This window comes from Poecilia reticulata, chromosome 13 (genome assembly GCF_904066995.2).
Source record: "Poecilia reticulata chromosome 13, P_reticulata-male-v2, whole genome shotgun sequence".
Taxonomy (NCBI): Eukaryota; Metazoa; Chordata; class Actinopteri; order Cyprinodontiformes; family Poeciliidae; genus Poecilia; species Poecilia reticulata.
Window position 1 is genome coordinate 18,625,949 of NC_088842.1, and position 137,517 is coordinate 18,763,465.

General features: G+C 37.2%; 2 protein-coding genes across 24 annotated transcripts; both read right to left on the reverse strand.

The window, feature by feature from the left end:
• Nucleotides 1-24,344: 24,344 nt before the first annotated feature.
• zbbx (zinc finger, B-box domain containing) lies at nt 24,345-77,278 on the reverse strand. 5 transcript variants are annotated; one of them, XM_008425336.3, is made up of 19 exons: nt 77,116-77,277; nt 76,043-76,172; nt 75,428-75,541; nt 70,985-71,087; nt 70,714-70,765; nt 70,070-70,185; nt 57,624-57,803; nt 55,708-55,918; nt 52,544-52,697; nt 48,742-48,839; nt 45,335-45,456; nt 45,110-45,168; nt 44,445-44,575; nt 41,357-41,577; nt 38,066-38,234; nt 33,656-33,802; nt 27,150-27,305; nt 26,979-27,051; nt 24,345-24,561 (listed from the first exon to the last, which is right to left on the reverse strand). In XM_008425336.3, the coding sequence occupies exons 2-19, from the start codon at nt 76,102-76,104 to the stop codon at nt 24,483-24,485; spliced, it is 2,247 nt and encodes a 748-aa protein (XP_008423558.2). In that variant the 5' UTR covers nt 76,105-76,172; nt 77,116-77,277; the 3' UTR covers nt 24,345-24,482. The 5 variants fall into 5 exon arrangements, 4 of the variants coding, with proteins under 4 accessions (XP_008423558.2, XP_008423559.2, XP_008423557.2 ...); XM_008425337.3 differs by having other exon boundaries at nt 41,357-41,532; nt 57,582-57,803; XM_008425335.3 differs by having other exon boundaries at nt 57,582-57,803.
• A 25,652-nt stretch (nt 77,279-102,930) lies between these two features.
• On the reverse strand, nt 102,931-126,735 carry LOC145554601 (uncharacterized). Of its 19 annotated transcripts, XR_014090597.1 has the most exons (10): nt 126,498-126,730; nt 125,404-125,526; nt 125,135-125,231; nt 124,936-125,063; nt 123,174-123,206; nt 122,207-122,324; nt 121,715-121,889; nt 120,965-121,066; nt 120,197-120,300; nt 116,434-116,719 (listed from the first exon to the last, which is right to left on the reverse strand). XR_014090597.1 is itself a non-coding variant. In XM_081614763.1 (9 exons), the coding sequence occupies exons 3-8, from the start codon at nt 125,162-125,164 to the stop codon at nt 110,926-110,928; spliced, it is 495 nt and encodes a 164-aa protein (XP_081470889.1). In that variant the 5' UTR covers nt 125,165-125,231; nt 125,404-125,526; nt 126,498-126,735; the 3' UTR covers nt 102,931-107,885; nt 110,889-110,925. The 19 variants fall into 19 exon arrangements, 6 of the variants coding, with proteins under 6 accessions (XP_081470889.1, XP_081470887.1, XP_081470888.1 ...); XM_081614763.1 differs by lacking the exons at nt 116,434-116,719; nt 120,965-121,066; nt 121,715-121,889 and adding exons at nt 102,931-107,885; nt 110,889-111,047 and having other exon boundaries at nt 124,936-125,023; nt 126,498-126,735; XM_081614761.1 differs by lacking the exons at nt 116,434-116,719; nt 120,965-121,066; nt 121,715-121,889 and adding exons at nt 102,931-107,885; nt 110,889-111,047 and having other exon boundaries at nt 124,936-125,023; nt 125,093-125,231; nt 126,498-126,735.
• Nucleotides 126,736-137,517: the final 10,782 nt, after the last annotated feature.

The following is a 137,517-nucleotide window of genomic DNA, read 5'->3' on the forward strand; positions in this document are numbered from 1 at the left end:
AAATCCAGGTTGACGTCTTCATCGAGGCCCTGCTGTGTCCGGGTATAAAACCATCTCACTCAGAATCATCGTCTCTTATGTCTGAATCTTTTTTGGCCGGAGTAGGTTGAGAGTAAAGCGTTGGCGACGTTAACGAGCCATGTGTTTACTTCAGACTTGAAACTTATTTGCCAAAACCAGTAACAAAAGTGAATAGCCAGTAAAGTTAAGCTATATTAAAAAGCTGTGAGTCACCCCACACTCCTAAACAGCTTGGACTTTAAACTTGATTTCAATTCAGCTGTTAAGCTAATTGAATTCAAACACAAACCTCCTACACGGTTATTTAAAGCATGGGGTAGCTTCACAACTTCAAATATTTGGCACAAAAAAAACAGCCTAAAAATAAAATCACTATTTTCTTAGAAATTAGTAGATTTGATCTTTTTTTCCCATTTCTGCTCTAGAGCAAGTTGTTCCTACCATTCTTGTGTCACACAAAATTAGTCAAGTATGAGGTTTCTCATAAAAATACCGAATGCAAAAGCATTTGTTATGCAAAACATTCACTTTTCCTAAGTTAAACTGTAATATAAAGCTACAGATGAAAATACATGAAAAGAATAATTTGGGAAGCCAAACGAATTGGCTCTTCTTTGGGAGCCATGCCACAACGACTGGCTCTCTGAAAAAAAGACGAACTTCCCATCACTACAGAGTCTAGGTATTTTTTTCTTACAACACTAAAACCAAAAAACAGTAGTTGAAGAATTGCACTTAGAAATACTTGTTTTTGAAGCGTGTATACAATGAGCCAATAATGCCTACTGGAGGTTTAGATCGAGAAGAGCATAAAGTAGTGATCTAGCAGACTGCAGGATGTTCTCATGTCGATACGAGTGTAAGGCAAAAAGCTGAAGAAAGGAGGAAATGTATGTGTGAGATTGACGTGCGCTCTTGCGTGTGTGTGTGGATATGTACAGTTTTTGCCCAGTGGTACTGCCTTAGCTCAGTAGCAGTGGAGCATGCATTGTAATCAATAGCACTTCAACCAGAGAGCAAATCAATGGAGGCTGCACTGTAATAGAATGCATGGTCAAGGGAGAGGCAGAGGGGACGGCTGAGTGGTGAGAGCGAAAACAAACACAAAAAGATGCGAACGCCAGCCAGGAGAGATGAAAGAGAGGTGGGAAAATGTGCAAAGAAATGTTACTGGATTAAAATTGCATTAACTGAATTAAAGAGAAAGCTTGAAACATAAAATGAAGTAACACGAGACCATGGTGGTAGTCAAAAAAAAGGGAAGGAGTGTAAAATAATTAGGTGTGATGGAGGAAATGTACAGTGTCATTTCTCAGTGTAGGCAAATTCTTGTGTTAGCATGCTTCCTCAGTGAGCCTGTTTAAACCCCCTGTGAGTGTTAAGGAAAGCAGTGCAGGGAAATTGGCTCCAATACGGGGAAAATTGACAATTAAGAAAAGAAAACAGAAAGAGAACCAAAGAAGGAAAACATCATGGGATATTAAAATGTGTTGAGTTTATTTGCAGCAAGTATAGAGGGAAAAAATAATGAGGTGTGCGATTGTGTGTTTACATATTTCTTAGAAATTACATTATATAAAAATAAATAATTAATGTAAATGTATATATAAATTAACTATATATAAAGTCAGAGAGACATTGCTGGCTTCAGAAAAGAACAAAATAACTCAAGTAAAGCACGTGTACGTGGATGCGTGCATTACTGAGTCAAACTACTTTCCAACACAGAAAAAAACGCACAATTATCAAAAACGTACTGTTTTATAAGCAGTTCAAGCAGACTGAGAAAGAGAGACTTTTTAACCACAAAGCAACTCACTAAAATTGAGTGTTGATAGCAATTTGGTGAAAACAGACTTAAGTAAACTATTTTCAATTGAACACCATGTTTGCATTTACAGTGCAGAAAACAAACACTCTGTCCAAACACTGCATGACTCATACAGCAGCGATAGATCAGCACGCCAAGACATAAAGAAAAAATAAATAAAAATACTTTTGCTTAACATGTTAATTTTTTCATTGACAGAAACAAACACAGTTGTACTTATGTTCCAACCCCCTGTGGATGCCTGCGCTCCCACACGTATAAACGTCCCACAATCCGTTAAAGAGACCAGTCTTGATGGAAAAGAAGCAAAATGTAAATTTCTTATCATTTGTTTGCTGGTAGATGTCTGAGTTTCTTCTTCTGTATCTGAGTGTGAGGGGCGGTTTAATGGGGATTGATAATGATGGGTTTGTGAGTGATTTTTGATGAGCTAGGAGATATTCCTTTTCTCAGCTGCATGCATATTAATAACATCTGTGGCGTTTGGGGGAAATACCACTGTTCGGCTATTACGGCTTGCTTGCATGAACGTGGGCACAAGAGGCCGAGCACGGGCATAATTTCTTTTCTGTCTCCACATCTAGCTTACACACATTCATCGACACGCATTAGGAGTGCATTAACAAACCATCTGAGTTTTTTTCCCCCCTCTGCCTTAGCCTGTAACACACGCAAACACACGCACCTCTATATCTCCTCATTCTCTGTGTGATAAAGTTGCTTATGACAGCTAATAACTCCCCTATTCCTCCTGGTCTTAATTAGAGACAGTTATTATATTGTGTTTGATGCCCCCCCAATCTTCCCTCCCACCATCCTTTTCTCTTGTTCTGTGTCTCCCTCATGCTTTTTTCCTTTTTCCTTCCCTCAGCATCCTCACACTGTTGCACAGCTTGAGTCTCGCCAGTTGTTTGGAGCAATATGTGGTGAGGAAGAAGTCAGGATGCCTTCACAAAGTCATCTCTGTCTCTCCGCTGGAGGTCTCTGCCACCAGTCTGCTTCCCACGCAAACAAGGAAACACACACATAATTACAAATATCCACTTCTTTCAGGCTTCTGTTTCAGTTTCTTGACTCTGTGAAATTGTTTGTTTTGCCGTCTATTGAACCGCTTTCTTTGTGGGTCGGGGGTATGAAGGCTGCGAGGACCAGCCACGAACTGGAAACATTACAGGCATAACTCTCACTTCTGGGACTGTATTTTAACAACAAATCAGAAATCCCTTTCATTCACAGATGCAGACGGTTAAGTTAAAACCATTCACAGCTGTTTTCATTTTGATCTTAACTCATTCACATCATTAGCTCGAAATCATGCTAACCTATGCTGCGCCCTTACAGGTGACTTTTAAATACGCAACACTATCATCAAAAGTTTATTTCAGTAATTTAATTCAAAAACTGAAAATATTTTATACAGAATCAGGGAAATATTCTTTATAATACATATTTTATTGTCCTTTTGCACAGTGATCTTATGGTCATTAAACAAAGTGTTTACAGTGTGGGTGGAGTGCTGCCAAGTCCTGGTAAATCAACATTTATTTCAATGGAGCCTTAAATGGAACTTTGTGCTGGTGGATGTTGGCAGAGTCTTGTTTTGATTGTCACTATGGGGATGGATTTTGTCTAACACAGAGATATAACAGGTTCCTTAAAGCATAACTATCTATAGAAACTTTGCAGGGAACCTCAAGCAACTTGGACTCAGTATGTCTTCACTTCTCAGATTCTGCAACTCAGAGTTTCAAATGAAAAGTTTTCATTTCAGTTGAAAAGAGGAACTTGGATCACTAAGCATCAGTCAAATCATTTTTTTTTTTTTTTGCCCCTTTTCTCAGCTTCGATGATTATAATGCCTCTAGACTCCCTTAACACAAGTAAGGCAACAGCTGGAGCTCAAGTCGTGGTTTATGTTTAAAGTTTTGGTTTCAGTCCACACCTTCTGAATTTCCATTTTTTCCAAACATTTGAAAGGACTTTGTATCACAATCTTCCCAAGGCTGCAGTCTCTCCAGTTGATTAAGTTTTTCCTTTTACCACACATTTTGCCCTTGAACTAAACTTCTTATAAGTAGAAACTTTGAAAACAATCATCTGTAAACAACCTGCTTCTGTAGCAATTGCCTCTTTTCATATAAACGTGCCATATTATTTTGATATAAAAAAAAAAAAAAAAAGAAAACCTTTTTGTTGATCTTATGCAAGTATCTATTTTCTGAGGAACTGAATTTTGGGTTTCATAAGCTGTAAGCCATAATCAGAATAAACAGAACTTTCATTGACTGCTATAAGTCTATGATGCTTATGCTAATGAGGGAGCAGACACAGTTCACTTGAACTGAGGCAATTCGGGTGACTTGACCTCAGTTTTCCTTTTGTTTGAAATCACAAAAGCTAGTCAATAACTATCAAATTCCTTATGAATTTGTTTTGCAGAAACCTTTCACTGTGGTTAAAGTTGACAGTAAATATAGTGAGAGGTCTTCCACCTCTCTGTTAGACCTTGGATATTCGAAGGGTCAATAAAAGAGAGGGCCTAAGTTTGGGACCAGTTGAAGAGACTTAATGTCAACACAAATAAGTCTTCAAATGTTGATCAAACTAGATTATTTAGATAATAAATAGCGTGTGAATGTGAGCATGAGTGTAGGGAGAAGCTCTCCTCTTAAAGATGACAGGAGATACATCAGATGTTTGTATTTGCTGTTCTGTGAGCAGGTCGAATGCTCCAAAGTGCACAAGCTGAACATGACAATAACCTGGAAACTTTGTGTTTGCTCAGTCTAAGCACATCAATTATTGTTGAAAGTCAAAAAGCTGGGATTTTTTATTGCACGCCGAAGCAGCTTAAAAAGTCTAAGGTCACCAAAGCTGAGGTTTTGTATGTCCCCTACGATAAAATGCAACTGTGCAACACTTTGAACATACCAACAGGGGTGCCCGACTTTTTAATCTGCCTTGTTGCTCTCTGTGTGACACATTTCTGTCCGTGCTCAAGTTTGTACAAATTTTGTTTCGGTGCACTGCTTCTGCTTGCTGGTCTCTCTGTAACAAGTGATTACGGCTTCGGGGAATGTCATTTTAATGAAAATGCATCTACATACAGTTTATCCAAAGGTTTTATCTGCTTTTTTCCCCCTGTGCTCTTAATTCAATAAATGCTTTAAAAAGACAGCATTTGTATCAGCAGAGCTTGATGAAGGTGAATCCCTACCTAGACTTAGATCGCTTCTGTTGTTGCTTATTTTTGTTTCAGACTATTAAATGTATTTTAATACCAGACAAAAAAATATATGTAAATAAACAAACCTGTCGTGAAAACAGAAGTGCCCCCTAAACTTAATAGCTTGTTCAGCCGCTCTTCTGACAATGACTCTTTTACATTTCTGTGGAATATTGTGGCTCAAAGTTCCTCACAAAATTGTTTTAATTCGGCAACAGTGGTTTCCAAGTAAGAGTGGACTGCCAAAGAATATCAACTAAAAATTACAATTTTCACCAGAATAATAATTCTTGCATATTTTCCAGATATCTTGATGATTACCAAGTTGTTGTTTTTTTCAGAGAATGTGAGGCAAGCCTTTGTGTTATTTTTTGCTCAGCAGCCGTTATTGGTACACTTCAACATTCTTGCTCAGTTTCTGTCTTACTGGCTAAAAAAATCAATCATACAGCTGCAGCTGATCCAGAACACTGCTTCTCAAATCCTCGTTAAAAGTAAGAACGCAGACCACATCATCCCAGTCTGAAGTCCTAATTTAAGACCCATGTATCTCACAAAACATAGATTTTAAGATGAACATGCAATCTCTGAAAGATCTAGCACCAAAATCCATTAAAGACCTGGTGTTGTTGTTGTTGCTGTTGTTGTATCAATCTTCCAGGCTTCTTGTATCCTGTGTATTTCCAGAATCAGAACCTTGGAGAAACCGCATTCATTTGTTTTTCCTCTTCTAACCTGGAACACAATTATAGAAAACTACAAAATGATGAAACACAAAGTTCTGTTAGATCAAGGTTTAGTTGTTTTTGGCTGTTCAATTTATAGCACTAACTGAAATATCATTCATTTTAGTCTTTGGTAAAACTTTACCTTCCCTCCTTATTAAGTCACTGCAGTGTAACCTTAATGTTTTCATCCGGTAAAGCACTTTGGATTGTCTTGCTGAACCGTGCTGTACAAACACAGTAGCTTTCATAAGTGTAATTCTTAAATGAGGCAAGAGAGGCCTGCAGTTTTCTGTGAAATCCTAGACGTGTTCTCAACGGAGCCTTTTGGTTGGCTGGCCACATCTGGAAAGGATCCGTCCTGTTCCATGTTTTCTCCATTTCCAGATGATGCTTCCACTGTAATTTGCTGGAGTCCCAAAGCCTTGAAAATGGCTTTGTGTGACTCCTTCTAGACTGATACGTCACTGGGACTTTGTCAGATACTGAAATTTTACAGTTTCAGTGTTAGATTAAAATCAGACAAAAATGAACTACAGTCAGAAAAAATCTGGAAAAGACAAGAAGTTGAATAAGTGGTAAGTGGTTTGACTTGATAAGCAAGTGGCCTCATGATTTATTTAGATTATATCTGGTCCCAACTTGTTATGAGCTGAAAGAGGAACATGTATTGAGACTCATAACATCAAATATTTATAATCCTCTCTACCTCTCTCCCACACACATGCACATTTTTATACAAATCTGACTGAATGTTAATTGACCATGCTGTGACTGAAGTAGCATAGCTTACTGTTTGGAGAGGCTGCTCAGTGACACTTTTGGCACATATAAGCTTTATTTATTGTTGTGTAAAAGACTAGGGTTTTGTGAAGTGTTACTAAGGATATATTTCCCTTTTTGTCTCTTGGTTTAAACATAGTTTTCATTAGTTTTGATTTGAAAGTCTTGTTGACATAATAGGTCTCCCCCTGAAACTCGACAAAAAGGAAACACTGGACAAGAACTTTATCCATTAAGGGCAATTAAAGTGCAAAGGTAAATATGTGGTAAATAAATGTACTTTATTTTCAGAGTCACATTAACATTGCTGTCTGCATTCTTCCCCCTCAGGCATTTACTGAAGTGTTAAACACAGCAGAGAAACTTAAGTAAAAAATAGTTTCACTAAATACATTTGTACATGTACAAAGAGTCATTTCTAAACTAGTGGTGAACTTTCCCAAATAATTTAAGAAATGTAATGAATATTGATCTCACTAAATGTTTCATAAATCACAATTGCTGGTGGAAAAAACAATGCAATTTTCACTCGTGTAAAACTGATAATGGATAACTGACGTGGCGAGTTGAACGATGCAGAACACGCAAGATGTTTAAAGAGCTCTCCAGCCACAGCACAACTTTGTCAAGAAAAAAGTTGCGAGTCTGAAATGGTTACTTGCGAGTGCATTTGTAAGGTGTCATTTTTATGGCGTTGAAGCCTCAAGGTAAATAACAGCTCCCTCTGTGACCCTGCAAAGATCATAATTACATAAACCACTTTGGCTAATGTATACAGAATCAGATATTTTAGAGTGCCTGCTGAAAACCACCTGACTGGATAAAAACAAAAACAAAAAAAAACACCAAGGTTAAAACTTTATGTCGATGGCAGAATAAAACAATACCTGTAGAAAATAACATCAGCTTCTTTAGACAACATGGTAACTTCTATTACAATAGTTTAAAAATAATAACTTAATTTATGTAATTTTCTTCTTGATCAAGCATGTTAAGTGGAGATTCCACATTGATACAGTAATCTATAAATATATATGTGATAAATTGGTATTGTTAGCGTCACATAGATAGACACTTTTTGTGTTTCATGAATGAACGATAAAGAAAAACAAACTCTGGAGTTCACTAAACCTTGGCTTGAACACAGCATTTACTTGCTATTTATTAAAAAAGCCTTTACTAGTCAGACTAAGCGTCTTGTGAAGAAATGTTTGAGTCATATGCATCAAAAGACATGCAAGATATTTTTCAAGATTAAGAGTAAACAATGTTAAAAAAAATGTCTTAAGTGGTTTGAACATAATACAATAGTGAGAATACTATCATATCAATAATGTTTAAAGTTGTTTGAGACGGTTGTTTCCGAGCTGTCAGTCATCTGTTTTTGATTAAATGCCGTCTGACAAATATCACAAAACTGATGTACATTCATTCCTAAACAAAACATGTTATATGTCCGTTTATAATACACACAAATATTAAAATCCATGAAACTTTTTCATATTCTGTCAAGTTACTACCCCAATGATGTACATATGAACTTTACTGTAGTTTTATGTGCCTGACCAATACAATGGACTGGAAAGAAAATAATACATGGTTGTCAATGTTTTTTAACAAACATAAATCTTTAATGTTGAGCCCACTAAATTTAGTTCAGCCAATTGTCTTCAGAATTCACATAATAAGTAGACAGAGTTACACTTCTGTGTAATTTCATCTCAGTAAAAAAAATGCTGCTGCTCTGTGAAAGCATCGGAGTTTTGCTAGAGAACATCAGCAAACAAATGTTTAGAGCTCGGTAAACAAAATCCCAAGCATCTCATGGAGCAATGCATCATGCAAAAAATAAAAAATTAAACGTCTACACAAGTGTAAACAAGTAGATGCACAAATCCTCAGTTAATGTGGGAAAATCTGCTGACAGCACAACTATCAGTTGCATACCACAAATCTGGTGGTTATGGGGAAGCGGCAGACTGAAAGCCATTGTTGAACGACAGCCATTATAGATCTCATTTGCCTTCTGCCACAAGTCATGTTGGAGACGCAGCAAAAATGTAGAAGGAAAGGCAAGTTTATTTGTATTTATACAAAAGGTATTTCAAAGTGATTTACATGAAAAGCAAGGGAACAAATAGATAAAATACATTCATGTGTTTCAAATTTGTAACACACGAAAATAAGACACATTCAAATAAAAATTAAACAAATAAAAGTTTAAATTTAACAGGCATGATAAAGCAAGCTTTGGTCTTTGTGAGAAAATCATAATAAACAACATTATTTTAGTCATAATTTGAAAACAAGAGTTTATCCACATTTAAGGCTTTCAGAACATTAAATTCTATACTGTCTACATTTGACAGGGTGAGTTTGTTTGAACAGCACATCTGAGCAAGGAGGCAATTCAAAGTGTTTATGATGAAAACATACTTACATGCAAAACACTACAGGTGATAAAACATTATCTATTACTCTGAACTCACTGAATACTATTTTCACTGCACCACAAACATTGAATCGGGACTGCTGATCAATACCTGAACCTTGGCATTGAAAGCTGTTATACCATAACTTGTCCAGAAGCAGCATCCACTGTCAAATTGGAAGATGATGTAGTTATGTTAAATATGACAGATGCATATGGAGACAATAACATTGTTACACAGACACCTGTGCCCTATTTATGTCTTAGTGGAGTCACTAAAGATATGCTTTCAGGTTAATGCACTTTCACTTATTAGATTGCTGGGACAATAATACCCCAGGATTGAATTAGCATCGGCTAGAGGAAGTATAATTTCTCGCTGGCAGCCATTTCTGTACCGATGTCACATTAAAAGAAACCACACAGAGCATTGTTTCTGACAAGAATGTTGTTCTATAAGGAAAAGATCAGCAACCTAGGAGACGTAAATAAATGTGCATAAACTTGAAGCAATTTCTTTTTGACAAATATACAACTTTCTAGACACATAAAGAGCAAGCTTAGATGAAAATCTCAGTAAAAGCTATTCAATTTGTCAATATAGCAACAATAGCAGTTGCTTTCATTGTAACCAGTTCCGATATAAAAATGTATCAAAATGAATCCCAGGTATAAAATAATGCAATCAGGTTCAGGTTACAATTGCAATGAGTAATAATTTATCTATTCAAGGAAAATAATTTTTACAAATGTTTGCGACAAATATTGAGTTACTTAAAGAAGCACTTAGCAGACTTGTACAAAAAATGGATTGAATATATATATATATATATATATATATATATATATATATATATATGATGCAGGCGCGGAGCTATTGGGGGGCTTTGGGGGTGGCTGCCCCCCCGGGTGGGTGCCCATGGGGGCCCGGGTCTGGAGGTGCCAGGGAGGGAGGAATCGTTTCAAGTCGCTTTAATGTCTGATTACAGACGGAGAAAGTGCGCCCTCGCCTGTTCAGAAAGGTGTATGTAATGTTAAAGTTACTGTCCCTCAATGGAATATATAGTAGTCAGTCCCAGTGACTGTTTGACTCATGGTTTAGCCAATGTGCTTCCTGGGTAAAAATTAAACGAGAAATGCGGCCCAAACTGCGCACCCGCCCCCCCCTCAACAGTTTCCAGCAGCGCAGGTGATACATGTGAGGGGCTCGGTCACTGGCCCGACGCTGACTTGTTCAACTAGTGTGCAGAAGTATGTCGTTTAGGCACCTTTAAAGTGTGTTTAATGTAATATGTAGGAATACTTTTTAAGTACCTAAAAAGTATTAATTAAGTGCCTTAATAATCTTTTACTATTTCTTAAAATTGCATACAATAAAAAAATGATAATCATGATGTAATTTTTAAGAAAGTATCCAATCAATTTTCAGATGTGTGATGTAAAACCTTATAATCAACGGCATTAACTCCAGTTCACACTCCAGACCAGATGGTGGCGGTATTGCACAATTTCATTTATTTAAAAAACGGCACAAAAAGAAGAAAAAAGTTGAACGCAGGGAAGATAACAGACGCTGTTCAAATTCGCCATTTTTACTCGCATAATATTGTCTTAAAAGGAGAGAGAGCCTTGATAATAGTTATTAATTTTGGTAAATTCAAGCTGGTGACGTCCTAGTCCGAGTTAGACGACAACACAACGAGACAACAACCGATGGAAATGAAATGTTTGTCACAAAAGGAGCCCGGAGGGACGAAGGCTGCTAAGTGTTGCTTGCTGATTATAAGTTTGCTTATTAATTATCTTCATTTAATTATAGAGTGCAGTAAAGATATATAACTTACGTTGGTTTCATAAATAATTATTTTATCAATTTCATTGTGACTTGTATGATTATTACAATAGGAATCATTCAGCTTCATGTTATAACTGCATGGAGGCTGTTTGTTGTGACTTATACTTTAATTCATAAACTAACCTGGTTTTAATTAAGCTCCATAAGACAGAGAGACTTTGATATTGTGAGGTGGTTGTTGTTCTAACTCGTCCATCAATGATTTTATCTTCAACATATGTTTGCAGTCTAACTAAGCAAATGAAGATGAAAGAGGAAGCCAGAGAAATCCGGTGTTAGGAAAGCTAAAGACTTTCTGTCTCAGAAGAAGCTCTGGCTCAACCAGAAAAAATAATAATTATGTAATCGGTGATCGACCCTCATGCGTGATCGGAATCGGAAGGAGAAAACCTGATCGGCACATCTCTAAATAACTTAATGTCTCTGTTACCAGACACACAGCATGTAGGCACAGGTGGGCCTCCATATTGTCAGATTTTATCAAAGCATTTATTCAAATAACTTAACTCAAAATGAGACACTGTTTCTAAACCCAAATTCTTCTGGAAATTAACAGAAAAAATATATTTTTTTTAATTGAATGGGTGGGAAAGCAGGGGCCAGTCAGGGAGCGGGCCCCCAGGGGGATTAGTGTTGGGCCCTTGGCACCATCGCCTGCTCCCTAACCATCACCAGGGATGGAATGGAACCAAAAAAATGGACCTGGCATTTTTGCCCATGGAGGCTGACAATGATTATTTACAAGATATGCGAAGGCACACAACACACCAGGAGATATGTGTGCATGTTATTTAAAATTTTAAATAAAGCACAGCAGACTACTATAAAGAGAGCAACTATGTTAAAAAGTGCTACTAGGAATTTTAATTTTGGGAGAAATAGTGACAGCATCACAGCTTCTTCATACTGTCCACTGATGGCTTTACGTTTGTTCGTTGTTGACCGTTCTTTCAGTGATGTAGTTTAGACACGCAGCTCCACCAGGTGTTTGCTAATTGCTGCTGCTAGTCTGGTGGAGCTGTGTGTGGGAGTCCTGGGAAGGGGTGACCTGTGAGGCGGACGCTCGGCTGGGGACTGAACCACTGAGGAAGAGCTTTGGGTAAATAGGCAGAACATTGTATGAGCAGACGTTAAGGCGCCCACTGCACCTCTAAGTGACTCAAACATGCATGAATGAGTCAAAGCAGCACTGTGTGTTTTTGATAAAGGAACAACATTAAGATATAAAGCTGAAAAAGTTAACTTTGCATAATCTCCTCACGCCCCCACTAACTAGAACCCAATTTTTATATTTTGTAAATTGACACACAAAACTCAAACTGTTCTTTTCTCTTAAAAATATTCAAAAATCTCATCTTATGTGAACCCAGTATCATTTATGATCTCATCTTGTGAGCTCATTACGCTGCTTTCTCTAAATTGGTCTCTGTTTACCAGATGAATGAGTCTAGTCATCAGGCTCTCTCTGGAAAAGCTTCAATTATTTTTAACTGCAGTAATTTCAGCACAGAAATGAGCGAAAGAAAACAACATAAAGAAACAGACAAATCTCGAGATATGGGAATAATTTCATACAATAACCCAAAATAATTTGTCCTTTTTTTCCCCCTGATGAATGTTAAAAACAAGATCCAATAAGCCTTTAGAATATTTCGTTTTTTTCCCCTGCAGTTATTAAAAATGGATTTCTCCTCATGAGTCCTCAGATATATTGTGTGCAAAAGAAAATAAGGAATGTGGCACTCTTTTATTATAAATTAACTTCACCTTGTTAAACATATTTTACATTAATTAAACTTTACCATGTGAAAAATCTTACCACTTCTGTAGGGTTTTGGATTGATATCACTAAAAAATGTTTCAGGAAAGTTTTGAAACAGATGCAGCTCAGGAAGGGATTTCTGACGACACCAAGTCAGTGACAAAGTCCTGGTAGGTGGAACACCTTGCAAATATTTCCTATGGCTTTGGCTTTTTGTCTGTATGAGTTGATTATTTGGCAACAAACTGTTTCAATAACACTCGGTGCTTAGCAGCTTGGGCGAATAATAGGGCAAAAGCAACTTTCTTGATTATTTGTATCCCAACTGAACATACAGTATATGCAGGGATTGCATATTTCAATTCTTGTTTACATTCGTTAATATAGCGTTTGATGAGGAGGATAAGTTGGAGAAGTTGAAGGAATTCACGGGTCTCGTGTTGTATTACTGCTGTGTCCCCACTGTCCTCTTACTCTCACTACATTCAGTTCTATATTCCAGTTTGTTTTCTGTTACAATATCATTCCCAGAAGGAAGATGCGACACTGTATTGCTTGCTGCCATGGTTCCCCAGTGGGTTGTACAGTCATATACCTGTTCACTAGCGTGAAAAATCCCAACCACTAACACATCCTTTCTGCGCTATAAAGAAGCATAAGTGGAAAGAGGTTTACTCTGGGTCTTTATTGCTGGTAATGTTGTGACAGCATAGGGCTTTCTACAAACTTTATAACTTCTTCTTCAGAGAGAGAGTGTTAAAAAAAAAAATATATATATCCAACAGTTCAAAATATATATATATGTATATATATATATAAAACAACAAAAGAACATATTATGTGAAAGTCCCAGAAAAAAAGATTAGATATTGGTAAATGTGCCATTTTGATGCTTCAAACATTATGTTTTTGAAAGCAAATACCTATAAAAGATACTCCAAAAATATATCTGGAAATTTTGGGTATTGAATCTACTTTTGTAATTAAAAGACATTTTTAAATTGGGAAGTCTGTTGTGCAGTCCACTAAAAATGTATAAGACGTTTTGCAAGTTTAACTCATTTCACAGCTTACAGTGCATATGCCTACATACACTTCAATTCACCCATTACATCCATCATTCGTCAGAAGGTGAAATGCTGAAAAGTTTCAGTTTGACAGTAAATGTCAGCTACTTTTTCTCCCCAAATACCTCAGTAGGTATAAGAAGCTGCTTAAGGGACTGTCCAGGTTAAAAGTCTGGGTTTTGTGATTCATGGCAAAGTGAAAAGTTTTCCAACAGTTCAAAATTGCGGGAAGTAACATACATTCGTACAGGGACAATTAGGAAAGATGAATGCTGTATTATTAAGTTTCTCTCTTTTGGTGCACATATCAGGGCATCCTCTGGTCTCAGGAAAACATTCTCACACATTAGAACCGACAGCCTCAGATGGAAAAAAAACCCATAAGACGTTGAGAACAGTTTTTGGTTTTAATCTCACCTAAGTAAGCCATTTTCCCAACCATGTTCTCAATCCTTTATAACTCTTTCCATCAGTAGTATAGTTGGTCTCTGAAGCTCAATTTGAGCTAAGAAATCAATCCACTTTTCTGATCTCTCTAATGAACTCTCTTGACTGACTTACACTACAGCATCTTGTTCAATTGAATGATTGCTGTCAGGCAAAACCCTTTTAAAAGGTACAAGGAGGTTATCAACTGCTGTCAATCCAAATCACTGCTAACTGTGAGGCCTTGTAGAGTTCAAGAAAATTTCAGGCTTTCAGCACCATTGAGATAACAAAATAAGTCAATTTATTTCTATCTTTTTATGTATAATTCCTACCTTTTAAGAAACGTCTTTTTAAAAAACGATCTGCTATGAGTGATTTTTTTCCCCCTCTCCGGTAAGAATCAAGCTGTGCAATCTTTGCAACCCTGAGTAAGAAAACTGTTTAAAAAGGGTGTATTTAAACACTCACACATAACTCTCTAAATCAAGAGACTTGTTTCATCTTTGTTGACGTCTTTCTTGAATCACATGAAATTGAAGGGGTTCGTCTATAACGTGCCCCCGGTATAAACCTGTCTCCATGCTTAAGTTGCTCACTTAACGTTTCCCCTTTGAAAAATTTCCAGCTATAGTTGTCGATAACTGTGAGGATACAAATATTGCGACATTTTCAAACAAAATGTCTTTCTTCTCATTTAAAAAAAACAACAACCCAGTTTTATAAACACTTCAAACTAAATGACATCATCTTTCATCGCCTTGGTTACTCAGCCACCCTGTGTCCATGGCATCTCAAGGGGGACCAGTTTCAAAAGCATTGGATTCGCCGCTGGGGTTGCTTCCCCCTGTGCTGCTAATTAGCACTCTCATGGCTTCCCCACGGTTTGCAGTGAAGTTGATAGAAAAACAGACTTTCATACAGAATTAACGTTCACACAGAAAATACAAACACAGAATTTGAATGCATCTATATTCTATCTCATATTTCACTCGAATTGGCAAAATCAAACAGAAATATTTATTGGAATATGGCACTGTTAAACAGACTTTGATCAGTAAATTAAAGAGGCTAAAAATAGTAATGGACAGATAACAATGTTGCTATGCCAGGAGACTTGAGCGTCAATGTTTTTACACACTCGTACAGAGATGACTACATTAGATGTAGGTGCATGTAAAAAAAAAACATTGCAAGCATTTCACAAACGTCTTATTCACAAGTAACTATAATATTACAGGAGTGAGAGCTAGAAAGAGATTGGAGGATTGACTGCAGTGATATGGGCACAGCTTCGATCCGTCATGGTGAAGAAAAGAAAAAAGATTTGAGCCAAAAAGGAAGGTTTTGATTTACCAATCCGTCTTTGTTCTGACCCTCACCTGTTCTCATTAGAAGTGGATCATGACTTGAAGCATAATATCCTTTGTACAAGCCGCTGACATAATCTTCCTCATTAGGCTTGCTGGGTCCGAGCCCAGTTGAGCAAAGAGGATCTGCTGCTTCACCGCCTCAAGAAGCGTCAGCTGAAACTGGGAAAATAGAGCACATCATCCCAGGTCTAATGTCCTTACACCGACTCTCTGTAGTTCAGAGAATGGACTTTAAAATACTTCTGTTACTTTATAAATCAGTAAATGGCTTTGCAACACAATACATTAAAAACCTGCTTTTGTGGGATCAACCTTATAGACCTCTTAGATCTTCTGGTTCTTGTCTACTTTGTGTCAAAGCAAAGTTTGGAGAAACAGAATTCAATTTTTATGCTCCACTAATCTGAAACAAACTTCCATAAAACTGCAAAATAGCCAAAACAAAGAGTTCCTTTAAATCTGGGCCAGGATGCGACTCCGTTTTGAAGTTATTCATGCACTAGGAGGAAACTCTGAGGAATTATTTCAAAATGTTTGTTTCCCTACTTCGGTTACTGGCAGAAAATGTTATTCCTTGACACAAACGGTTTTTGCAGCAATCAAAATTCATAATCATTTTTGCAGACACATTATTAGTATGGAAATCATACTGTAAATATTTTAAATTGTATTTTTTAGAATGCACTGCAAATGAATAAAAAAAAGAACTTACAAGTGGTACAGGTGTTAAGCTTTAAACTAATAATGTCTTTGGCATTTATGGACATTAGGCTTCTTTGGTCGACCCGATTCAAAATAGATTCCTTCCTAGGTATTGACGGAATTAGCAACATTCTTTCTGTTCTTACTTTTTTTCATCTGATGCACTTGCTTGTGTCACAGTCTCCTTCAAAACGAATCATACAAAAATGAACTGCCATTCACTGGGTAAACGTGACACAACAAATCAATGTCCGATACGACAGAATTCCTATTCCCAATCAATGAAATACAAAATCATTCCTTTCAACAGCTTCAGTGTGAAACTGTTGAAACTAATTGTGAAGTGGATGGTGAATTCAAGGTTCTAGCACCATTTCGTTCTTCATTTTCCATTGTGCTGGGACGTAGAGCGGCCTTCCCCCGCCAGTAGAGGAGGGCTTCAGTTCACACACTGTTTCATTTCCAACAAAGCAGCTGTTGTGTTGTCCTGGGTTACAAAGGTTCCCATGACGTCACAACTCCTTCTCTTCCTGTTGAAGCTGGGAGTAGGTTAATGCAGTGATTGTTGAATCAAATAGTTATACCAGAATCCTGTATTTAGTCCTTCATGGCTGGAGGTTCAACTATTTAAGAGTTTCGGACTCTTTTTTTTTTTTTTTGAACGTAAGAGATCTCATACAGAAATGAATAAAAGTGAGAGAGAAAATCGTAGAAGCAGGGAGAAAAATGTTTATCCTCCGTGTGATCATGTAGCCGTCTGTCTTTCATTTAGCCCAAGGTTCTGATTAAGTCGTTTGTGTTTAAAGAGGAGGAAGCCTCTAATTCCCCTCCTTTCATCTAATTTAATTATGCGCTGACATTTTCCCTTTATTCCTTGAAAGGATAAAAGCAGCTTAAGCTTTTATGTGGAGCTTTAATGATGGCAACAGGGAAACTATATTCGTTGATTGCTTGGCCTTAAGTGTGTTTAGCCTTAACACAGCGCGGTACTAAACATATGTGGATGCACACATCATAGATGCACAGGTTATTACAGAGCTGGATCCAGCTGGTGTACACACCTTCTCAGTTAAACACACACACACACACAAATCATTTAATATTCAACTACACTGCAATCGGAAAACTAAAAAGACATCTCTGCTTAATATTCAGCTGCACCACTGCCTCTGGGTGCATTTTGACTGCTCTGTTTTGAAGTTGTTGGTATGGTGGGTCAGTGCTTAACACCCCTGCCGTGCAGCAAGAATTGGTTCAAACAGGCTGGCCAACACTTTTCTGTTTGGACTTGTTGAGTTTTCCATGTTTGGTGTAGAAATGCATGTTGTGGGAAAAGATATTGGGAGATGTGAAAACACTGCACTGATCCTAGAGCTACAGATTTTTTTGTTTGTTTGCCACAATCGTAGCCATGATGTTACCTGTAGCCTTGTCTATTTTTCTTTTCCTATTCTGTTTAAGTGCAGGTGCAGCTTCCTGTCCAAGACCTGGCTCAACCAGGGGAAGGGAAAGTAACATTAAAAAACAGATTTTAACCGTTTAAAAGTTGAGTGGTTTATTGTTTCATTTTCTTTCTTTTTTAAAAAAAATCAAAAGTCAAACAGAATCTGAAAAACCAAAACACAGAATAAAGCAAAAATCACAAAACTAAATTCAGGTCTTTCAATCAAAGTGTAAGGCTAAGACTAAAAAAAAAACTAACTATAAGCTACTAGCAATACAAAAGCCAAACAGCAATAAATTGTCCAAGTACAGGTCACTTCAAAGCTACCTATATATCCAGATTAACAAAATATATTAGTAATCAGGATTACAAAACTGTCACAGCAAGTCAGAGCAATTAAAGCTCAACGTGAAGAAGGAAGCTGCTTCAACAAAGAAAGCAGATGAAGAAACAGAATTTTCAAATGCGCTTCGCGTTAAAAAGCAGTCCAGTGAAACAAAACATTGCACATATTTCCCTTCCTGGGAGTGTTTAACAGTGTTGCAGAAGTGACATTATATTGGCATATTTCTAACTGGAGAGACCTTCTGCCACAAGGCACGGCGCATAAAAGCAGCAATCCAGACACTGTGAGCTTCTGTAATTAGCTATTAATTTGAAAGCAAAATCAGAGCTAAATGGTAAGTTTCAATCAGCTGAAAGAGATGCTGTCTAGCACTTGGGAGGTTATGAGCTCCGTTTTATCCCGTTCCACCGTATGTTCAAGTGCCATTGAGCACGACACTAAGCTCAAGATTCCTACTGATGCTGTGTATGAATGATGGCAACTGGCTGCATAGGATTAAAGAGAGCTAAATACATGCATATTTTTTTTTCTCTTTTTTTGGAAAAAGTTTGCATTGCAGGCTATTCTTTTAAACATGCTTTTAAATGTAAAAATTTGCAAAAGGTCTGTATATTTTCTTTTTGCAAGGCACCGAAAGCAAAAAGAAAATATATAATGGGAGGCATTGGAGGCCATTTCCAAAACGTTGAAGGTAGTGCACACATTTCTATATAAACAGATAAGCAATCATCCATGTACAAAAACAGACACAGAGGAACTAGGGTTTAATCGCCCTAACATGATGGAAGTGTGTGTGTGCGTGTGTGTTTGGGGGGTAGGCTTGGTCCTAACGAGGAGCTCCAACAGGTGTTTCTCATTAAAGACGGAGGGAACAAATCTAGCGCAGAGAAGGAAAGGAAGAGTGTGTGACGAGTAGAGAGCAGAGCAGCAATATATTCCTGTTATTCATTAGTGTCTAACAGGCTGCTGATATTAATGATTCACTGTCCGTGAGGTTCTCCATCCTCAACATGTAAACATGCGCACAAGCAAAACAAGCTGAGTCTGACATGCACACTTCATCATCAGTGCCTGCTTTCTCCTCTACTACTGTGCTTTTTAAGACTGACTGCTTCCCTTCGTGTTTATCCTGTATTTTTGTTTGTTTTGTTAGTCTTTTTTTGTTCTAAATGTCACCGTCCATCAGATTTGTTTACTGGAGCCTTATTCAAGCTATGACATATTCCAGTCCTGGAATAAGTCATAGATTGAACTATATTCTGCTCGATCTCGTGGACACGGACTTACAAAAAATGAGCTGCAATTGTTGCATTTCTTGTACTAAGTAAGAGACATGATCAAAGTGATCTTACCTGGACTGTTACTCAGTGGACCAATTCACTCTTTTCACATTAAGCAAATTGTAAAATTCAAATTTCACGAAAGCATAGAAAAATAAACTCATCATACAGCCACCAATTGTAAAAATAGTAATAAATATAAAACTTTGTCAAACCCTCATCAACACACATGAATGTTCCAATGATCATGGGTCAAAATCAACTCTAAGCAGGTGGGTTTTAAGCCTTGATTTACAGGAATCAGTGTCTACACTGTTTTGCAGTTTTCCAGATGTTTTGATCCAGATTTGTGATGCATATGAGCTGAATGCTACTTCTCCATGTTTGGTTCTGGAGATGCAAAGTGGAACCAGAAGATCCGAGTGGTCTAGAGGGTCGATAAATCAACAGCAGGTTGTGAATATATTTTGGTGAACCGCCTATCACAGTTCAATTATGGTGGTAGACCGTGAGAATAAATTCAATTGCTATTTGAATTTATTCTCTGAGCCACAGGGAGCCAGTGTACAGACTTTAGAAGTGTGGTAATGTGCTCCCTCTTCCTGGTTTTAGTGAGAACATGAGCAGCAGCGTTCTGGATCAGCTGTAGCTGTCTGGTTTTTAAGGCAGGCCTGTGATGACACTCTTACAGTAATCAATGTGACTAAAGATAAACTTTTGTATGAGTTTCTCTTGATCTTGCGCGGACATTAGTTCTTTAATCCTGGAAATGTTCTTCAGGTGACAGAAGACTGAATTTATTATGGCTTTGCGGGTTTTTCATTTATTATAAACCTCCATTGTCAAAATTACCAAAGCAAAGTATGCAAAGAATTTATGAATGACTGGCTATCCAAAACACATATTGATTTAGAAAAGCTGTAAGCAATTATAAGCATTAAAACCACAAGGAAATACCATTCCAAGCACACATAAATTTAAACACACTTCCTTCCCACAAAGTGCTACTCTCCCAAGGCCACACACATTTTAGATCTCCTGTAGCCTTTACCTGTCCTAATTAACCAGCTGAACCAATCCATCACCTTGAGAAATCCTCTAATTAACCCTCAGCACACCCCCACCCCTCCACTACCACTGCCTCACCTCACCTGTCTCATCCCCCAGCTCTCTTTACTCACCCACCACTTTTAGCACTTCGTTGCACATGGATGCCTCCATTAACCGTTAAACTGGACTTCGATAAAGCCCACGTGCCATAGGGAGGCGGTGGGAAAATGGGGTTGGGGGGAGGATGCTCGCTCTCATTAAACACTTTGAGACCTGACAAAATCAATTACAGTGATGTATCGATTTGTCAGCTGGTCCTGGCGATTCGACAATAGCACCTAGACTGCCACAGGGCTGAAGGGAATGCAGGGATTCAGAGAGGAGAGGGATGCTATGGGAAAAGACAGAGAGATATGCACAGGGGAAAAGGAGACGAGCATTGGCGAGCAGAGGAAACCATGGAGACGGGGTGAAGGTGGGGAGTACTGAGGAGGAGTGGTAAGGAAAGAATGGTTTTAGGCGGAGTGATTGAATAGGTGTAAAAGGACAACATCAGGAGCGGAGCAGAGATAAATGTAGACCTGTAAAACGCAGGTAGGGAGAGTAGAGGGGAAAATACCTTTCCTTATCAAACTAGCATTCTCCCTCCCTTAATGTCACTCCATTTCTCTCTTGTCCTCTGTTGACCTTTCTTTAATTTCTCCCCTCTACCACCACAACCTCTCTGTTCTTTATATTTTCTCGCTCCCCCTCCCTCGATTATAACTTAGTCTGCCTGAAGTTTCTGTCCAGGGCATAAAGTACTTCCATTTCTACCATATGGGGGGTCATTTAGGCATAGACGAGGCTGTAACCTTGAAAGTTACTGACAGCTAAGTTAAAGCTGGGCAGGTTGCAACACGAGAAAACACAGTAGGGATGCAGCAGCAAAGAAAAAAGAAAAAAAAGCACCTGAACCGAGGATTTGTGCTTCGTGAATAGAGGGATCCTTATGCCTGGCTATGAATTCTCTAAGATACCTGCAAATCATTCTGGTGTTCATCCTGCATGTTCAAAACAAGATTGCCCATTATCCCACACCTGTGTTGCACTACGCCGCTATGTCTATTCACAACCTGGGAATAATAAGGTAGACCCACAGAAAGCAGCTAGCACAAACTAAGTAGCTATGAGGCTTTTTTATATTTCACAAAGACAGACAAGACATTGCTTCCTTTTTCTATAATGAGGCAGCAGGGCTGAAACAGACAACATGGGACATGATTAGATGGCTGCACTTGCAGCAAATATGCCTCCAACCTGAAAGCCAAAAAGAAAAAGAGCCACTTATTCATACTGGGATGATGTAGTTTGCATACTTGAAGAGATTTATGAGTGAAATTTCAAAAGACTGATGGTATATGCTGCAGTGTTTGTGCACCACTGAGGCTGGGGGTGGGGATGCTTTAATTGATCATCTCCTGCATTACCAGCCATGCAAACAGTGATAGAATAAATTTAAGTTAAAGCTACCATGGTCTAATCATACTCTTGTGATATAAGTGTTGTGTTACATGTCCGAGTAAAGAACCTTTTTCAGTAGGTGCATAATTTCTTTTATTGGTTTTTTTTTTTCTAAATTGAAAAGTACACACCAGATCGGAGCTGCATAATGTTTACAAAGCTTTTTAATCTTTTAGAAAAGTAATCCAGAAACTGCACGTTAAATGATCTTGGGTATAGCATGCCAAGCTACTGCTGTCGATTCACCAATGAGTCATAAAACATACTGTACACTCAAGAGAGACAGGAACTGCAGAGTTACAGATATCAAGACAAAAATGATCACCTTAATGAGAGTTGTTTTGGTTATCATTGCACCTCGGTCTCATTTGACTTACGATAAATATTGGCGTTAGATACCTAGAAGACAAGCAGATTATGAAATGATCAAGTAATTTTATATTCAATAGCAATTAATATATGATTTTGGTGAATTATTTTGACGACATATATAGAATATTTTTAGAAAATGTAAGAAAAAGGGTTAAAAAAACTCACATTTTTTCCACCGCCATCCAAATAAAAGTATTTGATCCATATTGAAATTGCGGGTGAAAGGCTTGGTTGTAAATATTCAATTACTATTCATTGTTGCAATCAGTTATTGGTGACAAATAGAATATAGTTTCAGGTAAACTAAAGAAAAAACAGAAAGTTAAATGGTGATAATGGTGAAGTTCTTCTTCACTGATTTTCTTTCATGTTATAAATGTTTATAAAACAGACATTTAATGTGAGGAAATTCTGAAGGGTTCTGATCAGGAAAGAGAAATAGTTCAGAAGGAAAGGAAAACAAAACCCATCTATCAAATCATCACAGCAATTCTTGAGGATACAAACAGAAATTCAACAATACGTTTTACCATCAGTTCCAGCTGCGATATTGGTTCTGTTCAATCTTGCAAGGTTTACTAGAATTTAGATTGAAAATAAGCAGTTTTCTAAATTTACTCAGGAACATGGAAAAAAAATAAATAAATAAAGCTTGAAGCGGGCCGTGTGACTTGGATAATTCTGTGTTTTTATGACACAATCAGTCTTGGCTTTAGTGCAGTGAAAGGGTCAGTTAATATAGTAGACTTAAATGTCAACTTCTGCAGTTTCACTCTCACTCTGACAGCATCAACGGCTTAACAGACAGCTCCAAATCTAACAAAGGTCACCTCTTCTTCACTGATCTTGTTTCATGTTTCTATGCATGCAGTCGTGGGTCTGTGTGTGATTCTGTTTGTGAAGAGACACGAGGAAAAAAAAAAAGAGAAATGGACTGCATAGATCTGAGTTGTTTAGGCTCAGCCTACTGGTTCGATATCCATCAGATTTATGTCTCTGTTATTTTCCTCTCCTAAACATTAAGTGATAAACTCAGTGAAGGACACAATAACAAAGATCTACCTTTTCACCTCTCTCTCCTTGTCTATCTCTTGGTCGCTCTGTCCGACTCCTTCTGTCCCTGGCTATCAATCAGCCTTGTGGTAATTGCTGTTGGATTACGGGGCTTTTGCTGTCTGCTTCCAGCGATTAACGTCAGGCAAAAAAAAAGCCCCTTATATACCTCCACAGTTACTGAGTAAAGAGCGGGGCCATGTGCGTTCACATTCACCACACACAATCAACAGTTCACAAACTAATCTGCAATTCCATCACAAAGTTAGCATCTATTGAATTCCAGTTTCTCTGTGTGTGTGCGTGTGTGTGTTTGGCTTTGTAATGCAAGCGTGATTTTCCACCTGTTTGTCCTTGTTTGATTCTCAAATGCATATCAGCTGGAGATAAAGTGGTGGATGTGGGGTAGTGATCTCAGCAGAGGACAGTGGCGGCCATGATAGATTAGGACTGGCTGCAGGGAATAATGGAAAACAACAGAAGTGAGAAACATACACGCTAGCAACACAGCACTAGAGCATCTGCACATTCGCCTCAGAGACGACAAACCTGTTTCCGTGCCTGGTGTTTATCTTCCTCCACTCCTGCAGAAGCGTACAGAGAGATGGCAGGAGCAGCAACCACTGGCACAGTTTCCTTTTCCTTCCCTCGCAAACATAATTTATCACCTACAGGAGCTTACTCAGTGCATGCACGTGTATGTGTAGACAGCCTGACCTAATCTAGTGCCACCTTAACCTTATTAAAGAACAAAATGGTGACAGAGAAAAGAAATGTTCTTCCTAACCCCTGTAGGAAAAAAGAAAACTGGCACCAACAGCAACTGTCCCTCAATGTCTGTCCTTTAACTCATGTCTCAAACACACACGCGTTCTGATAAACACACACGCAAAGGGTTCCAGGCAGCCTCTTGCTGAGAATAAAGGAAAAGACACCATTTGTCTTCACGTCACCTCCTGTCCCATTGCCGTCCCCTGCATGTCAAATTGTTTTATTTCTTCAGTTAATCCTTCCACAGGCATGCATCTCACAGTACGGCACAGCCCTCCCATATGACTAATTTAAACATGGTGCACAGGAACAAGAGTCACAGATGAAAGAAGGCAAATCAAAACAGCATTTATTATAACTGCCACATTTATAAAAATGTGGGTAAAATGCATTTGCACAACACATGAACACAATTTAAACCAATTGTGAATTTCATTCGCTTGTCTCTGTCAGTACGTGACTCATGGCAGTAAGAGGACACTTTGTCGGTCTCTCTCTGTAGTGTTCTCCTCTCGGTGTTGTTCCCTGCTGGGGCCGTCCCTAAAAGACCAAACCCACAAATTAAAGGTTGAATGTTAAACACATACAATACTCACATTGTGGCCTATAATCAGTAAATGCATGTGATGCAAATGTTCTAAATATTCCAGGAATTAATCTTGAAGGGGCAGTAATATGAATTTCCTGGCACATTGTGACATTTTATGGAACAATCATGTAACCATGCTACCTTCAGTTTTGGACAACTGAATGGTTGCCATGGCAGATTCAAGGATTTCTCAAACATGCATGAAAGAATCAAGGCAACCCTGAGAGAATAACATTAGAATATGATGTAAAGGTCAAAATAGGGTGTACCAGCTGGAGGTGTAGCTTATGTGGTGCCATAAGAGAGCATTAAGTCACATTTGAAACCAGTAGACTCCTTAGTCATCATCAGACAAATTTGCAGACATTTTAGCAATTGGGAAACTATTAAATGATCACAAGCATTTGGTTTGACGAAAAGTTTGAAAAGGGTTAAATAGGAAATGGGAGAAAAAATAAATTTTGTGAGTAAGAAAGCACTGAATGTATCTGAAACAGAACAGGGACAAGAATTGAACTTTGGTCTCTGTACATGTTAAAAGATTTGGGAAAGCATCTTTGACTGTGTTCATGCAGCCAAGTATAATTTGGAAGTTCTAAAAAAAAAAAAAACAGCAGGCACATCAATGTCATCCACCCCACCCACACACTGATAATACTGTCACTTAAAGAGCTCCTCTGTAGATGTGAGGCAGCAGTGGTGGTGCGTAAGAGATGAAGTTAGTTAAGTACACCACTTGCAGCAACCCCCTTACTCAAATGCCTTTTACGACAGAGTGCTACATGTCTCAAGAATTTGTACAAGTATGTTGATTTTCGCATAATAAAACTTTTGCTTTGTTAATACATTTCTACCCTGAGCTTTTCAAAGATTTGATCCACTTTGCTTGTACAAATTCAATGGTTACAGCGACCTCTCCTGAGCCAGAATACCGTTTGTTTTTGACTCCATGTTGTTCACTGGAGATCTCTTCCCCATTACTGAAGATTGGGATAGCATTAAATGATCTAAAATACAGCTGGTTTTTTATGGAGGAGAGAAAGCATGACTAAGAGTTGACAAAGTGGCCACCTGAATAAGTGAGGATGCCCTAAACATATAGTTTTGCTAGGCAGCAAATTATTTGGTTGAGTACACCTCAGCAACTACAGCGCTGTTTTTCTGCTAATGTTTATCCCCTGTAACAGGATAGATCAATTACCAATGCAGTCACACATGCAACATGTAAACCTGCAATTAGGAGACACCTGTTTTTGTGTGTTTTATTGGTTGCACAGCAATCTCTTTGAATCCAATGGTACATACAAGAATTTCTGGCATTTAGGATTTTCCTGCCAGAAAACAAAGCAGTGTGTCTGCAGTGACATACTGGCAGGCTGTGGGAAACGTCTGATTAAAAAACAAACACTGTAATGAAAGTAGTGGAAACGTCCTCAACCAGTTGCCAAAGAGCCTGAAAACAGACTGGAGAAGATACATTGCTGATCAAGCAACACCACTGATTTCATAAAACATGAATTACTCTGTTCACTTCTAATCTATGAGTGGAATAAACTTAGAGTCCTTTCAGTGCCAGGCTTCTTGAGCAGAAAATACCCTCTCTATACTGAAGTATCTAAAGGGCATAGACCCTTAAAATTATTTTAAAAATACAAGGAAACATGCTGACACACACACTCTCTCACTCCATTTTCACACATATAAACACTGAACAGCACATTAGGACTTAGTACCTAACAGGATGTCAGAGCTAAAGTCGTTGTACTGGCTAATGATCCATTACACATTTCATATATCAGACAGAGAGAGACTGACAAGCACCACAAGGAGGGAGAACCAGGAAGAGTGGAAAGATTTAAGGTTGGAAAAGCAAAAATACAGATACATGTTTAGCCACAAATGGTCAGGGCAGAGACAAAAACTTTCCTTTTCAGATTTAAACACATACCTTCTTAAATGTTCATTTATCTTTTTAGGATGAAACAATTTTTTCATCAATTGTTACAGTTCATGACTAAGATTGTGACAAGGATTTTAGTGCTGTGTTTGAATTTGGCTAAAGTAAAGCATTCCAGAAAAATAGGAATGCTTCAGGGTTGCAAAACTGATTTTGAGGTTTCAATCATGTTTCGATCAGTGTTTAAACATAACACACTGATATTCACTAGTAATCAATGTCAGATAATTTTCAGTCAATGTGGTTTGGTTCTTTCAGGAATCAGAATGGTTGAGGTTAAGGAAGCATAATGTTGTGATGAGAAATCTCTCTGCACTGTCACATGCTGATACACATAATGATTGTAAAAACAAGGACACAGGGATGCATATGCTGCTTATGCAGTAAAAATAACCAGCTGAATTTATGCACCATTTCAAATGTTGACTCTCATCTTCGTTTTCCCCTCCACTGTCTTCTGACTCCAAACTGAAACCTTGGACAGCTTTTTAAAAAACAGATATTAAAGATCACTGAATTTTTACAAGTCAGTTTCGTAATAAGGTAGCATGCTGGCATTTATTTATTTATAGATTTTTTTACGCATGCACTGTGTATTTGCCAGAAGTTGTAGCTCCTGCTCCATAATGTGCAGCATTCGTGCGGTCATGTCGGTGTCCATGTCGGGGTCCTCACAGCCAGTCTGGTCCACACTGCAGATCTCCATAACCACTTGTGGAGCTTGAGAAAGTTGACAACCTGCCAGAGCAAATTTTAAAGACAAACAGGTGGGAAGAAGAGGTGAGGGAAAGAAGAAAGCATGATGAGTTTGACATAATGATGAAACCTTTATTTAAAAATAAATTCATGAAATGTCAAAAAAAAAAAAAAAAACATTGCGTCTTTAAGTTTGAGATAGAAAACGGATGTTTCAATTAAAATGATTCGTTTTTTTATTTTGATTGAACTGCACCTACTTCTTTTCCTCTATAGTGTCATGAGATAACCAACACAATAGTTTGCTAATTAGTCACCCATTATCAACTTGTATTTATAATTTCACAATCTATAAGACAAAATCCAGCCGAAATATGAAAAGAATCTGGACATTTTTAAGTATTGGAAGGCAGAAATGAAAACCTGTATCACCTCGCGATGTTTCTTACTTCATTTAATTTAAACTTGAGAGTTCTGGTCCACATGACTAGCACAAATGTCACACTCAAATATTTCAACTGAAAAAAAATAAATAAATAAAACAGCTAACAATAATACACACAGACAGTACACACAACAATAAAATGATATGGCTATAAAATGTACTTGGTTAGTTTGTTCAAAGCCTATTTTACTCAGAAAAGGCAGCAAAAATATTTAACACTCAGCTCTGACTGGCTGCAGAGCATCTATTATTTCCCAATAAAGGACAGCTACTTAATATTTTCAAGGAAACCGCTTGTTCACCATAATAAGTTAATGCACTGGATCAGTCTTAATCACTGGCATCAGGTGGCTGCGGGCTTCTCAATTAAAACTAAATTGAAAGAAATCTGATTACCCCATTTACTACACTGATTTTAGTCATTCACTGCCTCACGAAAAAACCACACAGGATGGTGGCAGATGCACACATGCTGCAAGAACAACACTCACCTTCTAAACTGTATGAAATCGGATTTTATCTGTTGCATTCCTTCACTTTTCAGCTTGCTTTTTCCTGGCTGAACCAGTCATTGTGTTTGTAAAAGGGATGGTAGTGTTTTGGTTATGACAGAGCATTTGTTAGTCTTCCTGGTCAACATGCTGACAACTGAAACATTATAAATATTTACAGCTTTGTGGTTAATGATTTTGAATCTTTGAAAAAGTTAAGTACATGTACAGTAAAATCTTAATTTACTCCTGGATAGTGACCAATGCTTCCCTACTAATTCAAATTCTCTTGGGTTGAGAGCTCTAGTTTATCATTAAAGAAAAACATCTCTGGACAAACAAGGCAGCACTGAGAGGTTCATGCCGTTTGATTTCTCCAACACATTTAATGCAACTCAGCCTGATGTACTTTGTGAAAAACTCCAGAAGACACAGGTGGAAAGCAATGGGTGCGCCAACTGCATTTTTCTGCCTGTTGGTCGATTACCTTTAAAAAAGCCTGACCTGCCTGTTCAGATTTTGGTTGATACCAATTATTTTTGTCTGAAATGGCGCTAAATATAGCAAAAATGTTGCTGAGGTGGAAGCAGTAGGGGTCACTATTGTTAACTGCAACTGTGCAGACATGACCTGGTGGGCCGGACTGCCAGTCAAACCTCTCTCACAGGAGCAGACCTGTCAAGTCTCCCGTTTTGACCGGGAAACAACCATTTTTTGTTTGTTTTTTACCCCCTTTTCCGCCATACTCCTGTATTAGTATTTTCCTGAAAATATCCCCACCCTCCGCTCTTATGTTAGTTCCCTCCCCCCACACACACACCACAACTTTTCCCATATACTAGAATCCAAAACTCTCTTGTGCCAGAATACTGTTTGTTTTTGACTCCATGTTGTTTACTGGAGATTTCTTCCCCATTACTGAAGATTGGGATAACTTTAAATTATCTAAAATACAGCAATGATTTTTATGGAGGAGAGAAAGTGTAGTGAAAGTGGTTGAGAAAAACCTTGGTGTTCATCTAGGCTGAACAGGAAATACAACAGCGAAGCAGTTTACAAGGACGGACAGAGTGTAAACCGCAAGATGCTGGATATCTTCTATAAGTCTGTTGTGGAGAGTGTAATATTTTCTGCCATTATCTGCTGGGGGTAGAAGCAAAGCCAGGGACTTAAAAAGGCTAAACAATCTGGGAAAGAAGGCTGGTTCTGTTATAGGAATGACTCTGGAACCTTTGGAGATGACAATGCAACGAAGAAATCTTCAGAAAATCAAGAAAATTATGAACAATCCTGAGCATCCTCTTTATGAGACTACACTGCAACAACAGAGTTTTTAGTCAGAGGCTTCTTCAGAACTGCTGTAATACACACTGCTGCAGGAAATCTTTCTGCCCTAAGCCATCAGCATCTACAACAACTCTTTGAAGAACCTAGACTAATATTTAATTTCCCTGTGGGATTAAGTCAAGGTTCTTCAAAGAGTCAAAACGTAGTCTTTACCTTTTTTTTCTTGAGCACGTGGGCATGGGAGTTTTTGTGGTCCATATCAATGAAGGAATAAACAACAGATATTATATTTAATGATCTACAACGATGAGTAATAGTATCTACTCATGCATAGCAAGTTCAAAGGAGCAAAACTGCAGCGGCTTGAAATCATGCAGTAGGAATAGGTAAAAACAGATTTTTTTCTAAATGATTGGATGGAAAAAAAGAGTGCATATGTTCCAAAAATGCCTTATTAACAACTTATACTATAGCTGTTGAGAGAGCTTTCCTTTAAGAGAAGATCTGGTATGATTTGCAAATAGTGTTTTTTCTGATCACTCAAGAGTCTCAGCTCTTGTTTTGGAAGATGTGCCGTTGATTGACGGATGCAATGACGAACGTAAGAATGTGGCAAAAGGAATTCTTTGAAAATACCTACAGAAGGAGTGAGTGTTAGACAGAGATAAGGGGAGGCGTAGTGGAAGAAAGGCAAAGGTAAAAGGAATGTAGCTCTGGCTACAAAGAAAGAGTGAGAGATACAAAAATGATCACAACAGTTAGTGGAATGAGTGGTGTCTCATCCCACTCCACTGCGAGCCACATCAAATTGAATCAGATTGAACATCCATCCCCACCTGCTCACTGTAAATTACATTGAGGCCCCCACTGAGAAGCTATGATGGTGTGGCTGAGCATGTGTATGTCTGTAGCACACTGATTCCTCATGCTGCTTGCTGTCTAACCAGTTTCAGCTCTCGTGTTAAAGATTTCACTCTTTCAATCTTCCATTGTCTCCTCACCCCACCTTCTCTCCTCCCTCTCTGCTGTTGTTCCCGTCTTCAGGCTGCCTTAGAACCTCCACTTAAAGCATCACTGCCGCCTGCACTGTCAGAGTAAATGGCACGGGAGGAAAGATGCACAAAATGAAGAGCTGAAAACACGTCTGAACATAAGATACTTCTGGACTAAATTCATTTCAATTTAGAATAAATGTTCAGTTTCCTGCTGCTGATAAGAGTGTCACACCCACAAACTAGAATGAATTTTATTTGGATTCGGTTTGATAAATAACCTCAAAATAGTGGATACTTTTTAAGTGGAGAGAGAAGCTGCATTGCATTTGCCTTCAGCACTTATTTAACCACCCATGAAATAAAATCCAGTGGAACCACTTGCATTCAGAAATCACCTAATTAGTACAAAAAATGTCAAGCTGTATGCAATTTAACCTCTAACCTTAGAAGTTTGTTAGATAACATTAGTGAAGGGAAAGATCTAAAAGTCACGCAATCTACAAATCTGACCTTTTTAACAAGTCATATTTGCAATATGACAGACTTTCTGTGAATATTGCAAGGTAGTGCAAGTCTGAACCAAGTTTATTTTGTACTGAAAACATCCTTGGCAAATAAAGTCAATGCAATAATTATACCCTCCTAACAGTATAGTTCTACATATCTATACCTTTGAGTCATATTCTAATGCAATCTTTTGTTTTGGTCATAAACCTACAGTTTAGTATAACATCGGTGTCAACTACACTCAAAAAAATAAGAGACTCAAAAAATGGTAAAACAAAAACTACAAACATCTACGAGTTCCCCAATTGAAAATAGTTTCAAGAAATGTTTAAAACAATCATTCATGGCACACGTGATTATTAGTAGAGATGTTTTTTGTGTGAGTCTTCTATATATTAAAAAAAAAACAAAAAACATTGCACTTAGTCACTGTATACCTATGCTTAGTTTTGTTAGAGTAAATGAAGGATCTTGAAAAACATGTTAAGGGCTTCTGTTAAATTGACAATTTTATCAAATAACATTGAGTGTTTGACAGATCCAACATAATGGCAAAGTATTCTGATATATCTAGCTTGGGTGATTTTATACATATTAAGTTTATTGACAAAAGACTGAAAACATAAGAGTGAAGAGAAGCAATTTGATGAATTTTGCTCCTAAGGTTTTTTTGGCCAGTAAATCTGCACTGGTGTATGGGGATTAACTCTTGATGACTGTTGTGTAGAATATAATTGAAACTGAAAGAAATCCTGTTTTTTAGTAGTTTTTCTCTTTCTGTTTTAATATTAACTATAAACAGTGATCAAAGAGAATGCAGTCAATTGCAAAGTTAAAATTAAAAAATTTAATGAACTAAATCACAAAAACCTCTTTCACACCATACGTTAGCTCTTTCAATAACCTACTGGCTTTATTGAAATGATTTTATCATTAGCTCAGTGAAATGTTAATGAGAGTACAGCAGCTGAATTCACTTCTCTATTAAGCCTAAATTAGAAGCACAGAATGGAGGCTTTCTAAGGGAAGCCTCGCCGACTCGAAACGATTCTTCTAGAACATGACTATGGTTACCTTGTAGGAAATATGCAATTTTATCATCACTCAAATTATTTTGCAGGTAGAAAGATTATAGAGATTTTAAAATACATCCGTTGAAATTTATGACGTTTATTTCCAACTGTTAGAATATAATACAAAGTATTTAACGACAACAAACCTGTAAAATCTGAATCAATCAAAGAAACTTCCCTGTTAAAATGTCAGTGTTTTGAAATATAAAAATTAGAGAATGACAATTTAAAAATGTATAATTATCCTGCACAGTTTAGCTGAAATGTGATAATGGAGTAAAAATAGAAATTGAAAAGGTGCAATAACACAGTATGAACAAGTGTGTATTGTTTGTTCAAGCACGTTTTGACTTTTTTTCAGGTTTTAGTCATCTTTGGTAGGAGTCTGACAGCAGGGAGAGCAGCCATCTGTCCTTCAAGTTTATCTAATCAGGTCAAATTTCATAACTGATCAATTTAGGAAAAATTCAGTTTTAGTCCCTTTTGTCTTACATTTTCTCAGATTGTTGCTGATTGCATTTAAACAACAATGTTGAATTTTTGCTACCTGATTTCTTGATCAATTAAAAACTATCACTTTTTAATTTGTGCTTGCCTCTGCAAACTATGACGTCAACTTAAGAGTGAAAATGAGCAGTGTCAGGGAAACTGATAAGAAAGTTTAATTTTATTTCAGGTTAATCAGATTCAGTATAATTGATGATAAGTGCGGTCTCAAGATAACTGTATATATCAGAAGATACTTTAAAAAAGCAAATCTTTAAATATCTGCACACGTGTGGGCTCAACACATAAGGAGCGGCATATGGCAGCGAAAGCCCCCACAGGTGAATCCAATGCGGGACGTGACGGCAACAAAAGTTGAACATTTTTCAACTTGCTTGTGTCGTGTTGTTAGCTTGCATATATGGTCCATGTGCACATCTACATGTATGAGCTCAAAATTGTACATGCACCAATTTCATGGGTCGCTTAGCTGGAGGAAAGCAAGCACTTTTCACCTTATCGCACAGAAAATGAAGGGAGAAGAGAGGAACATCACCTGCCACGTGTTGAGCCCATTATGCAGCTTAACTATTGCAGCTTTTGTATTCAACAAAAATTTTGTCAATTTTTCTGTTACATTCAGTATCTTCACGTAGCTCCGATTTGCAACAAATATAATCTCAAGGCACTTTAGAAAAAAAAAGACGGTATATTCAGTCACTTTTTAGAGCCACAGTAGTTTCATACAGCTGGATAGAATATATCAGTGTTTAATAAGGACAGACCTGATTCGCACGTGATAAAATACTTTGTTGGATTAATGCCCAGACATGCATATGTTTTCAAGCAGTACTTGCAGCATAACCATGGCATGTGTGCCATTTTGTGTCCGACAGTGATAAGGTATAATCTGTTTAAAAAATTTCCATGGTTACTGTCATGAACATTTGGCTATAAGAGGAATCTGGTGGATTAATTGTGTACAAAATTGAATTTGGTGTAAAGGAACACAGAGCAGTAACAGGTGGCACCCAGCTTCCTTAAACTGTTCAAGGACACGCATGAAAATACACAGAAGAGTGTTAGAAGAATGTGTGCAGATGTTTACCAGATGTTCTGAGTTCATTTGCTGACATTTCTTCTCTCTGGGTTGAATGAATTTGAATTCCCGTTGGCTCTGCATATCTGTCCTTCATCACTTCACCAAGCAGGTATTCCTCAGAGTGACGTCCAAGGCTGCTGTGTGAACGATGCACTGAAGTTACAAAAATGAAGAGAAAAAGTAAGAAAGAGGCAAAGACAAATCCGACCAAGACAAATATGAACCTTATAATGCAAATGACAGATCAGCTAACAAATATCTCGAAAGACTCAATGTTAATTATTCAGACTGAAATATGCAGCTTTGAATAACATAACATTTAGATCTTTTAGTTCTTGTTGTGTAACATGCATTCACCTTTTTGATGATTAATATAATCAAACTTATTGTTAAGAACTTACAACTGTAACAGGTTTTTTTTGCCACTTTTAAGTCATATGGTTAATGTTTATACCTTTATCTTTAACAAGCATAAACATCTTCATCTACACAAATCTACAACCTCAGTTAGCATTTTTTCTCCTCAGATACAGTCTACCGAACTTACTACAATCTCTTTTATAGTCAGGTTTTATAGTAAAATGTATCAAATCTGAGGCATTGGTCCACCTGTTTCTGTAATGAGATATACTCATTTTGATTGCTATAGCTTTGACAAGATTAAAAATAATTAAATGACAAATATCTGACAAGTTTATGGTATGTTTTGTTTTAGTTGCATTTCAGAATATTATTAGCAATGCCTTTACTTTGCCATACAGCTGAAAAAGTCAACAACAACACATAAATGGCATATAAAAAAAATTAATAAAAGCCCAGGAGTGAGTCTCGCAATGCTTTGGGGATACTAATTATCCCAAAGTTAAAACAAAATAATTTTAACGAAAAGGTTATGTTTTCAGATCATAATATTTAAGGTTTCCTTTATCAGTCAATATGATAATTGCAGTATAGTTACTTGCTGGGGTTGACAACAAATCAATAAAACAAGGCTTTAGGGTAAAGTAGTTGAACCACTAAAAGAAGCAAAGCTCCCCTATGATTTCTACAATATTAGGCACTCATTCAGGCTGACAGAGCATCGACCAACTAAAAACAACAAACAGGAGTAACAAACGTCAATTATCAAAGCCCGCACAGCATCTTTTCTATGCACCAATAGTTTCCAGTTTTACTATAATAGATCAGGATATTGTCAATAATTACATAGAAACATTCAGGTGAATTTAGTTATTTGTTTATTATATTTCAGCATTCAGCAGTATTAGGACCAAGGCAGTAATGCTCAACAAGACTTTTCAGCCAATCACGATAGCTGCAAAGCAATTACTGCTTTTCCTTCTTTCTCTCCAGTGGTCAGCCAATTAATTAATGTTATTGACTGCACCGAGAAGCTTCTAACTAGTCTAAATCAGCAAAATATAAGAAGACAGTCATTTCTGGTCAGCTAAGGGTTTTTTTTTTTGTACATCTAGCAGTTTTTCTGTACCTGTACATACCTTGCTGGCAATTTTTTCATCTCATGTTTTAGTATTTAGCATATTTTAATGTGAAGAAAGTGTATATGGTCTTATAGATATTTTTACTTACTTCTATTTCCTTTATTTTTTTCTGTGCTATGTTTCTGTCTCCCTCTAGTTCTTGTTTACTTGATCCAGATGCAACAAGAAACTGCATACTGACAACGTTGTGTCCAAACCAATGACAGCCCAGAGCACAAAGGAAGAAGGAATGTAGAAAAGGTAGAGGTGGAGACATGAGATGTGTTAAATCTCAGTAAATAAAAAGAAATAAAGAAAACAGATGGAGGGCTATAAAGACTCGTAAAGTGTTGTCAGGGTGATACTGCTCTCCTGTTACTTTTCTGTTCCATTATCTTTGGAGCTTTAACAATGGTGGCAGAGACAGTATAAGATTTGATCAGTAGTTGGCTGCACTGTGCAAGAAGGGTAGCAGTTCCCCTATAGAAAGTCTTCTTAAAAAAATACTTATTTATTTCATACAACTAAGTTGTCATTCGTCATTTCTGGACAAGGGAATTCGCCCAAACAAGCAAACAAACATCTATTTCAGTCTCAGAATTAAAATAATACAAACATATTTAAATATATTTTTTAAATTGACAGATTCATACAAAAGAGGAAACATTTAATACAAAACCATTTGGCTGGATAAATTATTACGTGTGATTCAGTCCTCATGTAATACGTTCAGGTGTCATGCTACGCACAAATCGACTAAACGTAATTTTTAAGGAGTGAGTGACTTTCTGAATATAACTAAATGTTAAATACATGGTAAATGGCCTGAAATTGTATAGCACTTTATGAAGTCCAGAGGACCCCAAAGCGCTTCACACTACTTTCAGTCATTTACCATTCATGTACTGATGGTGGCAAGCTACCAGATGGTAGCCATAGCTGCCCTGGGGTACATTGACAGAGGCGAGGCTGTCATGGACCGGCTCCACCAGGCCCTCCACCGATGGAGGCAAATGGAGCGGCAACCAACTGACTGGGGGACAAACTCTGACCCCTGTTGCCACCATTGTCCAAACAATATATCACTAATACAAGAAGTCTGGCCTTAATGAGGCAAAGCAAGGTTTACCAAACAAATAAACAATGATCCAGCTGCAAAATTACCTGCTATGTAGATAAAACCAAATTGGACTCTAAAAAGAAACACCAGAAGAGAAAAAATAAACTGAGGTTAAATTAAGTAAAATTACATTGAGGAATTAATAAACATAGGCTCTTCCCAATATATGAGAAAATTAAATTCCAAAAGTGAGACTTGTATATTGGTCAGTTATATTAGTTTGACCATTGACCGTCAAGTTAATATAACTGGCCAATGGTAGAGTGTGTTATCTGAAGGACTCCAAACTCACTATGTTCAGACAGAAGCGAGACTGCCGTACACCACCAGAAGGAAAGGCACGTGAAGTGTGTTGGCTGAGGACACAACGACTGAGACAGACGGAGTAGGGGTTTGATTCGGCAACCCACAGAACAAACTCCTAGTGTTGCAGTACATTAGAGCAGTCCTGGTCTCGAGACCATATTTTTAATGTGTGATGTGCGACTGCAAATATATGATAGAAGTATCTGTTGCAATTTGAGAATAAGGGGTGAAGGTCAAAGTATATCCACTTCCAAAAACAAGACTAGAGCACTGCTACAGCTTTAAATGTCTAGACACACTCTTCTCAGGTTGTTTGTCAGTCTGTCTGTTTACATAGTGCAATGCCATGAATGCAAAATCCAATAAATACCCGCAGGATATTTATTAAGCATGGTAAAAAATGTCCACTTGAACTAAAATGCACAAAGGCAATACCTTTGTGCATTTTAGTTCAAGTGGACTAAAAGGTTATCAGAGGTCATGATAACCTTGCAAAACAGATTTTGTCCACGGCTCACAAATGCAACAGAATGTCACCAAAATATCTATCTAAAAGTTCCACTTTAGCATTCAACAGAATAATCTAGAAAAAGAAGATGAAGAGATAAGAAATCAATTGTAAGAATGCAAAATAGATGTTTGTTTGTTTGTTTGTCTTAATGGCTAACAGACTAGATGACCAAGACGTAACAGTTGTGTTTTAGCAATTTTGTTAGCACAAGCTTTTTTGCTATGGATTTAAAAAAACTAAAAAGAAAAGAAAAAACAAGACGATGAATAGATAAACTGTGCCTAGAAAAAAATTATTTATAGATTGTTTTTGATCCAAATTAATAACAGCATTATTATTATTATCTACTTCCCAACTAAAAGAGAAACAAGAGTGAGAAGATGTGTCATATATATGAGTTGTTTTGATAGAATGCAGATATTCAGTGTAAATGGGGGGACAGAAGTGATGGTTAAACCACAGGACCTATGTCTAGGTCTGTGTGTGCCTGTTTCACCAAGAACTGAAGAACTAAACACGGGTAAAAAAAAAAAAAAAAGCACACTGACTCAGAAGCATTGGCATACACACATTCACATACATAATAAAAAGCACATCTGAGAAAACCTCCCTTTGGACCAGCAAGAAGTAAATTGTCTGTTGCTCCCCCACCCATCGCTCTTGTTTCGCCAAGCAGCCAGAACTCCTTTGGGTTTAAAACTCATTTTCATCTCTCTTGTAAGCTCCACAAATTTTACATATTTGTTGAAAACCCCATTATGAGGCCTTTGTGATATGAATAATGCTTGCAAATTGGAAAGTATCTTCAAGCAAAAGTTGGACACGGAGGTAATCTTTACAATCTAATCTCCTGAAGTACAAAAACAGCAGTGACACTTCCTGATGCAGCTCACAAAAAAAAAACATGATCCAGATTGATGAAACCCTCTGAAAGTGATGCATTAATATTCAAAAACAACCCTTATGCATATCAAAACACTTTCCCCTTTTTAACCAACCTGTTGGGTCTGAGGCACGCACTGAAAATTGGCATGTGTGAAGTCTGTCACAGTGTGTCTGCTCTGGTGAGTCTGGGTGACCGGTATCCGTGTCCAAACCTAAAGGCAAAGACCCATCCAGATCACAGAACTGCTCTGATCCAAACCCAGCAGTCTGGTTTTGCATCACCTAAGGGGATATGAAAACAGATGGGAAGACAGAGGAGAATGAGGGACAGAAATAGATTCAAACATTTCATGTTAGAATGAGAAAGGGAGATGGCACACAAAGAAGGAGAGCAAGACGAGACAAAAAAACAAAAAAGTAAAAATATATATTGGAGCTGGATGACACAACAATAATGAAACAAAACATGAAAATATAGCACATAAACCAGCAGAGTATGGGCTAAAGTAAAATCTACCATCATTGTAACTTTTATGAACCCAAGTAACTGTGAATTTGTATATTTTCAATGTCGAGCATGTAAATACATATTAATAAGACAAAGTCTTTTAATGAAGATTATTCCCCGCTCTCCCCGTTTCCTTTGTTTCCACTTGATGAATTGATTTTTAATTAACCCCTGGAGCTGGCAAGAACATCTCACAATTGTGTGGTGTGTTTGCCGTTCCTCCCATGCAAGTGTCCTCCTGTGAGATAGGAGTAAAGTGAGCAAGCTCTGTTTAGTTAAGATTAGATCTGATACATTAGCATGCTAGCCTTGCATGACACTGCAGATGGGCTGGGAGAATGTAGGGAGAAAGGCAAGTGGGAATAGCAATGCTCAGAGCAAGAAAGGAGCAGGGATGAGGAAAGAAAGGAGGAAGTCAGGCTAAAAGATAAACAATGAAATGGCAAGAGACCAAACAGTGATACTGAACAACCTGGAAGGAATGATATTTCTTAATGCAGGATATGTTCTAATAATGACTAGCTGCCTTATATACAGTGTAAACGTAAGAAAAAAAAATGCAGAAATGGAAGAAGAAACCTAAAAAAAATGAACAAAAAGATTGATAAAGAGACATGAAGGGGAGTGAGAGTAAAAGGAATTAACAGGAAAAGAGAGCAGAAAAAGTCTTGTGCAAAGAGAGAGAAAATTAGAAAAAGAAAATACTATCTAATCATTCCAGGAGCAGTTTGATTTAGGTCCAGAGAGTCCAGATAACCACCATCTTTACAATCATGAACATCATTTTATTCAAGCTTTTTAATAAAGCGTTGGCTGCTCCTCTTTTTTTTCTTTTCATTCCTTTGCCACGGTACGAGGGATTCATGTCATTAAATGTTAGATTACTCATTTGAGACCATTCAGATAGGTCTTCTTTTAATCCACTCTGCTTCTGCTTTCTTTTATCAATGAATTTCACTTTTAATACCACAGCATTATATATCTCTAAGTTATAGATAAATTATGTAGTCTAATTACATTGTCTAATAGAAAAGGGTAGCAGCTATAAAAACTAACTAGTTAGCTATGTGTCACTGAAGTTCCTTTACTTTAGTCAGTGAATATATCAAACATTATAAACGTCTAAAACTTATATCTTCTGTGACAAAAGGATACGAATATTTAAGTCGCATTTATACCCATGACGTCAACTAATCACAACAAACGAAACCAATGACATTCTTAAAAACACAACTCCAACAGCAAGTGACCTAAGCCATTGCATGCCTTTCCTTTCTCTTTCTACTCAGTTTACCATCGTTTTCTAATAAAGGCCACAAAACTTTTCATTCTGCATCACAGTGTGTCAATACCAATTTGTGTCATACTGGATTTGGCAAAAGCACTGCCGCCTTAATTCTGAATTGTGCTGTGAATATTACCAAGGCTTATTCGCATTTCACTGTTGTATGTTACTTTTACAGTTTCACCTTTAACAACTGCTGCTGACAAACAGCACCACATTTTTTTAGAGCATTTTGCAAATTATGCTTTATGCATTAAGTGCATAATGGACCGGCTCGTCAATTAGCCCTTGATACCAGAGGATGATAACTGTAGCTTACAACAATAGCAGCAACGAGGTCACAAAGCAAAGAGGTAAGAAATTCATAATAACAGTGATAACATTTAACACTGTGGCATGTGTTTAGAAATGTGTGTATAGAAAGAAATGGTCTGTACTGACTGCTTGGCTTTGATGGTCAGCTAATTTCACAGATTTCTAAAACAATTTTGCTTCCAGTTTGGATTTTTTGAGATTGAAACCGATGCAAGTCACGTACAATTGGTAGAAGTCATATGCGACTGTGGCAATCACTAACGCTTTACAGGATGGGAGCTGATGTTGATCTAACTCCTAGTCCTGATAAAAACAGAGCATTCCTCCTGTCGATTCCAGAGGTGGGTAGTAAATATCTACACTTACTTGAATAACATTTTGGAAAAAACATAGCTTTAGGAGTAGCTTACGCATCATACTTTTTATGTTTTTTTGAGTGGCATTTCTATAAAGTATCACTACTCTTACTGTAACAAAATTTCTACATGCTTTACCCACTGTGAGTAATTTCACTAGATGAACAACAAACATGTTTTAACCAAAAATGCCCAAGACACAGGCACATGCCTACACTCTAAAGTTTCCATTTACTGAGACATTTGATTGTAAAAAAACAAAAAAATATAGTGCACCACAGTGACACTGGTAACATACATATTCATAACTTTCTGTTTAATAAGTTTTAGAGTGAACTTAGATTCTTCTGCCTTAATTTGTTATTTTGTAATTATGTTATTTATTCGTGTGATTTTTTTTTTTTCATTTCTCTTTGAAATACTAAACATACATAACTTTCTACTTTTCGTTTATCTGATGATTTTTGTAAATATTAAATCAGATGTTCTGATCCGTTACTTGGTACTTGAGTTGCCTTTTTACTAAATAGTTTTTTTTACTCTTAGTTGAGTAAATCCTTACTTTTACGTAATAAACATATGCTGAAGTACCACTACCCTTATTAGAATACATTTTTTGGTACTTTACTCACCTCTGTTCACTTTTTGAAGTTCAAGGTTGAGGTTCTAAGCTTGTATAAAATTACCCCTAAATTTTTACAAAACTACATATTTCACTATGTCATTTAAATCCACTCATGCATGCATCCATCCATCCATCTATCCATTCATCCATCCATCTCCAAGTAGGTTGTAGGAAGGGAAGGGGAACTAGTTTGAGTGAGAGTCCATCATAGGGCTTTCATTAAACAAAGATAGCAACATGGAAAACATGTGTATAAAACAAAGTAATTCTTTTCAGCATAACTTTACTTTACGTACAGTAAATAAAATATATTACCATGTGTGTTTCTGGCCGCTGTCTTGTGCCTTCGGTTTGCAAATCTTTATCTGTTCTTTTCTTTGCAGGTCTTAAGCCCTCTCGATAAGACATTTCCAGATTATTGGCCATTTCTCTTGATTTCTCCCTTGGTAAATGTCCATGTATTCTTGCTTTCTCTGCACAGGAGTCTTCTTCTGTTGGAGCCAGGTAAAGACTGTCACTGGTCATTATATCCCTGTCTTTACCAAACAGAAATAAACACCCAACATAAAAATAAAAGTTGCCAATGTGTTGTAGCTAAAAAGAACAACACTTGTTTTCCAAGAGTATTAATAAACATCATATGATTGTTACATGGTAAAATGTCAAGGTGAACAGTAAAAACAGACTATCCTTGTTTGTAATGTTTTCAACTGATGGAGAAAACATTTTTATATTCAATATTCCAGTAAAATGGTAATGTGTGATATAAGTGTCCTTGACACTTTAAAGCTCTAATAAGCTGATAAAGCTGGCATTCAATGTCTCCTTGGTCAAAGAGCTGAAGTAAGTAGTGGAAATAAAGGATGAAAAAGATTAAGGAGAACACAGAGATGATGGATGAACACAGAAATATTTGTAGACATGTGAAGCAAGGGAAGGAAAGTTAAAGTAAAAAAGGTTTGAGAAAGTTGTGAAAGAATAGACCCTTTTAGCTGTCACTGTAGCAGACTTCTCTTTTTCTAATGCAAGTGGTGGATGGTCAAATCAGGTCTCATTCATCTGAATGCATTAAATGTGCTAAATATTAACTGCTTTCCCCGTGTCTACAGTTTTACCATCCACTTATCAATTCTTATACATGTTACAAACATGGGCCCCATCAAGTGAGACTTCACAATATACATCCAGACAACATGCTAACTTTTTATGATGAATGTAACCGCTAAAAGAAATACTTTCCTCTAAACATGGCTGCCCTTAAACTTTTAAAGATTTTAAATATACACTTAATTTGAAACTTAAAGTGGGTTTCATCAGAGGATTAAGGTTTGGGGTATTCTGTTGATTAGAGTGAGAGGCCACAGATTTCACTGTGCTATGTAATGTTGCCATGGTGATGCAGCAATAAATGTGTTTATAGCCATTAGTACATTCATTTACCTTTCTGTTTGTTACATGTTTAAGAGTGATGTGCAATTAGAAATAAACTCTAATCAGTTTTAACAAAAATAAATAAATAGAACATGGTTAATAGTTGGATCTAAATTTGTTTTGACAGCCCCGGAGAATAAACTAAGCTATTACTGTGATATTTACAAGCCATTCACTACTAACTGTGTTTAAGCTGTGCATGAAATAGTTGTTTTCTTCAGGTTTCTTCACTGCAAAGAATTTTAATTTATTGGCCTTAAATGGAGAATAGTTTTCTGTTGGCCTGTTTTTAATTTCAAGACTGCGCCATAGAATTATTCAATGTGAAAATGAAGTGTATTAATCCAATGCAATGACAGCAATGTTATGGCAGACAGCATCTAAATCCCCTATCATTCTGACTGTATCAAACGTTATCTGCAAAATTAAGCTATTCCCCAAAAAGTCTGTCTACATCTGACTTTTTGAGGAATAGCGCACAGTGATTTGCAGAAGTATTCATATCCACAGGATTATCACAGTGTCATTTGAGAGAAGATATGATGAGACACAATATGCCTTTTTACATGATGGTGTTAATTTGTGGTCACCACATACTAATAACATTAAAACTGGAGCATCTTCATAGCTGAGGACAATTGTTTGGCACAGGCTTGGCTATTGAAATAATCGTTCCCAAGGCCTTAGACGTTAGCTGTGGTGTTACAGTACCAGGTGATAAAGAGTGTGTGAGTTGATTGTCTAATAGCAGACAATCTGGGTCACTGCTGGGAAGCTGGAATTGCTGTGGGGAGATTAGATTGCCTCTTGGTGTTTCATAAGGGTTCAGAGATGAGATTGCTTCTGCAAATAATTGGCAAGATCGGGCTTTTTCTGTACCATTTTGTTGTGGGGTTGAGTGGTAAACCTTTGGCAATAAGACTCACTGAATAGAGGCTGATGGAGAGACACTGATCATAAACCTCAGGGGAAAAAAATTGTTGATGAAGAAGGGGAAAGATGCTCCTCTGAGATAGCTGACGTCACACCATCCAAAATTGAAACATCAGTTAAAAATAAAACAGGAGGCCGAGAGGGTTTGAGAGTTTTAAATTTTGAATTTGGTAAAGAGGGGAAGCATTGTGGTGATCCAAGTTAGCTTTTGATTTACTTATTGTAGGAGAGTTAATTGTCCTTGGTTAACATGAAGTTGGTATTTTAGCGGATTTCTTAGATGTTCTGACAGAAGAACAAGTGGATGCCCTACAATCTGAAGGTTATGCTAGATAAATAATCCACAGACAGGAATAAGATAAATTTATGTTTAACTGTACAAGAACAATTTTACAACTGGGTCCTACTATGCGTCCTTGAACAGGTTAAAAAAGATCTACAGGTTATAAAAACTTTTTCATTACATATTTTGCACAAATTATTCCCAGATGATGTGATTTCACCTGGTCAGTTCAGCCAATTTTTATCTCCTTTCAGAATTAACTGTTTCAGAGCCTTTTGTCACTTTAAATTGAAATAAGCTGCTTGCTACACCCACCCCAACTCAACCTTTACACTTGCACTAATACACCTGAAAATAGAAACAGATGCTCAACTGTACAATGAAACAGCTATTGGACAGTAGTAAAGCTAGCTGACCAGAAGTGCTCAGCTAGGTGAGGGAGTGGGCTTAGCTAGGAATGCTAGGAAACGGGGCAGCGCCCTCTGATTGTTACTTAATAATTAATAAGTTTTTGACCCAAAAAAATATCAACTTATTGCCAGGAAAGAATTGGTGTTTTTATAAGCACTTGGACCATTTCAGAAAAAAGTAGAAACACAGATGGAGGTACAAACATGTGCATAAAAGTGAATTTTACATAATAGGTCCCCTTCAAAGGCAAATTTAGAAGCACTGCTGCCATCAAGGGAAAAAAAAAATATTAAAATCGAATTAATCTCAAGCCTTATTTAGGTTTTATAGTAAAACACAGCTTACCTTTCACCGAGTCATTTTTGGAAATCTGATCGTGAAGGCAATGTGACTTCTTGACTTTTTGTCGAACTGATGCTTTAGATGGTCTGGATGGTTGAGTTGAACAGGTAGAGGAGATATCAGCTTTTGAACTCCTGTGAACAAACAAAGATGTTTGGGATAGTTGAACAGCTGAAACTCTGAGTGGAAAATAAGGCACCTTCTCAAATCATCTGCCTGTTGATGGCCAAATGGGACAATAAATACATTCTAATCCACTGTAACCCCTTTTTCTTCAATGTAACCATTTGGAATTAGACTTGAAAGTAAAGCAATTCATCTCAACTCACTTAACTACTGAGTCCAGGTTTAACAACAATGCAGCTTATTCATCTAGATGTACACATCAGCACTGAGGAAGAACAGACAATAATTACCTTTTTCTCTGTTGTCTTAAAGAAACAAGGCATACTTTCAACCAAGAGAACATCTGCTCTACACCCATTTACCAGCAACTAAGAATTTGTCATGAGTGGCTCTTTAAACTTTTACATGTCTGCTCCCTTTTTGTTATTGAGAACAACAGATTTGGCTCTGCTGGTAAAAACTTGCATTTTTTATTAGAAATAATCTAAACCTGGCTACTATATTATAAGCCATGCTAAGAAATGCTTTAAACAAAGTCTTACACTGGGTTGCTATCCAACTTTTTCTCAGTCAAAGACACCATCTTCTTATCTTTGGATTCCTGTGATGAAAAAAGAAACACATGAGGACGAGTTAGACATAAATGTTAATAGACAATATGTTCATATTGTAACCCTCTAAGTACACTTGTAAGTTTTTGTATCTTGATGTGACATATTAAGTATAAAAAAAGCTCTTGGATAAAAGAGGTCTTTTTTTTTTTTTACCTCATCCAAAATTTCTATGACTAGATATAATTCAGGCGTGGAAACTTGTGACTCAGTGCTGTCCTTGCTGACAGGGACTTTGAGCAGTGATGAACAGTACTCCCGAAAATCTTCCTCTTCAGCTAAAAACATAAAAACACAAATTAGACTTGAGAAAATAAGATATAAGGAATATTTATGTAGCATTCTTTGTGATTTAGCAGAATAAAATTTAAATTTTGGGAATCAAGTTGAAATGATTTCAAGTATAAAATTTAAATGTTTACAAAAATGTTCAGAAATTCAAAATGATCAAAAAGGCAATATGGAAGGATTGAGTTTTTGTGTTCGTATGAGTGACTCCTTGCAGAGAAGATCGTTGTGAAAGAGTCTGACTGATTACTGATTCAGGGAATTAGCTGTTGGAGTCTTAAGAAGCTGCTGAGGTAAAATAAAATAAGGTAAGGTAACTTTATTTATATAGCACATTTTCAGCCAATGAGCAGTCACTCAACGCTTGTTGGACCCTCTTGCTGGTAGTATCTTACATCATTTTCATGCCGTGTTGTTGAGCTCTGCAAAGCAAATTTTACGGATGTGTTTCACGGCTCGTCCTGGACTCGTCCATGTTTTATCCTTCCTCTGGTCAAGTGGAGTCACACCTTGTCTTGCTGTAGAATTGGATTCATGTTGTTCCATGTAGAATAGGATTCATGTTGTTCCATGACTGCTCCACGCCTAACCTGACCCTGGACTCCATAACCTGTCCACTCTACCTCCAGTATGGCTGTGGAGCCTCCACAACACTTACCTGGATCCATGCCTCTCCTTCAGTGTTCAGTTCCACTGGATCCTGGAAGCCCTATCCAGAATTGGTGTTTCAGTTTCCCATTTCTCTGGTTCCTTCCCTTTCCTCATAGAACCGGAATCAGCCCAGCCTCCAGACTTTCAGAGCACACTATTTCTGTATTTCCTATCATCCATATTCACTGTAAAAAAAACTCTTCATTGCAATCCAGTATGAAGGCTGAAGGCTCTTTGCAGTAAATGATCACGATAGATAAGAAGCATTTAGTTGAGAAAGTGGAGATACGGTAATGATGTAATTGTTGTTTCTGCCATCAAAAAAATTTTATGCTAAAACATGTTTCCAAAGATTTAAAAGTCTTGATGACTAAAATTGGAACCTGCAATATGTGTATGAACATATAGAGTTGTTTGAAAATGATGAAGTGCTCTGTTTTCAAACAGTTTACATGATGAGGTAGGCATTCCCATTATAAACTTTAGTTAAAAATTCTATTTGTGACAGAAGCAAACTAAATCTGATCTTTTAATGCTAAATTCAGCACATATAATTCCTCCAAAAAGTGTGCTTACCAAATTAAAATGTATTTTCTAATCACTTATATCATGCACAATTCAAGTTAGAAATATACTCTTAAAATTAGAAATGCTGAAAATGAATCATGTGCTTCAACAAATTGCTCCAACAGACACTTTTTACACACTGCTGTTCTGTTAAGTTTCATTTTATCATGGCATTAACTAAGACATTGGTCTTAAGCTCTGCATTCCTAATGTGGAAAACTAGCATGGTCCAAAGTAGGTTGCAACTGTTCCATAGCATACGTCTTTTATTTTTGTAAAAAAATATAATCAAAAGTAACAGAATGGTACAGAAACTATCTTCTGTTAAAACCACAAAAAGGGTCACATTTTACCATTAAATTTGGGATTTTAAGCTTTATTCAAGTAGGTGAACCATCCACATTCAAGTGTTTACTGTGCTCAAAATTTCTTCAGCAACTTATTTAAAAAAAGTGCACTCCATAACTTTGATTTCACTACTCAATTAAATAATAGATTATTCTTTCTTGTAACTGTATGCAGATAAGACAAAAACAGAAGTGTCTTTTGGAAATGTAGAGATGTACAGAGGTTGATAACCTATTCCTACCACCTGCTTCAAACCTTTATTCTAATTCATGCTCGTTACAACAGGTTGCAGAGCCTCTCCCCCTCATCAATCTTTAAATATAAAAGGGGCAGAAATGAGTATGTCAATGAATAATAGAAGCTGTTTACTTCCTACATGTAGGAAGAAACCCTTCATCTAAAATTTTCATTTTCTTATGCTGTCAAACCAACGTGGTGGAGTGACAGCAATTTGTGAGTGTAAGAAAGTGTGTGCGTCGCGTGGCTCAGTGGTTAGACCGGGCACGCTCCCTCTCCATGGTTTCTTTGCCACATGTCTTCCTCCACTTCTCCCCGCCCCTTTTCTGTCAAGTTATTGTCAAAGGTCACTAGTAACGAACAAAAGAGTTTGTGCTAACATGTTTGTGGAAAATGTACCTTCACAGGCCACTTTATTAGATTCACCCATTTTTGCTTGATAACACAAATATTGAATTAGCCGATCAAATAGAAAAGTACATAAGCATTTAGGAGTGGTGAAGATAACTTGTTGAAGTTCATCATCATCATCAGAATTTTGAATATGGCATAGTTGTTGGTGTCAGACGACCACATCCGAGTATTTCAGAAACTGCCAATCTTCTGGTATTGTAAACTAACCAAATCAGTGTTGTGGTGGAGTTTGAGGGGGGGCTTTTGTTACATGGAGAACAGGGACAAAACCAACTTTCTCAGAAGCACCGTTTGGATGTGTGAAATAGAGTGGCTGAAACTCACAGACCTAAAATTGATCAGGAGTTAATTTTTATATTCAACCCTCAACTAAATCCAATTAATGTTATCCTTAGGTAAGCACAATCTAAAATTACTCCCAATTTGTTGTGACTATTTAACAGAAAACAGAGTGATCTAGGAAGTATTTCTGACCTATAACATTTAAAAAACTAACAAAGAGACGGCCCTTTATTGCAATAAGAAGCAGATGAATGCCCTGGGATCAAAAGGCATTAAGGGGCAGTTGCAATGCTGGTCTACCATCTCCTTTTAACCCTTGGTTGTAGATAGAAAATGAAAACGCTTCATTGACTGATAAGCTACAGACAGTGAGCTACAGATGACTGGCTGAACCCTCTCCTTGAATGCCCCATCCCTTACTGTCAAGCTTGAGCCACTTATAACAGCACTCTACCTGCACAATCCCAGCCACTGATTACCTGTCACAAAGCTATGGATGAATGGGCAAGGACCAATATGTCTGACCCGCTGAGAGAAAGAGATTTTCCAATTGTGTGTTTGTATATCTGAATGCGATATGTGTGGATGTAAGTCATCTGTCGATCTACTTTTCTGAAGAGGCGTTAGCTTGGTTTTAGAGCCTGTTCTGACTGTGTGCATCAGAAAGGTTAGATGTACAGCAAAAATATCAAGATCTCATGGTATCACTCTCATTTTCTGTGTCAAAAGATGTATATCACACAGAAAGAATAGATGTGTGGCTGTGCTTGTGTTACCAGTTAAGATGGTGGCCATCTCTTCCTCTGTGTCTGTGGTAGCTGGTGATTTTAAACCCATGCCAAATGCCAATGATGGAGGACTTTCAACTGGTTTTCTGAAAACAGAAAGTCAACTTTGAATTAAAACATAACAATAAATGTAAGCAGATAATATGTACTTCCCCTCAAACTATCTGCCTATGTATGTATGTATGTATGTATGTATGTATGTATGTATGTATGTATGTATGTATGTATGTATGTATGTATGTATGTATGTATGTATGTATGTATGTATGTATGTATGTATGTATGTATGTATGTATGTATGTATGTATGTATGTATGTATGTATGTATGTATGTAGGTATGTAGACAGTTTTCATATCCTGGTATAGAGTTCCTGGGTGTTGACATGCAGCGGAAAGTATTCAGAAATGTAAAAAGATTTCTACATTTCTGGGGGGGGGTTCTGTCAAGGTAGAACCCTGAATGTACATTGAGACTTAATATTATCTTTTTTTTATTTTAGCAAATGGCTGCTATGAAACAAAGAGTGAAAAATTTAAAGAGGTCTAAATACTTTCTGTACCCACTGTATCATACCATCTGTGGTAGTGGAGCTCAATATTATGATGTCAAAAAATAAAAAAATTTTAAAATATCACAGCAAGAAAAATTTTATATTTCAGTTCAGTTGGAGACAATAATGCAAGCCTCTACAACTGAGAACAATCACAACACAGTAGTTGACAACTGTCTCTCATAATTTATTAAAAACCATATTGCAGTGCACCAAGTAAAAAAAAGGCTTCATTTGCTCAAGATTTCAAGTATTGTATCAGCCAACATGCACTCAACAGATTCCCTGTCCGATGTCACCAACATTTCTTGGTCCAGGTAAGCTCACATAAACTTGGTGAGGATTAGAAAAAGAAGTTCACCTCTGGAAAATTCTTTAGGAACATAAACACAAATCAATATAGACTACCAACAAACTGTAGTGGGCTCTTTACAATTATTGGCTGATACGATATTTAAAATCTTGAGTCAGCTGAAGTCGAACTCCGACACCAGTGCTGCCCTACTTTTAACCGATGGGGCTTGTTGTGCTTCCTCATGTTTCGGAAGCAAAAAGCCTGAACTGTAATCTTACTTGGTCTCTGTTTGACATAAACAACAACAAACACACATAATATACTTGAAAATATGGTAAATACTAGAATGGAATGGATTAAAATGAATAGATATTTAAATAGCACATTTGAAAAATGTCAGAGAATATTGCTTACTGGCATAAGCTAAAGTTAATGTTAGCCACAAAGTTTAAAGAAAGTAAAGCGCACCTTTGTATCTGTGAGTGTATAACGAGGCGTACACCTTAAAACCTTTCTCCAGCTTACTTGTTGGGGCTTCGGATCGATGTGCATCATTAATTGTTACCTTGGCCAAGCCCTGCAAGCACCTAGAGTAAAATGCCATTTTCAAGAAACCGGAAGCGACCGAGCCGCTTTTCCTCAAACACGGAAGCTGACGTGCAAAGAGCCCTTTGTTTTAATAGTAACAACACAAACTTGATCCACCGTTAAAAGAAAAACAAAGCAGCATAAAAAAAGCAAATGAAGAAACACAAACCGTTGTGCTAGAACAACTACAACAATTCAGTTTTATTCTTTAGCATTTTATTATCTGTGAATGATACTATATATGGAAATTAAGCGAAACAATTAAAAATCCTACACACTCAAAATACATGAACCCATTTATTTTAAATGTGTGCCTTCTTTTTACCAAAAATGATTATCTGCATATTCAATGCATTTAATAAAAAATAAATGTCTGTAAAAAAAGAAAAATGGCTGCCCCTAATTTATTAAAATTAATGATACTAGTGCTACTAACATCTTGTTGTTAATTAATGTTTTTGTTTTGTTTGTATCCTTCCTGGAACTTGTTTGTTATGTTACTATAAATATTTATCTTTTTGAGACCAAATTGCTCATCTGTAGAAAGTATATTTGATTTTTGACCTAGGTACATTGACCTCTGCTATAGGTAGTTGAATAGATGTACTGTCTTACTATTTCTGGAAAAAGGTTGCAAAAAAGTGGAAATATGGTGCAAGATGAAGAATTGTCCTAAGGCAAAACCTCTCTGAGATTTTGGAAAATAATACTTCATATGTAAAAAAAATTTAATAAAATGCTGAGCTATAAGTTGCTACAAAAAACACCAGCAGTTTTTCATTCATATCATGGGCCTGTATTATTTAACGTCAGATTAACTTTGTGTTTTAGCATACATGTTGTTTCAGATGCTTGTAAACCTTATTAGTAAAAGTCAATATTAGAGGGACAATATTTCAAGCTCAAAGAGCTATCACACATTTGGCTTTTTCGTACTCCTTAGCAAAAACTGCCAGCAGTAAAGGAGTGTTAATCAAATATTTTCTCTAATATTTGTTAAACCTCATCTTAAATTTAGGCTAAAATTGCTTTCTAGAAGTCAACCTGCCTATCACCATGCGGGTTTTTAATAGTTTAGTTTTCAGGGCCTGTTAAAAGTCTGCCTCTCAGAGGACGGATGAGCACTCACTTACCCCTGCAACATAGCTCAGTCAGCGTGGTCAAAAGCTCGCTTTCTATAACCTGCAGGCCGCGCACAAATCTACTAAGGTGATAGACTTTACGACTCTAATATAGCTGAGCACTTTTGGCTGATTCTTTAAAGCTCTCTCCTGCTCTCTACCCCCTCCTTTTCCCATTATTATTAAAGCTTGTTAAAATTCAACCTCTCCTTCTTTCTTCCCTCCAGCCGGTAAGACTCTCTGTCTCTCCATTAAGCTCTGCTACCATCGCTGCTTCAGGGTTATTGCACTCCAGATTGGCTCTCTGGTCTATTCCACAGTTAAAGGCTGCTACAGTTTGGGATGTAGAGCATTCCTGCTCCAGCAGAGAGAATGCCCAAAACTCCACTCAGCTCTTTCCTGCTGACCTGCTCTCAAGCTGACTACTAAGGCCAAAAAAACTGCTTAAATAAAGGTTATAATAACTGGACCTGCAGAAGCCCAACCTGCAGGCAATGAACTGCACAATAAGTACAAAGAAATTGCTTTGTTCAGTAGTGCCTTATAAGGGCTGACTATGGAGATGCAGGTAAAGCATATTCTACGGCAACAAAAAGTATGTGACAGTAAAAATGTTTGCATACAGTAAATATGTGTTTTGGTGCATATAAGGAGCTGCATGATTAATTTACATGGAAGGAAAGAGAATGTGTTACATTATGTTAACTGTTGTACTGACCTCATCAAGTTGTCATGATGCCAAGAAAAAAAATTTGATTCTACATAATACTGCCTCTTTAAGTTTTTTAAGTACAAAATACCATATGACCTCCGATGAAAAATACACAGCATGTGCATTCCTAGTAGTAGTTAGTCTGATCATTGACTATATAAATTAAATTCTACTGGTTGGTCAACTCCATCTGAAACGTTGGATATGGCTTTGAAAACACACACAACTCATCTGAATATAAAGACACAAAGGAAGCTGCTTCTGTTTATACAGACAGTTCTAAAAATAGTTAACATTGTACTTCTTATTTGAAAACTTTCTAAAGAATCAAAGATCAACATCCTTGAAAACCTTGGTTTTATCCAAGTTAATTAGCTTGTATTTAACTTGCCAAATTGTGGTACCACTAAATACAGTGGTATTTGTATTACAGTTTGAAAACTATGATTATAGAATATTTTAGATTGATAGGACTTATTTGAAAACAGCAGATGTGATTTGCATTTGTATTGTTATTTGTACCTGCGGTGCTTCTTGAGAAGCAACTTATCCATGTAGGTAAGGCTGTTTTCAGAAAACTTCACATTTAGCTTCCCTTCTGCTCCTTCTCTTTTTAGTCCATCAGCTTCTCTGCCTGGAGAGCTGTCAGTTTGGGTCGACATGGCTGACACAAACGCTGGGAAAATATGGGGAGGGGGACATGGCATAATACAATGAAATAACAGTGGAGACACACAGCATGAAGTAACAAGTGAATCAAAGTCAGAGAATAAGGCAGGATAGTATTTTGAGCAGCCTTTTGAACACACCTTTCTATTAAAAAAAAACAACTGAAAACACACCCTACTGCCAAAGCAATGAAAGACAAAAGCTAACCACATCAAAGCAAGAATAAAGTTTCAAACAATAACACAGAAACATAGCGATCACATATGAGAAAACAAAATACAGAAGTAAAGGATATTTAGTGATTGTTTTGCATTGGGAGTTCACACAGTGTCAGCTTTAAATTGGAGCTCGGGTCCATTGGCCTTGCAGAAATGATTAGCGCCAGAGGGACCAGCCGCAATTTGCAGAGCAGAATGAATAGACAGAACCTGAGTTCGTCCAAGCAGTAGAGCAGAAAAAATAGGCTTGATGATGAACACAAACATCTGGTCAGATGCACACACAAACAACCACCCAGAATATAAATTGTGTTAATAACACACCTCATTTAAACCTTAAACACACAATATGAATTTAAACAAATGTAGATACAGTTTGGATGAAAAATTACAAAAATTAGCTAACATAGTTTTATCCATAGTCTCAGGAAAGGCAGTGCTGCTTTAAGATCCCGTGTTTATTACGACATGATGCAACAGCTATACTCTACTAGCACCACATTCAGCCCTTAATCTTCCAATAATAGTGAAGACTTTACTTAATTAACTGATCAGACTATGAACAGAGAGAGAGCAGGGAATGCTGAAAAGAAAATGAGATAAGGCTCTGATAGATGGATGATGAAAACAAACATTTTTATATACATTGTAATATATTGCAATTGTTACAGGATTAACACTCACTTTTTCAAAATTGTTGGCAACAATCGATCTTCATTTAAATTCCATTTTACTTATTGACGTTTTAGACCAGTGCATTTTTAAGAGCACACATATGGCCTGAAGGCCAACGCATTAATAAATAATGTGGACTGTATAAAAAGCCGGGTGTGCAACAAACTTTTTTCACATTGTTTGATGTGCCTCTATTTGAAAAAGGCAGTTTATTCAGAATTAAAAACAAATTGTTCTGAGGAGGAAATTTCTGCATCAGTTCAAAAATGAGAAAAAAAACCATTCGACACAAACTCTACAATTACAAAAGTAAAAAGTACAGCATTCCTCGAAAGATACACACCAAGCATACAGTACCTACTCATTCAAATTTTATCAGAAAATATCAGGAAACATAGTAGCCTCTGGGACTGAGCTCATTAAAGATGGACAGAGGCAAAGTGGAAAACTGCCCTGTGGCCAGCTGAATCAAAATATGAAATGCATTTTTTTAAATAATGGATGCCATGTCCCTGAGCCTTAAAAGGAGATAGAACATTCATTTTGGTAACACAGTTCAAATACGTTAGTTGAGTTTGGATGTAGGTGAACTACAGTGCATGTAATGAGTAACCTTCAGAACTGTTTGATATACTGCTTTTTCCACACAAAGGTAATTTATTGACACACCTATGAAGATATGTAAAAAGCGTTAACATACATTTAGTATCTACAGGCAAAATCTTACAATGATAAATTTATGAAAAAAGAAAATGTTTAATTTGAGCACACTTATTTGGTGTGTGGTAAGGTCATATTTTAAAAGTGAAATATTTTGTTTTTAGCTGGATTTGTGTTTGTCTTCTTGACACTCCAAACAAAGTGAAGACTTTTTTTGGTAACACTTTATTTGAAGGGGGTGAATAAGACTGTCATGACACTGTCATAAACATTACATAACACCTTTTATGAACATAAATAAGCTTTCATGAATATTTATGACTTGTCATAAAGCGTCATTCGGTAAATTATGACACTTTTAATACAAAGTTGACATTATTCAAAATGTCTTTGTTATGACAACTTGACATTAACCAAGAAATCATTACTGTTTAAACTTTACCTTTAATAACATAAAGTTACCTATGTTTTAAAGTGCAATCAGTAATACTTTTATAACAAATTTATATCGGTAATGATTTCTGATCATCACTGATTTCTGATCATCACTGATTTCTGATCATAAATCACAAGCTGAAACTGGAAAAAAAAAATTCAAGCATGGTTTATAGTACTTTTTGGTAACCTGCTAAGGAAAGACAGAAGTTTATGTAAAACTTGGCTTAAACCAACTATATTCATGAGTTGGGTCTAAAAAGTTTTATGTAGTATGTTGAACATAATTTTCCTCTAAAACCATTTATGATTTAAATCTTGTCAGAAGTAAATGTAAACATTGTGCAAGTTTGAGTTTATTATCATCACTGATTTCTGATCAGTGATGATCAGAAATCAGTTACAATCAGAAATCAGTGAATAAATAATGGAGCATATTCAATTATTTATTGGATATGCAATAAATAATTTTCTGTGTCGTTGGTCCTATAGCATGTTATGTTTATGACATAGTATGTCATAAACATAACATGTTTATGACATAGCATGTCATAAACATGTTATGTCACATTCATGACAGGTGTTATGTCAGTCTTATTCACCCCCCTTCAAATAAAGTGTTACCCTTTTTTTAATTTCTCACTTTACTTGTTGACTAGAACCTTTGGATATGCAATAAATAATTTTCTGTGTCGTTGGTCCTATGACATTAGAGAGAGAGAGAGAGAGAAGTTTCTTTTGGTGTCATTTTTCACATAATAAAGGAGGTCTCTGTATAGAGGTTTTGAAGAATGTTACGGTGCACCAAAATCAAAATATTTTTTACAAAGAAGTATTTGCACATTTTAGGCAGCCCAGCTCTTGGAAATAATATAGCCTGAATGCTGAACGTTCTGGTGCAGTTATATCAAACAAAAAAGAAAACACTTTGTATTCAGAACTGCTACAATTTCTGCCCTCAACAATTCATTTGTCCATTTTAAAAAATAATGAGTGTGTATGCCTACCAACCATGTCTATATATTTCACCTGGTGTCGTGGGTGTCTCCAGTACATCGGTTGTAACAAGGCTTTCTTTTCCTTCGCTCCTTTCTTTTCTCCACTGTATCAGAGCCTCCTGAAAAGATCTTGCAGACTCCTCCTCACTGTACTGTCCTGTAAAAACGGAGTTGGCCAATTCACTTTTATCATCTTCAATTACTCCCACTGCTTTCTCCTGGCCGTGTTTTACAACCAGAACCTAGAACATAAAGAATATCTCATGAGCTTTTATGTGATGGTCAAAATGTGATGCGAGTTCTCATACATGTTCTCATTACTAAAGGTGATCACTACTAATTATCAAACACAGCACCTCCAAATCTGCTCTTCTGATTTAATGAATACAGATTCTGTGTCAGTACAATGTATACTAAATCTTCCAGTTCCTTTTTCTTTTTCCTTTGATCTTTCCAATTCTTGGAAGAGTGATGTGCGGCGAGTATAAATCTTGAGGAACCACTAAAGCCCATTTTCTGCTTTGTCTGGGTTCTAAAGCTAGTTTTAGTCATTGTTCCTTTGTTCTTATTTGGCATCAGTTTCCCACATGGTCACACCGTCTACCTAACTAGCCACAGGTTGACTGGCTAGTTAGTTTAGCTCCATAGCTAAGCTAGCTGGTTCCCTGGTAGCTGGAGCCTTAGTAGCTTTGGCTAACGAGGAAAACTCCCCCTCCAGTATTGCATGTTCTGGTACAGCATATTCACATCTCTGAGATTTATGCATTTTTGTTTTTCTAATATTTTATTGCATAATTACTTCTGCTGATTTTTGTTTTTTTATTGTTGTGTAGCTTGGCATAGAAGCTTGCTGGCTGAATATTTTGACTGTAATGTTGAGCTATTTAGTTAATAAATTCTCAGACTTAATTAAATTATTCCAGTATTATGTGTGAAGTGTGTCTTGTTTCCTGTAGCATTAATTAATTTATTTATTTCATGAGAGACCAAAGATGTTTGGCTGACTATTCTGGATACTCTGGTGGATCCCCAACTCTTTCCAAAAGAAACTTCAACTCTGTTAATAATAAATCATCAATCGTATTAATAGCTGCATAATCCAAACATGAATGCAAACTTTGTTGTCGAACACACGCAAATTATTTTATTTCGTTTGTTTTTAAACTTGTAACTAAATAAAAATTTGCAAGATTTATACCAGCTGCACATGGAGTAAGTTTTTTTTTCGCTACCTTGTGACCTCAGTTGTTTGAAAAGGCTACTGTCAGAATGAGGTCAACTGCGCTCCGTGGTGTAAAGAGTATGAAATGTCAATCTAACTGTTCCTGCCAGACCTGCGCTGCTGGAGGGCTCCTTTCAGTCCAAAGGTACATGCAGTTCACAAGTTTGCCTTTAGATACAGCCTGTGGATTTGGCGTCAATTAGGGTTTGTTTGAAGTTCTTTCAATTGACTCACATGGTGCAGAGGTAGAACTCACACCATGTAGAGGCTTGTTTGATATCTTTTTAGTGAATTGTCACATCATGTGAACTGCAAATGGAGTGTAATTTTACCCGCTGGCAAATTATTTTTTTACGCTGTATCCATTCATGGATAGAGGCTTCATATTTTGTTGGAACAAAATATCAATAAGTGAAATAAAGCGAGACTGCTGAAATAGTGACTAGTTTTAAACAGTGTAATTTAAAATGAAAGAATTTTCATATGATAACATAACAACATCAAGTAAAAACTTTCTCAAATATTTTTTTTAGAGAAATCCAAATGTCATGAACAGAATGTGCCTGTACACATAGTTATGATTCATAATGTTGGAATAGAAATGTGCAAAAAATTGTTCCCTATTTACTTATATTTTATACTTTCAAGTCAGCTTCTGATCTCTTGCACAACACATACAGTACCTGGCTGCAATTATGAAAAATTTCCATCTGTTTTTCCTTCACCTTTGTTCCATTCTTTGGCCACTCATCGTCTCTTGTGGTTATTGCATTGAATGTGAGGCTGTTATTGGAATCAGGGCTTCTACTGGAATCAGGATTATAGATACCGGGAAAAGAGCCAGGGTTAATCTTTCTCTGGAAGCAGCTGACGTCTTGGCTGATCACTTGAGCCTGTGCGTCTGTCTGAAACAGAAGACCATAGTTTATGACACCAGATCAGTATTGCTTAGTTTAAGAGGCTGGAATTACTGCTCTTATCTAAATTCTATTGAAACATCATTACAATAAACTCACGCACCTATTGAGAGTTTATATTACCAAAATGAAGCCCTCTTCAGTCCATCAAACAGTGACAAATGAGTAAGAAAACTATTACATCAGAGAACCTTACTACAACTGAACTAGTTAGTTTAATTCAGAAGAAGTATATTGGTTGAATTAAAATATAACTTTATATCCAAATTTGTCAGGTATATGGATAATTTTGGATCTATCAGCAGACACAGCTAACTAAGGAACTGTTTTCTACATGAGTAAACATGTAGAAATCCCTACATGTTAAATAATCCTGATTATTTAACAGAAACTCTAATTGATGTTATTCATTGGACATAAGACATAAGATCTATGTCACTATCAAGGCAACTTAATTTCCACTTCTTCCTGATTTTGGTGAGTAGTTTGAACTTCAGAAAGTCGTCTTCAACATATTGAGATGCCTAAATACCCTGAATGCCAGTTGATTGACTGCTTTGCCATTTGTGTTAAAAAAGAAACTGCATAGATGTACCTGGCAAAGAGGCTGGTATATATTTACATGAACCCGACGCAACTTAAAATCAAGAAATCATGTTTAAACAATCATGACAGATGACCATTTAGTTAACAATACTGCTACAAGCTAAGGTAGTGCAATGAAAATGGCATATAGCTTTCAATCAAACTTAATACATTTTGACAGGTGACCTTTGACTTGTCACTGAGGGGACCCTTAACCTGTCCCCTCACTGACAGGTTAAAGGTCACCTCTCAAAACATATTAAGTGAGATCAAAGGGTGAATATATACTTTTTTGCCATGAAGCATAACTACTGCGGTATAATGCGCCAAACGCCTGCAACCGTTCTTTTTGTTAAATTTTAGGCAAGAGATTTAGCACTCACAACTTTTACTCAAATTGAAGTAGTAAATACCAAGCAAGCCCTATTTAAAGTACACTGATGGCATAAAGCAAAAGGGATGATGCCAGACAGCTCTCTTGACCCCATTTAGAGGGTAACTCCTAATCATTTTAAGTGCTCACACTTACATCCCTGGTCTACCCTTGAAACCCAACACAGAAAAGTCCATTATATATATATATATATATATATATCAATTTTATAAAATTTACATGTTCATCAATCTGAGAATCAAATAACTTCATACATCTCATACAAAAAAAAGAAAAAAGTTTAAAACACTACACATAAAACACATAAAATGGAGTTTTAGTTGCATGTGATCAACTAAACCCATACTGATCACAAGGCCAAACTAATGCACGTTGCCTTGGAGATGACAATTTCTCACAGGTAATTGATTAATGTGGCAAACTGACATTAAGAAATAAATCATATTACTTTGGGTGATTTTTGAAAACCGGTTTATTAAGTTTATTCACTCAGTCATTTAATCAATGCCTGCAGGAAGTCTCTTTGGACTGACCAATGCACAGTACAACAGAAATGTCCAAGCAAGTCATTACAGCTCTGAGGAAGACGACTTCAATAGAAGATAGAATATTTTCTTGGATTCCCTTTACAATAACATATTCCTATACTGTGACTCAGCTTTTGTCTCAGTGGTAACATTAAATAACATGACAAAGGTATCAAGTTTTAATGCTGTGTCAAGTGTCAAACTCGATCTGTGATTTACATTTTGCATTAGTTAAAAAAATTAGCAGAATAAAAAAGCAAGTCATTTAAAGCATTTTTATGTAAGGGTGGACAGAAAAATTGGACAGCTGCTAAATTAGCCCCAATTTCCTTCATTTTATTGAGATCTGTGATCAGCTCATACTTACATGTGAAGTCGATTTTCCACCACTCTTGTGTACCTCGGCAAAGGTCTAAAAATCAACTACTTTTCTATTGGTCTGCAATAGAACTATCCACCAGGTCCTGTTGTACGCTTGCAGTTAACAATAGCCACCCCACTGTTGCCAACTCAGCAACTTTCTTACTATATTTAGCATTATTTCAGACTAAATCTGAGAATCTGCCAAAATCGGAATCGGCAGGTCCGGCGTTTTTTGATTGTTAATGAGCGATCTGCTAGAAGACTGCAACCGGTTCACTCCAATTTGTAATTATTATTGGATTGGTTGAAGAAACTTAATTCAGACCATGGGATCATACCAGAACTAATGGTGATTCAGACATTTCTACACACCCATCACCCCTTACTCTGAAGGGACATAACCTTCCATCTCATGTCCACACACCTGCTGACAATGCTTTTTTCATCAGCAGATTTGACAGCTGGACAGTAGTGACAGCATTATTATTAAAACTAGTAACTGGCATACTTCAATAGCTCTTATAGAGTTTAGCTAGTCACTGATAAGTTCAACCATCTGATAAAATAGCATCTACTTCAGCCTGACAGTCATCCAGGCAGCATGGAACCAGTTTGAAGCTCTGCAGTGTGTTGTAATGACTACTTCTGAAACACCTAAAATTGGACATGTAGCACCTTCACAGATACACATCATGCCTAAAGCATATCTATCGAGTCCAATCAAATAAACCGAGCAAGAAAGAAAAAGAATCGGGTGACCTTTGCATTAAAGCTGCAGTAGGTAACTTTTACAAAAATAGGTCTTTTGCATATTTCTTAAAACTGTCCCTATGATGTGACAGCATAACATGAGACAGATAAGCTGTGAAAAAAGTTGACTCCTCTGCCGTCTCCCTATGGTTCTACTGCAGCCTGGTAAAAACCAGCCTCTTGTCCTATGCTATAAGCTTTGTACAGAAGGTCTGGGCTCACAACCTGTGCTGTAAACAACCATTCTCCACTGTGAAGAGAGAAGCGCCGATCTGAACAAGAAGACTGTTAATGTTAATTCAATATTTGGAAGCGTGACCAACACTGACTGAATGGCTCTACCGCTGCCACTGCTAAAACTTCAGGTTGACTACAATTCTAAAACTGTTTGCTGATTGGCCCGGTCAAAAATCGACCAGAGGCAATCCAAGTCAAGAGGAGAAAAGGACAGACTGTGCTGGAAGCAAAAACATTTTTTTGCTTGGAATTGCTCAAGAAGGCAATGGTCAGCCTAGTTCTACTGCCACTTGCAAAATAAATTGCTTTTCGTTAAAAAGAACCAATCAGAGCTAGGAGGAAGGTCTCAGCACTGGAAATGACGGCAAAACAACTTACAGCTTGTTATAGGATAAACATTTATATGCCGTCATCAGAGGCCATGCTAACGAGCCCAAACATTCTTAGCAGGCTCTGTTGAAGGGAAGGAGCTGTAGCAAAGAGGAGAGCAAGGAGGTGTGTAAGATGCATGTGAGAATGCGTGTACACAGAACTAAGACCCTCCTCCTTCTGACTGATTGTTTCTGACCAAGCCCCAAATTTCGGCAGATGGTTGTAGGACCACAGAGAGAAGGCAGAGGGGCTTGACATTTTAACAAATATTGCTATGAAACATTTTTTTAAATAAAATTTACCTACTGAAGCTTTGGTTTTATTTACTAAATAAATGTTCAGTGTGGGATACATGCCATCCTGGTATATCACATAATAAACAAAACTCTGCAGGGATTTAATTATGTCTTTAGTACTATAATAATGTTTGGTAAAGCAAACTCTACACTAAACCCTCCTCTATTTATTCAAAGTGTTTCACACACTCCAATCCTGATTTAAAGATGGTTATTCTAGAAAATTTACAACTGGAAAAAGACAGAACATTTATTTATTTATTTTTTGTCTAAAATCTGCCATTACACACAAGAAAGCAAACTAGTTTGTATTTTGTCTGTGTGTTGAATTTAGAATCTAAGAGGAAGGAAATAAAATCTTGAAGTATCAAATCTTTGTGCTTAGTGTTCAAATATTGTCTAAAGTTCTTACGTGTTGGGCCAAAACACACTCTTTTCAAGATCCCTTAATAGCAAATCAAAAACAGTGCGAACAAACAGAAGGTTGTTAAGCTACTTTTTTTTTCCTTTTTCTGACCACTTTCCAGCTGTGTTCACAGGTGCACTTAGAGTCTGAATGTCTAAGTGCATCTGAAACAAAGGACTTGTCAGATCAGCACCTTAAACTGAAACTCTCTTTGTGATGGTGTAATTGTAGTGCAGTGGGTCCAACTTACAAACATTCAATGAAAACACAATAGCTACATGTAAAGGTTTTTACAAATATGGCTTTGAAATTCAAACTCATGACTCCCATTTTACACCACCTACAAAGAATACTTCCCCTTTTCCAGTGTAAGCATCTCAACAACATGTGTGCTAACATATTAATCTATTTGCAAAGCATTTGTATAACATGCAAGTGAATAGATAATCAAAGAAAGGCCGATACTTTTTCCAAAACATTTTTAGTCGAGTTGGATAAAAAATGCAAATGCAGAGAAAATGGAGGAGAAAGTTAACACATTTCTTAAACAGAAACTAAGCTCTCCTGTGTTAGACCAAAGTTCGGATCAGATACAGTAAAACTAGAATTCTCACAACGACTGATAACACACAACATAAGTTCAAATTCTGATTTTAAAAGAAATTCATTTGACTAACGCAGGGATCTTAACTACATGGCTGGTATGAAAAATATTAGCTTAAAGTTGGCTGAGTATCCACTTCCTCAACTGAAGTGACATTTAATGAGTTTAAAATGTAACAAACGCATAAATGTAGATTATTTTTAACCACATAGTTTAAAAATAGGTAGTACTTTTAGAATTGATAAAAAATAAAGGTATTGTTAAACAGAAATTACAGCCTCCATCAAAATGTGTATAGCAAATATGTTGATGTATATATTTTGATACATACATCAAAATATTTTCTTACAGTTGAAGAAACAAACAAAGGTAGAACAGTAACAAAACAGGCCAACTTTTTCCTAAATAGGTTCCAGAATGGTAACCAGCATCTTTTACTTACATTTTAAGATGGAGAAAAAATTAAAAACCCCTTTTGCACCAAGTCATTGTGCTTCTCATATCATCAATCTTTGTCTCACAATAAGCACTTCAAAACAAATGCGTGCAGTTCCATTTTTCTGTTTATGCTCTAATAGATTGTGTAACTGTGGGAGCTAGAAGTGGGATGTTTACAGAAATATGACCTACTGAAAACAAATTGCATTGAAGAATGTTTTCCTTTGAACCACAACCAAAGAATAGAAAGTGGGTGGGGATGATCTCAGAGACAAAATGAGAAAAACAACATTATGACATAAATTAGATCAATTAAACATGCTTCGTTTATATAGTGCTCTTTGAAATTACCTGACAATATTTTGCTACGCCGCAGCTTACCACACCCACTTCATGTGGTTCTGCCTTAATGAACTACAAGTAATGATTAAATAATTCATCATTATTGACCCAGGTCTCTGTGTGTGAAAGGCAGGACATATCTGATGAGGTAAAAAAAAAAAACTCAACTTATCATATTGATGATTTGTTCTTTCTTTTTGCACCTCATTTTGCCTCATCCCTCATCAGAGGGGCGAGGCATAATTTTTTTCCAAAGAAAATCAAACAGGATTAGTATAGGGGAGAGAGATATGCCTGCGTCAGCTGCATGAGCATAATCCCCAGTCTTTATATTCTGCCAAAATACACAGTTTTGCATTACTGCTGGCTAAAGTGAGGATACAACCCAAACGAACAGTGAAAATCTACAGAGAAAATGACAATTGTCTCTAAAGGTCTCTTGTGGTTTGATTGAACAAACATGTGTGTGCATGGTTTATTTAATACATGTTGCATCCCAAAAGACACATTAGTGTGTTAACCTGACCTGTGCTGAAGTATTGAAAATATAGTAAACAATGTGCTTCAGCATTTATAAAAGTTGAATTACGAACATTACCAAAGCAGAGTTTAAACACAAAAAGGATATCTTAAAAAGTTCTAAAGTTAATGCAGTTTTTTATCGTTCTCCCATTTAGCTCAGCACACACGCTGAATCTGTCAGCATTCAATGCCAAAGTATTATTATGTTTATGGTTTATGTGTTTTGCTTTGGATCACACATTTCTTTGGGTTTCTATGCTTAAATTTTTATCACGCCTTTTAATTATAATGTTGCATCCTTTTTAATGAGCAGTTTGTTTTTGTTTTATTTTCAAAATATTAGTTATTTTTTGTTCTGGCTTCATTGTCGTCTTTGTATTTAGAGTTTTGCTTTTCCCACTTCCTATGTGAAGCTGGGGAAAAACTTAATGACTGTTACTGTCTTCATAGATTTCGAAAGGACTTAAAAAGAAACTGATTTCAGGGGACTTTTGTTTCATGACTAAAAGACTGAGGATCACAAATTAAACAACTTGAAGTGTTAAGAGATCACAGACCACAGGATTCATCAAGACAGCTGAATGCATCCAACTGTCATGGAAACTTTTACAAACGCTGGAAGGAACAAACCTATAGAGGGATTATCAATCAGCGTCACGTTGCGTCAGCAGCCACTCTACTGTGCATGTTGCCTGCGGAAAGGAGGCACAAATACATAATTCTAACTATTTGAACTATTTACAATTAGACTAAAAGTAATTTGCAACTCGCCACCAGCGCAGAAGCCCCTCTCTTCGCCAGACGTAACTCACACACGCAGCTTTGAGGCATGTGTAGATGTCACAAGTTTTATTTTTAGCACGGCGTCTCTGTACCTCGCACTACCCCCAGTTCAACCTGTTACAACCACATCTTAATTTTCCCACACATTGTGACCAAAGTAGGAATAAATTATTGTATTTTACTTGTCCTTTGCAGGCGAAATATAAATTCTGCTTTTATGTTTATTTGGGGTCTTTTTTAATGAAAACTTATACTTTAGGAAAACCCTCTTACGGTGTTCTTGCTTACCATGGATATGTTATTCAGAGGGACTTATCTCATTGAGAGGTGATGATCTTACCATGAACAAATTGCTTAAATATTGCTAGTGAGTAATGACCGCTAATTTGGTAATTTGGTAGCATAACTTATTTTATCATGCTGTGATAAACAGTTGTAATACGGTAACAACATGCTAGCTAACGTTAAAACAGCAAGATAAGTACGGGTAACCGAGTGTGTGTATATATATATATATATATATATATATATATATATAATATCAAGTATCTCAGTCTTCAACAGTAATGTTTTAGCAGTACTTTTAAGAGTAATGAATCTTAAAAGTACCATTTAGTCAGATTTAGTCAGATTTACTTCTGACTAAATCTAGAAGTAAGATTTAGTCAGTAGTCAAGTTCCATAAAATCCACGATTTTCTAACCAGACTTTTGTTTGACGGTTGGTTATGAACTAATTTAGAATTAATCCACATTAAGTGCAGTAGATAAGGGGCTTGTGCATCAAATCATTACTTATGGTTATTTGTGGATGTATCCCGTGTGCAACACACTGTTGAAAACAAAGCAGAGCAAATTAAAAATCCAGATCATAATTTGTCCAACATTACTACAAATAGCACAACCAAATGTTATTTAATTAAAATAATGTTTAGTTCATAAAATAAAATAAATCATTCAAATCTAATTTTGTGAAATGGTTTTGTTTACTATTGTAGAAATTACTTTCCTCAGTACTATTGCACATCATAAAAAAATAAAAATAAAAAAACGTCTCTAATTTAAGATAAAATATTCGCAGGTGTGATTGCCAGAATTTAAATACAGTAAAATATTTTTTTTTTCTTACAGTGTATGCTTAATGTCACAAGAGGGTCCAAATTTGTAGCAGCTCCTTCTTATGTACAACCCTTACTCGTACCGTTTTTATCCGGCTGATAACTAGTTTCATTACTTTACTGCAGTATTTCATAATTAAACTGTTAGCTGCTGACTAAAAAGTCAAGTCTGAAAAAAGTAGGTACAGGTGAACATGAAGATTGTCAAAGCATGCCAACTCACAGATTCTGATTTCTTTATGGTAGACGTAGGTTTTTATATAACTGACTTCAACTTAAGCCAGAAACAGTCAGAGAATGAGCAAAACCAAAGGAGAACAGAAGTGGAAAAGTAAAGACGAGAAACACTGCACTGAAATTGAACATACAGAGGAAACAGGCGTGATGCACATGTGATATTGCTTCTATGAATGAAGATCCTGTTGTGGAGTTTCAGTGCCCCCTTCTGTTAAAGTCTGTCAAAACACCTTATGAGTAGTAGTTAGTGTATATTTCAAGACCAAGAATCCCTTTAGTTTGTGTGCATGAGGATACATGTACAGTATTATTGAGAGACAGGGAAGCTACACCAGAGAAAAAGTAAACCTTTGTGTAATTACATGATCCAAACATGTTTTAAAAGGGCCAAGTATACAAATGTTCATGCTCCTTTAAATTCCTGCAGAAACAACCTGTGAAAACCAGTATAACTTTAAGATAATAAGTATCTCACAGTCTTCAACGCTCATCTTTGCCAGGCAGACTTTTACAGAATGAATATTGAAATTACTTTTTGGGTAGGTTTGAGATAAATATAGAAGTGCCTTTTTGTACTGTATATGTACCTTATGTCACTGCACCAACAGTGCAGTAGTACTGCATATGCATGTGTGGGTGTTTGAAAGCATCTTAAGGGAGGTCATTATCACTGCTACCTCAAAGTATCTCAAAGTATCAAAGTCTTTGTAGAAGAGATAAAATCCCTTGTGTCAGCAGGTCTGGAAGATATGCATGGACTAGCTGGACAGACAACACAGGCAATGCCAGGGTGAATACTAACACAATGAAGGAATGATGATATGGCAAAACAACCTTGTTTTTAAACAAAACAATAACATGTTGTTCCCATTATTTGTAATGCTTTTATTTGTAAGGTTTTTCATTGACTGAAGAAAATCTTTTAAAGTCTCAAACCAAACATCTATATTTTGTAAACTTATATCCAGGACCGTTTAAAACAGGGGTCCCCAAACTACGGCCCGCGGGCCGGATCCGGTCCTCGCTCATCTTTTCACTCACGTTTATGCGACTCTGCATGTCAAAATAAGTAATGCGATTAATCCCCATTAAACGTTGATATATGTGTGTGTGTGTGGGTGGGTGTGTTGGTACAGGTAAACTATCAAGTAGACAGTATGCAACTATCAGCTCTGCAATCCAATTGTACAGCTCATTACACAATTAGACTAAACAAACTACTTACATGTAAAATGTGGCATCTTGCGAGAAATTGAGGACACAATCAGTCCTACAGCAATATGGACAAGAATAAGCATTCCATATTTGTTGGTCTTGCAGGCAAACACTAGTGGCTAGTCTAAATGAAGACTTAAGTGAACTTCTACCTTATTAAAACAGCTGCAGCTTCAATAACTTTGGGGAAATGTATGTGACCACTATGTTTACACTGGGCAATTATTTTTGAAGAAAGGAGGGGTTTAGACATGAGAACTCTTCTGTGAAACATGTATTGAGAAGTCAGTAATTGCCTGACACAAAAGGCGATGTAAAATCAATATAACAGCCTTCATCTAAACCGCGATAATAATTCTCCTTTGTAAACAAGTTTACTTTTATATGAGACAGTTGCTCTTAAAAAAAAGAATATACCCCAATGTAGGGTAATTATTGAAGCCTTCATTCAAAAGTAATTCATTGGTCAATTGCATAATTATAGTTAATATTTGTTGTACTTCTTTTTTCCTGGTCAATTCTGGAAGACAATTAGGAACAACATAGCCCTAAATCCATAAGTCAATAAAATTGCTGTTGATGAATACCTGGTGAATTTCCAGTACCAGTTTGGAAATCATCAATAAATCTTGCTCCCTTTCACACTCCTTCATTTCATGTTTCTCTTTTACAAAACGTAATAATGTCCAAGAAATAATAACAATAATATTATGTGTAATAAAGGGGAACTTGTTTTTTCTAACATGCAGTTTTGTGTCAGAGAATGTGTATGTGCATCTGAATGCACACCAATACTTATAGCAGCTTCATAGTAACTTAATAGTATGCCGTAAAACACAGCCTCATTTTCTTGCTCAGGTCAGAGGATAAATTACAGCCACTCCTTGGGGATGAGGCTTCCCTATCGGGTTCCAAGCAGCATATCACCACACGCTATGCAGGTACACAGAAAATAAGGGAGCAGCTTTTGACACTTTTTTCTTCATTCTTTTGTCTAGATGACACTGAATAGATAGTGCAGAGTCATGTGCCTGTAGGATATTAAATAATGCCCAAGTTTCAGTCAAAACTTCAGAGAAAGTTAAACGCATTTATCTTTGGAAGTTTACATTTGCAGGTGTAGGAAAGCAACTGTGTACATAAGTGCATTTTCAGGCAGAAGTGTCCAGACAGTTGTAAAGCTTTCCTTTATCACAATCGTTATATGGTACAAGAGCAATCTAAAATATGTGTCCATTAGGACATTGTGTATATTTGTGCTTGCATTTAGGCTACGTGTCTGCCCAGACTACTATAAGTGCTGATGTTAAACCCATCACTGTAGAAGACTGGGGGCACTGGGCACTTTAATAGACAGTGCCATCATCAGCGCATGCACTTTCAAACAAATTACCACATCAGATCTGAATGCATTTTGTGTGCTGGATTTGAATAACTTATTCCACAATATAAAGGGCAGGATGTCAACTCAGCCAATTCAACCCCTCCTCCTCCTTAATTTCCTCTGTCAGTCTGCCTGGCTCTCACACCCACCATCCTATATTTTCTGTCTCTGTCTTGAAAGCATAAGCTTGACCCAAAGACCAGCTAAACTCAAGGAAAAATTAGAAAAAAAAGGATAGATAGCAACCAAGCTGCTCATTTTACACACACTCACAGCTTTTATTCACACAAACATTTGGGAGTAGCTGTCCCACCTCCTGAGCTGTAGGAAGATGAGTGAGAAAAAAAATAAACAATGGTGCCCTTAGGGGTCTTCCATATCGATGAATGGATCCAACTCAACAGTTATCAGTGCAAACACAAACACTGAGATCGACTGTTGGATAGGACAGATGAGGCATCGTAAAGGAGAAGAGAAGATAAAGGAAAACAGGTAAACAAGACACAGTGAAGACAACTTTGTAATAAAGCAGATGGAAGTGAGGGAATGGAGTAAGGAGATAAAGTGTGTGGAGGAAACTAAGAGACGGATAAACCAAATGACCAAGAGGAAAAGAGTAGGAGATAATGGGTATCCGAATGACAGGAGAAGCCAGGAGCTGATGTAGAGGAGAGACAAAGAACAGAAATATATCAAGAGGAATAAAATAGGACAATGAAAAGATAAGTTTAAATGAAATCAACAGCTGAACAAATAGAGAGTGACAGCCAGGTTGAAAAAGAAATGGAGAAAGACCAGGTGAAAAAAAATGAAATTCACTTCTGTTGTAAAGTACATTCCACAGCTGAGATCATCACCAGCTTAGTTTTCTATCTGAATGTAAATGTTTGTGTTTTAGCTGCAAACAAAGAAAATTAATGTGTTAACCTTAACGTGTTAATGCATGTGATTAATCTGAAGATTTTAATTATCATACTACTATTTTGACCTAAAATAATCTCTCCAGTGCATGGTCACCTAGTTCACAGCAGCATGAAGTGGACTCGATACACGGGGAGCAACAAATGACAGCAACGGGTGGGAGTTTTCTGCGACAGCAGACAGCAACAAAAGTTGAACATTTTCAAGTTTCTTGCGTTGCGTCGCATGTGGACATCTACGTGTATGAGTTTGAAATCTCAGATGCCCAAATTACACCGGTCACTTGGTTGGATGAGGTCAACTGGCTGTCACCACATCACCTCATTCATATAGGCAATTACCTGAGGCACCACAAGGAGCTATTTGACGTATGCATTTGTAATGGAGTAAGTTTCCCTTAGTAGTAGATGTTGAGTAGTGGGCGGTTACATTACCTACTTTCTGGTCTAATAAGGCCTTGCATTTTAATCCACTGGAATGAGGCAGGAGGGGCTTGCATAACTGCAAGCATATTTGTATTTCAAGCTTACAAAGTTAGGCATAGTGATTAATCATGACTAATCACAGCGCCAAAATGTGATTAATATGATTAAATAAAAGATGTACAGTACATTTTTTTTTTTAAATAAATTTTGAAAGAACTCAACAGACTCATACTGTTAAACAAGTAACAAACTGCTGCTTTGCCTTCTCACAATCCTTAAGAAATAACTATCTCAAAAGACTTTCAGAGTAAATATAAAATGCATTTGTTTTCTTACTGATTTTGTTGTTTTGACTTCACATTTTCTGGTGATTGTTCCCTTGACTCTGGTTCTTTTTGTCATTCCAAGGCCAGCGCTAGGGATTGAAGATGAAGATGATGACTGCGATGGGGCTGAAAGAGTAAACATGCAGATGTTTACACGCAGAAAAAGGGATTTTATTTATTACTATAATCGACATATGGATTTATCTTTATGAAACCAGCAGGAAAAGACAAAAAGAACACATTAATTAGATAAATAAACAATGTACCCAATGCAAATGTTCAATAATATATTGAACATTTGTATATATGAATGCAAATGCGCCTTATATATGGAGTTTGTTTTTTCAGTACAGATTTGTTAATCTGTAATAATACCAAACAAGAGAGCATATTTCTAATCCACAACTGGAAAAATTATTTGAAGCCTTTCACTTCTGTTGTAAAATACATCCCATAGTGAGAGCAAATACAACCTGTTACAGCAACAACTAAGAATATAAACAGAAAAATGCCATTGATTTTGTAATTATATTGCATGTTGGCTCATTCTAAATCAATGTGATATATGAATAGGAATGATTACTACTTAATCAGCTGTTGACTAATTGATTAATTTAATTAGTCAATTATTTTTTCTTGTACTAATCAACTCACCTGGCAGTGGCTCATCCTTCAAAACTCTGATCTTTATTTTCCCTGCTGGAAGCTGTGAAAATGATATATAAGTCACATAAAAGTGGAAAATGTTTCATGCTTTAGTTTACAAACAGCCTGGTAAAAAAATGTATGTTTGTTTTAATATTAACAGTATACCAACTCCTGCATATTTTATGTGGCATTAAATGTTTAGGATTAATAATAAAAATAAATGAAGCTCAGAGTGACAAATAAAAACATAAGATGCAGAGTTTGTTTTTTCATGTACTTTCAGGATTTTGTTGTCATTGGTCTTCTTGAAGCTGTTTGGTTGAGGGTTAGTGATTGAAGAAATACGTTGTCCAAATTTCCACTTTAAGTCTCTAAAATGCCTAAAGAAAGAGACCAAGAAAGACAAATGTCACAGATGAAGGAAAGATGACTAAATGAATAATTGATTGTAATCATTGTCAAAAGTCCAGTTTTCCAGAAGAAGTACTCATTCTGTCATTCATGCCAATGAGATCATACAACAAGAAATTAGTATCATACCAGTCTGATTTAGCGAGATGTTTCCCTATACCCACTAACTAGACAATGACAAACACTATGGAGTTGAAGATGCCAGCATGAGTTCTTTGTCACAGCACTGGCTGTGACATCTGACAAAGCAGCATTTTCAGATGATTCAGACAACTCTCAGTGCTTTTGTCAAGCTTATATCAGTAGTCACCGCAACAGTTGTTAGTGTTTTTAAACTAATTTGATTTATTGTACCATTTCATGCAGAAGAAAAACAATCATTTGAGTACCGTATTTTCCGCACTATAAGGCACACCTAAAAACCTTCAATTTCCTCAAAAGCCGACAGTGCGCCTTATAATCCGGTGTGCCTTATATATGGACCAATATTGAGCCACAACAGGTCTAGCAACTACGGTAAGCAGTCGCCGACTTCATTTTCGCCCTTAGAAGAAGAAGCGCGCGGTGCATGCTGGGATAGTTGTCAGAACGCTGGTTTGTTAATAAAGTTTGACTGACCTATCTACCTACCGACCGTCTAGAATCAGGTCGTCTGCAGGTAATTTAGCACCACGTTCTCCACGAACATGCTGTGCGCAAACGGAGAAGGGTGACCATCGTCAGGCCATGCCCCGGCCCAGTCGCGGAAGGTTCTCCTCGCCGACCGGAGTCGGACTGTTTTGTTGATATTCACTTTAGTGCAGCTCCATCTAGTGGATGCATAACGTAACTCCAGCCTCTACTGTAGCATCTATTCTATGCGCCTTATAATGCAATGCGCCTTATATATGAAAACATTTTTTAAAATAGGCCATTCATTGAAGGTGCACCACATAATCCAGTGCACCATATAGTGCGGAAAATACGGTTTTATAAGCACTAGTAATATGAATGAAACTCACTGGAATATTACAATTTTCAAGGTTTTAACTGCAACAGATTACTACCGATTTCATTTCTCAGGATAGGTGGAACGTACATATAATACATAATTGGGAGTCTTAACGACTGAAAAAACAAATTCATTTTTGATGAATGGCTTTTTGTTTTCATTGCAAATTTAGAGAAGGCTGCAGAAATGTGGGATTTTTTTAACTGTAGTTACAAGAGAAGGTCTCTCAAGTCAAAATATGCGAGGTAATGTTAGTATTTTGGAGACTTTTTTCAATAAGCAGAAAGCATTTCAGGTTTAGATGCGAGCTCTAAAGAAGAATTGTTTTCTAACAGAAACAACACATGTAATAAACAATATAAAAATACACACATTTCAATGGAAATTAATCTGTAATCATAAAGACCTATTACCACTGACCGTCTGGTTTAATAATTTGGAGTACAAACTATGATATGATAACAAGTGTACTAAATTACCTAATTGTATCCAGTTAAAAACATAAAAGCAACAATTATCCCAACAACTACTAGTATATCATATTGATTAGTTAAAATCATGTTATCTGTAACATTTACTTTATATCTTGATTGATATGTAAACATTGGTACAAATTTTTCATAACTATTAAATTTAGTACAGAAAATACTGTGCTTAGTATGCAGAATACTAAGCCTTTTTTGCCATTCTGCTCTTAGCAGAGTAACACAAGCCGAACAAACAGATAATAGATGGATATTTACCTGGGCTATCTGCTCAGTTGTAGATTTCCAACTGTATATTTAAATAATTACGTTAAGAACTAATTTCCTTCTAAAACATGACTGTTCATATTTTATTATTGGAAATACTTTCAAACATCTCAATTTATAGTTTTTGAGAGCATTGAGAGCAGAAAAGTTTGGAAGCCTTTCTTTGAACCAGTTCAGACACTGAGATCATCAGGTAGTTGCCTCCTAATGGTACCCAGAGTCAGAACAAAGCACAACAACACTGCATTGCAGTTTTATGCCCCTAAAATCTGGAACAGTCTTTCTGGAGAAGTGAGACAGGACTGGACTCTGACAACGTTTAATCTAAAAATAGTTCTTTTTAGCCGTGCATATGACAGATGGAAGGATTTTATCTATGTCTTCTTAATTTAATTAGACAATGATTTTTTTCTTGTATTTCATTTGTTTAATCCTGTTTATTTTATACCTGTATTTTTAAACTTTGTATTTAAATTCTTTACATTTTTCTGTAAAGCACACAAAATGTGCTATACAAATACATTTGCCTTGCTTTGCCTTTCAGAAAGCTGAAAGCACTGTCTGTAGCACCTGGTGGGGGAGAGGAAGCTACTTTAGGTTTTGTGGTTTATAATTCCAGAGTAAGTAATATCCTCTTTTGAAAACTTGGAATATATTTATATCTGTAATGGACCAATGCCCAGTGAAATGCATATGTGCAAACCCCGCACATAAATTTAAGTTTCCAAAAGTGTATGAGAGAAGTGTGGTGGAAATATTGTTCATGCTCATGTTGCTGAATTATTTATGACATTTATTCTATTGTGATGTTGGGCTCTCTTTGGAGAAAGTTTATTTTAGATTGAGCTGGCAGCCTGTCAAGGCTCAGGAAGTCAGACTTTGAATCTGTATATGTGTGTATGGAATGGTGAGAGAATCCAGAAACCTGATGTTGTTGCTTTGCCGTATTGACACTGAGGGAAGGCGTCAGGTAATCATCCTACCAGCATCATCACGGCAACTGGACTGTCGCTAGAGGAGACAGTTGAAGCACACCCCTGTCAGTGCAGGATGACAGGGTGTCCCCTCAGGGGCTCCCTCAGTGTGCATGCCTATTTGGGTTTATGTATGGACTGCATTAATGAAAATCAAATCATCTAATCCAAACAGACACACAATGAACTACACTCACAAAATATGCATGTATGTGTGAGAAAACAAATAGTTCTAAATAGCAATGGCTAAAACATTTAGCCTAGGTTCCATGAGGGAACTTAAGTATTCAGCGATGATTTATGTAATGTTCTTCTAAGAAATTAAATGTGTGATTTTTTTGTAATTGAGAAATCATCATAATTAACAGAACAAAGGCATGAAAAGATCAGTCTCTGTATTATTAATCAACATAAGTTTCATTTGTTGAATTTAGTTATTGAAATTAATGAACAATAAATTATTAAGATGCACCTGTAAGCAAACAACCAGCAACGTACATTTTTGATTAGAATAGTGGTAAGATTTTGTATATATATAAAAATGAATTATACCTCTACAAATCAAACCAATAAAATTATTTGTGAATATTCTCACAATTACCAAAAACCAAAAGAGTAATGCCTTCACAAATAAAGTGACAGGTAAAATTAGACATAAACTTGCACCCACATTTCTGCTCCTTTGACCTTTACTGTAGATGACTATATGGGTATTAGCCTACCTCATTTTAAAAGGTGCTTCAGTTTTCTCATCTCTTCCTTCCAAAGTGGATTTTTTGCTTGACCTTTACAGGTGGAAGATTCCCTCATGTCTCTGCACATTAGATTGGAGTCATAGTCTTTCTGTCTCTATTACTTGTTGCCTTTTCCATGTTGTTTGCAACTGTCTTACGGTGGCTGCACACTTTTCCAACTTTTTCTAGTCCCAGTACCGCATCCTCAATTGCATCTCGGCCTTATGCATGCCCTTTTAAACACTAATAGTTATAACCCAACTACTTTTCATCCAATATCTTTATTAAGATATGGAGGCCTAATTTCTTCCCAAGCCAAGCTCTTTCAGCAGAACATCACTCAGGCTATTTCTTATACCATTTCACTGATGTAAGCAGGTTTCAAGAGTGTCATCCACTCAGAACCAGCGACCATTTAAAATCAATATGTGCAGGATATGATAAAAATGATAATCTGTAGTGAGTACCAAGCCTTTCTGCAATAATAATTTTGGAAAACAAATATTAAAACTGTTCAGAGAACATAGTTTTCATTTTCATACAATTAAGATAAACATCATAATGTTTAACACAATACTTCAAGTGCATTAACACCATCTCGTTTTATTTAAGACAATCCCACTTTTATAAACGTGCTAATGCTGTTTTTTGTTCTTTGTAGTGTGTCTTCCACTTAATAACTATCAAATCCAATGATTATCTTTTTCTGTCCTGAATTTTTCTGGGCATGTCTGGCTGCTCAACAGCACAATTTCATTTAATTTTATTGCTTTACTTACATTTTGGCTTATCCCTTTTGCTTATCCTTTCCCAGCACTGCTCTCTGCTTTCTTTAGAAAGAGTATAACCAAGACTCACCTTCTTTCCTCCTTCTCTTTACTCATGTTTTCTTTCAACTGTTTAAGTTTCTCCTCCATTTTCTTGCTCTCACTGGCCAGAGTTGTGGTGTCCAGTTGCAGTTTGCGCAAGTTCCTACAGCAACAAAAACACATGCACATACAGCAATCAGCTATCAACAATCAATCACACAAATGACCGGTTTTGTCGGATTGGATGGCAAGGCTTTCATCGATATATGTTCAATTCATCTTCAGCGTTAGCAGATCCCTGTTCCCACGACCAAATCAATGCTTCAATCAATTAGTTACTGGATCAGTGTACTGCCAAGCAAGGCATCAACCCAGTCAATTATCTGTAGGCATGTGAGAAACTGTAGCGAGGGATAGAACTGAATTTTGTACTGTGCTCACAAAAATTGGACAACATATCTTTAATCACCTAAAAGAGATGCTACACAGAAAACTGTCAAATCTAGCATGACTATAAATTGGCCAGAAGTTCATTTTGTTCAAGCCTTTCTCATGATAAAATTTGAATGCCTATAGATGACTAGCAGATGAATAGCACTGTAGTCAAGGGACGCTAATGGGCTTCTAGTGAATACCCTAAATCACATTATTGATCTCATCTTACCTGGCATTGAGCTTGACAGATCTGGTCTTGTTGTTAGGAACCACATAGTCATTTAAATTCATGCTTCTTATTTCCAGGGGCTGCAGTATTTCACCAAGGTCTTCTACCACGCTTTTGAAAAGAAACTCTTCTGCAGCAATACAGAGATGCCATTAAATTTACAATCACGTATTTCTCACAAAATAACACTCTACTATAAATAAACCAGACCACAATAAAAATAGCTAAATATTTAATGAAAAAATTTAATTCAGTTCTTTGCCAAATAAATAACTGTATGACAGATATGGACATTTTCTATGTATTTAATTTGAAAAGTACATTTGCAAATAATGTAATATACTAGCAAGACAGGCACACCTGCTAGTAATATGTGGTCAAATAAACACCAGCTACACTTGATACAAATGCTGAAGTGCTTAATACACAAAATATATGTTATTGCCATTTTGCTCTTAAGCTGATATTAGCTGCATGAACAGTCCAGTCAAGATTATCTGCTTGGGTTGCCAGCCTGCACCGGGATCCCTGACAGACATGCCAAAATTGACTTCTGTCTCTTTAAGAAGTTCGAAGTCTTTACCACACTCTACCTGTCCACATGTCATCATAACATGCCACCATATATTCAACATTATTTGTACGTACTGACCAAACACACAGAGTACAAGCTACAGGCTGTTATACACCACCCTCTGGCTAGAACCATAGAAAACATTCTTAAAACAGAACCGTGAAATCAAATAAACTAAATTCACCAAAGAGACGTTGATGTTAGATAAATTGAAAAATGACCATTAACTATTTCTAAAAAATTTAAAAGGCATCAAATGTGCACTATAACATAACAAAAAAGGGAACAGTTTCTACAGAAGTGTGTTCAATATCTGTGGTAACCAATCCACCATATAATCAACCTTCTTAATTCCACCTGTGTTTTTTACCATTTTTCTAACTGCTAAAACCACATGCTAAAACAGCTGTTCTGTTCAAACCGAAGCTAATAAGAAACTTTGGCCCTGCGTCTCACCGCTTAAAGTAAGCAAACACAACGTAGAGGAGTTTAAACTTACCCTGAATCCGGGTGTAAATGTATTTTTTCACAACATGTCCCGGTGTTAGTTAGCTCCCTATATTCATCATAGGTTTACCGTATTTGAGTAAGATTTTAGCTAACGACCGCAGCCTACAAGAACGTCGTGTCTGTTGGGACGGAGTCACTATGGCAACCGAAGCCGGAAGTTAATTTGAGTTGAATACATTATCGCTCCGCGTGCGCGTTGATATCAGCTTCTACCTCCCTGCGGGTGTTTGATGACTAATCCTCAACTTCAGACAGATTACTACTGCGTGACTTTCTTTGTTACATAAATAAGCACACAGTTCAAAAGCATTTATCCCCCTGTTCCCTAAATAATCATGAGTAGGCTAGTGGGAATTCCTTGTAAATGATGCTTTCTCTGAGTATCAAGATACATTTTAAGCACTGACTAAAGCTTTCAAGCTCACATTTTCTTTCATATTTTCAGCATTTTTTGGAGTGACTTTAACTCATTGGAAATTAACTCTCTAGACAGTTCGTGTTGACAACCTTTAAAGAAAAGAGAATTTTCCATAAGTCCAAATAAAAATGTTCAGCAATTCATTTGAAAAGACCAAAGTGAAATAGATGTGTGGGTGTCGATTTGAGGGTTTGTCTGTAGGGAAACAATACTACTAAATATCATAAAATTTAAAATAAGTTCATGTACTTGTGTTTTATGCAACATTTTTGAATACCAAAAAAAGTGTAAATGTAAAAATGTACGTTTGTTCCCCAGTTTGTTAAAAAAAAAAAACATAAGGAACAAATCAGCCAAGAAAATCTGTTTTACATTACAATTTAAGAATGGCAAAACACATATCGCTAACACCGCAGCACCATTAGCAGCTTTTTTATACACCCTGCAGATATATAATTAATAAAATCGTAAAAGCTTCCTATAAATAATGAATGTCACATGAATAAATTTGTTGTGGCAAAAGAATAAAAGATAAGGGTTTGGAATGAATTTTGTCATTTTTCTTCATAGATATTTTAATAGTTGTCCATCAGTGTCATTCTGAAATATTTTGAAATTTTAATTGTGAGATTCAAAATGTTTATTAAGAAAACAAACTCAACAACATTTTCAAATTTAACAACAACATAAAAAAATAATCACAGTACTATAACTATTGTGTTTCTGTAAGGTGCTGCAGAATTTGGTATGTTTAGCTTTGATTAGCACAAAAATACATAGACTTACACACCCATTCTAACTAATCATCAGTAGATGTTCTGTTGGGTGTTTTATGTTATGTTCTGTGTGTGGGAAATGTTTGCATGTTTTTTGGTGTTGATCCTGATACATCTAAACATAATCTCTGCTCTGTCAGCTTGTGGAGCTGTCTGTCAATTGGTTGCCACAAAAACATGTGTGGAGGAAGATGATAGCGAGAGAGAGAGTAAAAAGAAGAATACAAGTGGTTTTGAGTTGTTCTTCACCTATTTGGTATTATTTTCTTTTTGTGGTGCACTGCAACCAAAAAGAAGTTCAATAAGCAACAAAAGCTCGACTAATTGCTTCATGCCTTTGTAGAAGATAGCAATGTTTGTAACTGTCATCAAATTAGACAATCTATTTCATAAATTAACAAACTATAGCTCCCACAGTAAAATCTAATTAAATGTCCAATATAAAAGGAAATAGATAAATAAATATGTCACAAAAATGGACAATTTCTCTTTTTTTAAACAAAAAATTATAATTCAATAGTTGTTTTAATTTTTCTCAACACGACAAAAAATTTAAGCAGAAATTGGAAGTAAAGCGAAGGATCAAGCTTTGAATGTCAACAACAGTCTAACAATCTAAATCCAGTGTTAGGTTTGGAGAAAGGATGACAGAATAACATTGGATTTGATTGGAACATCATCTTGTACTTTCCAATTCCAGAATATTGATTTCCTGGTTGATTGTCTGTATAAAATCTTCAAGAGTGAAAAAAAGATCTAACCTTTCTGTATTAGACTACAGGACACTTTTTTGTAAGGAGGTTTAATCCCAAAACAGAAAACTGAGTTCATGTTCTTCCTTATTTTTTTCCTCTCTCCTGTTGTAGTTTCAACCATTTCTTGCTGCAGAAGTCAACATATCCATTACAGTATTGTCAAAAGTATTCTGAGACCAAGCAGTAAACTTCACATAGAGTTATGTCTGCTTTTTAATTTCATTCCAGGAGTTGGATTTGAAATCTACTTATGATTCAGGTTTTGGCCTCGTCTCTTGCATGCAATGATGCACATATACAGGTTTGGCTTTATTTGTATTCCAGGACAAAGAATATATTCAGACACTTCCGAAAGGATTGTCAAATTGTGCCCCGAGCTTAACACCTTCTTTCAGCCTTGCAATTTTTATCACAATTCTTCCACAACAGAGCACAATAATGGTCCACCAAGCACATGACCGCCTCGTTCCTGAATCCGGCTTTCTCTCCATTTCCCTTTGTCTATCTCGCCCTCTCCCAACATTGTTGGCATATGACCTATTGCTCCTGCCATCAGGGAAGTGTGGGTATATGACTTATTGAGTGTGCCTGTGAGATTGTGAGTGTGCATGGTCATTTAGGGTTGTGACCCTCCAGCTGGATTCTGTCTGTGCTGCTAAACAGTTACTCCCTCCTTCTCCTGTTCTCTGTCAAATCTGCTTGAACAGACAGCCTGGCGTGTAGTGGCATACCGATGAGTGAAAGACTGAGCGGAGAAGAGGGAAGGGTGGTATAAGAACGGTGCAAGGGGCTGTGAGGTGTGGGGGAGGGGGGACGAGCATTGTAAGGGGCCAAAAGGCACATGAAAGAGTGACACAAGAAAAAGAACAAAGGAGCAACATAATGCATGAAAGGGAGGGATGCAACAGCTGAGCAGTTGCAGGAAAAGGACAACCAGTGTACTGTGAAATGTCAGGGCTATTGAATTCATTAGGAGGCAATGATCATGGTGCTGCACTGAATGCCATCCGTTGGGTTAAATATTTTTTAGGCAATCCAAATGCTGGGTGCACTGTATAGAGACTGTTTTAAAATGATTGGAAACATTTTAAAGAAGACACAGTCCTAGCAGCAAAAAGGGAAAGGGAGTAATCACCCAGCTGTAGTCAAAGTAATTTTAAAACCCTCCCAGTAGATAATGATAGGCACTTTAACAAAAAGAATTGGAAACTAATACGGAAGAGTTGGACTTTTTCATGCATTCGTTTACTGCACTTACAAACTGTTAATCGGAGAAAGAACACCAGCTGTCTATACTGACATTCAGTGTCAGGCAGATGTATTTACTCAGGCAGCTGTGATTTTTTTTCTATTTTGTGATCTTTTTTTAATTTATTAAATTTTTTTGGATGCCAGATGGACTCATTCAAGATGGACCTGAGCAGAAGAATATGCAGGATGAACATTTTTTTAGTATTTAAAATATTGGCACTAAAGTTTGTCTGAAGCTAATAGTTCATTCTGCATCAGAATCCACGAGGATCAAAACCAAAGAAACACAAGCACATTAAAATAGCAATAAATTATGTTTCATGTGTCCTTAGTTATTGATATTCAAGATACTTTACGTCTTCTCAGTTTTTCTTTATTTCATGTAAATGCTTTCTTTAGGCTTCTTCTACAAGTGACTTTGATAGCCCAGGAGTTCTTTATTCTTTATTTCTTGTGAAACAAAGACTAAAGGCAGCTTTCCCTGAATGCTAATGGCATGTTTGTATGAAACTGTCAAATCAAATTAAACCGAACTGCATAGATCAACAGAAACAATGAAATAAACAATGAAATAAACAATGTAGGCTGAAATAAACAGATATCTGTTCAAATTACCTCAGGTTAAGGGAAGAATATGAAGAAAAACAACTCTTTTTTTGCTTTTAGGAGTTTCTATTATTGTTTTTTGAAACACTTTGTAGTCACCTAGCTCTGAAAATATTACATTTTAACAGCTTTTTAGAAGTGCTTGAAGTTATGTTACAAATAGAGTTCAAATATAGTCTGTATATAAAATGAGGCTTTACGTTTATTTACAATGTTTGCTTAATTTAATCATTCTGAGCTCCAACGTCACGGGATGCTCATGGAGAACTGGACCGGTTAGAAATTCACACAGTGTGATGAAAATTTAAAGCATTATAAGTGCGCAGTTTTTATTCGAAATAAAAACTGAATAGAATAAACTAAGTTTAGTAGCAGTTTTCAATTGTTTAATTAGTTTAAGTTTTGCACTTCATAAATTAGTACAGATGGTCTAACATGCTGATGTTATCTTAGTCCATCAGCTCAGGCACTAAACATTCCTGCTTGAACCTCAACCTGCCAACTGTTGGTTTAAAATAACTGAACCTTAATGGAAATGATGGGTGCCACTTCTTAAGTTATAAAACTATGACCATCTATGTTGCAGCATCTTAACAAAACATATTTCCAACAGCTACATTATTTTATGTTAGAAAAAAATAGAAGAGGATCCTTCTGTCAGCCAGTTAATATGAAACCTTGTCAAAGGGCAGCAATGTGTTTTTCAGAGAAAGTCAAAGAAAATCCTGTCTTTCAGTGCTTTCTCTGGCATCACAGAAAAAGTACTTCATAGTACAGGGATAGTATGACAGTTTTTTTTTTTTGTGGTTTTAAAAAATAAAGCTTTATAAATCCTATACTTTAATACAATAACCCACCCATGGCTAGTACCATTAGGAAACTCAGAAATCTCTTATTAAACAACAACTTTAAGTAGATTTGTCTTATTTATAGTATTTATACTGCAAAACTCTCTTTTCGAACTAGGAAGCTGGCACCATTATGGTTTTGTGTGCCACCCAGCAGGATGCCCGACTAATTAAGCTAAAAAAAAAAATGTCTTCTGAAAATTAGGAGCATTAATGAGATTCTAAGATATCTTCCTCTGCAACTGTATGAACGGTCTTTTACGCAGGATTTTCACAAATAATTCCTGTAATTAAATCTAATTTAGATGTTTGTGTCTCAAAGGTTTAATTGTTGTGCTTGAGGGTAAAAAAAACCTAAAGCTATAAGAACTGCAGCAACTTAGGCTGCCAAAATTATTTACTGACACATACAGAGAAACGCCTTTGTGGAAATATATAAATGAGTTTGAGTTTCACACAGCAGTCAGGATTTATTTTTGTTTTATCTTAAAGACCTTGATTACTTATTTTGCAGCAACCCTAAAGATCATAATAAAAAGTACTAAGGATTTGTTTAAAGTCTCTTTGATCTTTTCAGAAACTGAATTTTGTAAATTAGGAATTCGATCTTATGAATGTTGGAAAACTTTAAAAACTTATGCTTTTTGCAGCAAACTTTGAGTTTCATGGACACAACAAATAGGATCAGAGACAAAGGTCAACTCTGGAAATTAGAATAAAATATGCAGTGTAGTGTTCATTTTATTAAAACAGACACATTAAAGGTCTAATCTATCAAAAAGATTTTTAAGAAAGCAACCAAAAAAAAAAAAGAATTTCGAAGTGGGTTTTAAACACATTTTTTCAGCAATTTCAACAGCTTTTTTCCAGGTTCCAGTCTCTAATTAATGTTTTAGTAAAACATTGTTCTTAGTTAATTAAGAACATTTAGCTTGTACATGTGGATTGTACAACAGTTGAACAGCAAATATCCGTACAAATACAATTTTAGTAAACAATGTAAAGACTCCAGACTTTGTTTTTACATTCAAACTTTTGTCATGACCAGTATGTTGATTTCTATCCTAAATTGGTAAAGGTAAAGGTAATTTTATTTATAAAGTACATTTTCAGCAACAAGGCAATACAGTGCTTTACAGGAATTAAAAGGAAATACAAAATATTTTGTTTCACACACATAGAAACTTGAGTGACTTGAGTGGAATATAGAATTTTAATGACTGAAATTATATATCTTTGTCATCACAAAACAAGCTACCATTGCTGTGGGTTTAGTGCCTTTAAAATGATAAAAATCCAGCTTGCTCCATTTGTTTTGTCTGGAATAAACAAACACTCCTAGACCATGACTGTGAGGAGACATACCGTAGCTATGAAGATGCCGGTGTAGGTAGATGATGAGGAGTCAGAGAAGCAAATGTAGAGAGTTTTGGTACCATCAAAGCCACAGTGGGATGAGAAACATGGACAGGGATACTTGTCCAGGTCCTTGACACAATGAGAAGAGTCTACTGCAGTAACTCTCCTAATGATGTCCCCATACTCCTTTTAGTTCAGTGCAGTGTGCCACAGAGGTTTTGTGAATGGGGCAGTTAGTACAGTATGCACTGGGATACACACAAACATGACACAATGATAGGAGAAGAGTTTGATGCAAAAAGATATATATATATATCTTTAAGAAAATAAATGAGACTGCTGGATAGTCACCAGACCCTCTTGGGACCATGAAAGAATAAACATATTTGGATAACGGATAGATAATTGGACATTAAGTGGTGCAAAATGACTCATAAATTGGAGTATGGTAAAATATGTGACAAGAAATGTAAAGTGCCTTGCGACAGCATTTGTACAGCTATGAACCTCTGAGTACTTTGTTGCAAAGAGTAGCATATATCAATGAAGAAAAGTGTGTGGAAAATCTTAAATAGATTTCAAATTGTATATGGAAAATATGTATTAGAATAAAGTCCCTTTTACTCTGATAGAAAGTTTCCTTCACTAGGTGCCTAATTAGTAAACATTAGTAAACTTTGTGTAATTTAATCTCAGAGTAAATATATGAGGTGAGGCCTCAGAGATTTTTTTATACAACATTAGTGAACAAACAGAATCATGTAGACCAAGGAACACAGCAGATAGATTAGGGATTAAGTCATCAAGACATTAAAGACAAGGTTCGGTTATAAATAAATACCCAAGCTTTTGGAAAATTACTGTAGGAGCACTGAATGATCAAACATCCAAAACCAAATACCACAAACCCTTCAAAGCATGACTGCCAACTTATTCTGGCAGGCCAGGCATAATTAATCAGAGAAGAAGACAAGAGGTTGACAGTAATATTGGAAGAGTTGCAGATATCTGCAGGTCAGGCAAAATAATTCATTTACAAGACAGCTGTCAATTTAGTACTCTATATATCTGCCTTTTTGGAAGAGAAGCAAAAATATTTTGCAAAAAAAAAAAAAAAAGCTAATAATTATAATAATAAATGGGGGTGGGGGGTGGAAAGTATGGAGGGATGCCCCAAAGGACATGGGTAATTGCAGAGAAAGGTGATTCTACAATGCATTGATTTAAGAGGACTGAATAGAAATTTCAGTCTGGCTACTTGAAACTTTTTTATAAACTGTTTTCACTTTTCACTTTGTGAAAGTAATTTTCTTTCACTTTATTATGCATGACTTTGCTTTTGTCTGTCACATGAAATTGCAATAAAATACATCTATGTCTGTGGTTTGTATGACATTGTTCATTCATTCATTGCCTGGGTTGTTTGGTGCCTAACTGTTGTGGTCATTGGTCATAGGTGAAGTACACCCTGGACAGGCTGCCAGTTCATTGCAAGGCAACATATAAACACACAAGATAGACTGGAATTTGAAAGCAGGACTTTATGCTACAAGACATCAGTACTACAGTGCACCATGCAGACCTAGGGATTGTACATATGAACCTTAAATAGTATAAAGAGACCAGTGGGGAAGCAAAAAATATTAAGGTGAAAGACTTATTCTTTTTTTTTTTCAAAGGTTTAACCAACCGACAGTGATGAAATGACAGCAGGAAGGAAAGACAGGAAATTAGAAAGAAAGACATCAGGGAGAAGAACAGAGAACAAGAGGGAAAGATTTGCAGTGTGAGTGGAAAGAAAGAAGGGTGGTGAAGAAGCAGGGAGGATATCAAGGTGTCAGGAGCTGATGGCCGGTCATTGCGTGTCATTGAGAAAAGAGACAGAGAGGTAATGAGAGCTGTGGTGGAGCGGAGAGAGGCCAGAGGGCTGAACGCAAAGGCCAAGTGAGAAATTGAGAGGTTGAGTGTGGAAGGGTGGGAGAGACGGATAGCTGGGAGAGACGACGACAGTGCAGATGGGTGAGGAGGGGACAGGAGCAGGGTGGAGTGCACGGGAGGGCCTCTCCATCATGTGGAGTAGCTTGGGCCAATGACTCGGTGTCACGCCCCAGATGGGTTCTCACGCAGATGCGAGCAAAAAGAAAAGGTGCGTACCTAGAGATTACACATCAGGCAAAGCTCAGATGAGGATCTGATGACAGCTAACGGGAGGATTAAATTTCACTGGCTGCAAGCAGGGATTCTGACGATCACATGATGTAACAAAGGAAACAGAGGGAGCTGATGAAAGAGAGAAAAGACAGAAAAGAAAGAAGGGGTATTGTAAAAGAAAAAAAGTGTGATCTATTCTGATAGAAGAGAAAATTATAGTAAAATGATCAAAAGCGTTTAGATGTCAGGAGTCAGAAACACAACTGGCAAAGAAGAGAGGAAGGTTGATAGAAAAACAACAAAGCAAATGTGCAGTAAACCACAGCCCAAAAGTGGAAAAGGATTATTTGCTAATTCCGGCTTCAAAGCAGCATCTGACAGCAACAAAGACTAGTTAGACTGAATCAAAACAAAATCATGTCATTCCTCTTCTTAAGCTCAGATTTACAATATAAAACTCCAGGAAAACATGAGTGTGACAGTAAATGCTGCTGAAATCTGGGTCAGACATGACATTTAATAACCAGGGAACAAGCTGATACTGTTTGATCACATCCTCTTATTGTTTTGTCGTAGATTACAGAGAAAAATAATGGCAGGAACAAGATTTACCATTTTTCTACTGCTGAATCAATTTTCAGAGATAGCACAGGTGGAATTAGTCCACATTACCGTATATATTACTAACCTCTGTGTTTATCTCTGTTCACACAACCAGTTCTACACAGAGACACAAATGTACGCATATCTATGCGCCGTTGTGAAAGCTCATACACATTGTTGAACTGTTCCTCCACTGCCATCTGGAGGTTGTGAGTACAGAGCCAGAAAAGAGATCAGAGCCATAAACCCAACACCTTGCACTTGTGATTTTCTACGTGGAGGTTTAAGATGGTATGGAGAAGAGACATGCATTTAAAACAAATTATGTTTAGGAAAACACCAACGGCAGTCAATTTACTTTATAACCAAGCTAAAACACCAACTCTTTACATCAGGCAAAGTGGAGCTTCCTCAAGTCATCAGTGTGAATGTGTGTATGACTAAATGTAGTGTAAAGCATTTTGAAGTTCTTGAACTAGTTCTATTCAAATACAGGCCACTTACCATCTACTTAATATTTGCATGTATGTATTAGGTATGGTACTTTAACTAACAAAATTTCAGTAGGACTACAAACTATTCATGCATAACTGACAGCCGTTGATCAACTCCATTTTGTTTATCTGGTTTATGTGGCTAAAATAGATTAGTCTTCAGTAGCATTTTTGGTAATCTTATGGTGACCTGGTATTTAGGAGGGTTTGGTCAAACACCTCATAACGATACTTATTTTGTATTGTTAATGCTGTTGAACACACAGAAAAATATAACACAAGTAACCATAGAGGAGCTCGTAACCCAAATTTGAACCCAGAAGGCTCGAAAGGCTTTAGCTTATAGTGTGACGTTTAATATAAAGACTGAAAGCGGGAGAAAAAGGATTACCCAGCTGGCGTTAGACTTCCAGAATCCATTAGCTACACACAAATTTTAAAAACAGTTATGCACCCTGGTGCAATTGTTACATTGCTCTTGATATAGAGCAGTGTTTTTCAACCTCTTTTGAGTCAAAGTACATTGTTTTAATTGAAAAAATCACAAGGCACACCACCAACCAAAAATGTAAATAAAGATACTCTGTAGATACTAAAGATACTATATTACATATATAGTCATTCTTATCAAAGTATCTTGAATAGGAATCAAATAAACACAAACATTTATTTTTATCACATTTTACATTTCTTATTTCAAATTGCACTTAACATGTCCACTTCAAAAATATGTCTGAACAGCCACAACACTGTGGTGTTAAATTTAAAGAAGTTGTAGAAAACTTCAGTATTTTACAAACTAATCCACAAGCATCTTATAGCCAGAATACAGAAAATAATTCTTATTCTGAAAGAAGCAATAATATTTGGGAAACATTTCACTCCATATTCACTGTTACAATATGAAGAGTTGCATGCACAAAATGTCAATATCTGTATATTTTACCCACCTAGTGTGAAACCTGTGCATGTTTGGATGAAAACAGAGCTGATTTCCTGGCAGAAATGGGAAGAAAGACAAAGCTCTTCCTCAACAGCTCTGAGTCTCTGTGTTTTTAGTTTTTATAGTAGCCAGGCTTGAGAAGTTCACTTCACACAGATATGTTGTGGGAAATGGAGCCATGTTCTTTCCGACTACTGCTGAGCTTCACTATCTTTTCCATCACTGTCGTCACAGTCTTGCTAGATACAATGCTCTCATCGCTACCTGTAACATTCATACATCGCTAATTCTCTTGGTTTAATGTAAAAATGCTCTGTACCTACTGCCATCTAGTGGTAAGAAAATAACATGATTACACCGCTAGTCACTGCTACAGCAGAGACACTCGAAGATGGCATTATTTGCAGATAATTAATTAATTTTCAAAAAACCTTTTAAGAACAATCACCGTATTTTATAGTGCGCACCATACTTATAAGCTGCACCTTCAAATTAAAAAAAATAAATAAAAAAAATGGAAATGTACATATATCAGCCGCACCGGGCTATAAGCCACTGGTATCTCTGCTGCTCTCGGTTTTCCATAAGGACCCAGCAGAGGGCAGCAGAGGGCTGCGTCCTAATAAATCTGCTGGGTATATTAAGGACTCCGCCCTCCGTCTCCAAAGCCGAACCATGGTTTCCGTTCACGCCGAGTTTACGTGCAGCGGTTCTATTTCCTTCCTGTAGTGCCAGATCGAGAGCCCTCAACTTAAAAGCTGCATCATATGAGTTTGAAAACATTTCTCTGCCGTGCCTGCTGCTAGCATGTGCTTGTTCTAAATGAAAATTAGCGCGTTCTTCTTTAATTTACAATTTTGACTTCCAATAATTCACTTCCTGCTAAAGAGCCCCCTGGTGGTTGAAGAAAAATCCACAGAAAAGCCGCACCGGGCTATAAGCCACATGGTTCAAAGCTTAGGAAAAAAGCAGGGCTTATAGTCTTGAAAATACGTATGTAAAATTGGATAATTTCCACGGCACACCTGACGATCACTCACGGCACACTTGTGTGCCGCGGCACAGTGGTTGAAAAACACTGATCTAGAGAAACCCAGGTCTTTCTTGCGACAAGTTCCTTTCTGTATGGTCTAAATATTGTCTCTGTGCATATTTGGGTTCTCTCTGGTTACGTCAACCTTACAACTTCATTCCATAGTCCAAAGACATGCACATTTAGCTAAATTGTTTCTCTTAAATGATCTTATATGTATGTGTGATGGCAAGGCATAGTTCCCTTCCAACACACTGTTTACTGGAGATAGGGACCAGCCTCCCTCAACCCTGCAAAGAATAAGTGGATATAGAAGATTGATCGGAAACATTTAGAACTTCATAGGTTAACATGAATATGTTGGTTATAGGACCCAAATCAAGCCTATTGGGATTTAAATGTTCCTACTGTTTCATCGGCTGAAACGGATCACCTCCTTTTCAGCTATGTGCCATGTGGTTCAAGGTCACAGCTATGTTACTGTTGTCCAAAGACAAAGATGAAAGAGGCAAAATGGCTCAGGAGAAAGTGAAAGGCAGAATGTTTTGTTTGATTCTGAAGATTTCAAAGAGTAGATTAAACATATCCATCCATTATCTACACCTGCTAGCAGGGTTGTGGGGGGCTGTCTCTGTCTCCAACAGTCACTGAAGCGAGGTACACCTAAGACAGGTTGTCAGTCCATCACAGGACAACACATCTCCCTCACCACGGTCTGATTTTGTTTTTACTGATTAGGTACAAGATACGTGGCAAGTAGAGTCCTTGTTCGAACTACATCTTCATGTACATCCTGAAATATCTTGCAGACCAACTCTCCATTTTTTATCTTAAAAACATTTTAAGTGCTGCAAAGATTGTGGAAAAAAATCTATAATTGTTCTTGTGGCTGAACACATCCACATAACTGATTATAAGGACATGAGTGATTTTACACCCTCGGTTCTAACTTTCTCAGTATTGAAATCTTTTGACAACCTGACGCAGACATTTAAATGCATTTCTGAATTAATCAACAAGAACAGTAAACTATTCACCTCTGAGTCGCTTTTTGAAGCCTTTTAAATTGTGGCTGGTCCAGAGTGAATGCAGTATAGATAATCATAAGAAAGTGTCTGAAAATCATGAGTTTGAAGCTGAAAAGGAAAATGATCTAAATGTTGTCAGTATGTATGCCAGATAGGTTGGAACTCAGAAGAGGAAGAGAAATACTGCAGCAAGCTGGAGAAAATGTTAGTGATGTTCCCAGGGGGCAGAGTGATTGAGGTAAACTTTATTGGACGTGTTGAAAGGCACAGAAGTGATGAGCAAGTGTTAGATAGGCACGGTGCTTAGGACAGAAATGTGAAAGGACAGATGTTGCTGGATTTTGCCACAGGGATGTAAGTGGCAGAAAAAGGTACGTACTTAAATGAAAACAAATACTTGGGATGATGCAAAAAAGTGGCGAAAAGGGCACACACATAGACTATATCCTGTACAGAAGAGGCATTCTACACGAGAAAGGATTTCTTAGGGAGAATTCAGCGGATAGCATTGCATGATGGTGTGTAATGCCACATACACTAGTGGTGAAAACTGAAGGAAGGAGATGGATATCTATAATTTATGTTGTGGAGGCTCTTGAATATAAGAAAAAGTTACTAGATAACTGAAAAAGTTCAGTAGAAATCGTGAGGGGAACTTCTATAAGGTGTATAATTTGTCCTTTGGGCAGATTATAAAAGACAATCTGACTTGGTGAAGGAAAGTTAAAGTGAAGGAAGAGAAGTGAAAAAGCAGATAGATATAGTACAGCTAGGCCTGTTGTGTGGAAAAAAGAGCTATAAAATGCACAGGTTAAGTTTTATAGTGAGTTGGATGTAAGGTCGGACATGGGTGAAGGTAAAAAGTAGCAACAGTGAGATAAAGTTAGGGTGTTGGCAGTAGGTTAGATCTTAAGGAAGTAATTAGAAATATACAAAAAGCAAAAGAAGATGGCACACTTTCAAGAGCAGATGAATGAGAAGAGTGTTAGAGAAAAGGGAGCAGATAAAAGCTAGTTATTGAATCAGGATGTGCAGAGGATTTGTAAGAAAGAATTAGGCCAATAACAAAGAGGATGTAGAGTAGGAAGGAGTTGGTCAAGACGTACATGTCGGGTTGTGGAGATGTCAAGGAGAGAAGGAAATGGCCTTATCAAAAACATCTCAAAGGGTCTGAAAATGTCTAAGAAGTGGATAATAAATATACTGATACCAAGAACAAAAGTGATGTGAAGAGATTGCAGAAAAACACAACTGATGAAAACATATAACCAAATAGATATTGTTGCTTACCTTAGAAAAGTGAAGCAGCCATATGTTTCCTTGCGACAGATAGGTAAAGATGAGATTCTGTTTTGAAAATATTAGTAGAGTTCTACAAAGAAGGTGTAAAACAGTGTAAGTGTTCATGAATATAAAGAAAGCAGTGATGATGCATGTGAAAATGGCTTCAAAGTGGTAAGTGGTAGTGGATTCACATCAACGATCAGATCTGAGCCCCTCTTATCTGCAGTGGTGATGGACAAGTTGACAAATGACGTCAGAAACGAGTCCCAATGGAATACTGGTTTTATAATTTCCTTTGTGAGCAAGCAAAGGAAAAATTAAGGGAATTAGTGTTAAAAAAAAGGCAGGATAAATTTGGAAGAATGAGCAGCCTCCAGCCACGAAGGACTGACTACAGGAGTCTGTTACGGGAATTATTAATCCCATAATGCACCACATTAACCTATTTTCAGCTTCAACAGGAGAAAGAGGAGTTTCACTGGATGAATATGTATAAAATCAAGGTCCTAAAAGAAACTTGTCCTCTTCCACCCGCCACTTGTGAGGGAAACATTGGAGAAGACAAAGTTTCTTACAAGGCATAAGGAGGAAAAGGTCAAACTGATGCTCAGTGGTTCGAAATCGTACTTTTCGATAAAGTATTAGAAAATCAGGAATTCACCTTCGGGAAGAAGAGTGGATCGGCAAAAATTCCAAATAGTTTGAAGCTCAGTGTGAAATTTCCACAGACCTGGTTGGTTTAGAAAGTCAGGTAATCTTCTAGTGTTTGTCCATTGGGTTTCATCTGGTCCAAAGTCACATTCATCTACAAGGACATATTAAAGATCTGTCTTTGTTATCACAAAATTCACTTTTTTTAATGTTGAGCACCCATAAACTATTTTTCATTTCATTTAAATTCTGGGTAAACTCCCAGTATACGACATTAACCTACTTGCTGTTAGTTCTGCTGGTTGCTTTTGGATGTTTCAAGGGGTTTGATAGATTTTGGCAAAACAGCTTTTTCCTACCATGCATCATGGCTGTGGAAGAATATACAGTATATTGACACTAAGCCAAGCAACATTTACACACAATGGAAGAGTTTTTAAGTTTATTTGGAAACATGTATTGTCGAACTGCATTCCACAGAGGGACTAGGAGGGAAGGTAAGTAGTTATAGTTTAATAATTGGATGGAGTGAAATAATGATCTAACAAGGAGTTGAACATAGAGCTCACTGGTGATGAAGAAAATAGAGCAGCAGCAGAAGGTGAGTATAAACACAGAGGCTGTGGCTGGCAGGTGATTAGTGTTTGTTGTTTGTTTTCCTTTTCTTTCTCTATCAAGACAGCGTGGAGAGATGGTGACATGTTGGTGGGCGAGAAGAACACAATGGTAAGGATTCTGAACCTCAAGCAGTGACAGGATGTAGTTGGTCAATTTTACACTAATTTATGTACAAGTTGTTATTTTACTTTAGATTTTGATGGTAAAAGGGAGCTGGATGTAACGTCAGGATGAACTCGCTGCCTAAGACAAACAAACGGAAACCATCAAAAAGATTAACGGAACTTACCTATTCAAAGGAAACAAACCCAATGACAACTTACCACCTAAACCAAGACAGACACGGGAAAATTAAGATGCAAATAAAAGGCAGTCCGCCCATACACACTCCTTGATGTAATTTGGATGAGCATAGGATGAATGATGGGCAGCCCATCAACATCTTTTTATAGGTCATCTCCTCTTAGGTGAATGTAATGGAAAATTTTATAATGTGCTCCTCACCCTTCTTCTGCTTTAGGTTATCTGCATAGTATTATGATGAGATTAGTCAAGCTGTTCTCAAGACCTCTGCAGTGTCATATAACAGCCGGGGAGAGGTCCTTGATCCTAGAGTTACTTCCCCAACCTAGAACATATCTGCCCTCTTTAGCGTCAAAGAACAACCCCCTTTCCTTAACAATAGACAAATGGCAAGGCCATCTGTGTTGGGCTCCACAGAGTCCCTGGTACATAACAATCAGGGATTCACACCAATAATCCAATCAAGTTTCTCTTCTCTGACCAGAACCTATAAAAGAAAGTGAGATCCACTGATAGTCAGAGCAGGCTCGACTCCTTTGACTTTGTATTTCTGTTATCACTTTGCAAGGTTTTAATACATTTCTTTTTTCTTCTCATTCAGACTCTTGTTAAAGTAATTTCTTCAACTCTTTATTGTCCATCTTCTGGGTCCACAATCACGGAGAGTCACCTGCACACTCAGATTTACCCATTCAACCAAATACTGTAGTTGTAACACATATTATACTTGTTTTACAGAGCTCTGATTTATGTGGCTGCTAACTTGGCTAGGTCTTCCTTTTAAAATTAATTTCTCAACCTCATTCGACTTCCTGGTTAGACAAAACTACAAATAATTTTCAAAATGTGGTATTGTCAGGAGGAGGATGAAAAACGCCAAAGCCAGAAATGCAGATAAGCTGAAGGATGTAGATACAGCATTTTACTGCACTAATGCAGTAACGATTGATCCCAAAGGATCCCTGAACAAGTACTGCGTTCCTTTGCTGTACAGCAGGTAGACACACTCTTCAGCAGGTCAACACTTCTGTAGTAAGAATACTGCATTTACGGTTCACTTGTAATATAAACATTTTCTTAGGAACTGTTTTATGAGTTTTCAGTAACTATGAGCCATAAATAAAAATATTACTATAAATATTACTTTGTTTTTAATCAATCTATAAAATCTTCAAGTTTCATTTTCTGAATTTAATTAGTAAAATAAATTAGCTTCTCAGTTAAACTACACAAGTTTATTGAGATGCACCTGCATAAGTAAAGCCATTTTACCACCAGCTTCCTCCTTTCAACTCCTCCATTCCAAACCCTGAAGTCTTAACTACAGCAGTCTGATGTGAAATCGTCGGCTGTTTAATTAGCTTTGTTAATCTGTGTTCATTTACTCAACACAGAGAGTAAACAATCCTGATTTTATCCTCTGCATCAGATGACACTGCTCGGATACTGATTATTTATGGATTAATGGGCATCTAAACAAAAACCACACATGCAAGCAAACACCTGGAAAAATCCAGACACATACATCATTCCTCTTTCATCCACACTCATCATCGAGAACAATATGGACAGACTCATCCAGACATGCATTGTAAAGTGCATGTATGCATACACTGACACAGTACTTGGGATGGGCAGTTTCTGTCATCGCAGCAGTTCCCCAAACAGAGTCCTGATTAAACAGCAGCTTAGAGCGCTTTAATTTCATGGAAGAACAGACAGACTGCAAAAGAGAGAGCAACGAGGAGAGAAAGTGGGGGAACTAGCCGAGGCAACAGATGTGCAGGCAGGAAGAGGGAAAATGGTGGAGGTGAAAGACTGACAGAAGCAGACAGAATGAAACAATTTGCTCCAAGAGAGCAGATTGAATTGATGGATGGAAGATAATAGAGAAAGAAGACGACAAAGTAAAGAGGGAGATTATTTAAGCGATGAAAGGCAGCGTTGACTGGCTGGGATGCGAGGGGGAGTAAAAGGACATGGAGCTGAGGAGAAGAGATGGAAGATAAAGAAAGAAAGTGAGAATTAAATAAAGAACAAATCTAGAACTTTCCAGATTACTGAGGAAAAATTTAAAAAGGGGGTGGAGCAGAAAGGTTGGAAAACATACATGCATTAGGCAGGTGGAGGGTTTCAATATTTCGGTCACATAAAAAATTCAGATTCCGTCTAAAATCTTTGAACACTGCATATTTCTGATCGGCCCTCTGTCCTGCAACAGAGTACCCTCTGTCCTGTCATCTCCATCAGTACACACACGCACATATACACACACAGACAGATTAATATTTCTACCCATATGAGGACTTTGCATTGTCTTTAATTCATTTTAGTAACTGCATTTATGCCTAACCCTGACATTTTATCTAACCCTGACCATTACTAGTCTGTTCCTAACCCTAATCTTAACCTAAATTAATTTGCATCATACCTTTAAACCTAACCTTTAACCCTAAACAAGGGGATCTGCCATGTTGAGACTGGGCTTAGGTCCCCATAAAGATTGTGGTCTTCAGAGTGAAGTAAATATTCCAGAAATGGTCCTAACAACAGTAGCTAAACAAGTACACACAGACACACACACACGCTCGCATACACGCACAAAAAAACATGCAATGCTAGGCTTTCACGAGACATTGATGCTTCAGTTAACGGATGAATGGAAAACTGAGCGAGATTATTAGGGGATATCAGGCACTGGGAAACAACCACGCAGCCAAACTGTCACACACTGTTCCGAGCAAACACAAAGTGAGCGGTCGGCACTGCCTGGAGCACACAAGGCGAGTTAAGCCATCAGCCGGCAGCAGTTTCAGAGTTCACACTGGTTGAGAATTTATCTCCTTTCAACAACCTCATCCTATAGGTTTCCTCGCTAAAAAGGCTCAAAAGTAATTAGCATTAAGTTAAAACAATGTCATCTCCAGCTGCATATAGACCAGTGGTCCCCAAACTACGGCCCACCGCCACATTTAGTCCGGCCCCCTGAACAATACCAGAGAGCGTTTAGATTTTTTTTCATATATTGTATTTTCCGGTTTATATGTGGATTTTTCTTCAACCACCAGGGGGCTCTTTAGCAGGAAGCGTGTCCTGTAAATTGTGGGTGTTTTGTTTTGCATGGCGCATTGCTGCCATCTGTTGGACTTTTAGGGAACTGCTTGACTTTTATGTTATTTAATCAGTACGGTTGTTTGCTAGCGGTAGAGCAGATGAACACACGTGTTTGTTATGAACGCTGTATTCCAGGTCGAATTCTTCGAAGCAATGCCTGTAAGTAGCAGCTTATACTTCAAAACGAGCCTTTATGTTAACATATGAGGAATTCATATGTTAAAGTTACTTTCCCTCAATATACTAGTCAGTCCCAGTGACCGTTTCACTAATGGTTTTTGCCCATGTGCTTTCTGGGTAAAAATCAATCAAGAAACGCACAACAGAAACAGAAAGTAGCAGAGTTGCAGATGTGCTTTTCATCGTCTTATCTTGTGGGGGAACTACAGTGAAGAAGAACAAGCAGCCAAACGTAGCACGAGAACTGAATCTATAATAACTAGCAAACACGAATCACTTCCTTCTGCTAATATTAATAGGGCAATGTGGAATGTTTTAAAAAAAACAAGTAAAAACAAGTACAATTATTGGTGGTAAACTCAGGAGTGGTTAATTACATGTTTCAGAATATTGACAAATCTTTTATCTTATTCTAATAATCCTGTTATGACTGACGAAGCTGCTGTGTCTTTGCACCTTAGTTCACTCTTTGTGAAGTTCTTCCAAATTTTTGAATGGATTTACTTTACAGTCCCCTCAAAGTTGCACCTTTTCCTAATATACCTTTTCCTTCCACTCAACTTTGAGTACAATACTTTGTGAACAACCAGCTTCTTTAGCAATGACCATTTCCCTCCTTGTGAAGGGCGTGGATGTCCGTCTCCTGGACATCTGTTAAGCCAGCAGTCTTCCACTTGATTGTGTCGCCTATTGACCCAGAGAGAGACAGTTTAGAAGCTCAGAAAAACTTTGCAGTTAGCTAATATGCTGAACAGGGTGTGACACTGTGACTTTCTAACACTTTTCTTTCTTTTTTTTACAATATTCTAATTTTCTGAGACACTGAATTGTTGGTTTTCATACTCTCTAAGCCATAATCATCAAAATTACAAGCGTCAACGGCTTGCTATGTCTCCTGCTATGTGTAATTAATCTGTATATATGGGGTTCACTTTCTGAAATGAGGGACAAAAATTTTTTAAATTTTTGTCACTCATTCAATATTTTTAGATGCACTTGTATTTTAATTGTCAATGAACAATTCTGGCAATTTAACCCTTGTGTGTACGAGGACTGAGGCAAACGTGGTAGAGGACTATGGAAAATTATACAAGTTTTACGTGTGTGGGATCAGCTGAACCCCATTTCGACATACAAGGGTTAAGAGATTATATTAGAACATCCTGCAGAGACCCTTTTCTCAGTGTTGTTTCTGTCTTCTTTACAATGTGCACTATACGCCTTAAAAATCTATTCATGACTCTCACGTTTAGGAGAGTGAATTTCTTTGAAAGCGACAGTCATGACCACTTGGTGACTTGCATATCTGACATGTCAACATTTGTTTGATGATTTCACAGTTACTAGAAATAAGCAATTCTAAGAACGCCATAAGTGGTATGAGTTTTATTAGTAATCTGTATATCTAGTCTGAATCTCACTGCCTCAAACCTTTTCTCCCGTCTTGATGTTTATCTACAATCTCTTTTTGTTCGTCTTTGTCTCACCTCTGCTCTGTCACCTCATCTTTACCTCTGAATTTCTTCCATTTCTATATACCATTGACCTCCTGCCATTTTCATCTCTTCATCTACTGACTTCAACTTCTATCTTCTTTTCATCTCCCCCCTCCACACACTCTCACCCTCTGTTCTCGTCCTGTTTGCCCTCTGTTTCCCCTGTCTTCTTGCACTTTTTTTGTTTCCTTCTACTTTTTAAAAAAAATATTTTCTCTCCATGTTTCCTGATCTTTTCCCTTGGAACTGTGAGGGTATTCTTATGCGTACCCTCTGATCAGCGTGTGTGTGTGTACCCACTGATCAGAAGCACTTGCAGAGAAAGGAAATCAGAACACAGTGTCAAAGTGGATTTATTGACCTACACCTTCCCAGCATTAAGACTCTTTAAAACGGCTGCTTAGCATTCTAATAGCATGTGTCTTTCGGCTTTGAATCAAATGTTTTCCGACTGATTTATACCAGACCCATTAAAAACAGGAACACAAGTATGGACAGAAAGCACTTGCATCCTGCTTCCTTGGGCTGAATTTTATTGCACAACGAAGAATACGCTCTATCTCAGTCGTATGTTTTGTGTCACCATCTTTCGATTGCGGCTCTGCTCCAATTTACCACAGTAAAAATGATGCATCGACTGACCACCACCCACTCTTTCCTGCTGTATCTGCTGCCTTATTGTCCCCTCTTGAGGGAACAATGAGCAGCACAAAGACCTGATTTGAATAATGGTCTTTCATTATGCTGTAGTTCCTCTGTATAACTTGCTAGGATGAATTGAAATGCCTGTAAAATTGTAAAAGATTCACTGTACTCCCTTGACTCTGTTGCTCTCATAAAAGTTGTAATATGGAGCCATTTTCCAAGTTTACAAGTGCAGCAGTAATCATAATGCAATTAAAAACTCATTCAGGCAGCATCCCCATTAGAAGAAATGCTGTGGGAAAACACAGACATCGAACGACAGGAACCAGTTAGTTTGAATTGCTCACATTTTGCATGTGGACAAGCCAATTTGAATCTGTACAAAATAATACACGGTTCTTTTTCTGAAAAAAAATCTGACATTTTCCATTCCTAGAAATGTGTAAGGGAAAATATAGAAGCTGGAAAACCATTTGTATTTCCACATTGTTTCCTGTCTCAGGAACGTCAAGAAGTTTTATGCGTCTGTCCGTCCATCCAGAAATGTGTGCCATGTACTGACTAAAGAACGTTTCTAATAACTAAAATTAAATTCAAAATGGTCTCAAACAACAGAAGGAAAAACAAAATAGAACACTTTATTTTGACATGGAACTGTTTTAATAACCCCCAAAAAATAAAAGGTAACCTTTGCATATCATGTTCAACCACCACTAATCCACTGAGAAATTTATTATTGATTTGATCATTTGTATTTCATTGTGTGTCGCTGTATAATTTCATAGCTGAGAGGTTGTCAGTTTGCATCTGTAGCTTGGATTTCTTCCATTAGCACGTGTGATTTAATCACCTTATTGCCTGCTTCATTAGGAGGTACTTTGCTTATGTGATTAGATCAGCTAATTATTTCCCCAAGTTCTGAAGGCAATTAAAAACATTTGAAACAACAAAAGCATTACGAGACATTAGGCCGATTTGTCTGTGTGGCTTGTAGTTTTACCAGTATATGCTCATGACAGATGAGATGAGGGAGACACGACACCTGGTGCGTCTGGCTGCTAAGAAGGAAAAATGAGGATAAAAGGATGAAAACGAGTTTAGAAATACTGTCGTACTAATAATATAATAATATAATATAAATAAAAACTTCTTCACTGGGTTTTAAGTGCAAACATGCTATGCATACATTCATTCTACCATCCAACTTCTTATTCAGATGCCAATTTTTTTTATTATTACTTAAAGCCATGAAGCAAAAGCAGTCTGTGAGGGTAGATATTAGAAAGGTGCTACATATAAAAAAAAAATACCTCATTTACATTAGACATGCATGCAATTAAAAAAAGTTTGAAAAGTTTCTAAAATTCTTCAAAGTCTAATGCTGGAAGACAGTCATGTTTGCATTAATACGATGTGAAGGACGAAAAACATTGATAACAATAAGAAAGCAGTAACTGCTGCTGCACATCCATCTGAGAGATATTAGGCCATTTGAATTTTGTGATTTTCTACATAGGAAGTTTAATCAGAAGCAAGGAGGGGGAAGAGATTACAACAGTTGTCAAACATTAATGACCATATATAATGTATTTCTCTACAGACAAAAGCAAAACACTAGATATCAGCTTCAACTCATAGCTATCAAGCACGGTGGTGGGGGTGGCATGAACTGGGGTTTTTTGTATATCATGTCCTTCGATCACTGAGTTAAACGTGAGGCATTCTGTGCTATAACATAAGTTTCAAAAAGACTTGGGCAGAAGTTCACCTTCCAGCAGTACAAGGTTCCTAAACAAGAGCTACAACAGGATGGCTTGATCGAGGCATTCAGGTGTTACAATGACCCACCCAGTCCAAGTACAGAACAAAAGCCAAGTGAGAATCTGTGCAAAACTTTAAAACTGATGTTACAGACATTATTATTTCAATCTGACTGAGCTTGTAAAGAATAACAGACTAGATTGTCAGTTCCTATACTGTCTGTACAAAGCTTCCAGACTTTCTTCAGAAGACTGGAAAGTTGTGGTTGAGAGTGTGTTGAGTGCAGTGAATCTCAGCGTGGTCCTGCACAGGACTGGTGAGGATCGCCGAGAAGGTTACTGGAGTGCCTCCACCCCATATTCGATTCAGATTCAGAACATGGTCAGAGACTCATTACACCCTCCCCAGGGGTTTCTTTTGGATTTGCCCATAAGGCAAATGATCTCACAACATCAAAAGCAGGCCCATCAGACAACTGGGGACGTCTTCCTCTAGCTGCTAACTTGCTGTTTTTCTGTTTGGATTATGTACTTGATATTATTTCACTTATTTTCAATATGTAATGTACAGCAGGGTCTCATTGCAAATGCAGATAAGACTTTTATACCCCATCGAGTTAGTCTACCACATAAAATACACTGAAGTTTTGCAGCTGTAAATGTAGGAAGCTCTGTGGGGTGTGAATGTTTGTGTAACTTCTGCAAATTATGCAAAAACAACAAAAGGTAATACTTTTTTGCATCATCAAGTTACATTTACTGTTTTTGGTAAATACTTCCTCATTTTCCAGATCACAGATGACTTTAGAGCAGCATTTCTGTGCCATTCTTTCATCCTAGGCTCCAGCACTTTAATTTAAAACTCATATTGCAAAATATACAATAATGGTGGGTTTATTTCCCCAAGGGCTTTAGTTCACAGCTGTAATGTTAAAATCTTGCCATAGTATTCTGTTAGAGATCTAAGTTTAGCTCAAACACTTTAATGTCTCAATTTTCTTTCTGGTCTGTACCGGCAAGAAGTGTCTTCTTTCTATTGCTGACAGGTATCTTAGCTCAAGCACTCAAGCAAACGCTGGGAAATAAATGAGCAGCGTGCACAACCTTTCAGCGTTCCAGTCAGGCTGAAGTTATTTAGAGATTTTCAGTTGGTGTTTTGCCTGTTAACTGGCTTTGTTTTTAGCGCCACTACTTCCTTTTTGTTCTATGTGCAGCTTTATAAGCAAGTCTCAATGAACTAGTTTTTTTTCTCCAAATTGGATTTAAGATGTTTCTGGATTACCTTTACTCAACGCATCGAAGTCCACTCAATGTATCAGATACATACATATGGGGCAACTCACAATTAACAGTAAAACTTCAAAGTCAGCTCATCTAATTCTAAATGTTTCAAGTCAAAGATGTACTTTTTATACACTTGAGCAGTTCACCCAACTTTGTTATCAAAGCTATTTGTAATAAATTAGATGTTGATTACAAGGGGGAGAAATGCCTAGAGAAAGGTGTGGCCGCAAGAGCAAAAGTGTGAAATATGCACACACAATGTGTGCGTGATGACAACCCCCCAGAGACGTGTGTAGGAGGAACCCATGTGTACGTGTGTTTGTGTTATTAATATAAATGACAATAAATCTTGCATGCAGTGGGCATTAAAATTAACCAGGCAATGCCAAGATGAGAACTAAATTATGTGACAAATGTAAATTTGATTTATGGTAATTATGCTGCAATCAGGCTGCTTGGGCTGCAGCGTGCATACAGACTAATTCACCTGCCACCAAACTCATACATACAAATGAAGCCATCTTAAAAAATATGTATGCTGTATATGTATATATTGAAAACAGAGATTAATACACAATTGAAAGAGATAAAGCAGTACCATAAGCTTGGGTGCTCCAAGCTAATTATTTTCATTATTATCTATTTGCATGTACTTACATAAATGTGTATACATACACATGCACAAAATATTCTGCAATGTCTACAGCAGCCTTCACCTCAATTGTAAATGTAAATTACCAGCAGGTTAAATTAATTCTCTGGAGGCAACACATGGAAATCATACAGTGGAGATTTATTTTTTTTATTTATTACACAATTTAGTTTGTGCAAAGTAGTGTACAGCATGTTCAGAAGGATTTATGGACAGAATAAAGAGGTGTATGCAAAGTTTGAGTCCATACAATATGAAAATGTGAGTTGGACATTATTTTTTACAATGAGCCAAATGACTGAAACTCGAAAATTGAAATGAACTGCGGCATGCACATTCTGTGAGTGCACCAAGAGGCCTGTATAGCAGGGCGCTTTAATCACAGAGTTAATTTCATTTTCTCTCCTCTTTCCTTTATCACAAGATTGGTTCTTATTCATCTTCATATATGGAACAAGAAGGGAAAAAAGCCTGATTTACATGATTAGAGCTCAGCACCATAGATAAAAGTTCTGGAAAAGAAGAGCTGAGAACATCCACGCTCCGCTAGCGCACCTTCCGACACTTTCTAGGCACGCACATTCAGAAATAGCATTTGTTTTTATACTCTTAAGACAAGGAATCTAAAGCAAATTTCACACACATACACAGATTTCCTGTGAAAACAAACTTTAGAAGGAACAAACAAGGCAGGCCCTGCAATAAACAGATGAGTTAGCACTCACATGGCGCTCTGCTTGTTTAGCGTATAACTCAATTTGAAATGCTAACACGGCCGCGCGCTCAGGGGCATGCTGCGGCAGGCCGGCATCGTCAGCCCACATCCTCATAATTCAACTCCAGTCTTCCAACACCGTGGCGCTGAGCAGTGCCCCTCCACCATATTTTACACACGGTGAGTAAAATTAATTGGGAATTTCTGGGCACACATCATTTGCACGATGGACTTACTTTGCATTGCAGATGAAAAAGAGGAGGGGGAGGGGAGAGACTAAATGTAGCATATGCACAATGTGTAGCCATGTTCTTTTTTCTGCTTCTGACTATTTAAAATGGATGTATGCGTATGTGCTTTACACGAGTGATTATTACCTGTGGATCCATCAATGGAATACATCATGACATAGTGTCAGTCACATTTATTGGCCACCTTAGAAAAGATGTATAAAAAGTCTTAAAGTTAATGTTTTTGGTATAGTCTTCTATTAGAAACTGTTTTTCACAAAACAAATTGTAGGTGGAACAATTAATGTTACCTCTGCTTCTCATTTGTCATACAGCCCTTTTTCCAATAAAGCTGGGGACACACCTCACAAATTCTTTGTCCTGATTCTAAAGTTGTTTCTTGGTCAATAAAGCTCGAACCAGCCTGCACTTGTTGGAGACAGTCGGTGGGGCGAGTTGTCAGGAAAATCCATGAGGGTGAGAGGGTCTGTCCGGTCCGGTGGAGACCGGAGCCTGCAGGTGCGTGAAGAAAGCCGACCCGACCTCAGTAGTAGTCAGTTATACGTTCTGCCCACACCTATGAAAATTAAAGATTGGGACACAGCATTCGTTGCGGGTTACTGTTTTTTGTAAACATCACAAACAAAAATACGAAACACTGAAGGAAATTCAAACTAAATAGGAAATTATTACATTGCTATTGGAGAGTGAGGAGAAGACTTGTTGACTGAAAAAATCTCAACATAAGGAACACAACCCACATTCATCCATCCATCACCATACATGCTTATCCTGTGAGGGGCCACCAGGGGTGCTGGTGCCTATCTCTAGTGGTCAAGGGGCAAAAGGTGGGATAAACTGCAACATAATCTAAGTCAAATTTTAACTTGCCTTACTACTAACGAGTACGAATACTTTTTACCAGTTAAGAGTTTGATGGCGTCAAGTAGCTTCAGTGTTTCTTGACCAATGCTGTAGTCTGCGCTTCCTCAGCAGGAACACTTGTGTGTGATCCCTCACACTTTTTTCAGTCATAAATCAAACATCTACAGAAAACCTGTCTGTTAGAGTGAATTTCAAGCTCTTCTAAAATCTGTGAAAGCTGTCAAAGTTGTGTAGTGTGCCTATGGATTTATAATCACTTGTCCTGTTAGATTTTTCTCTAGGCTGGAATACAGAGGCAGGGATGTTCGACCGTCTCTCTTTGCACATTCAGTGTAGATGACCCAGAGTCCAGGGTCCCGTCTTCTCTTCAGTTTACACCACGGTTTTTCTGCTAGTCTGGGAGAAGGTATAGTCACTTTTTTGAGTTATCTTCTGCAGGGCAAAATATTTTAATTTAGAGTGTCTTGGTATTTTGAAGATCTCCTGATGCCGTTTGTTCCAATGAGGTTTACTCTTTGAAGATAAACCTGCAACAACACGGACCCTAAACCACAGCAGGCATGCTTTTCCACACACTGTAGTCTCCTTTGTTTTGCACTAAATCCATCTGGAGTGTTCTTTGCTATATAGAAAAAAATAAAAAAATAAAAAGTACTAAAACACTTTAGTTTTATGTATCTTAAAGGGATTTTTCCTGGTTCCAGTAATGGCTGTCTGCCATTTGTGATTATGTTCGTAATGATTATTTTAAGTGGGATTTTTTTTTTCCCCCTACACTTAATAAATCTAATTATGGTCAAATTAAATCCATGATTTTTCTAAAAATCTTCAGTGTCACATTATTCAACTGCAATACAAGATGGATTAATTTGAAGGCTTTTTTAAACAGATTTTGCAGGAATGCAACAATGCATGTAGCTGGAACTGCATACATACCAACTGAGATCTGGCACAAAAAACTAAAAATAAAGCTGCATAATTTCCTTCACACAAAGCACACTGGGTCCATTTTTCTGCTAACATCCACAACCACATTTTGGCTTTATATAGCAAGTAGTACCCATATATAAATGAAGCTACATACCTGATGCTGCTGCTGCACCTGAATTTCCCCTCTGTGGGACAATAAAGGCTATTTCTATTTCTAGCTTGTAGCGTCAGAGTAAAGGTGTTGTATGACGTGCCTTTTACGCCTTAATGACTTTTACTAAGTACTGCTTATAACCACCTTGCACTATTGCTGTTCATGTAATTTATTAGCAGAGCTGGGAGGGGGGAACTGGTGATTAGGCCACAGGAATTTCGATTAAGTGGAGTGAAGACATTCTGCAGAACTGTCAGCCCCACATTTATGTTTGCTGGCTGTCGACAATAACATGTGGAACTCGCAGCGAGGGCTCCAATTAAAATCAAAATCAACCTGCCTGCTTGTAATTGCTTTTTCATCTCTGCATTCTTTGTGTGTGAAGACGGTGCTAAATATAATGACATTTAGATTTCACAGATTGCTTTGCCTATTAGACACTTTACCCCTTTCGCTCTTTAAATCTTGTTTGTTGCAATCTCAACTGATCTTTATAGTCATATAAAGTGTGCAAAGAGTAAATCTCGTCTCTGTGAGTGTGTGTGTTTTAAAATTTCTCACCTTGTAAGGCCCATTCTCCAACAAATACTACAATGTGAGGACCTTCTCCTCCTCACAGCATAAAGTGGTTAGTTTTAGGGTCAGGGTCAGAGTTAGGCTGTATAGATGACTGAAAAATGAAAAGAAGATACAAATACATACTGTGTGTGTGATTATCAGTCACAGAATGCCGAGGTCTTTCACTTGACCTCAAAAGTATTGAAATGCCAGGTTTTTGAGTGAAAAGTGAGACATTGATGAATGATTTCAAAACATGTTACTGTATATATTTATGTAGTATTCATCTTGGACAAATCAAATGGAAAATAAACAAATGCATTGGAAGAAAAAGAAGAGCACAAATAGGTGGAATAGTGTGGTTGAATCAGTGTGTACATACATTTTTTGTATTAAATTTTGGTATTTGGGAAGGAATTTCCACTTTGTAATATTTACTTACTCTGCCTTTAAATTCAAATTATTTAATACAGTCCTTTCCAAGTGACTGTACAGATTTTCTGTCAGACTTAGTTCTGAACTTTGATTAGGACATTCTAAAGCATCTGTTTTCTTTTCATGAACTAATTTTCTAGAATATGTCTAACTGGACTCTGATGCTGGAAGATAAAAACCCTCTTCATCTTTAGCCTTCCAGTAAACAAGTGAGGATATTAGGATAAGCATTTATTTAACATACTCTGTAAATGTTGCTATGGAATATTGCAATACTCATCTTTTGACTGATACATTTGTCCATCATTTATTACTTTGTAATCATTGTGCAAACTCATAAGGTAAATGATGCAAATGAGCACAAGTCTGGAAAATCATACAAAAACATCTTAACCTTAAGTACAATCAGACAGATTCTCTATAATTGGTGTGAGCCTGAATGCTACAACTGAATCAAAAAAGTCTCATATACACGCCACCATGTCATTTAGTTGTCTTTTCCCACAAATTTGTTTTTCACTTGAATTTTTCCGGATATATGCCACGTCATACTTGGTGCAAAGGTTTTAAATTATTTATCAAAGTCGCCTTTTATACATCACAAAGCATTCCATTTTAACAAGGGTGTGTACACATTTAAGATTTCTCCTGCCGGTGCCAGGGTACTTTGTGTTGCGGCAGAGATTAGGCTGAACACCCAGACCCATCAATATCCATAACTCCTGCATTTCTCACAAACACACACTCATGCACAGTGATGGAGAGAGCGGAAAAGGCTGACACTTTCACTCACGAGTGAATTGCGGCTCTGATGTACTGAGGCTATTCACACACATACACACACTAAGCTGGTGATGGAGTGAAACCATTCCCTCTCCTCACCTCATGCCCAGTAGCTGGCTTGCAGCCAAGTCAAGACTTGCCAATTGGCGGCTCCACCAAAGCAGCCGCAGAAACTTTTTTTTTTTTTTTTCTGATAAACTCACTACGGCTTACACACTCTTACTCACACATAGAGAGAGATTAACACAGTCTGTATTGATTCCCCCCTGCAGAGACCCGGTGGTCCCACTCCCCACAGTTCCTTCCTTCCATGCATTTCAAAAACTGATCACTGATTTAAACCACAGAGTCCTTTGTAGTTTTACTTGCCCTTGGGTTTACAGTGACAGTTAAGTTTCCTGTCGTCCCCACATCTATCATTTTCATTATCATTCTAAAACTGTTCTCCTCTGGAGTATTATTGCATTACCTCTCATTTCTTGTATTTTCTGCAGCCACATTATGAAAATCTTAACTGTTAGACAAGAAAGAAGAAAGCCATTTTTTTCTCCTGTTCTAAGGGATTTATTAATCCAACCCCAGCCTTTCCACCTATTACCAGTTAAACAGAATTTAGCATTATCCCTCATCTCTTGCTAACGTTTCATAACATGCACCTGAGGGATATTGTGTTTTAAGAGCTTATCGTCAGTGTTGAAATACGGATGATGATAACTCAATTAAATCATCCTTTTCAGGGCCATAGAGAAGGCAAAGCCCAATTCACTTGTCAACAGAAAAAAGTTGACAACCTGCCTCAAGTACAATTCCAATCACAAATTAGCCTCAAAAAGCAGTATGTAACTTTTATAAAAACTATACTTTGCATATTTCTTAAAATCGCCAAACTTGCAGTACCATGGAAAAATGTTTTCTCTGACTTTTTTACATTTTGGAGAACACAGATTTCATATTTTTATTTGCGTAAACTTTTGAAAGCCATGCATCATTTGGCTTCCACTTTAAAGTAATGCACTGCTTTGTGTTGGTCTGACTGCTAAATTCTCAATAAAATACAATGAAGTTTGTGGTTGTAATATGGCAAGCTAACCTTAAGGGAACAAATAAGGGAAAGTAGTGGCGGTTAAAACTTATGAACCGTTCTGAAACTCAAAGGACACTTGAGAACAATTGCTGCTACAGTGAACATCAAGCTCTTAAGTTACAGAAATAAAATTTGCACTTTTTTTGTTCCGTGTCCTTGACTGAAAAGTCGGTTCAATTCATGCAAATATTAACATTTTAACAGCTATTATTTTTACCCTCTTTGCTCTCTAGAGACTGACAGATCAAAGCTCCAAACTGCTCTTACATTGACCCCAGCATTTTAATTGCTCACTGACTGTAGACAATAAAATGATGCATAAACACAACAAAAGGTCCTGTAAAACTTAATACTTCTATAAACACTGTAAGGGTAAAATGTTTCAGTTGATCCCTTTCTAGAAGTTGCTGAAAAACCGTCCACCTACAGTGCTTCCTAATTAAAAAGTAGTGTTTTAGGATATAAAAACAGGCATTAAAATAAAAGGTAACGTGGAACACATAAGCACATTTACTGTGCAACAATTAATTTATGTAGAGACAGTTCTCTGAGCCGATGCATCTCTTTTTCCTGCACCTCATTTTAAGGTTTTATTTCCACTTCCTCTGCTGCAGGATTGTGCACAGTTCCAGCGTTGGTCTCTTGTGTCACATCTCCTCTAATCTTCGCTCTCTTTAATGTTCCCCTCGGTTTCCTATCCCACATGCCTTCTTTCCAAAGTCCACTGGTTCTTCTGCAGAGTAAGAAAGTGAACGGCAATAAAAAAAACAACATTTAAGCGCTGATGAGAGAGATGACCTTGTAGTCCCTTAAAGTTCCTACTCAAACCCACAGATTAAGTGTTTATGTGGATTTGGAGACATGAAGCAGCAGCTTAGTCTCAATGATAATTATTACACTAATTAAATACAAGTGGAAAGCTCTTTAATGTGAACAACGGTGTCTGTGTTGGTGTCCTTGCTTTAATAATTAACATTTGACAGCCCGGTTTGTTGGATGCGCATGCTGTACATTTCCTGTTTAGGCAAACATGAGTAATTCAAAAGCATAGGATGAGATGGAACGAAATAATTAGACATGGCATAAAACCTTTATAGAGAATCGGTTGGAATGTATTGCACATACATGCCATGCTGTAGTTCCTGCATGCTCTTCTCTGGGCTGTGGTAAGCTAATTTGAATTAATTTGTTTCACTGTGTGTTTGGGGGAGCCTAAGGCAAGCTGAAATAAAGGAACACTCAGCAGCCACCGCCGCAGGCTACCTTAATATGGTCCCCCTTTGAGACAAGCACACAAACCTCTAACCGTGGCCTGACGCTGGGTTTCACACGTGTTTCATTAACAGGATGCTGCCACCCACCAGCATGCTGCAGACTGGAGGGTCAGTCTTTGACAAAGCCGAAATACACAACTGTACTACTGAACTGTAAGCATCTAAGGCGTGATGCTGTAAAGAACAAGTCATTGGGAGCATCCAGGTTATATTTTGTCATTTAAGCTACTGCGGTGCAGCTAAATGGGATGCGTTTGTTCACTTGTCCGAACAAGGCAACCGTCTCTCCAGGGAGGAGAGGTGGTTGAGCCTCACTGCAGTCAGGGGATGATGAGACGAGCAGAAGCCGTGTTTTTTTGACATCAATCCCTGTGCATGAATATATCCAAATGAGTTGCCTGATCAAGGTGTGGTTTTGAGAATTCTTCGGTTACTTTTTTTAATTGACTCTCTGGAGACAGTAAAACAAAGGGAAAGAAAAAAACACTTCGGGGTGAAAAAAATGTCGCATGCACAAAAGCATGCAGTGATGATGCACCCTAAAATAATTCATCTCTCTTAAACTTTTTCATATACAGTGTTTTAAACTTCGGCACAGCTGTATCTCTGGAGTGTCTGCTGCTGTCTGAGGCCTTCACAAAATGGCTGAATATACAGATTAATTTACACACAGGTGGACACTATTTACTATCTGTTCTCATATGAAGACAATTTGTTGCTCTGGATTAGATTCAGGGGTGTAAAACTGAAGGAAGTAAAGCCACACATTTTACTTTTTTACCTGCGAATAGTTGGACAGGACAATTTCCTTCCTTGTACTACTTTGTTTTGGTCTGTCACATAAAATCTCAATAAAATGTTTCAAGCGATGTTCACTTTCCAAGACAACCCCAAAGTTTTTTTTTCTGTTTTATATTGAGATCATCTCCATAAAGTTTTCAACTTTTTGTATTTCAAAAGGTGAATTTTTCCATCTGAAGAGATCATCAGCCTAATAAACTCACAACAATGACATTAGTGTATTATCTGCATTAGTTAGAAAGGAAATGGATAGATATTGTTTACAAAAGTATTTTCAGATTATAACAGAGGTGCTGAAAGTGTAGACCGTCTTCTTTGTTTTAACAAAATTCGGTATGAAATTCGGCAGGCAAAGTTCGCACTGGCATAAAACTGACCTTTCAGGACAGGAAACACAAACAAGGTGACAAAGCTGCAAAAAAATCCATCTTAAAACTCCTTATAGCTTTTAACACTTTACTAAGAGTTCCTGCCTGATGCCATATGAAGACCAAATGGCATCTTCCAAAGACCTACAAAGTACTGCTAAATCTTTTCTTAGATGTGTGAAATCTTTTTTTAATCGTTTATCTCCTTTTTGTAAAGTCAAAAAAGTGTTAATTGAAACTTTTTCAGCTACACTTCTCTTTAATGTTTTCAGCGAAAAGAAATGACCCATAAGAAAATAAATGTGACAGGGGTGCCAGTAGTTCTAGACTGAGTTCTTTGTTTTCACAAACTATAAGATGCATAATTGAGGGGCCAAAGCCCGTGTCTAAATTGAGAACTGCTATGCCTGAGCACGCAAAACCATACGCTGCAAAATGATGTTAGTCATCCATCCGACTCAAAAGCATGCTCCAGACTTGCCACAGGACAGGATTTCTACTAGAGCACACTGAGTTCGCCCCAACTTCTTCAACTCTGCTACATATATACATAAATCTCCATAAATTAAACTGGAAGCCAAATGAGACATAGCCATCTGAATTCATCCCCTCTTATAAACTGTGACAGGGAGCTGAGCTGGGTATATTGTGGCAATAATACCCAAGAGGGTCTTCTTTTACTGCGATTATGAGCATGACAGTGATGCAGCTCCACCTCACACCAATGGCACGATCCCAGAGTCTCAGTAATCCAAGTCAAAAAGTCAAAAGTTCTCTCTGGGTTATCGGAATCATTTAAATATGTGAGGTGGATGAAGTGAGCACTAGCAGATGGAGGTAATATTAGCAGTAATAAATATACATTAAAACCTTTCGCAATTTATCAGCTTTTGGCGTCTTTTGGAACAGTTTAAGTGTCTTCATTTAGAAAATACATGTTGCTTCTTTCAGTGTTTCAAATTGAAATGAAAGTCTAAATAAGATTGGTGAAGTGCTTCCATCTGCTAATAAATCTGGGGGGATTTTCTAAATGATTCACTGCCCTAGTTGCACTTCAGCAGCTGAGGCCTTAAAGTGACAGCCAGTGTGAACAACATGTCTGATCTAATCTACTCTATCCTCACTGTTCATTACATTACTTGTCTCAATCTGTGTCACTCCCCTTGACTCCACAAACTCCATCACTGTCTTTCTTTGCTCTTGCTGCCCTCCCTCCGATACTCAGAAAAGCTGCGGATTTAGTGTGAACTATGACGTCGTCTGCTCCGGTGCGTGTTTCACAAAAACACTTACCTCAGTGTTTCTCGTCTTGATTGTTCTTTTTCTATGACTAAATATTTTCCACAGGGGCTGACAGACTTGACAATGGATCCCAAATCTCCGTTGTGAGCTGTGAACCGTCCCAGAGTCTGACCAAACTCAAATTGAAGGAAGAAGCCAAATTTGCACCACCTAATGGAAACCGAGAGGCTGTTATTGCTGGGATAAGCACCAGGAGACTGTTATTCCTGATTGGTCTCATGTTGCTTAGGCAAAGTCCAGTCAAATAAAAAACAAACAAAATGTATTTCATTGTACAAATGGTAAAAAAATAAATAAATAAATAAATAATGTTTGCACAGATCTGGTAACACACAATAGTTTTGTTAAAAAAAACGAGAGCAAAATGTATAATTCCAGAAATTTTTCTGGCTTTGATTTGGTATATAGTCTTATATTGTTCAGTTGAAAAACAAACCTTTCCATAAGTGGGAAGAATTTTTTTTTTAAAAACCTGCAATAATCCAACTGCAAGATTGTGAACACCCCTTAAATTAATACAGTTAATATTGTGCATTTGTCCTACAAGAGTTTTTCTTGATGCTTTAATTTTGTTGAAGCCTCTTGTGTGGCGATGTTCTAAACTATCATATCCCCATCTTGGTCCCCTGAGCAAAATAATTCAACAGAAACAGCATAAAGTTTTACTTTGAATCACGAACAAGTTGCCTTATTGGCGCTTTCCCCTCAGAGGCAATAAAATTACCATTAGATCAAATACACACTTATATTTATAGTAAATAATTTACCTTTTCACTTGAGGCACACCCATTTTGTTTTATGATCAAGCATTGAACCACTTTAAAACATCAACATATGTTCCTCAGCTGTCATTCGTTCCACCACTCAACCTTTAACTAACACCTCAAGGTAAAAAGGGCTTTTCCTGTAAGCTGCATTGTATCTGCAGGATTGCATGAGCTCGTCTGCGTGCGCATGTGAGTGAGGAATCTCATTGGTTGTCCTGATAGTCAAACGGTATGAGAGAAAAGATTTATGAGAAGTGTGGAGGCTATGTGTGAGGAAGGGGGGCTGTAAAGTTTATGAGAGGGTGTAGGTCATCTACATTATTCATGAAGCCCAGGGCCAGCATTGGTATTTCAGGCAAGTTTTATCATGTTGTGTGAGAATGTGTGTCTCTGTGTGTTTGCAATGCTGTGATGGATATAGAGAATAAGACTGTAAATATCTGCAGCAGCTACACAAGGTTAAGCTTAATTTGCCTCATTAAGTCTCAAAAGTGCCCTAATGTACAAAGCACTGGCGATTGCGGTGAGAAATATACCTCGCATATTAGAGAGCAGAGGGATCATTTACACAGTCCAACAAATATGCAAATCCTGTTGGAGCTCAAAGCTGAAGTGTTACAGGCAAGGATATAGACTTTTTATTCAGCAGCTTCTTCCCCTCATAACCTGGGGACATCTGCATAAAACTGTGAGTAGTTTTATGTTTGAAATCATGTTTATGCAAAACCGGCAAGAAAAAAAAATGTATGTGGATCTTGGATTATTGGGCTAGTTGAATCGTTCCAATTATCATTAACATGATATTATACACATAAGCCCAAACTCACTTTCTGTGGATGGTTGTAATCATGAATTTGGGAAGAAACTCCACTGAACAAGGATTTGTGAGGGTGATACTATCCACTGGTGTATTTGTTTTATGTATATTGACTATAAAATACACAGCTGAATAATGAAGCGTGGATTTCCACTGGAAGATTTCATAAAATGTGAAGCCTTCGGAAAGTGCCTGAAGAAAAATAACCCTAATTCTGCTTTTTGTTTATTTAGATGGATACCATCAAAAGTGGCAAATCTTTATCTTTCTTTCAGAATTTTTCTGATTAGTTTTTCTATTTTCGCCAGTTGTATTAACTGCAATTGGATTGACAAGTATGTCTGCAGGTTAATTTTTAGAGGAAGTTGCAGTCGATGCACAATTAGTTTTTTTAGCTGTGTATCTACTGTAAATGTAGTGTCTCTAAGCGACAACATTCAGGCTGGTGAATTTTTAGAGGTAAAATTTATATCTCTGGCCACCTTAGCTTGACACCAAATGCTATAGCATCAAAGAAAAAGGCAATGGCAAAACATTTTTTGCTACAAGCCATACGATCTGTAGAGCTACAGGTCCATTTCAATACTGCCCCACTGATTTTAGCTAGTAGATTTCATGGACCTCGATCTGGGAATGCTATAAACTTTGTTCAACTCTTTTCATACATGCCCGCATGTGTGCAGGCACTCTTTAAAGGATTTCTAAAGTGTGCACATTTTAAACTCATAAATCTTTCCTCATGAATAACAGTTTGCATGCAAAAATACATCTTTGAGGCTTTTGAATGCGTACATTGTTTATTCATTTGGCCCCTGGATTTGTTCATTCCCACAATTGCAAATCAGCCAGTAAAGGTTTAGCCTGAGATATGAGTTCGCTGTGCCAAGTGTAGTTTCTACAGCCTGGAGGCCAACAGATGTAAGCAGACACCATCTCAGGAAAAATTACAGAGGTACCCAGGGTAATTTAGTAGATTTCATGGACCTCGATCTGGGAATGCTATAAACTTTGTTCAACTCTTTTCATACATGCCCAAATACTCTCCAAGGTCACATTCACTGCTTACAAACAGAGATAATTGTTGTCGAAGTATTTGGATTTCTGTACTTGCCATTCCATTTGCGCAACATTTTGGCCATCAGTCAAAGTTCAGATGAGCTGGTGCCTGTTTGCTTCAAAGTTATTCAGCCACGGAGGATTAAGGGATCTGAGGAAAGGCGTAAAAGCTGGGTTGTGACTAAAGTAAGTGCACAGTACCCCTGTGTACATGTACCCTGATGTGTATGTGTGCGCCAGATAGTGTCTGTGTGCGAGAAGTCAAGCGGAACCTTGCTGAGACTGAATATAAATGAGAAGGCTTGGTCCCAAATAAAGCAAATGTTCCTGCTGCAGCTCAAGACACCAAACAAACAGATGCACACACGTTTGTGCAAGCACACACACTCAGACATATGCGCACAGACTTCCTGAGCATGGGAGAGTCCAAACAGAACTTTAAATTGACTTGTGTCACTGGTGGCCACGATGCCACCACTGTTTTCACTTGGCAGCATTAATGCATGACTTTGCGCAACATGTGCTTCCATGTGGAAACACCATTGCTCAAATGCAGCCCTGAAGAAACATGGTGCCAAAGCCAACTAATGGACTATTACTTTTATTTTGGTCAGGCTGGGTGGATTTGTGAGGGGAAAAAAATATAATAAAGAACATTGTGTGAGCAAAAGAGAAGCATAACCACAAAAGATAAGGATGTGAGATTGATTCATGTTACTATGAAATCCAAAACAGACATCTTGAGCCGAGAGGAATTTATCACTAAAACCGATTTTTTTTTGGACCAGAAGTGGGTCTGTGATAAAAGCAAGTTCCTGAAAACAGATGATCTTGGATCTTTGATACACTCAAGAAGTGATGAGGATGTTGTATTTCAAAAAAGAAAACACACTCCATCAAAATCAGACACATAAAAGACATACAACATTTTGCTGCACACTCTGAAGGATCTAAACTTCCATGAAAAGCTCTTGCAAGCCTGGCCTTTCACCTCTAGAAAACACACTCAAACCGAACGCCCAGATATCTAAAGGTGTTGACTCCCTCTAATGTTTTTAACACTTTCCTCTAAATCATCTTGGCCTGCAGTCAAATCCCCGTTTGAAAAATAACTAAGGAGCCATTTTTACAAGCTATTTTACATATGCCCTGCTTCATTCAGACTCTGTTTTTATTTACCTTCAAGAGGTAGAAACTAATGACTGATAAGACTGTAAAATAAGTGAAATAACAAATGAGCAAAATAACTTTTTTTGTCATGCTTATGCCCTTCTTTTGAATTTAAATAGGGTTATTTAAATTGTTATGAAATAGATCTTTAAAAAAGGGAGGTAAACAAGTAGAGTAGATGCATAGAAAAAAATCAACCATCACTTTTTTCAGCTGAACAGAAACTAAATTAAAGTAATTCTTTTTGTGGTGATTAAGAGTCAGCACACAGATTCAGTTATAGCATTGCCATCCAAGGTCATCTCTTTTCAGGAGCTTAGAGAATCATGTTTATACAAAGTGTTGTTGGGCTTTATTATGACTAGGCCAAAAATGACAAGACGATGCTGTAGTTCAGCTGTAAATGACGTTTATTGTGCTCATCTTCAGGTGAACAAAGTCGAGAAGCTGTCCAACATATTTACATTGAAGCAAAACATTCAGCAATACCTCCATCACTACTGTCTGGATCTATTGGTGGACATAGGGCTTAACCTTCAACAACACAAAGACAAGTACAAAGTTGGCCTTCGATTATCTGAAGAACATTTTTTTAGGATTGAAGGACTAATGTCCCAACAAGATCTTGAGAAACTCATCCATGCACGTTGTTTTTAGCCAAACTGCATTAGTGCAACATTTTTTTCCACAGGTCTGCTTAAAAAGTGAATCAGAAAAGTGCAGTTGATCCAGAACACAGTTGCTCATGTTCACACTAAGACCAGGAAGATGGAGTACATCATCCCAGATCCAAAGTCTTCACACCGTCTCCCTATAGCTCAGGGAATAGACTTTGAAATACTTTTGTCAGGTTATAAATAACTGAATGTCGTAGCACCACAATTTGAATTAAAGATTTGTTGCTGTTCTATCAACTTTTCAGACACTTTGGTCTTTGTTTCAAGTCTGCTCTGCATCCCCAGAAACATTATGTTTTTATGCTCCACTGATCTGGTGTAAACTTTCAGAAAACTGCAAAACTGCTGAAACACTTATTTCCTTTCTATTATGGGTCCTAAAATCCAGGTTTTTTTCCTGCAACTTTTAGATGTGTCCCATGTCCAACATGCTTGAATCAAATGACTGAATTTCCTCCTCAGTATCCAATCAAGTTCTCCAGAGTCCGGCTAATGACCTCATTATTTTATTTAGGTGTTGAAGCAGAGACAGATCTAAAAGATTAATAACACCGGCCCTCGAGGCCTGGATTTGAAGACCTCTGCTTCAAACCAATTTGTTCAGAATTGCCTTTGATTAATAATAACTGGAAAATGGATTAATTCTAGTCTGGAGAACAATCTTGCTATTGACTCTTTTGATTTTTCCACTGTCATGCTTTTTTTGTCTGTTTATTGTGTCATGTTCTTTATTAGGTAAAACACTTTGAACTGTGTTGTTCCTAAGATGTGCTATGCAAATGAACTTGATTTAAAAGATAGTGCTTTAAATTATAGCTGGAATGGTGTAACTGATGCCTATTTAGTGCAGCTTGTACAGGTGTGAACAGGTTAAGAAAAAAAACAGTGGAGTTGTAGTCCCCTTACTGTGTACGTGTGCTCCTGAGCAATCTGCTAAGCACAGTTTGAGGTAGTCAGTTTTCTGAGGATTGCTGGGGCATTCACTTTTTTATTCACCAATTGTGTTGAATAAAGTGCTGAAAACATAAAATGATCACAGCAGTCCTGTCTACTTTGATTACAGTGGGTTCTAAAATGTTTTATTTGCCTACTTGGGAGAGTCTATTACTGTACATCCAGGACCTTCTTAATGTAGAATGCTGGAGCAAATGTGTTGTAGTCATTCGAGCCAGATGGGGGGAAAGCTACTTGAATGAGAAAAGAAGTCTTTCACAGCAGTAGATCCTTCTAATCCAGGTTGACCTTTAAGAGGCCTTGAAGAAAAGTCGAGCCATCTGTGGCACTCAAGAGCCCACGGCTGGCATTATCTGATCCTGAAGCTTTGCTTTGATTCAGCTGGAAAAAAGAAAAAAAAAAAAAAGATGTGGGCAATACGACGATGTCAGACTGAGAAAGGTTTGTTGACAATATACTAAAGTAGAAACAGCATGTAATGCAATTCAGTTTTTCTCCTTTTGCATTATGAAATAGCTTCATGCGATATTAATTAAAATGTTACTGGTTTTTATAATTGTCCTGGTAAAATTTTGAAATATTTATGTTGCCATGAGGGATTTTGAGTTCACTTAGTCACTTTTGTTGTGAGTTTGTTCATCAAATGCCATTTTGCATTTCCACGAATTCTTGTTTTGCATTGCAGGTTGCTTTAGTGCATGTTCTATTAGTCACTGTTTCACTTATTCATGTGTTCGCTTTTGCATTAATTGAAAACCATTTCTCAGCCGAGACCTTTTTTTTTCTTCAACCTCCCTGTTTTCCCTATAGCCAGTTAATCAGACTCACGATTTACATCCAGTAAAGATCCTTACCAGGATTTAGCAAAAAGCTAAATCCTTCCCATCCAGCAACTGTTTTACTCCTGAGATTTTATGAATTGTTTCCAGTTTTTATGCACAACCTTTTTTTTTTTTTTTTTTTGCTTTTTCTGTTTTGACTCTGAAATTCATTAGATTTACCTTCATAATGATCTGCTTGCCTCTGGCCAGCATGTGGGAGCCACAACACAGATCCTTTCTTATTTCACAAAACAGTTTCAGAAAAAGTACACATCAAGTCTGAAAAATGGCAACAATTAACTCTTGATATTAAACAAAAATAATAATTTTAATGCGGCAAAGAAACCCATTTTACTGCCAGGAAAATTCACCCAATGAATAAAGAAATTATTTAGTTATTTGTCGAGCTTCAATAGTACATCTGTGATGTATACACACTCATCATATATTTAGAGGGTTATGAGAGCCGCCTGTAGTCATAAACTCAATTCATAACAAGGTGTTAATCCCAAAAATTATTAATAATTCGGGTTTCAAACCACAAAAGGGAAAATAAATTCCTCCCAGCAAACCGTTGGAATGACATTTCCCCGAGTACAGCTACTGCAACACATGAGCCCCATTCAATCATTTATAAAATAAACTACAATATGTTTAATTTAATTACATAAACTTACCTTGTAGTTGACAAAATGCACATAAAAATTAAAATTCATATACAGTTTTTCCTATTTTACAAATTTAGTACATTTGATTTAAACTGGGCATTCGAGTGAAACTGGAGAGAGAAGAGGATGCATGTGCACATGTGTCTGTATGTGCAGATGGAGAAATGAAAGTAGGCTAACCGTCCGGGATGGCAATATGAAAAAGTAGAAGAACAGTACCAATCTGAACTATGGGGAAGAAGAATCAAATGCTGGAAGAAAGGAGCTGAAAACACTGACAAGAAAGTTTTTCCAAGAAGTTTACAAGTTCTGAAAGTAGCTCCTGAACTCTGCTTTTGTTCCAGCTACCACTTTTTCATTTCCTTCCGAGCCACTTCCTCACTTTGGCTTTGAGAACGCTCTCATCTGCTTTGCTACATTCATCTCTCACTCTATCGTTTTCAGTGCTTACCTCTGGGGTTGATCTGTTGTGGAAAGCCAGAGAAGGTCTGCAGTTGTTTTGCTCTCTGACTTGTGAAATGAATCAGTGTTTTTGGTATTTAAACCAAAAGTGATGCAATTGCACAAACCAGGAAAACTTTCCAGGTCAAACGGGGCGTAGGGTGTTTGAGGGTAATAAAAGAGGACCAGTAACTGGAAGATTGGCAGTTGTGCCGCCAGATCCCGGGAAATCTAAGAAAGTAATGAGTGCTGAGGGGTCTGTTGGATTTTTAGAGTACACTCTCCTTATGTGGAAAAGCTTTTAAAAGTTCCCCATATTTTACACATGTGTTTGCAGGATACTCATTCACATGAATTCATTAAATTTTTGGTCAATAATATCAGACAGTCCTGATTTGCTAAATGTAAGACGGGTGCAAAAGCCTCGGCAAGACCCATATAAACGAAAAAAGTTTTACAATCAAACAGACAAACTTTGGATATATGAGTTTAAAAAAAAAGTCCACATAAGTTTAAAGAAGCTGAATAAAAAGCAGAGTGATTGGAAGAGACACGCTGGCGCCATTAGCCAGAGGCACACAGTGTGTCTGCATTTTAATATGTGCTGCTGTGATTTTAGCCCTCTTCTCTGATTTTCAAAAAAAAAAAAAAAAAAAAAGTGTCAAGGATTTTCATTTCATACCACCGAATCTGTACACTTAGCCGCCTGATCCTTGTGATTGTAACGCCAGATAGTTTTGTCCGTATTATAATTCTATTAGGTCTTTTTTATATCCTATGCAAGACTTCTGGTACAAAAAGAACATGCAGAGGTTCACACTGATTTCTTGTTCCACTAACTATAATGTCCCAAAAAAATATTGCCTCTCCTCATAAAGAGGTGTAAAAGGACTTTAAATGAAACTCCCTTTTTTTGCAGAAGCTGACACCAAAACATTTGCTGCAGTTCGCTAACAGTTTTTGTTTTTCATACCAACTCTCATTAGCAAGATAAACTGTTACTGCTCAGTCGTTTTCACCACTTTTAATTCTTATTATATTGATATGAGCAAGCTGGGATCAAAATACTCTTCAAACTACATCCTGACCGACGAAGATCAATGCACATCTACCTTTGTTAGTTGGCATGTTTTCTTGTCTGTAATAATCTAAAAAACACAAATATTTGTATTTTTTTAATATTTATTTTGTTTGTTTCAATGGGACATTTATTTATTTATCTGATGGGGTTCTTATCAAAAAATACAATATAGGCAAACATTGTTTATTTGATTTTGAAAAAAAAAGTTGAAAATAACTTGAGCACTGTTTTCGGTAAGTAAAACCAGAAATGAGACGTAATATCTCATTAATTTAATAGAGTATTTTTTAGAGACAGATTTTTATGTTGCTGGTCATGGATATCCAAATGTTTCACATATGTTCAGACAATTTTAAGACACAGTTTTAGGGGTGTATAGTGCGCTTGCAAGAAGTTATTCTTTCAAACGTGGTTTCTGAAAAATATTTCTTCCCTTTCTGCCTATATGTGTAGGCAGATCCTCAAAACACAGAGCTATTTCAAGCTGAGAGAAAAGTGCGGTGCTCGGTTTCCTTTGATAACAACACCACTTGGTATAATCAGCAGATAACTGCTCCAAGTTATTTTTTCATCTCACTGAAGTTTCTTTTTTAAAATTCCCTTTAATTCCTTGCCTTTGTTTATTTTTCTCATTCCATGCATCTCTCTTATTCTGAGCTAGCATTCTGCTCCCTTTTCTTCTGAGCAGCGAAAGAAACAAAAGGTACATGAAAATGTAAGCTTGCGCGGGTTTGGTTATGAATCGCTGAACACTTTGGTTTGAATGCAAGTGGAAAATAAAAAACACAAGGCAAGTTTATAAAGCTACTTTTTGAGGTAAAGAATTAATGACCACAAAAACACTCACCTGTGACAAGAATGAATGCAGAGTGAAACCTAGAGGACGTCACCTTGATGAACGCCAGACGTCCACTCAGAGGGCTCAACATTAGAGGAAAATCTGTTAACATCCTGTAGAGATAAACACAAAGAAGACGGTGGGGGAAAACTCCTACAGTATGTCCCAATCATAAAATACAACACTTATTATTTTTTATTACTAAAATATACAAGCATGCTTAGCAGTCGTGGTAAATGATGCAGGTTATTGTTTGTGCGTTTGTTTATAAATCTGTATGGCACTCTGAGCTGCTTTTAGTATGAAGAATGAAGTAAACATTGATTAATTGATTGAATTAGTAGCATCTCTCTTTCCGTGAATAAGAATAAAAAAATGAAACAATGTGTTGGATAGGAGCACTAGCAGCTGCTGTAAATGGGTTAGTTATAACACCAATATCAGTCAATCAGTCAAGTTTATCTGAATAGCACATTTCAGCAACAAGGCAGTTCAAAGTGCTTTGCATCACAAAAACATAAAAGACAAGCAGCAGTAATGGTGCTGGTAATAAATACTGATGGAAATATAACCTTGAAGGAATTGGGTTATATTTCCTCATTCCTTAATGCGGTTTAGTAGAATAAAGATCATGTTGTATTTGTGTGCGTTCCTTTCTCTGCACCATGTTTACCATTTTCTTTGAGATGGGAAGACGTAATGAGCAAAAGTGCTCCCTCTTTACTACAAATGACTGTGAGATGAGGGGTTATGCATATGCAACACTTTAATATTCACCTTCTCTGGAGGCCATTCACTGCACCTGCAATGATCTTTTTTTCTTTTTTCTTTCTTTACTTATGCTTTTTTCCCTCATCACAGCACTTCTGCCCCTGGCTGCTGTAAGGTATAGTACAAGAAAAAAAAAAAAACGATGATGCACTGTTTCTTCAAACTGTGAAAAGAATCTGCCTGTGAGATGCGGATATTTCAACCTACAGGAGATCTTTTTGGGCAGCAAAGGGCAGAGGGAGTTTAAATCAGACGCCATGCAGGACACGGCTGCGTGGCTCCAACTGGGAGCCAGGTTTATGTGAAGTAGCAGAAAATTAAATGAGTGATGAAAGTCATAATGACACTATTTTCTTTTACTGCTGCTGATCTGTCGCCTCTGCTCTTTTTACCACTGTGACACCCCTGAGAGCATGTAATTGCAAGTGAGGGAGTAAGGGGGGGGGGCAGATTACTCATGATGCGGGGGCCTAAATTTGTTTACGCAATCATGTTACTAGGAATTTGGCTTCCTCTTGAGACAGGAGGGCAAGTCCAAATAACGGTAAAGGCATCTTTTGAGGTTACAGTAAACAATTTCGGTTAAGGTTAAAGTTAGTAATGGGCATGTGCGTTCCATAAAACGAACCCACTGTAAGTCATTGCGATGTCCTCTGAAGACATGGAAATACAGCGGTGTGTGCGCTAGCATGTGCATGTGTGGAGACGGGAGGGAGACAGAAAGAGTGAAAGTCGTATAACTTGATGATAGCGCACCGCTGAGTCCAGCTCACTGGGTGTGAAATGATGATGATGATGAAGAGCAGATGTGATGTGGGTATACAAAGGAAGTGTGCACACACATCCTCTCAAATCCGTAGCAGCGATAGTAAAGTGAATGTGAGAGCCCTGGAGCGTTCCGACTTGTTAGGGTCCAGATGTCTGGTTGGCTCTGAGTTGTTGGCAGGCAGACACAGCAGGAAAGGACAGACAGAAACACACACACACACACACACTCCTCTGTTATTCTGCCTCTGTGAGGACAATCAGTGAAAGGCTACCTCTAAAAATAATACACACTCTAACCTGGTTGCCTTTTCAATGCCTGCACCATTAAACTCCTCCTTAAACTCCTCCTAATGTACTAACGTTTTATGCAGTTTTGACTGCAAGGTCATTGGAAAACACAGATTTCGAGGATCATGAAGATTATGTTTATGTTCCATCTTTCAATACAAAAAACTACAGCTATACACATAGCTGCTATACCTTCTCCACCCCATTGCCAATAGTTTCCTCCTAAGCAACAAGATCTGCGTGATGTTCAGTTTGATCCAGCCCGGCATTGATTCTGTGAAAGCAGTGGCCACTGAAGTCCCAACGGTCACTGCAATGACATCAGTATCTTAACGCCTAGTCACAACCAAATGAGACAAAATTCAGAACCAGTTTGCAAAAAAGAACATCTGCCAACATGTTAGCATATTGTTTTCTGGGTAATTTGCATAAAATAAGTAACTTGTCATAATAAGAGCTTCATTATCAACACTTGTGCTTACAGTGTAGGTCAGAAGTTTACAGGCATTTTAACTTTGGTTGGTACTGAGATCTTTGAATCTCAAGTTTAGCCCATGATGTCAGACGTATGATATCAAAGCTGCACAAAACCTAATTGTTTTACTTAGACTAAAAGTAACAAGTTCACTTCAGATGAAGAGATTTGTAAATGAATGGAACCCATAAACGTAAGTTGTCATCAACAAACCAAATTAATTAAGTGAGCTGAATATAAATAAGTCCCCAATATCAACTACAGTACAAATATTGTTTTTAGAGTGCAGTTGTATATTTTAGTTGAAGTTGAAGAATTTGGAGGTACTCCTTCCTTAACATCATCTCACCCAGTTTTACAGTATCATTCACAACAAATTAGCCAATAAGCATGACACCACAAACTTGCATGGTTATTATTGGCAGTCTTGGGTTAAAATCAAAAGTTAAAAGTTGTAGCTTATATTATTCAAGGATCTTCAAAGAGTTGCTGTAGATGTGCTGCTCATTGTGCTAATGGCAGAGAAACAACTTACCGTTACGGGAAAACTGTTTTTCTGCCATCACCAGTGTCTATGCTAGTTAGTCTGAGCATTTACAAGAGCTATCAGGAAGAAGCTGTAGTGCAGAGAGCAAGGGCGAGGGTGTGAAAAGCCCATACACAAATGTGATTGACAGCACTTACATCGTCCTCCAGATGGGAAAAATACTGTCTGACCTTAGAGAGAAGGCAGAGGAGCACAATTTTTTCACAGGTTATCCGTCACAAATACTGCCATTGCATGGCAACAGCTTTAACAATATGTGAAAAACATGTTTATTATAAAAGTTACATACCGCAGTTTAAAATAAACTCGACCATATCTGATAAAAAGAGTGACCAAGTATTTCTTCAGACCTCGTCGATGGCTAAAAATGTTTGTTGTATCTTCTGAACTCAAAATAGAATATTAAATCAAATATCAGTGTAGACTAGAATTATCCACACCACATTCAAACCAATTAATATTTTTTATTTAGAAAAATCTGCACGTTGTACAATCAAAACAAAGTTTCTATATTGTTAAAAAAAAATGTCTTTCATTGCCTTGATGACTGCAGCTCAACCTCATACTACAGTATATTTAATCTCTGATTTACAGTTGAAGGAAGCAGCTGCTCAGATTTTTAATGAGTGATGAAAATAGATGAAAGTTTGGTGAAATCATTCCTCAGTGTATTAATCCAGGGTGAAAGCTCAGTTGGTGTCTCTCACTGTCTTGCAACAACTTTGCATGATGACGCAGTTTGTGCTCATGTTTATGGCATTTGACAAAAGAACACTGATTGGCTCAATGGGAACACTGTAATTAAAAGGTCAGAATTTTAAATTCTGACTTGCATTAACAGCTACACCATGGGCTCAGTGTTGATGAAAATTGGAGAGAAGATGCTTTTTGTTGCTAATTGGCCCAAGGGGTGCCAGCTCTTTCGCAGACAATGACATAAGGAGCTGTTTCAAATGGCAGCGTGAGTGTATCTGACGCCGCACGCACATGTGCTCAATGCACACGTCGGTGCTCTTATGAGAGCTCATGGGGTCAGAGCTGATGTGGTTGATTATATTGATTAATTACAAAATGCATAATTATTCTATTTATTTGTTAAGGCTGGAGTCATTATGCAGAGCTGCAATTTGTAAAACAATAGAGTGCTTGTCGATTATACCAAACAAATTGAAGATGCAAATAACAAAAATGATTTGCAAAACGTAATTTTTGCACAAAGGAATCACATGTTCACACAAAAGTCCAATAGAAAGTACATTAGCCCCATCAATGTAAAACACCTCTATAGGCAGACATCTCTTATAAAAAGCAAAGGGTATCCTTGCTGATCAAAAGCAGCCACTCTTTACTGCCTCAATACTGTCGGATAGAATGTACTACTTCCCAGCTCCTTTTAAGATTTATGCTGCAAAATTACTTCACACTGCCCACTGTCACAAATCACCCTACACCTTTTACTACCTACTTAAATAAAATTAGCAAGAGTGAATTTTATGAATTCTATTGTCTGAGCTATCACGTTTGAGACCATCCGTTTCTTCAATTGAATTGAAGAAACAGATCTTTAAACAGACAGTGATCAGTTTATTAAACAAGTGAACAAAAGGTTTTAAAACTTTATTTTTATAATCAGCAGGTTGGAACAGACCCATTTCTTTTCCCACAACATGTTTAAATTGATTCTGTATTTTATTTAATCTTCAGAATCTGGAAAACCCCTGTGCATTAATGGGTTGCATGCCCAGAAGCCATGAGCTGCAGAGGGTGTTTTTAATTTTCTCTTAGCATGGTCTGCTGTTAATTTTGTCTTGATGGAGATTGTATGTTTTATTCATTTATTTTTGCTTTGTTTGTTTGTTTACGACCAGTGCCATGTTTCATTCAATAAGCAAAATTTACCCACTTGTCCTTGCAGGATCACGGCACCTACATCCAAAGGTCGTAGGACAAGAGACTCCCTGGTCTGGCCTCCAGGCCATACCCTAACCTTGACAAACAACCATGAACACACACACACACTCTCATGCCTAAGAGCAATTTAGAGTTATCAGTTCACCTGTCGTATTTTTGGACTGTGGGAGAAAGCCAGAAAACCCACCCATGCACAGGCTGAACATGTAAACTCCATGCAGAAAGAACCCGGGCCAATATTCAAACCCAGCAGCTTTTTTCTGTCCGGTCCACAGTGCCAAAACCTGAACCACCATGCAGCCCATTGTCATAATCATGAAGAGAAAAAATAAAAAGTTAATTCTTTGCCACAGTTATAAATACATTTTTCCCCCCTTTTATCAATTCATAATATTTGTTTTCTGCTTTGCTTCACAAGCGGTGTGTCTGTGTGTGTGTGGGTGAGAGTTCACCTACTTTGACCTGTCTATCAGTGCCTGCAGTAAACAGGTGGGTTTGTGTACTGTCCAAGCTCATGGTGGAGAGCTCTGCATTGTCATGGTAACGGCTGAACTGTTAGACTTTTTGGCCTGCGCCAGCCTGCCAGCAAATCACAGAGGAGACAGAGTCACAGCTGACTACCTGCAAAGAGCTGCTTGGCATCAAACATCAAGAGTTTTATGTCATTCATTTGAGATTAAAGACCTTACTAGTGCTAATTATACGAACAAATCCTGCTGTTGAAGGGAAATGAAAACTAGAACAAAAATCACATTTACAGTTGAAACCAGATATTTATGTTACAGGTCCCGAGCGACAGGACTGCTATAACAATGATGACCACAATCTGAAGGATAATAAAATAGAAGTCAGCAATGACAACCGAAACGCTGCCATTAGCAGCCAGATTGTTTTTTTTTTATTTTATTTGTTGACAAACAACCCTTTTCCAGTGCACAGTATTAATGTTTTACATTACCATTGTCTTATAAAGCTGGTTTACTTTTCTCACAAGTAATAATTAACTTCATACATTACCCTTTTCACATTCCCATCGTTCACTTAGATGAAGGCAACAAATCAACTGTTTTAAAGCCCTACTGCAGTTAGCTCTATGTTAACTGGCATGAGCATTAAAATGTACACCGATTTTAATTTAATACAGATAGAAAATAGAACTACAAGACTTACAAAACAAATACAGAATTTACCTTAATATTGTTTCAACTTTAACCTTAATTCTTACACTTTATGAACAAATAGTTTCTCTACCTTTAACTTTGGCTGGACTCATTTTACTCTCATGCTGTGAGCTACTTTGAGTCAACAAGTAACTTAAACTGAATATTATTCAAACAAAAGCAAAATAAAACTCCTAAACCCAGAGTTAGTAAGCCATCACGGCCTTCTAATCACCTTCCCTCGCGGGACTTTCCCAGCGCGGGCTAGCATATTGCCAACTTTACCCGTATAAAACTGGCAACTACTGGCAAAACGGTGCACAGAAACTGCAACACCGTGCTATATACATCTTACAGAATAGTTTTGGTGTGCTTTCACTGTGTACTGACCTGAAAGCTAATAAAATAGAAGTCAGCAATGACGACCGAAGAGCTGCCGTTAGCATCCAGTTTGCATTTGACATAGACATGTCTATGGCATTTTAGGCAAACCGGAACTCCACCCTAAAACCAACCCGGAAGCAACGCCCCCCAAACAAAGGTTCCGCCTCGCCACTACTGCTCCCATCACAACCTGAGGAAATCTCTATAAATGCAGGCAGATAAATATGCCGAAATGCAAACAGCATATAAATTGTTTATTTTTGTTTAAAAATAGAATAAATTATGCAAGAAAATATTTCAGAATTATAAAAAAAAAAAAATAATAATAATGTGGTGGCATTTTTAGGTGCACCATATTTACATACACTGAATAAAAATATATTTTTCTTTCTGTCTGAAGTTAAATCTGACCAAGCTTTTCTTGTTTCAGCTTAGTTAGAATTGGCCGAATGATTTCTAAATGCCAGAAAACTTTAGTTTGACCAGAGTCACGAAGTCTTAAAGACAGTTATCCCGAATAAATGTATATAAACGTTTGAATTTGAGGAAGTTTAAAATTAAACAAAAAACGGTTGTCACCAAGTTGCCTGGCATTTAGCCAATAGAAATAATTTAGGGAATTGCAACTTAGCCAAAGCAAGAAAAATTTGGTCTGATTTAACTTCAGACAGTGAGAAAAATGTGTTTGTGTCTTTTTATTCAGTGTATGTAAATATCTTGTTCCTCTTACACATGTATGTTTTAAAACAGACATTCCTACTAAGATCTGATGATTCTGTGTCATCAGCACTTCCAAATATAAACAGGAAGCACTGTTCATTATTAATGAAGGACTGGGAAAACAAATGTGAAAACAGTGAGTGTTACGTTGCATGTTATTTGATCTTGGATGCTGGAAATTCAGAAATAGAAAAGTCAGAAACATTGGAACTGGGATTTGAAAAGACTGAAGTTAATAATCCTCAATCTCAGGATCCAATGTGTTTACTATTAACTTAAGTGTAATAAAAGTTGCTGTAGCAAGCTGTCTTGCATTTTTGTTTGTTTGTTTTCAGGTATAAGTCTTAATAAGATCTCATGCCAGGTTTGCATTGTATAAATAGTAATGTTTCATGGCAGTTGCACAAACAATGTAAAGGAAAAATGCTGGATTTAATTGGTCCTAAAATAAATATTGATGTTATCTACATTGATTTAATTATTTGGAAATGGAATACAATACAATACAAAACTTCTTCTATATACAGTAGTATTTTCGTGCCAGCCTGGCAGAATATCATCTATTTGTAATTCTGCCAGAGTAGTACAATAATTGAAGCCTGATAAGTTGATGTGAAATGGTTAATTAGTTGGTCTGCTTGCTCTGCAGTGATTGAAGACAGCTACTTAGTAGGCCTGCTATTATAACTTGCAAACTACAATAACAATAATAATTATAATAAAAAAAGAGCTTAGTGATATGTTTGTCTCTGATCCAAACAGATGTCAAGTGCACAGAAAACTGCACTTGACATCTCATGAAAATGGTTTTAAACTGTGGGAACAGTATGATGGAACATTTTATTGGGTTTGAAAAGGTCACTTTAAAACCATGCTATTCTTTGATAACTGGTTGTAGTATCGCTTAAAAACTGTTGCTGCACATGTCACAGAAACAAAAATCAAGTAAAAAAAAATCACATTTACATTCATTCACTTCCTGGAAATTGTGTCAATAGAACACAAGAAAACTAAGCATATATGATGCTGAATTTTTCAATATTTGTCTTTAAAAGTTGAAATTTCAACAAATCTGTTTTCACGAGGCTTTTGTGTGAAAACTGTATTCATAGTTTAGCATAATTAAAATTTGTCCCGTTTAAAAGCAAATGAAAGGCAGAATCATTTTACAAACACACCAGGTTAAACCGACTGTTGCAGAGCACATACATAAGGTGTTTGTCCTTTTCCTCCTTTGTCTCCAGGAGGAGAACCTGGCTGTTGAATGTAAACAGAAGTTGCTTTTGCTCCTCATATAGAAACCTGAGTGTGTGTGTGCGTGGGCATGTGAGTGTGTGTGTGTGTGTCCGTTTGCATGTCAGAGAAGACACCAGTTATAATGATGGACATACATCTGACTAGACACGTCCCATAAGCATAATGTAAAAGGAACTTCATGTCTCTGTTTTTATTGGTGTGAGCACAAAAGTTTGAAATGCAGTCAAGTTTTATGGTCCAATTAAAAATCATTTGGCACCACAACAATTTCAGTATCAATAACATAATTCGCACATGGCCATTAAGAGTTATGTTTTCAGCTACCTACTATGCTAAATGTTAGTCAGAGGAACTCTGTTTGCCATATTTCTTTATTGTGCAAAACAAGACAACTGCTGCTGTTTCATGAACTTTTCCTCATAAATTCGAGGTAAAGCCTTCAGTTTCTTGCTTTGGCAGATGGTGTTTGAGGAAAGGGCAGATGGAGCATAAATCACCTCTAAAATATTCATTCTCTTCAGAGAAACCAAAGAGTAGGGAAGCATGCAGACTGCTACTACAGCAAGAGGAGGGAAGCACAGGCACTAACATCATCCCCACATCAGTCAGGACAACGATTTAAAGGAAACATCTGAGCTCAGAGAAACTTCTGTTCCCTTCTTTGGCAGGACTGAGAAATCCAGAAGTTCCTCTGAATAAGCTAATATTCAGGATTGGGAATCTAGGGTTGCTCATCTTTAAATGACTCCCTTCCTTGCTTTTGGAGCTGATCAGCTGTTGTTTGTTTTGCATAAAATTAATTGCAATGACTGGCCGATGAGCGCACTGTCTGGCTTAGAGGTCACACAGAGGTTACACAGTAAGACACGATGATCCACACCTGCTATATCTGCCACCAACACCAGGAAATAACAAGAACATTACCTCTCCCATCCTCCCTTCTCATAAAAAAACAATTTAGTACTCAATGAGGCATTTGACAGCTTTGTACATTTAATTTAGATTGATTGAGAACTATGGTGACAACCAGGTGCTAAAAAAGGTAAACAATTATGACACTTTTAAAGGCAAAATACCATTTAGAAATGTTTAACTTTGAGTTTTATCTTTGGATGTGTTCCTTTTTGCTTAATTGTTAGCAGAGAACAGCAGATTATCACTCGGAGTAAACATATTTAAGAAATGAGCTAAAATAACCCTGTGGAGTTTAAAAGTCCTTCAACAAAATGACCTCTTACTCTTACCCTTAAATGCTGGAAGAAAACAAAAGGTCAGATCCATGGGAAGTACATGATTTATGAAGCCAATACATGACAAAAATATTATGACAGCAGTACAACTGGTGCATTAACAGCTAATCTGGACGTCACTCAAATACATTCTGCAGAACAGCTTTTCACTGGTTTGATCCAGATATAACGTCTAGCAATCATACCCCCTGAACTTTTTCACATTCTGTTATATTACACACGCAAACTTTAATGCATGCTTTGGGGATTTTTATGAAATAGGCTTAATAAAATGTGTGACACGTATGCCTTCTGGGGTATGTCTCCAACTTTCCATTGTAATTCTGAAGTCGTGCATCTGTCACGATTTGTGGCAGTTGCGGTGTGGACCCAAACGCAGAGAGGTAGAGGCAGCAACTGAGTTTGAAGATTTAATGAAAATCTCAAGTGAGTACAAAAGTCCAGGCAGCACAGGTGAGCAAAAGGCTAGGAGCTTAAACACTGGTAGCAACTGGAAAAGCCTGATGAGACAACGACACGACGGTCGACAGCTAAGACAAGGATCCGACGGGGAAACACAGACACAGGTGAGTATAAATACAAGAGGAGTTAATCAGGGGAACAAGACACAGTTGGGAACAATGAAGGGCAAGACATGCAGACACGGGGGCTAAGCACACACAGAAGTCCACATCCTCACAGCATCAGTTTGTGAGTTAGATTTAGACCTGCATGTGTTACTGGGACATTCTCACACATACAGTACATATCCTTTCTTCTACACCGCCTATTGCAGCTCTTGGTCCATGGTTAGGCCCTCTGTTCTGCTGGTAGACCCTATTCTCAAGTTTTTTGAAGGATCTAACAGGTTTTCCTTAAATATTTCTCTGTATTTACATAGGATAATACTGCCACCACCACTATTTACGTGGGGTAGAGTTCAGGGTGATGTTCAGCGGTAACTCTCCAAAACACAGCAATTAGAAAGTAAGCAAGAAAGTCAATTTGGGTTTGAGCTGATCAGGCGCCTTCTTTTACATATTTTCTTTGTGCCCTACATGACTTGTCACACACTGTTTTTCATTGTTTTCTTTCAACGCCAGCCTTCTTCTTGCCACTCATGCATGAAGGCCAAATTTATTTAGCATGTCACCAATAGTTGTCATGCAGCAGATTCTCTCAGAGGATTTGGGGATCTAAGTAGATCTTCCAGAGTTTCCATGGGACTTCTAGCTGCTTCTTTGATTATAGTTTTCCCTGAACTAGAGCCACCACAACTGCAACTATGGTTTGCAGTTGTGCCATTTTCAGAGAAGCTTGGTTTACTGCTTACAACTCAAAACAGCTTTAAACCATGACTTTCTTCCCAGCCTGTTTCTTGTTGTTTGGTCTGTGTTATGCTGTTTGTTTCATTGACATTCTCTTAAAACCCTTTGAGACTTTCACAAAACAGCTGCATTTTAATATTGATTTTTGAAGGTGATTGCTTGCACCGAATTTTATTTAGATTTAATTTTTAAGGTTGTTTTTGTAAAAATGCAACATTCATGTCATTTTCTTTTATGATCATATGCAACCATGTATTCATCTGTAACAGAAAATCTCAATAAAATACTCTGAGGTCTATGTTTTCTAAGTAAAAAAAAATTTGAAAAGTTAAACTTGTATAAATACTGCATATTTGTTAGGAAGTATATACGTCTTAATGTCTGGGATACATTTTTCCTCCCACCTGTCGGACCAACTCCATAACCCACGTCCCACACATCACTCTTTGTTGCAAAGGAAATGACTCGCAGACCCCTGCCATCCTTTTCCTTCCAGCCAATCACCATGCTGCTGTTTGGTCTTGGTGCTGCAGGATACAAAGGCTTCAAGCAAGGCCAGGGAGCGCACTGCAGGCCACAGTCAGCGACAAAAATAGGAACAAGAAAATCTTTTGTAACACGCAGCAAGATAGCGCATTTATAAGACAAATTAAGTCTGAAATAATTGGTAGTCTACAGAATATACATTAAATGGGCCATATAAACTGGAGGTTTCCTTTTACTTCTTTGAAATACTTCATAGCATTAACATGCTAATGTGCATGTAAAAAATATCCCACTGACACATTAATTTAGACCTTTTTAGACACTATTTTCAGACACCTGGTTCAAACAAATGAATGATTGACAGGCTTCTGTAGCACTGTGCAGTAAGTTTGAATCAGGTCTGCTGGGGCAGAGACACAACCAAAACATAAAGGACAGTGGATTAGGGTTGAGATCTGCTGTTCTGCAGAGACTTTCATTTTCCTTTCAGAGAGGAATTATTTCTGTTTGAGCTTTCAACTACGGTGGCTTGATTGCTAAGCTAGTTTCTTTGATCTAATGCTTTTGATTGTTAAGTGTTTGTCCTTAATCTCAGACTACTGACTGCGTATAACCCACATCTCCTCATATTTTCATATAGGAGCGAATTTTAATGTACAAAAGAAAATGACACAAAGCCTCGAGGTGGCCTGACCGACAAAATATCAATGCTGTTGATATTAAAGTATTTTGTCCAAATTCTTTCCTCGGTTTTTAGGAAAAGAACTCTGATGTCAATCATTAAAAAATGCTACTGTGTGCACTTGCCATACCTGAACTGGGTAAATCTATTTATTCACATTCCTTAATACACAGTTGTTGAATTGTGATGCTTTTTCTCTAAGGTTGATTTTAGCATGTTTCAGTTTTATTGGTGTGAAATATGGTCTCTAAAGTGATAGAGAAAAACTATGAAAACACCAAATCCATGCATTTATTATCAAGATCTCATTTCAGTTTTATTTATAAACTCATTGTGAGACAATAGCCGAGGAAACAACAATGAAATGCTAGACTGGTTTCAGCTTTAACCAGTCGAATGTAAATGAACTCTGCTCAATTTTCTTTGATGTCTTCAATAGACACCTTTCACCTGATGAAAAAAACGAAAGGAAGGAGGGCCAGCCACTTTATGGAAGAGCTGTTTTCAATGTGCAATGACCGCAGCCCTGGTGTAGGGCAAAAACGAACCAATTTGCGGGCGCTCAGCACAGCATAGAATGAGGCAGCTTTCATTTGCTCACTGCCATTACAAAAAATGTAATGGATCTCGCATCACCATCTATCTCAATTAACATGTTGATTGAGAAGAGTTAAATTGGATGCCAGCGTGTCTCTATCAGAAGCTGCTAAGCTTTCAAAGAGGGTGGGGGGAAAAAAAGGGCTGCTTGTGAGACGACATGTGACAGTCTCATGTCAAAGTTCAGCCGCAGAGCTGGGGCAAATAATTATGCCCGATTAGACTTCATACATCTGGACTTTTCTCACTCATGTACATCAAAAGATCAGAGACAGTGATGAGACTTACTGTCTGCTTTACTTACATTCACAATTCAAACTGGAATACAGAGACTGGTTAATAACATTTGCCTTCTTTAGTCACTGTTGCAACTAATCCCACGTTTTAGCTGCTAAGTTCAGTTGACATTGGAGCTGAACCAGATGTCTACATCAAAGAGAGTCCTTTTGGTTTTGCATCCCTACCTAGTTGCTCATCTTTACTGTTCATTTAAGACTATTTGGTTGGATCACACAAACACACACACACACACACGCATACACACATGACTACTTCCTGTAGCTCTCCTCCTTTGTCCTTGCAGCCTTGTGTCCATCCCAATTCCCTTCTAATTTCCTCTCATTTTCCCCCAGATTCCATCAGCCTCTCCATTTCTCCCTTCCTTGCTCTTGTGTCCTGGGAGCCCCAAGGTTTGGAAGTCTGGATAACCAGCCATGTCTAATGGTACACAGCCCACTCATACTGAAGGGCAGAAACTTCAAAAGAATAGCACCAGCACCCCAGAGGTATGGTAGCACAGATACACTCTCACTGGCACCTAGTTTTTTGTACTTACACTCCAAACGCCACACACAGACACACACATGCAAGCACACAAAATACCCTTTGCTTATGCTTGCCATTGCACATGCACACAGTCTGTGAGATTACATTCAGCCTAGACTTTGTTTTGTCTCGTTGATTTTACCTTTCATTTGTTACCCCTTTGTCTCCCAATTTGTTGTGTTCTATTTACAGTATATGCACACTATTTTTTTTTTTCCATTTTATCGAGATTTGAGCCAAGCCGGTCTCAAAACGAAGCCTCAGCTGGATCATTATCAAACAGCCCAATTACTCTTCAGAGAACCTTTATTCCAATGATGCAATTGCGATAAAACTGAGCATCCTCTTTGCTGCACACACCGAGCTGAAAGGGGTAATCTCAGCGGGCCAAACCTCACGCCTGCAACTTTACTTCAACAGTGAAAAATGTGCCTGTGAAGAAGGTGACTCAATGTGAATACAGTAAGTGACTGAAGCTGCTCCGTAGCTCATTCCAGGTGTCAAGGAAGGTGAAAGGCGTGAGGTGTGCCATAACACCCAGAGTGTTGTTTTTAGTAGGCAGAACTAGTACTGCCTTTGAGTGGTAGCTTTTTTTTTTTTTGTATTATTCTTTTCTGATGAATATGGGGCTTTTTTTGTTTGAGATTTGGGATGAATGTGAACATGCACAAAAATATGATATGCTGCATCTGTATCTCCACAGAGAAACTTACAGTAACAGACCATGTTGAGTGCTCACTGTTTGTCATCATTAGTAAATTAAAGCTGTTGTATGTACTTTTATCAAAAAAGAAAATCTTTTTACACATTTGTTGAAAATGTCAGTATGTCGTGACAGTATGGTATGTAAATACAAAACGCTGATCTGGGGTAACACACAGGGATGCGTACAGGATAGATGACATTACATACAATGAACATAAACAGATCATGCAAGAAAATGGGAGGCCATGACAGTGTCCTACAGTTCTCTGTCTTCTTATTCCTCTTCCTGTCTCCTATACTCACCACGGCCTGATCGCACTGAGGCGGATTCAGAGGCCATGGGTAAATCTTAATTCCTAAGGAATTTATTATTAAAACTATGCATAAATACTGCATGCATAATCACAGCTTTTCTGACTGTGAAAGACAAACTCTCATGTTGATACATTTTATAACTGCACCTAAAATTGTTTAAACCTTTTTTTGCTAAATAGATTTATTGGAACATATGAAAACTAGCAGTTGCAATGAACAAGTCTTACCCCACTACTTACAGGTCACAGTTTCAGTATTCTTGGGATTACATGTTGAAAACACCACTAAGGATTTTTTTAAATAGAGTTCAAGTCGGGTGACTACTCTGAAAACTTCCAGGACTTGTTTTCAAACTTCTGTGAGACTCATGCTTCATCGTCCTCACAAACTTCTCACTATATCCCCAGGAACCTTAAGAGCTTTTCCTATTTGTTTGCATAATTTTGCTTGACAGCAGTCATTTTAGCCATATTTCTAACATGCACTCAAACATTATCTGAGATGACCCCTGGAGTGGTTGCTGCAAATGTCACAAAGATCACACCTGGTTTGCAAATATGGCAAAGTTTATTTGGAGGAATACATAATTTTGAAGCTAATGTATCCAGGAATTTGGGAGTTAGAGGTAAAGTTGGTCCTTGTAGTATTTGGCATGTTTAACTATTTAAAGGACTAATGTGTAGTTTGCTTAGTACAAACCCCTCAACAACTGAATTTTGTAAGTAAAACTGAATTACAGTGGGATTTGAATCATTTTAAGTGCAGCTGTACACAATAGTTACCGTTGGTTTAAATTTTCAGCTGATATAAGAAAAGGAAGGTAACAAAGAACAGACTGACAGAGCACATCACTATGATTTCACAATTTCACAGGCTGATAATCAATAATAATCAGAAAACATTTTCTCCATGAAACTGAAAACAGCAAGCGGTAAACAAATCTGTAGATTAAAGAGCTGCTAATTAGGAATAATAATAAATAATTGATGGTCTTACAACAAACAAATGAATGTTTACTTTCTGAACATTATGCAACAGCTTCTTGTCTGCAGCACTGTTACACAGACCACAAATCAATAATTAATCACCTGACTGAAGTATTTGTCTGCCTTTGTAAATTACAATATCTGCCCCAGTAATCCTGACTGTTTATCTTTTAATAATTCATTGAATCGTCTCTGTGGACGTGAACAAGAACTGGCTTTTTGAGCCAGAATGTGTCACTGCTGCAGAGCACTACAGCACTGACATGCAATGTTTACAGCAGGATCGAATGACCTTGTGCATGCTCGGCTGGAGCACCATGTCTGTCACCCGGAGTGCCTTTGGGTGTGACCATGTTCTGCAGACGTTTCTGCAGAATGTGTTGAATGGACATGTCCTCTCTGTACCACAGCACCACTGTTCCTCCTTTGCTCACAGTCAGGTACTGACTGACCTTAGCTCTGAATGCACAACACCTGGTGGGACCAGCGGATATCGCAGAACAACAGCGCGGCCCGTGCAAACACTATTCTTAACTCGCAGTGACAAAACTGCAGCCCTCATGACTCTTGTAATAGAGTCGTGCGTCTTTTTAAACCAGAGAAGGAAGTTAATTAGTTAAAATGTGGGTTTTTAAAATTGAATTTTAAATATTTAGTATATCCCGTTCTTCTCCTCTCACTAGCTCCTCAATTACAAAAGAACTATGCTTGAATAAGCCTATTAAACACGATCTCCTCTCTAAATCTTCGTCTTCCTGGGCCCAAGAAAAAGAAACTGAGCCACCCATTTTCTGTGCTGCAGTCGATAAAACAAATCTGAATTAATGAGTTGCAGGATTTTACTGGCTGAGGTGCAAGAGAAAAACTTAGCTCTGCAAAATGAAATTTAGTAGTTAAGATGTCCATTTGTTACTCAAAAGCAGCATTTAATTAAACCGCGACAATTCAAATCAATTTGTTCTTTCAGTGCAAAAGTATTTATAGTTTGGTCTTTTTCACAACTTGTCAAGTTGCAACCACAAATGTCGATATGTTTTAATGGGACATAATAACACAGCATGGTGCATAGTTATAAAGTGGAAAGAAAACAATGCATAAATTGATGTTTTTTTGTTAACAAATACATTATCTGAAAATGTTCTATGCATTTATATTCTGTAAATTACCTTTTGGTAACACTTTATTTGATGGGGTGTGCATAAGACTGACATGACACTGTCAAAAACATGACATAACATCTGTCATGAACATAAAGAAGTCTATGAATGTTTATGACAGTTGTCATGAAGTGTCATTCGCTAAATAATGACACTTTTAATGCAAAGTTGCTCTAAAAGTTGCATTAAAAGTCCATTAAAAATGCCAACTTCGCATTAAAATATCATAATTTACAAAATCATGCAAAGTTGTCACTGTATTAATTCTTTGATATTTTATTGCATTGCACTAATATGGAATATGACTTTCAATGTCCATAATTAACGATGCACTCAGCTAGAAACTTTAAGTCAGAAATGTTATTGTTCTTGTTTGTTCCAGCTCAAAACAAGACAATGTCTTTAAGCTGTGAGCTATAAACCTCAGTTGTACACTCCTTCTGCCTTCACCACTGGTCTTCGCATGTTGCAGACGTTAGTGAGAACTCTCACAGTAATTTCCAGTAGCAAATGCAGCAGCTGGACTCATTACTGGAGCCACAGCGGAAGAAAAAAAGCATTACCCCAAAGTGTGCCTCCCTTTTAGATTCTGTATCGATTTTAAAATCGATGCAAAATCCTTTCTGCTAGAGCACTGTGTAATTTCTTAAGAATAGTGCAATAAACAAAATATGTTTTATTTTGCCATTAGGTTTGATTAGGACATGTTTTTAAATATTTTTTAATTCATCTATGTTCC

What these genes read in the sequence shown, in the direction of transcription:
- zbbx (XM_008425335.3), bottom strand. Translation starts at nt 76,104, where the DNA reads ATGAATTTAAATGACTATGTGGTTCCTAACAACAAGACCAGATCTGTC. An exon ending in TTTTTCATAATTGCAGCCAG is followed by an intron (nt 55,919 to 57,581) that starts GTACTGTATGTG and finishes TTTATGTTCTAG; the next exon opens with GTTCTGGTTGTAAAACACGG. An exon ending in CAAAAATGACTCGGTGAAAG is followed by an intron (nt 41,578 to 44,444) that starts GTAAGCTGTGTT and finishes TGTTTGGTAAAG; the next exon opens with ACAGGGATATAATGACCAGT.
- LOC145554601 (XM_081614761.1), bottom strand. Translation starts at nt 125,164, where the DNA reads ATGGAGTTTACATGTTCAGCCTGTGCATGGGTGGGTTTTCTGGCTTTC. An exon ending in TTTCCCATCTGGAGGACGAT is followed by an intron (nt 122,325 to 123,173) that starts GTAAGTGCTGTC and finishes ATGTCATTGCAG; the next exon opens with TGACCGTTGGGACTTCAGTG. An exon ending in TTGGCAATGGGGTGGAGAAG is followed by an intron (nt 120,301 to 122,206) that starts GTATAGCAGCTA and finishes TTATCTCTACAG; the next exon opens with GATGTTAACAGATTTTCCTC.